Consider the following 144,179-nt stretch of genomic DNA (forward strand, 5'->3'; position numbering starts at 1 on the left):
AGTTTATGAGCTGAGTGTTGTGTACAGCTCCTAAAATGACTAACTTTCCTTTCAAAATACATTAAAATCAAAGAATTCTCTCCAAACCATAGCAGTAGTCTACACATCCTGTAGGCAAAGAATAATCAGCAAGTAAACATATACAAAAACATCTACACAAATTTACCAAGTCAAAATACACTAGGCTCTATAAACTGCTTATTAAAACAGACATGGACCATCTCCATCAGTAACTACTCTCATCCCTGTTGTTTTTCTGATCTTGTTCAGTACTAGTACCAGTATATCAAAAAATATATGTATGAGTCTTAAGAAAGTGTAGATGTGTGATCAGTAGGAATGAATGTGAGACACAATCAGGCTGGGGAAGTCAAAGTTTTGTTAAATTTACTCACAATTTGTTGTTTTTAGCCTTTTCGTGGGATTCTTTTTGAAGAAAAAGACTTTGCCATTTTAATTGAGAACATCACCAGCATCATCCCAGCCCCACCCACCCGCCAACACCCGACCCACCAGCAGGCAAGGACCCACAACACCTGAGCGCCAGCAGCCCCACAGCACAGGATAAATCAGGACCGGACCCTCCCACAAGTCAACCACATGACCTATCCTCCTGGGGAGACCAGCAGGGGGCCACGGGAACGTAGCCCCAGCCAGTGCATGACCCATAGAGGGACAATAGATGGCCAGACCCAGATCCAGGCCAGACTCACCCAAGCAAGTCCCCAGAGTCAGGGCCCACCCACACCCCCCTGATTACAGAACCTCCCCAGATACCCCAGACCATATTTGCACAGCTGGCATTGTTGGAATATTATACTTTTTCAGTCTACTGACTTTTTAATTACATTTTTAATTACATTTTTATGACATACTATACAATCATTTAAGCTGAAAGAGAAAATGAGTCAAAGTCCCATGAAAAAAATCAGCAGATCATTTATTACATACAGCAACATGAAACAATAAAACAAATGGGGTAAAATAATATAATGTTCATGTATAGTGGATCTATTTCTGTGCATAACCAATAAAGACTGGAGCAAGTTGGTAGATATCTCTTACTGGTTGGTGTAATTAAGTGCTTCTTGATGCACTTGTGGTTGAAAACAGTAAACTTGCTTGAAAAGTTAATGTAGAATTTGTTTGTAGCTTACCAAAAATACAAACAAACCAGAAGGAACTAAACAGAAAACGAAACTGCAGTGCTTCTTTGTCTCTCTACTTCGGCTTACTGCCGTCTCAAAAGAAGAGTCCTCTCATCCTCCGCCCGATTCCCTGTCTGTCGTACAGGACGTTGAACTTGTTGATGAACTGGTTCATACTGTTGCAGGTCTTAGTGATGGTGCCTAAGTAGGCCATGAGGCCCACATCATTACATTGCTGCCGGGACAAAAGAAAGGCAGCGTTAGAAAAAGTATTCACTGAGCAACACAGCAACATGAAACAAAAACTTTCATTTCACTGTCTGATGTACAAATTAAAATCTTTGAATATATATAACTGAAGAATTGACTCCCAAACTGAAGTGAAGTGAAACATTTGGGAGTGAAAAGGTCTGCAATATTCCATCTTGAAAAAGCCAAAACCAACAATGAATTTATACAACTAAAAGATACAAGGCTCTAAACTCCACTAAAATAGACACGGACGTTCTTTATCATTGACTGTAAACACATCACTGTACTGTCATCCCTGTTATCTCCTCCTGTTTGTGTAGTGTTTTGTTTTTGTTCAATATTAGTATGTATTAAAAAAATAATGGCAGTCTTGAGAGAAAGAAACTATAGATTTGTAATCAGTAGGAGTGAATCTGCTTCAGGCTACGAGCCCCAAACCAGCTGGGGAAGTCAAACTATTAAGAGATGGACTAACATTTATTTGTTTTTTTGATCAATAAAAACATGGAATAATGCCAGCCTTATACTTTAACATGTTGATGAAAACATCTCCATGCATTAGGGATGTAAAAACCTTTTGTACACGAAGGTACTTAAAGCTTGCTTACATCATAGAAGTCCGTTTTGAATTTTATGGTGCTGAGGACCGGCAATCTGTGGCACAGGGCGTTGGCTTCCCGAAGTATCTCATGGTTAAATGGCACCTCTCCTATGGTATATGAAGACAGACAGGAAACAAGTTAAAGCATAACATATTAAGACAGTGAGATCAGACTATGGGGTTGTAATTATAGAGGTACGACCTCCCTCAACCATGTAAAACATGTTTTCAAGACTTATTTCCACATTTTTGCTCTCACTGGCTCATTAGAAAAGACCCTGTCATCCTCTCACCTGATTCCACGGCTTTGACGTACTCTAGAATGATCTTCACCCGGCTGTGGAGCATCTTTATCGCACTGTGCTGGGCTATAAGGTGTTCGGCAACTAACAGGGTGGACAGAGAGAATGTTGAGTTAAAACCTATTCACACAGATTACATTTATAATGACTGTGTCTGATTGTCAGTTCACACCACATCATCTTATTTTAAGAATAAATTAATCACAAGCACACTCTAATGACTAATGTGCGAGGGATAAGAGAGCCTGTGATCGGCTTCAGAATTTTGAAATTGAAAAGAAGTATTCTTCTCTCACATATTAACATCAGAAGTAAAAAAAATAAAAATAATCTCTGATCAATATTAAATCTGTGCATTTTACTTATAGCTACCCAATATCATAAAAAAACCTAATACCAGTATATGGTAGAAAATTGGGCATTCACTGAAGAATAAGAGATCATATAACAACAACACCACACGACATTTCCCCTCAGAGAGAAATTAATTTGCTTTGGTATCATAAAAGTCAACAGAAATGAGTCATCTTAAAAACAAGACAGTTCATTACAGACTAATCTGCTCTACCACCGTCTGTCTAGTTAATCTATAATTTTGAATGCATAGTCTCTTCATATTCTATTCACAAATATAGAGCACAAAGTAGCCAGAATACTGCTATTGAAATCTTAGCTTGTACGAACTGCAAAAGCCATCTCATTTAGATTTATCACAATCTGAGATAAGAGCTTAGACAATGGCTTCTATTAGATAGTGTTAAGATAAAAATGTTTAGAAAAGAAGCCTTAAAAACAATACATGAGTGCAAATGATTTATAGCGAACAAGAACTTAACTCTGACCTGTTGAGTTTTCTCCGGTGCCCGTGGCCGTCATCCGAGCTACGTGGTCAACACCGATTCTCTCGGCTTCCTCTGTGGCCAGAGTGTACGTCAGCTCAGCAAACAACATGGTAGCCTTAAAAAAAAGTGTTTTAATTAGGTAAAACCATAACAATTCTCGATGAGAGACTGTCTCACTGTTGTAAGGAAGGATATGTAGATGATATCAAATACAAAGATTACCTCGCCATTGATGATGTCGATCACAGACTCATAAACACTAACAGGAAGCTGCAGGAGAAAAGGGCATGTTGTTTAAAGCAGCTCAATCTAAATAAACAACCGGGGTGATTTCTCAGTTCAGAAAGTAAAAAAGCAGAGGAACTCACATCTGTGTGTTTTGTCATTGGGTTGAGCTTGAGGAAGAGAGGGCTCTCAATAATCTCACACACCTGGCAGAGAATGGCATAGTGAGAAAATATACTGCACAGTCTAAAATAACCATCAGGCTTTCAGATTTTCTTTTATTACCAACAACATAATTAGTCTTAATGGCCCTCTTGTTATAGAATCGTGGCACCGCATGTCATTTTTCTAAGCTGACAGAGTGTTGGAATTCTGTAAACGCAATTTCCATTTAGTTGGACATTAATCATAGACAAAACATATCAGAATCTCTACAATATTAATGCTACTAATAGGTTTCAAAATAAAGAAAATTTATCTTTGCCATCTGACCAATTAAAAGTCAACGCAGGTTAGCCTTGCACGTGCGGTTGAGGAAGTGTGAGAAGTAAATTATGCGTTTACATTCAGATGTACAAAATGCACCTTTAACTTTTGCCTACCTGCTTGTGAATGTGGATGTCTGAAGCATCAGGAGGGCCACCTGTGGTGTACCAGCCCAAGAACTCCATCTCTTTAAAGACCTGTTTAACTGAGAGGCAAAAAGAAATATGAGAAAGAAAGAAAAACTACAGCAAGCACATCATTTTGTGTATTAACCCCCTTTGACTAATAAATAATCAATAACTGAATCTAATATTCCCTCTGCGAAGCAACCTGGCACTCTTTTCTCCTTTATCTTCATTTCAGCAAGTTACCGCTGGACTGTTACAATAAACAACGTATGCATCCACAGTGACTTTGGCGCTGCGTGGCCCTTGACCTCAAATTGTATCTGCTAGACGTTTGTGGTCATGGATGAGAAGTTCATGTATTTTAGGCTTTTCCACTTATATTTTTGTGACTCCTACTTATAAAACAAAAAAAAAGCTAATCTAGCATTTGGGGAATTGATCTCACAGAGCCTGGTTTTTAAGTAACTTCCTGAAACATAAGTATATGTTTAGCACACAAAGCCAGCCAATTTTCTTCTGTATTCTTAAACAAACACTCTGCTGCTAGCAGTAATAAAAAGAGAAACACATTAGATAGAATAGAGCTGCATTCTTGTCCTTCACACATACAAACCACTAACATTGTTCCTCCTTGGTGTAGTAGTACTCCTTGTCAATATGCACTCTGTCATCTATGGTGTGAGACAGCAACTCAAAGGAGTTCATCACCTCAATGTTTCTCCCCTCCTGCTTCCCGATCAGGGCTCCAATCACTGAGCAGGACAACAGATTATAAATAATAACCTGTTCCATTACATTCAGTTACTCAGAACACGAGACAATACATTACATTAGTGATGATGTGCAATTTATTTCTTCCAACACATACCCTGCATTGGTCGTCCCTCTTGTGAACGGATGCGTATCCAGTGGTCTGATATGTTAAGGATAACCAGAGGGTGTAAAGCCACAGAAACGCTTCCAGTCACCCCGGCGGCCATAACACTGGGGCTGGCTAGAGTCACAAAATAGGAGGGTTAGTTACTGTTCAAACTTCAAATCTGGAGAGGGGCAGGGGAGACAACTCTCATGTAGTGTTATGTTTAACCTAGGTGGTGGTAAATACACTGATTTTTATAGTTTTTCTAGTCTGAGCAACCACTTAAAGCACAACACAATGCAGCATTCACCCATGCTTAGCTGACGACCGCTCTACCTCCTGAGGCTTGTAAGAGTTGAGCTTAATAGTATTGGTACCCCTAAAATTTGCCTGACTTTCTGGTCTGACAACATCATAGGAATGATAAGCACTCCAGCAGACTTTCATAATTAGGGCTCTACTCATTAATGTTTCATCTCTTGGAAAGAATATAGAACATAGACGTTTGAGAGTTGTGGCGTATAGACCATTTTATTGTATTTAAGGAACTAACGAGTGAGAGGACAGGGGACAGGGGAGGTTTAGTAAGCTAAGTGGATAGATAGAGGATAAATGGACATATCGGAGGTACAAGACCAGCCCTAATTTCATATTGTGTTGTTGTTATATCGTATAAATATATTCTTCTTAAACCTACCTTAGCGGTTACATTCGTTTGCATTCCAGAGGCTAACTCCAGTTAAAATAAGTGATAGATAGTTCTTAATACTGACTCAAACATCCAAAGTGATTCATTTGTTGACAGTTTTATAGCAGAGCCGTGAAACCTAACGTAACGTAAACCCGTTCGTCAGCAAGCTCGCTACCTACGGCCTTTTACACCACTAATACATTACTTACACCCATCCACGACACACGCGTGAGACGCGGGCAACAACGTGCATACACATGCATGTTTATTTCTGACAGAAATCGGGAAATAAGTGAGAAATACTCGCCTGCCCCATCCACTTCCATTCCTCCACCATTGCTGGTCGCCATCTTGTCCGGTAAGCCGCGCAGGCGCAGTGGACTGTTCACCTAACGAACGTTAGGTGGCAACGTCGCTTCCTCGGGTTGTTCTAAAATCAGCTCGTAGTAACTGATCTAAATTTAGCAGGTGTCTGTAGAAAGCAGGGCTGATTTATTTCAACAGAGTTAAAGTGCCGAGTGTCGAGCATAAAGAAGGACCTTTTATTTAATCGGCAAACTGCCGCTAGGACCAACAGTCAACGCGCAGCTGTTTCCGGGGGATTGCTGATGTAGGCGCAACCTGTGTGCGTCGGGATATCAGTCCGTGTTCAAGGTTTAACTAGTTTTGTTTAAAAAATGGATGAATTTAAAGCGTGTAACCTTGATTACTTCCCAGAAAACATTTTAATTGACGTGTTGTCTTATTTGAGTGTGAGAGAGATTGTCAAAGCTGGAAGGTAAGATGGATTTAACTTAGCTGACATTATTTGTTATTCGTTTTGTCAAATAAAACTCAGTGCCAGCTAGCCTTTGTTGAGACTCACGTCACCTGATGAAGTTAAGTGTTGTATTTTGCGGTGTTTTATTTTAGAGTGTGTAAGAGATGGAAACGCCTCGTTAAAGACCAAAGACTGTGGAGACTTGTCGATCTGACTGCATGGAAAGGGGTAAGCATGTTACTGGCGATGTGGCGTCACGCTTTTTTCTCTTGATGTATCTTTTAACATAGCTTAGTGGTTATTTCATGTGGGGAACATAGCAACGTCATGCAGCATGATTAAATAGCCATTAAAAGCATACAATAACACTCGACCAATAGCAACGACTTCACCACTTCCTTTAGCTTTTAAAGAAGAACGCCTGAGAAATAGAGCTCAACTCTCTTTCCTCTGAAAACCAAAAGCCAAGTCAGGACACTTTGTGTCATCAGGAACTCACGATTAAACTTTGAAAGTCACATCAAATCAATGACAGGCAAGCAATCTTCATTTCTCAGGTCTTTACATTCATGAATGACATTCAGCAAATGACTAATTACGATGAGTGAATGCTATTACATTTGGGTTCTGTATGTCTGTACAATTATTGACAGAAGTCATCTCTCTTGCCTGCTATACATATTCATGGTCTGCCCATTGTGTGTTAGGTGACGTCCCGCATACTCTGGCTCCTGCTGCGTCAGTACCTGGGTTGTGGACTGAGGTGCCTACGGTTACGTGGTTTGCTGCTTTCTGCCCGAGGTGGAACCTTTCTCTCCGAGTCGTGGCTCAAAGCTTTGTCCACAAAGTGCCCGCGTCTGAGCAAGCTCTATCTTCTGCACGCAGACCTACGAAGCCTGCCCAGTTGCCAGCTCCTACCTACGTCTTTGCAAGTGCTGGAGCTGCGTGGCTGTGAGCTGCCTCGTGAATTCTTCAACCAGACTACTCCCACTTCACCCGCTCATTCCCAGGAACGGGCCGAAGCCACATCCAGTGATGGTGCTCAACAGCAAAGAATGCATCGGAAAGGAAAGGGGCTTGGCTCAACATCAGGGATTGGTATTTGGAGGTTAGTTCTAAACAACGTGCCCTCTTTCACGGACCAGCATCTGCAGAGTCTGACATCATGGGAGAGGCTCAGTCGGTTGGAGCTGCGTGACACCTTTCGTGTGACGGCTAACGGGCTCAGGAGTTGTGCTGCCAAAGATGGCGTGTGTGGTGTGGAAGGGCTTTCCAGGCTCAAGTTTCTGGAAATAGGCATCACAGGGCGTCAGGGCTACCAGTTACAGATGGCCTCGCTTGGGCTGGGGGCAGGATGGCTCGGGCTGGAGGAACTGAGTCTGGGGGGTAAGGAGGTGGGGCCAGGCTTGCTCTGCGCCAGTCGCCTGAAGGACCTGAAGTGTCTCTGCCTGTGGGCCTGCACGCTCAGCGAGATGCAGATAGTGCGGAGCTGCAGGATGCTCCGTGGGCTCCGCCAGCTGGAGTTTTTGGATGTGACCTTCCAGCCTCGGCAGTGTCCACCAGTAGTGGAGGGGGAGGGTGACGGTAGTGGAGAAGAGCAGGAAAATGAGGAAGCTGCAGGTGGAGAGAACAGCAATGATGAAAACAAGACAATCGACGTGAACGATCCCATTCCAAGTTTGCGTCGCTCGCTGGCTGTCTTGCTGCCATCCTGCACACTAGTTTTCACCAACTGCTCGGTTCAGATCAACGTTGAGTAAAGGTGCTCTCTGCTACTGGCAAATATACAGTAGATAGATTTCACTTTCACATAGACATGTCATTTTATGTAGCATTATAGAGATCATGAATGCCTTTTTATTATTCTGTCATGTGTATAACTTTGCCCAGCTGACATGGGCTTACATGATTTCACAAATTAATTGGAGCCCCAGTTCCAGATATTCAGACCTTCATGTCAACAACCTTTTTAAAAAAAAATCACTGAGAAAACATATATTGTATAATACTGGAGAAATCCAAGAAAACTTTGATTAAATAGTCCAGCTTGCCTTAGTTTCCAGGCTTTTTAAATGGTTTCCCCCTAAATATTTTTTTAAAGATGTTTGGCTTCTAGACTATACTTTTGTTTTAATAAGCAATAATAAGTTGTTTTTTTTACAGGATATTTTCAAACCCCTTTTCTTCAGACTTGAATAAAAGCTTACTTCTGGTGGTGCTGAATATTATGATATAGTACATTTTTACTGTTGTTAACCAGACGGGTTACCTGACAAATTAAGTTACTTCATCACATTGGTGAAGAAATCCTCTTGACACAAAGCAATCGTTGTCTTTGCTTTGTAACATTTCTTCAGGGACCCCATACATGTTAGAGATACCACATTACAAACGGTTTGGAAAAATCTCTGAAGGTAGACAAATAGCGAAAATCAGTCAGGCAGATAACTGAAGCATACTGCTGGCAAGGATGCAGCTGTTTCCTGTTCCTTCCTTTTCAACAATGTATTTAAAATATATATATGTTACAAGCAGGTGTTTGATTTTGGTGTTGAAGGAAAACGGTATACGACAAATTGACATGACTCTTCATCAAGTCCCTATTCTTTCTAACCTCATTTTTAGCTATATGATTTTTAGTAATAAGGAATTGTATGTCTGTGTATTGTATTATTAAGAAAAATATGAAAGATCTGTGTCATTGACATTAATTGTATTGCATTCAAAATTTTAACCATGAGAAACTGAGTTTTGAATAAATCTATTTTGGACAAATACATTTAAATATCATTTGTCTTCTTGCAGTTGTATTTTAACAGACCAACTTCTCATGAAATCCAGCGGTTGTTCAACAAGTCTGTACATATTGATTTAATTTGTCAACAGCATGTGCTGCTCCTGAATGGGGGGATATGGTAAATTTGAAATTGTTAAGCTTTCATGAAGCCACATTTTAGTTTCTTATCCATATGTCTGTGGTCTTTGCTGAAATAATTAGTAAATCTATCTGTGACGACCCCTCCTATCCAGTAGGGTCTGTGTTCCTTTCCCTTGTCTTGGAGGACATTAACAGCTGATGATTCACACCTGAGCCTGATTGTGGCTCCATGTATCAAAGTTCATCACAGCAACTTGTTTTGTATTGCCTCCTTTGTTGCTTTATTTGATTAAGACACTCTCACACATCCACCCATGCATACTTACTGATCACTGACACTTTAGATCTGTGTAGCAGTTGGTTCTGGTTGTTGAGACTGATCCCTGTGCACCTCGTTTGGTGACTGACTTGCACATTCTGGTTGTTTGGGAGACTTGGACCAGTTGACTGACAGAACATTTGGATAGTGGATTTTCTATCTGGTTCCAGCTTCACTGGATTCTCTACTTTTCTCTGTGCTGTATCATTGCAAATATAGTATCTTTGGATTTGGACTGACAAAACAAGCAATTAGAAAATGTCACCTCGGGATCGGATCAATGTGCATCTCTCTCCCCCCACTAGTTTTGACATTTTACTGAGTCGGCAGATATTTAATAATGATTATTTGCAGCTCTCTATGTTGTCGTTAAAACATCACCTAGCTAAGAAACAGCACAACAGTTACATGAATTCGGTTATATTGCAATATCATTACGTTCATTTGGCCAGGTTATCAAGAAAATAACCGAGGAGACAGTAGCCATTACAATTACCATACCGGAAGATGAGGAAATGAGGGCGGGTCGACGTCTGACTCCGTGTGTACACCAATCACACGCTTGCAACTATTCTGGCCAATAGGAGCCGTCTATGTGTTGCGCACCGACCAATCGGCTTCAGGAAGAATAGCTTTTTGAAAACGTTGGCGGTCGCGGATGTTCATAATAGTAACGCTGGGCTTTCTTTACTAAAACGTTGTAGAACAACTCTTCACTACGATGCAGGTAAAGTTGTATTTGTATATATTTTAGAGAGGATTAAGACTGAAAAACAGATGAGTACAACGAACGATTCGTATACGTTAGATTAGATTGCTTTAGTATGACAGATATTTAAGCTAACTTATTTAGCTAACATTAGCGTTGGGTCTGCTACCTTCTTAAGCTAACTTCGCAAGACACGTTATAACACGCAGTATATAGCGTACTTACAAAGTGAATTATATTCATTGGCAGATGTTAGTGAAACGTATGTAACCAGTGTAGTGCTATTCCACGTCTTAATTTCAGGCAAGGGGCCTTCGCTAGGCTACGCCAACGGTAGCCTACTAAGCTAATTTTTAAACGGGCTAACGTTAAACGTAACCCAACGTTAAACGTAACTTCACGTTAAACTTACTACTTTGATAATAAAGTCTGAAAATATGGCAGTCCTGCGGCGTTAAATCATTGTTTACTTCAATAAGTTGTCTTTTACCATATTACAGGGTAACGTCAGTCAAACAATGAATTACAACGACATGTATCTAAGGTTACGGATCACCCCGTGTGAAAACGTTACATTAATACCATATATAGCAATGTTTTCACAACATGGTGTTGAACATGTATACTGAAATACCAGAGTACTTGTACAGTGTATCATGTATGTACCCACTACAATAAGGCATATGGTATATTTTTTGGGAAAGTGTATATTTAATTGTAATTTATTTGTAATCTTTGGAAGCTGTCACGTACAATAGTTTCATACAAAATGTTTACTACTTTGTGAGAAACCACAAAGAAACCTCAAATGGCTTCTCTGATTAACACAATCTGTCATTTCAAGTAACTACTTGCACATTTAGGTAAATGTCACAAACAACACACACAGAAAAGGAAGGAAAAGACGCATGCTCAAAAGGATTGCAAGTTAATGTGAACTGTATGTATTTCTTCACAGAATAAGGAAAATTATGAACCGAGGGGTTTACAACGACCGGTAAGATATATTTGTAAAGAAAAAAAGAGAGGTGCACATTTGCCTGTGTGTTCAAAGAAAGTAATTTGATTACCCACGATAGTATTTCCACTGACAAATCCCAATGGCTATTATGGGTATCAAAAATATTGGAAACTATTATTGGCTGAAACAAAAATATATTAACGCCTTTCTAATTCTGTGTGTCTGATTCTGAATATCAGTTTGCAACCCCAAGCATGGTGGCAGGGCCACAGCGTGTTCAGGTGAAGCCACGAACAGATATGGACAAAAATGCCATCACAGGTAACATTACCCTCCTTGCATGCAGACAGCAGTCAGACAACCTAGGAAATGTGCCTGTTCTGATTGTCTTATCATTTTAAGGCCCTGGGAGAGAGTGTGTTGGCTCATCCTCCAGTGCAGCTTCAAAGTAAGTATATTTGCAAGTACTTCTCCAGTTGTGTTCACTTCTTATTTATTTATTTTTTTTACATTCAAAGCTTCATTGAAATTATTGCAAGCCACCACTGTTATGTACGAGTAACAAAAACTAATAATATTTAATGTTGCTAAATTTCTACCTGCAACCGGGTACCGGGAAATAATTGAAATACACCAAAACTACACAGAATTAAAACGTAATGTTTTGAATAAAGATTCAAACTATTCTGTTAAGTCATACATTCATACATCTAAATGGTTAACATGAGAATATCCTTCTTTGAACTTTTCTCCAGGAAAATCTCAATCGATGACTTTGACATTGGTCGACCCCTAGGGAAGGGCAAATTTGGTAATGTCTACCTTGCAAGGGTGAAGAAGCTGCAGTCCATAGTGGCACTGAAGGTGTTGTTCAAGTCACAGATGGAGAAGGAGGGTGTGGAGCATCAACTCAGGAGGGAAATTGAGATTCAGGCGCATCTGAAGTGAGTATCCTGGAAAACATTTTCATAATTTCAACAATATATTGACCTTCTCGATCTAACCGTGGATAAAGGAGTACTTGATGGGCTTTAGTTCTGTAGTAAAATTTACTTTCAGGTTATTTGCTACTGACCATTACACGAACACTTCTCAAACACTCGCAGGAATAACTTGTAGTACTTTGAGCTACATGAGAACAGTAGTATATTCCTATATGGGCTAACTAGGTGGTGCATTTTCCACAAAAATGGAGAGATGCTCCATTTTTGAACAAAAATAAATAAAAAATAGGTAGCTTATCAATATTATCCCAGAATAACTAAGTCCTTGCACTTAAATTTACTCAACTTGCTTTAATAAGGATTTACATCTTGTCCTGTGAACATGCTGACTAAATCTATTTTACCTTGTTTTAGAAGCATGTCCTGTGAACATGCTGACTAAATCTATTTTACCTTGTTTTAGAAGCACAGTCTAAAGTCTGCCTCAAAACATAATCTTTTTTTCTCCTTAGGCACCCCAACATTCTGCGCTTCTACAATTATTTCCATGACCGAAAGAGGGTCTTCTTGGTGCTCGAGTATGCCCCACGTGGTGAAATGTACAAGGAGCTGCAGAGATGTGGAAGATTTGATGACCAGCGTACCGCCACAGTAAGAGTTGGCAGATTCTCACTGTTCAAAGAGCAGTTTGACCACTGGGATTGATTATATTAACAGTTTTGTTTTTAATAATCTTGAATAATTTATTTAATTATTTTTGCGATTCAATGCCAACTTCTATATTTCCAGTACATGGAGGAGATATCTGATGCACTGTTGTATTGCCATGAGAAGAAAGTGATTCATCGTGACATCAAGCCAGAGAATCTGCTTCTCGGCTATCGTGGAGAGCTGAAAATTGCAGATTTTGGTTGGTCTGTCCATGCACCTTCTCTAAGGTGAGAAACTGCATTGCCATTACGGTTCTATAATGGAAATGCACCACTGTGTTCTGTCAAACGGCTCAATACTGCTGTATCATGTTACATGAATCTGCTTGTTGCTGCCTCTGCTTTCCCTGCTCACTTCTTTGTTTGAAACCCATCTAGACGTCGTACAATGTGCGGGACACTTGACTACCTCCCTCCAGAGATGATTGAGGGCCACACCCATAGTGAGAAGGTGGACCTGTGGTGCATCGGGGTCCTCTGTTACGAATGCTTGACGGGCTCTCCACCTTTTGAAACTGCCAGCCATTCAGAAACATACAAAAGAATTACGAAGGTTGGTGTCTAATGCCTTATTTCCACTGCATGGGTCAGCTCGACTCAACTCACTTTTGGCACCAGGTCCTTGGCTAATGTTGAGTTTATCCTATTGGGCCACATCTGTTCTGTTGAGTCACAGTCTTGGCTATTATTAATTGATAGAATTCAAACATTTCAAGATTAACTTCAAGGTTGTGCATCTCAAATCACATAACTAGGATGTTGTGCCTAACATTTCTGCAACAAAGTCTTGAATCTTAATGAATGTCATGAATGGTTCTCCTGCACACTTATTGTTCACATTCCATTAATACATGTTGACTTACTGTTTGCAGGTGGATTTGAAGTTCCACAAAAGCATCTCGGACGGTGCGCGGGACTTGATCAGCAAGCTGCTGCGCCACAGTCCTGTCGATCGTCTCTCACTACAGAGTGTCATTGATCATCCATGGGTGCGCACCAACTCCCGCAGAGTCCTACCTCCCATCTGCCCTGCCAAGAAATCCTGAGTCCACCTGCCTGCTTAGCTTTCACTAAGGGGTGTTTTTATCTGTCCTTCACAAGAGACTCTGGGCCAGCATGTTTTGGTTTCGCTGCCATGGGCTTCAAACTGCCATTATGCTGGCACATTTTATGATGGGTATGAATGCATACCTGCTTTTTTTCTATTGTACAGTGTGATCTTATCTCTGTCTAGTATGTTGCCTAGAGGCATTATAGCATTATAGAGATAATGAATGCCTTTTTATTATTCTGTCATGTGTATACAGTGCTTTGATAAAGTATTCATACCCCTTGAACTTTTTCACATTTTGTCACTCTACAACCACAAACTTAAATGTATTTTATTGAGATTTTATGTGATAGACCAACACAAAGTAACACATAATTGTGAAGTGGAACGAAAATGATACATGGTTAACAAAAATTTAAGCAAATAAAAATCTGAAAAGTGTGGTGTGCATTTGTATTCAGCCCCCTCTACTCTGATACCCCTAAATAAAATGCAGTCCAATCAGTTGCCTTCAGAAGTCACCTAATTAGTTAATAGAGTCCACCTGTGTGTAATTTAGTATCAGTATAAATACAACTGTTCTGTGAAGGCCTCAGTGCTTTGTTAGAGAACACTAGTCAACAAAGAGCATCATGAAGACCAAGGAACTCACCAGACAGGTCAGGGAAAAAGTTGTGGAGAAGTTTAAAGCAGGGTTAGGTTATAAAAAAATATCCAAAGCTTTGAACATCTCAAGGAGCACTGTTCAATCCATCATCCAAAAATGGAAGAAGTATGCCACAACTGCTAACCTACCAAGACATGGCTGTCCACCTAAACTGACAGACTGAGCGAGGAGAGCACTGGTGAGAGAAGCTGCCAAGAGGCCCATGTTCACTCTGGAGGAGTTGCAGAAATCCACAGCTCAGGTGGGAGAATCTGTCCACAGGACAACTATAAGTTGTGTACTCCACAAATCTGGCCTTTATGGAAGAGTAGCAAGAAGAAAGCCATTGTTGAAAAACAGACATAAGAAGTCCCGCCACAAGCCATGTTGGGGACACAGCAAACATGTGGAAGAAGGTGCTCTGGTCAGACGAGACCAAAGTAGAACGTTTTGGCCTGAATGCAAAGCGCTGTTTGTGGCGGAAAAGTAACACTGCTCATCACCCTGAACACACCATCCCCACCGTGAAACATGGTGGTGGCAGCCTCATGCTGTGGGGATGCTTTTCTTCAGCAGGGACAGGGAAGCTGGTCAGAGTTGATGGGAGGATGGATGGAGCTACATACAGGGCTATCCTGGAAGAAAACCTGTTGGAGGCTGCAAAAGACTTGAGACTGGGAAGGAGATTCACCTTCCAGCAAGACAATGACCCTAAACATACAGCCAGAGCTACAATGGAATGGTTTAGATCAAAGAATATTCATGTGTTAGAATGGCCCGGTCAAAGTCCAGACCTAAATCCAATTGAGAATCTCTGCAAGACTTGAAAGTTTCTGTTCACAGATGCTCTCCATCCAATCTGGTTGAGCTTGAGCTATTTTGCAAAGAAGAATGGGCAAAAATGTCAGTCTCTAGATGTGCAAAGCTGGTAGAGACATATCCCAAAAGACTTGCAGCTGTAATTGCAGCGAAAGGTGGCTTTACAAAGTATTGACACAGGGGGGCCGAATACAAATGCACACCACACTTTTCAGATTTTTATTTGCTTCAATTTTTGTAAACCATGTATCATTTTCGTTCCACTTCACAATTATTAGTTACTTTGTGTTGGTCTATCACATAAAATCTCAATAAAATACATTTAAGTTTGTGGTTGTAGAGTGACAAAATGTGAAAAAGTTCAAGGGGTATGAATACTTTTTCAAGGCACTGTAACTTTGCCCAGCTGACATGGGCTTACATGATTTCACAAATTAATTGGAGCCCCAGTTCCAGATATTCAGACCTTCATGTCAACAACCTTTTTAAAAAAAAAAATCACTGAGAAAACATATATTGTATAATGCTGGAGAAATCCAAGAAAACTTTGATTAAATAGTCCAGCTTGCCTTAGTTTCCAGGCTTTTTAAATGGTTTCCCCCTAAATATTTTTTTAAAGATGTTTGGCTTCTAGACTATACTTTTGTTTTAATAAGCAATAATAAGTTGTTTTTTTTACAGGATATTTTCAAACCCCTTTTCTTCAGACTTGAATAAAAGCTTACTTCTGGTGGTGCTGAATATTATGATATAGTACATTTTTACTGTTGTTAACCAGACGGGTTACCTGACAAATTAAGTTACTTCATCACATTGGTGAAGAAATCCTCTTGACACAAAGCAATCATTGTCTTTGCTTTGTAACATTTCTTCAGGGACCCCATACATGTTAGAGATACCACATTACAAACGGTTTGGAAAAATCTCTGAAGGTAGACAAATAGCGAAAATCAGTCAGGCAGATAACTGAAGCATACTGCTGGCAAGGATGCACCTGTTTCCTGTTCCTTCCTTTTCAACAATGTATTTAAAATATATATATGTTACAAGCAGGTGTTTGATTTTGGTGTTGAAGGAAAACGGTATACAACAAATTGACATGACTCTTCATCAAGTCCCTATTCTTTCTAACCTCATTTTTAGCTATATGATTTTTAGTAATAAGGAATTGTATGTCTGTGTATTGTATTATTAAGAAAAATATGAAAGATCTGTGTCATTGACATTAATTGTATTGCATTCAAAATTTTAACCATGAGAAACTGAGTTTTGAATAAATCTATTTTGGACAAATACATTTAAATATCATTTGTCTTCTTGCAGTTGTATTTTAACAGACCAACTTCTCATGAAATCCAGCGGTTGTTCAACAAGTCTGTACACACTGATCTAATTTAAGTCAACAGCATGTGCTGCTCCTGAATGGGGGGATATGATAAATTTGAAATTGTTAAGCTTTCATGAAGCTACATTTTAGTTTCTTATCCATATGTCTGTGGTCTTTGCTGAAATAATTAGTAAATCTATCTGTGACGACCCTCCTATCCAGTAGGGTCTGTGTTCCTTTCCCTTGTCTTGGGGGACATTAACAGCTGATGATTTACACCTGAGCCTGATTGTGGCTCCATGTATCAATGTTCATCACAGCAACTTGTTTTGTATTGCCTCCTTTGTTGCTTTATTTGATTAAGACACTCTCACACATCCACCCAGGGCCGGCTCTACCTAATTTTGTGCCCTAGGCGAGATTGCTCTCCGGTGCCCCCCCCCCCCCCCCCCACACACACACACACACACACACACACACGAATTACACCAGCCAAATGAACAATCACACATGTTTAATTTGAACAACAACAGCAAACAGCAAAAAATGAGGGCGACTGGGAATAGAAAATCATTTTTATTTTCATTGTTTTAAATTTATTTTTTATTTTTTATTTTTTTGCTGGAGGGGCGCCTCGCTGACTGATAAAACAAGCAATTAGAAAATGTCACCTCGGGATCGGATCAATGTGCATCTCCCCCCCCCCACTAGTTTTGACATTTTACTGAGTCGGCATATATTTAATAATGATTATTTGCAGCTCTCTGTGTTGTCGCTAAAACATCACCTAGCTAAGAAACAGCACAGCAGTAATATGTATTCGGTTATATTGCAATATCATTACGTTCATTTGGCCAGGTTATCAAGAAAATAACCGAGGACACAGTAGCCATTACAATTACAATACCAGGGGTGCAGTCGAATAGTCTTTTTTGCTTAGGAAGGTTCCTAACTGAAGAAGTGACCCGGAAGTAAACAAGTGGCCGCCATGATAAGAGCTGTTCGAATTCTCTAAATGCAAAGGAAAGGAGCACCAATGCTTCCTTTCAGAGCTCCTTTAGCATAGGATGCAACGGACCTTCCTATGCCATAGGAAAGGAGATTACGCCGACCCACAATTCTTTGCGAGAGCAACATTTAAAGTGCCGCACACCTCGGCCATTAATGAAAACAAACGATATGTGCATTTACATATTTAACAATGACTTTCATGCAGACATGTAGTAATTGGAATAGTGATGATAAATGTGTATGAACAGTGATAATAATTGAATGGTATTTTTTATTTATTTTATTTCAATCATGTTACAAACTTGACAAAAACGAAACTAAAACCACAAATGAAACGTAAATAAAGCAACCGGTCAAACAGGAGCTGCTGGACCTGAAGCCGGTCAGTGAACCAGCTGTTTATAAAACCAACATGTGGAGAAGTGGATGATGCGCTTTTTGTAGTCCATTATTGTAGTTTATCCAGCGCAGACGCACGTCAATCGCAGGTGCCGATCATCAGCTGTCAATCATCAGCGGTTGCGTTTTAATGACGTAGATAGTGAAAGTCCGGTCGGATTCTCTGAGCACCGCGGTAGACTTTTCCTAAGTCCTTTTGAGTTCTCCTATCGCCTTTCCTTAACCCCGTGACGTTTTCCCCAGAGGTCAAGGAATAGGAGTTAGGAATAGGAGTTAGGACCTTATTTTTTGACTATTCGACTGCACCCCAGAAGATGAGGAAATGAGGGCGGGTCGACGTCTGACTCCGTGTGTACACCAATCACACGCTTGCAACTATTCTGGCCAATAGGAGCCGTCTATGTGTTGCGCAACGACCAATCGGCTTCAGGAAGAATAGCTTTTTGAAAACGTTGGCGGCCGCGGATGTTCATATTAGCAACACTGGGCTTTCTTTACTAAAACGTTGTAGAACAACTCTTCACTACGATGCAGGTAAAGTTTTATTTATATATATTTTAGAGAGGATTAAGACTGAAAAACAGATGAGTACAACGAACGATTCGTATACGTACATTAGATTGCTTTAGTATGACAGATATTTAAGCTAACTTATTTAGCTAACATTAGCGTTGGGTCTGCTACCTTCTTAAGCTAACTTCGCAAGACACGTTATAACACGCAGTATATAGCGTACTTACAAAGTGAATTATATACATTGGCAGATGTTAGTGAAACGTGTGTAACCAGTGTAGTGCTATTCCACGCCTTAATTTCAGGCAAGGTGCCTTCGCTAGGCTACGCCAACGGTAGCCTACTAAGCTAATTTTTAAACGGGGTAACGGTAAACGTAACCCAACGTTAAACGTAACTTCACGTTAAACTTACTACTTTGATAATAAAGTAAACGTTACATTAATACCATATATAGCAATGTTTTCACAACATGGTGTTGAACATGTATACTGAAATACCAGAGCACTTGTACAGTGTATCATGTATGTACCCACTACAATAAGGCATATGGTATATTTTTTGGGAAAGTGTATATTTAATTGTCATTTATTTGTAATCTTTGGAAGCTGTCACGTACAATAGTTTCATACAAAATGTTTACTACTTTGTGAGAAACCTCAAATGGCTTCTCTGATTAACACAATCTGTCATTTCAAGCAACTACTTGCACATTCAAGTAGGTCACAAACAACACACAGAAAAGGAAGGAAAAGACGCATGCTCAAAAGGATTGCAAGTTAATGTGAACTGTATGTATTTCTTCACAGAATAAGGAAAATTATGAACCGAGGGGTTTACAACGACCGGTAAGATATATTTGTAAAGAAAAAAAGAGAGGTGCACATTTGCCTGTGTGTTCAAACAAAGTAATTTGATTACCCACGATCGTATTACCACTGACAAATCCCAATGGCTATTATGGGTACAAAAAATATTGGAAACTATTATTGGCTGAAACAAAAATATATTAATGCCTTTCTGATTCTGAATATCAGTTTGCAACCCCAAGCATGGTGGCAGGGCCACAGCGTGTTCAGGTGAAGCCACGAACAGATATGGACAAAAATGCCATCACAGGTAACATGACCCTCCTTGCATGCAGACAGCAGTCAGACAACCTAGGAAATGTGCCTGTTCTGATTGTCTTATCATTTTCAGGCCCTGGGAGAGAGTGTGTTGGCTCATCCTCCAGTGCAGCTTCAAAGTAAGTATATTTGCAAGTACTTCTCCAGTTGTGTTCACTTCTTATTTATTTATTTTTTTTACATTCAAAGCTTCATTGAAATTATTGCAAGCCACCACTGTTATGTACAAGTAACAAAAACTAATATTTAATGTTGCTAAATTTCTACCTGCAACCGGGTACCGGGAAATAATTGAAATACACCAAAACTACACAGAATTAAAACGTAATGTTTTGAATAAAGATTCAAACTATTCTGTTAAGTCATACATTCATACATCTAAATGGTTAACATGAGAATATCCTTCTTTGAACTTTTCTCCAGGAAAATCTCAATCGATGACTTTGACATTGGTCGACCCCTAGGGAAGGGCAAATTTGGTAATGTCTACCTTGCAAGGGTGAAGAAGCTGCAGTCCATAGTGGCACTGAAGGTGGTGTTCAAGTCACAGATTGAGAAGGATTGTGTGGAGCATCAACTCAGGAGGGAGATTGAGATTCAGGCGCATCTGAAGTGAGTATCCTGGAAAACATTTTCATAATTTCAACAATATATTGACCTTCTCGATCTAACCGTGGATAAAGGAGTACTTGCTGGGCTTTAATTCTGTTGTCAAATTTACTTTGAGGTTATTTGCTACTGACCATTACACGAACACTTCTCAAACACTCGCAGGAATAACTTGTAGTGCTTTGAGCTACATGAGAACAGTAGTATATTCCTATATGGGCTAACCAGGTGGTGCTTTTTCCACAAACATCTCTCCATTTTTGAATAAAAAAAATAAATAAAAAATAGGTAGCTTATCAATATTATCCCAGAATAACTAAGTCCTTGCACTTAAATTTACTCAACTTGCTTTAATAAGGATTTACATCTTGTCCTGTGAACATGCTGACTAAATCTATTTTACCTTGTTTTAGAAGCATGTCCTGTGAACATGCTGACTAAATCTATTTTACCTTGTTTTAGAAGCACAGTCTAAAGTCTGCCTCAAAACATAATCTTTTTTCTCCTTAGGCACCCCAACATTCTGCGCTTCTACAATTATTTCCATGACCGAAAGAGGGTCTTCTTGGTGCTCGAGTATGCCCCACGTGGTGAAATGTACAAGGAGCTGCAGAGATGTGGAAGATTTGATGACCAGCGTACCGCCACAGTAAGAGTTGGCAGATTCTCGCTGTTCAAAGAGCAGTTTGACCACTGAGATTGATTATATTAACAGTTTTGTTTTTAATAATCTTGAATAATTTATTAAATTATTTTTGCGATTCAATGCCAACTTCTATATTTCCAGTACATGGAGGAGATATCTGATGCACTGTTGTATTGCCATGAGAAGAAAGTGATTCATCGTGACATCAAGCCAGAGAATCTGCTTCTCGGCTATCGTGGAGAGCTGAAAATTGCAGATTTTGGTTGGTCTGTCCATGCACCTTCTCTAAGGTGAGAAACTGCATTGCCATTACGGTTCTATAAAGGAAATGCACTGTGTTCTGTCAAACGGCTCAATACTGCTGTATCATGTTACATGAATCTGCTTGTTGCTGCCTCTGCTTTCCCTGCTCACTTCTTTGTTTGAAACCCATCTAGACGTCGTACACTGTGCGGGACACTTGACTACCTCCCTCCAGAGATGATTGAGGGCCACACCCATAGTGAGAAGGTGGACCTGTGGTGCATCGGGGTCCTCTGTTACGAATGCTTGACGGGCTCTCCACCTTTTGAAAGTGGCTGCACTTCAGACACATACAAAAAAATTTCGAAGGTTGGTGTCTAATGCCTTATTTCCACTGCATGGGTCAGCTCGACTCAACTCACTTTTGGCACCAGGTCCTTGGCTAATGTTGAGTTTATCCTATTGGGGCACATCTGTTCTGTTGAGTCACAGCCTTGGCTATTATTAATTGATAATCCATTATATAAAACCATATTTCAAAGAGTGGTCTTCAGAATATTTGTTTCAAATGAATCAACAATCAATTAAGCAGTCCAAAGAATTCAAACATTTCAAGATTAACTTCAAGGTTGTGCATCTCAAATCACATAACTAGGATATTGTGCCTAACATTTCTGCAACAAAGTCTTGAATCTTAATGAATGTCATGAATGGTTCTCCTGCACACTTATTGTTCACATTCCATTAATACATGTTGACTTACTGTTTGCAGGTGGATTTGAAGTTCCCCAAAAGCATCTCGGACGGTGCGCGGGACTTGATCAGCAAGCTGCTGCGCCACAGTCCTGTCGATCGTCTCTCACTACAGAGTGTCATTGATCATCCATGGGTGCGCACCAACTCCCGCAGAGTCCTACCTCCCATCTGCCCTGCCAAGAAATCCTGAGTCCACCTGCCTGCTTAGCTTTCACTAAGGGGTGTTTTTATCTGTCCTTCACAAGAGACTCTGGGCCAGCATGTTTTGGTTTCGCTGCCATGGGCTTCAAACTGCCATTATGCTGGCACATTTTATGATGGGTATGAATGCATACCCACTTTTTTTCTATTGTACAGTGTGATCTTATCTATTTCTAGTATGTTGCCTAGAGGCGTTTTGTGTTTTTTGCTGTCATTTCTTCTCTGAGGCTTTTTTAAAATGGGCATCACTATATTGGGACTTCTGTATCTGACAGTGTTGACACCAAAATACAACTGTTAAAGCTGACTATGTTCTATAATAGTTTAAGATGAAATGTTTGAGGGTTGGGTTGGAACGCTTGTTTTTATTTTTCCCCCAAGCTATACTTTCAATTTCTAATAAATATTACACAATTGTTGGTGGATTTTTAATGAATGCTTGATTATGTGAATGTTGTGGCCACTTTGTAAACTCCAACAGAATATCATAATATGAGATTAGGACCTGCCAGCAATCATTTTGGAAAGTTATAAAATACACTTGGTGCCAGTTTACAAAGTACACCTAGCTGAAACTACCAAGTCCTACCTAAAATCTATATGCAGTTAAAACTTTTACAAAGTGGATTAAATTCATTTTAGATGTGTTTTAATATTTTGAATGCTCTATTTGCATAGTGAGGGTAGAGAAAGTAATGTGAATATTTAAAGAAAAGCTATTATCTTCATGAAGGGTGTAGGTGAACCTAACATAATGGAACTGGGTGTACCACACGACGCAGAAGTTGGCTTCCGATTAGCCAGACTCCGATTCGGCACTTAAGGGGAAATTAACTCATTGTGCAGTGCGACTGGGGTCTGCACGGTGGTGTAGTGGGTCAAAGGTTCGATTCCCGGGTCGGCCCGGGTTCCTTCTGTGTGGAGTTTGCATGTTCTCCCCGTGTAAGCGCGGGTTCTCTCCGGGTTCTCTCCGGGTTCTCCGGCTTCCTCCCACAGTCCAAAGACATGCAGGATGGGGATAGGTTAATTGGTGACTCTAAATTGCCCGTAGGTGTGAATGTGAGTGTGAATGGTTGTTTGTCTCTACATGTCGGCCCTGTGATAGACTGGCGTCCTGTCCAGGTGTACCCTGCCTTCGCCCAATGACAGCTGGGATCAGCTCCAGCCCCCCCCGCGACCCTGAATACAGGATAAGCGGTAGAAAATGGATGGATGCAGTGCGACTGTTTGCCCACTGATTGACTGTTTTTTGTGACACTTCTTGATGTGAAAACTTTTTAGACATTTTAGGTAAGACTTAAAGACTTTGCCTGACACCTACTATTGTATCTGTGAAACTTTTATTTTATTTGTGAAAATGCTAAAGGGGAGATTTTGCCGTTTTTGGTCCAGATCAAAAACCAGTGTGCCTAGACCTCTCATATCTGGACTGGATTCATGTACAGACCCTGAAGATTCATAAAAACACAGTCTCTGGTTTGTGAAACCTTTATTCCATTTGTGAAAACCTGGCATAATGAGGTCTATATGCTGGAAAAACAGTATAATGTCCCTTTATTGCACTCGCACACGTGGTAGCGTGGCCGAGCGGTCTAAGGCGCTGGATTAAGGCTCCAGTCTCTTCGGAGGCGTGGGTTCAAATCCCACCGCTGCCAAGATTATTTTCTTCTTATGTCAAAGGAAATGTTGATTTCATCTTAAAGGTTTTCTACCAGTGGAATTCAACATCGCAAGGCGACAAACATACTGCAACACGTCATACACACGGCCAATCTAACGGTATTAGGTTAGTCGTTAGCGGGTGGAACAATAGAGCTGTTAGCAAATCGTATTTATTCGGTTTCTAAAACGGAGTCATAGAAGTGTGGCCGTTTCTCGCTGCATTCAAGCCGCCCGCGGTCCCTAAATCGACATAATATTACACGAAGTTTACCACGTTGAATCAACACAATACAAAAGATGACTGTGATAGTCTGTAATACCCTCTAACTGCAAAAGGTGGATAGCAAACGTTGCGTGTATCGCTGACGTTAATCGAGACACTGTAAAAAGACACGACTTAACCAATTTCGTACGTCGCACAGCGTGTTTTTGTGTGTAATTCTAACCCTACACATGGGCCCACCCACCAGATATTTTATAGAGTTGCAGAGCTTTTATTTTGGTAACAAAAGCCCTCACTCTAAAAGCCGTTCCGGTTCAGTGTAACCGTTCTTTTACAGGATGGCCTCTTCTTCCGGGTTAAAACTGCTTCGAACTTCACAAACCGCAACAGAAGCCCGGAGCGTTCAACTCGGACATTACCCGATGTGTTGTCAGTATTAACTCATTTTAAATTGACCGAATCTCAACTAACCCTCAACTCCCATCAGACATGGCTGGTTTACCGCCCGGAGACCCGCAGCTGGTCTCAATGATCGTTAACCATTTAAAAACACAGGGTCTCTTCGACCAGTTCAGAAGGGACTGCCTGGCAGACGTTGACACAAAGGTAACGATTGAAATAATTAAACAACGTTTAATATTTGGGTGCTTGGCGACTTGGCGGTTTGTCTTGTATCTGATAAAGTAACGTTTATGTTTGAGTATTTTGGGAAACATTGGAAGCGGGTCTCGCCAAAGCAACATCCGACTGTAAACACATCGCATACCTATAACTCAGTTGTTCATTATGGTCGTTGTTCATTATGTGTCGTATATTTTAGGAGAATTGCTAGAGTAAATGTTCTAAGATGTGTGTCCGTTTTCCTTAATTTGAGCCAGTCATTTAATTCATTTTAAGAACTGCATCAAATTAAACGCAGGGCTTTTTGGGGTTGCCATGGTTGTGATATTGGTTTGTGGGAGTATAATACTTGCAAACTCAACCAATTTCTTTCTTTCAGTTCAGTTGTGCTGCACTTTTAATGCAAAAATACCATGCAACATTATTATAACACTAAATAAGGAAGTATATGGGCTATGCATGAACAAATTGCTTTAGTTTGCGGAAAGATGATTCACAAATGAAGAACATGAATCTTGCATAGTGCTGATGTTTGAGGTCAATTCAAGCCAGAGAGATATTTAGTAAACATGCAAAAATAGCCTCTCATCTGTGATCTTTTTCTCTCGCAGCCAGCTTACTTGAACCTGAAACAAAGAGTGGACAACTTTGTGTCAAATCACCTTTCAAACCACACATGGAGCCCTCATTTGAACAAGAACCAGCTGAGAAACAACATCAGACAACTTGTGTTGCAGTAAGTGAGAATGGAGCCATGTCTCCTTTCCATGTCCTGTCCAGACCTGTCAGTTCTTCCCAGAATGGCTGTTATTGTTCTCGTGATGTTTTAGAACTAGTTTTACGCACAAGGAGCCTAAAGTTAAATCAAAACTGTCCTTCTAAGATCTGGGATGCTGGAGCAGGGAGTGGACAGGATCGTGGCCCAGACGGTCGACCCCAAAGTCAACCATATCTTCAGGCCGCAGGTGGAGAGAGTGGTCCGTGAATTTCTGTCACCTGGCAGCTGCTCTGAGGAGCCGCCGCTGCCACCGCCTCCAACAGAGACCAAACCAGACATCAGCATTCCTGAGCAAGGTACGCAGCTTTTGATCTCTTCATCAGCCATGGGGGAATCCCTCCTAAATGTTAAAAATTAAATAAATGCACATTTACTTAGTAAACACAAAACATTGCATTTTTACAGCTTCGTCGTCTGCTCCAGCGACCACTGCAGCCAGCAATGCCATGTCTATCCTGGACACCATAACCTCTCTGAACCAGGAGGCCAGTGTCCGGGCCAGCTCAGATAAAGGACGTAGAGGTCAAGATGAGCCCATGCAGCTGGTAGAGGATGACGAGCAGGACATGAGTGTTGTTGAGGAAGGAGACGGTCACCATGACGGGAGGATACCGGAAGAGGCAGAGGAGCTGGCAACAGAGGTCCAGGCGTTAGATGTGAAAACAGAGGACACTCAAGAACCGATGGATCTGGTAAAAGAGGGGTTAATGGAGGAGCTGAAGATAGAAGAAGAGGAGTCGGGAGTTCAGGAACAGACGGAGGAGGAGAGAGAGAAAGCTGCCAGCAAAACAACTGGAAAACCCACAGAGGAGAAGCAGGATGATGATCTGCTGAAATCTACATGTCAGGCCAAGCAGAAAGCCAGAGAGAGGATAAAGGAAGGTGAGCTGTTGTATCCTCAACCTCTGTACGTGCTTCCAGTTTTACAGCAATGTCATCTGCTGGCACAGAATATTCTTGGTAAAACAACATGTGATAGTTCAGGGATGCAGATGCGTTTTCCTATGGTAGACATGGATATAAGATCATGGAGAGATTATTAGTTGAGCAGTAACCTAGAAACGGAAAACAAGTCGTTTGAGGATTTTGGACTGTTTCTGTTATATTTTTCTGCAACGCCATTTATCCTAGTTATTACAGAATACACAGAATACATGTTCAGGACATATAAACACATGAAAACCACAATGTTCACTGTTAATGGTTTTTGGAAAGAATTGTATAATTGCTGATTTATCGTTTGCCTTGCAGAATACTTTTTGGAGGACTCTGACCTGGAGGGCCTGAGTGACATCACAGTGAGCTCTGTCCACACCAGCGACCTGTCATCCTTCGAGGAACAAAGTGAAGACGATGAGCTGCTCTCCGATTCTTCTGAAGAGGGAGAGCTTCCATCAGATGGTCTCAACCAAGTTTTCTGACTAATATTGAACCGTTTACAGTATCCTAAAGAGTTAAATGTGGTCTCCATCTACTACCACAGATAGTTAATGTTTCGGCTTTGTTGGATTATAATTTTCTTTTAACCAGATCAAGACGATGGAGCAGAAACGAAACAAGCTAGTGGAGATGCAGAAGAAGAGCGCAAACCTCGCCGCAAGGCCTACGTTCACAAGCCCTTCCTCTACTCCCGTTACTATAGCGACTCGGATGATGAAATCACTGTAGAAGAACGGCGGAGATCTGCGGTGAGTTGTATGAGTGTTTACATTAAAGGCACAGCGTTGGATGAATCAAAGACTTACTTTGCAAATGAGTTCATCGCAAAATATAAAACCACATCAATTTTTGTGGTCTTTTGTTTTAATTATTTGCTTTTGGCATTGCTGTCTCTCTAGGCCAAGGACAAAGAGGAAAGGCTGCTCAAGAGACAACAGAACAGAGAGCGAATGGAGGAGAAGCGTAAACAGAAAGCAGCACAGGCTGAAGAACAAGGTATTTGCTGGCATTTGTGAGCAGTCTGCTGTCAAGTGCCTTCACAGTTATGGGCTTGAATTTGGCATCAGTTTGTCACTCTTTTTTTTTTTTTTTTGCTACTTTTTCACAAGAGTGGGGACATGTAACATGAAATCGGTACAAAATCTGTAAATTGCAGGGTGTGATATGTTTGTTCAGTCATGCTGGCTGTATGTTTGATGTATTGTTCCCATCTTAAATATCAAGAACGTCCTCAAAATAGCTTTGTTTACTCTTAACTGACTAGGTTTTGTTTCCTACACAGATTCCAGAAAACAAAAGGGCGGAGACTCTGCTGGGCTGGACGGCCCCAGAGCCAAAGAGGCTCGCAAGGAAAGGAAAGTTCTGGAGAAAAAGATGGCTCTCAACAGGAAGAGGAAGCTAGACTCACGGTAGGTAATCAAAAGCTTGGATGTGAACTCACACCGTTGTTGCTTTACAAAGCAACCAAATGTTTAGATACACAAAATATATACATGGATTAATCAATTTCACCCTTCAGGAAAGAGGGAGATGTCTCGAGCAAAAAGAGAGGAGACACAGAAGGATCCAAGAAAGCGGTACGTGAAAGCCAACATGAATAAAACCGGTTTCATCATGGGCAGCAGGTTTGTCCTTGGATTGGTGAGTTGTAACAAGGAATATTTGTGTTTTGTCATTTTAAAAATTAGGAAATGAAATCTTCAGCCTCAAAGCCCCCGCAACCGAAATTGATAAGAAATCTGTCAGAATCGGCATCTTCCGATGAGAGGAACAGAAGGATGAGCGGCAGCGTGTCCGAAGACTCCAGTGAAACCAAAAAGCTGACAGACAAAGGACGCACACACTCCTTCATCCTGGAGTTAGAGCAAGGTTCCCAAGAGGCTCTCAAACAACGCTCGGTTGGGAAATTTGATCGGATGTCCCGTAAAGAACTTCACTCTAAAGAACGCAAAGAGAAGGAACGCAGCTTGTCGGATGAACGGGCCAAACTCAAACAAAAACAGGAGAAAAAGTCTGAAACTCAGGCAGATGAATCTCAGGTGAAAGATGGTGCTGCTGTTAAAATGTCCTCTGAAGAGAAAGGCGAGAAGAAGCCTAAGCTTAAAAGTGAGAAGAAAATGGCTGCAACCACAAGAGAAGGAAAGCTGTCTTTCTCAGAAGGAGTGGCAGACGACAGTCCTAAAGATGCTACTGTCAAGAAGGCAAAAGCTCCATCTGTGGACACTGTTAAAGCAGAGAAGGACAAAACTAGGGAAAAGGACAAAGATAAGAGCAAAGAAAAGGAAAGAGCCAAAGGAGAGAGAGCTTCAGCTAAAAGTGATTTCAAGCAGCTGCTCCGCCCTGATTCTGCCGGCTCTTCTGAGGATCGGTCCGACATGGAGCCCGGGTCTGACGGCAGCAAAAGGAAAGATAAACACTCCAAGGAAGTCCTGAAAAGGTCAAAGAGCTACACTGAGGACAGGCCAGGAGACAAAGCCAAATCTAAAACGGATGGTAAAGATGGCGAGAAGGAAAAGACTAAAGCAGACCAAGACAGCCAGAAATCAAACAAGTCCAGCTCTGAAATGGACAAAGATCCAAAAAGGGTCAAGCAGGCAGAAAAAGTAAGAATCACAGAAAAATCTAAATCAAAATGCAAAGAGGAAACAAAGACTCCATTGTTATCGAAGACTGATAATAAAGTTCAGAGTTCCGAAGTCAAAAGTACAGGAGGCGCTGCCATCAGCAAACCTGAGACGACAAAGGAGAAGAAAAAAGAGGGAAATGCAAAGGAGCAGCGGAAAGTCTCAGAGGAGCCTCTCCATGAGAAACCAGATATTAAGAGTGCAAAGAAGAAAACGGAGAAGAAGGATAAAATCCCAGAAAAGAAGGATGATGGCCAAGAAGAGAAGAACACACCCATGGAAGACAAATTGGAAAAGTCTGATAAATCTTCAAAGTCTTCTTCTGTTTCCTTACTGGATGCAGAGGAGCAGCCGAAGAAGCCCTCTCTTCTCCAAGACACGAGCACAGACTCCGATCCCGTTACCACCACAGTCCCCACCTCGTTCTCAGACGATACTTGTGACGCGCTCAGCGACATCACTCCCGAGCCACCCGAAGGCGAAACGGAGTCGCAACTGAGCGAGATTCCAGCTGGAGCCGACGCTCTGCTGGCTCTCATGGACGTTTGTACATCAGTAGAGGCACAACTTCAACCTGAGAGCAGTCGGGAGGACGTGATGCCTGAGATGACTCTGCAGGACGCCGATATGAAGATGAAAGAGGCAGCTCTGACTCTGCTCTCCATGGATCCTGACAGTACGGTGGCCTCCACCTTAGTTTGCCATGAACCCAGGCAAGAACCAGAGGTGACTCAGGCTGTCCCACAACCGATGGAAACCACGGCAGCTGAAGAAGAAGAGCCTCCTATGGAAGTGCAATCAGCTGCTGAAGCTGAGTTTACAGCCTCTGAGCCGTCACCGGTTGCATCTCAACAAACTGGTGAGCTTGTTGATGAAAACCCAAACACTGCAGGTAAATACGGTGACTAGAAAATGTATGCATTATTTACTACCTACACATGTCGGAATGTTTCCCCAAATAGAAATCTGTGTTTCTCTTACAGATGTGTCTGAAAATTCAGAGATGGACGGGACGAGGGCTGAAATGTCTCAGTCTCCACAGGTATTTCACTTCTCTATACGCTTTCCCCCTACGGTGTTATCGTGCTGTGGAAAATAATTTTCTGTCTTCTACATAGGAGAAGGACACAACCGCAAATGAATGTCAGGCTCTTTCAAATGAGGATGAAGCTGAAGGTGCAGAAGCTGCTGAAACACAGCCAGATGGAAACATGGCACCACTACCACCAGCACCAGAAGGTTAACTTAAACTTTAAATTCAAATCTTGATCTCCTGTTTTGAACGATGCAATTTATTTTATTTATTTCGATTTCCAATGTGAAGTTTGTGGTTTGATGCAAATACATTTTTATTGAGCAAGCACCGTCTGTGCATCAACTTCATGGTACTCATTTACTGTTTTTGCTTTCTACAATATTTCAGCTGCTAGTGTCGTGTCTGAAGCAGAAGAGGTCAGAGGTCAGATGGATGAAAGCACAACTGCAGTTGCCTCTGATGCCACTGAACAAGATTCAGAAATTACCACTCAACAAGGTGAGTGCCTGAAAACATTGTTGTTGAAAAGAACAGTGTTTTCTTTGACTGTTAATTTACATTCTTATTATTACGTTAGCACAAACTGAGCCAGATGGTGCAGAAACGAAGACGAGCCCAAAGGTGAGGTTCCATTCATGCTTTACACATTTTATTTGTTCACTTTATTAAAATGTTGTTGCGCGACTAAAGTCATTTCTCTTTAACAACAGACAGAGGAAGTGGTAGCTGAGGACAACCAGGCAGACATGGATGTAGATAATAGTAAGTCTTTTCTGTTCTTTAACTTAAATTCAAAACAGTCTGAGTATTGTCAGTGCATAGGCAATATTTTTGTAACCACTAATTCTCCTTTTCACCACTAGGTGAAGCTGAGAGTAAGACGGTGGTGGAAGAAAATATTGCAACAGACAAGAGTGCTTCACAAACTGTAAGTGTTCTCGGTCAAGTTCTTTGCCACACAGTTTGTCTGGATTTAACCCACCTGTAACATTAGCATCCACATTCCTGTTTGATCTAAATCTCCTGTCTGCTCACTCTGTGTATGTATGAAGTTTCTTTTTTAACCTGATATTAACGATATATCTTGTAATTTATGTTCAGATGGAACACGATGTCCCACACAAGACTGAGGAGATCGGAGAATGTGGATCTGAGAGTCAGTCCAAACTAGTCAAACAAACCAGTGAGTTGTTACAGGTTCTCTCAAGTGTTGCTGCTGCAAACATTACCATACATTGTGATATTTACAGTGAAATATATAACACAGTCATTGCTGTTTGTTTGTGTTTTTCAGGCAACGTCTCCAGTGCAGACAGCCAGGAAGATGAGAAGGGATCAGACCTGTCAGAAAAGGTAACGCCACACAATTACATCACGTGTGGCCAAGATATTAGATAGCTGTAGGTGTCGGTACTGTACCCTACCTTCTGTGCTTTTGTGTTATGTAGGAAGAGAAGACAGAGAGCCGTGGAAGACGTAAACGAAAGCTGTCCTCTCTGAGTGTCGCAGCAGTGAAAGAACTTGGTAAGATTTGGTTTTTCCACCATTTCAAGTTTCAAACATTTTGTAAAAGTTTGTTTAAAAATGTTCATTAATTTAATAATCCAATAAGTACTGTTGTTAATGTTTCTGTAATTGATCAGGTGATGAGAGGGATGAAGAGGAAAGTAAAGAGCCTCCGTCTGCTGAGGTGAATACAATAACCACTTATTTGTAAAATGTGTGCTCTGTGTATTCTTGTATTTGACAGCTGTATCTATTTACCCAGAATCCATACTTACTTGCTAATGGACTTTGTGTTTTTTACCTTCAGGAAGCTGATGAGGAGAAGGTTGTGGAGGTCAGAACACCACGCAGGGGTCGATCATCTAAAACCACAGAGGAGGCAGAGACAGACCATCCTAAAGAACCTGAGAAATTAGATGAGACTTCCTCCAGCAGTGGAAGATGTTCAGGAGCTGCTGCCAAAGATGCCACTGCTGGTAAATTGTCAAATTAAAATTAGCCAACAACAATGTCGTTAAAGTCTGAAAAATTACAATTTGAGTGAGTACATATTTTAGAGATGGATAAATATTTAGGCCTGAAACACGTGTTCCGGGTTTTACTATACAGGGATTATTAATTATACTTTTCATCCTAGTTGTCATATTAAACTGTGCACCAGCCAAAATATTCAGCATTTTTATTTGACCTACAAAATGGAGTTGAAAAAGAAATTGTCAAGGATAGCAATTATTTCACTGTGAATATGAAGTAATTCCTCTGTTTGACTTTAAAATGAACAAGTTGTCCTTCTCTGAGCTAGCAAATAAGTGTTGCAGAATTTACAATAATATGAGTCTTAACTCTGTTTTCTGTGGTGTTGCTATTATTGCTATTTTTGTTTTAACATCAGATAATCAGAAGAAGGATGAGAATAAAGACGAGGACAGCACTGAGAGAGAAGAGGTACGTTAATAGATATTCTAGAGGACATCGGGTGCATTCCACTGTATCTTATCATTTTTAGTGTTTTTCACAATATTTCCAATCCGTAGAGAACTGAAGAGGAAAGTGGACCAAAGAAAATTGCACGACTAGAAAGTGAAGTCAATCTGCCGTCTCCTGTTCCAGAAGACACTGAAGCTGGAGGAATCTCTGACCCCAAAGAGACCGCTGACATGCGTCCGTTTATTTTTTCATTATTATGATTGATAATTTAATTCTTCTGTTTTGATCTTAAAATGGCTGAAAGAACTAGGCACTCTATAAATGGTAAATAATGTTAGGGAGAGGTTTTATTTTTCCTGTCATCTCTGTTAACAGCCTGTAAATGAGTAAGAATGAGTGATTTGGCAATACAGGATTCATTTTTTTTTTTATTATTATTATTTTTGATTATATTCCAGGTAAACCAGCAAGGAAGAGGAAGAGATCCGAGAAAATGGAGGAATCTTTGGAGGTGAGATTTGTTTTCTTTGTGAATTAAAACATCCTGGTTTGGAATTTACACCCAAATTTGTATTCAAATCTCCATTTTCTCTCCACTTGACTTGATGTGTATTCAAATATAACATCTGATTCTACAGGCTGAAGAGGAGCTGACGAAGGACGCCAGTCAACACGAACCAAGTGATCAACAACCCGACAGCGGTGGTGAGAAAACACACTTTAAACATTACTATGCAGGTTCTTGACTACTGTATCTAAAACAATCTATCTAAATGTCATGGTGGTCATTTCCACCATGACATCCAGCCAAATACCCCCTCAGAAGCATTTTTAGCGATCGTCAACATTGGTCAAGATAGGGCTATCAGCCGAATGGCTTAGTACTGGCACTAATGGTACATTTTGTATATCTCGTAAATTACCCCACTAATAATAAAAGAACAGTATTATCTTGTACATCAGGTCAACACTTGTCAACCCTTGTTGACCTGATAATACAAGCATTTAATAAAAATTCTGCAACACTTTTTCATACTCTCCCGTGAAACTTGCGTCACGGAAACGGCTTGGTAAACACGGAAGTGGCGTCAACGCTGTGGTAGCGTTAGCAACCGAGGATAGAAGCCATTAGCAAGTGTTCTTTTAAATAAACTCCTGGTGTACTTACACACTTTCAAATGCCTCATTTTGTGAGTACAGACCCTATGTGTACTACTGCAGAAGTTTGGTAACATTCCATGCATTATTAGTGGGGTACTTTACGAGATATACAAAATGTACCATCACGCTAGTACTAAGCCATTCGGCTGATAGCCATATCTTGACCAATGTTGACCATCGCTAAAAATGCTTCTGAGGAGGTATTTGGCTGGATGTCATGGTGGAAATGACCTAGGGTGCATTGTACTCCGAACCATCACTTTAAGAGCTGAATACGTATTGTAGAGACAAGACAGCACAACAATTTTGAGTGAAGAGGAAACTGAGTTACCTTTTTAAAGCTTTTTGTATTGCACATTTTGTCTTCTTCCAGGTTGTTCCCCTTCAGTGAGCCAAGCAGAGGGTGAAGAGATCTGCAGCGAGGAGAAACCAGATGATGTATGTTGGCAGTACCATTTAGAAACCACAGTGGTTCTTAAAAATGTCTCTGTATGTTGTAAACACTGTATGTCCATCCATCAAAATGCTGTACTGTCTCCATTGTATGTGTAAGGTAACATTTAACCTCTTACCTTTTTCATTCTCAAACTCTCATCAGACTTAGGGAATAATGATAATGTGAATTTAACGCCTCAGGTTGAGGAGGAGCACCAAGGGGAGCCCGAGGAGGAGCACCAAGAGGAGCCCCAAGGGGAGCACCAAGGGGAGCAACAAGAGGAGCCCCAAGGGGAGCAACAAGAGGAGCCCCAAGGGGAGCCCCATGAGGAGCCACAAGGGGAGCCCCAAGGGGAGCACCAAGGGGAGCCCCAAGGGGAGCAACAAGAGGAGCCCCAAGGGGAGCAACAAGAGGAGCCCCAAGGGGAGCAACAAGAGGAGCCCCAAGGGGAGCAACCAGGGGAGCCCCAAGAGGAGCAACAAGATGAGCCCCAAGAGGAGCAACAAGAGGAGCAACAAGGGGAGCAGGAGACGACTCCAAGGAGACCCGGTCGAAGAGGACGATTGCCAAAGTCAGCGGCAGCCACAGAGGAACTAGGTGAGGACATTTAAACCTTGATCCAAATCCTACTAGAAATGGTTTGTTGCAAAGGAATGAACATCTAAGCTTGAGAAAAGTTAATTGACTATTGAATTGATTGTTACAAGTTATGATTATTGAATTAGTGTGATATTATTACTAATATTTTTCAAGCTTTACAGCAGTATAAAGCTTGAAAAATATTAGTAATAATAATCACACTTATGTTAGTGATATGCTGGTGAAAGATAAAAGTGTTTCTCATCTGGGTGTTATGATATGTGTTTGTTGAAGAATTGGGTATATCTCCAGTTTGGATATCAAAACTGTGATACCTGCGCCCTTTTATCATCGTTCTCACAGATAAAAAGGACAAAAAGGCTGAAGAAAGTGAACAGAATGATGATGAGGAGGACGATGACGGTGAGAAAGAGGAAGGAGGGAAGGGAACTGCAACCAGAGCGACCACGCGGTCAGCAGCTCGCCTGGAGGCTGAAAGGTACTACTAATGTAGAGATGGACTGGTGGAAATTCCATCACTCCTATATGAGGATTGCATATCATTATGGACCCATAATTCAAACTTTACCAGAACTTTATTATTTGGTCAAAACTCTGCAGTTAAAGTTTATTTATTTAATTGTATTTGTAAGGGACCCTGTACAATATTAAATATAAATGTTACCATTTGATGCATTGTACCAGTTAGCCGTCTGCTGTTTAAGCCTACTAATTAAATCTTAAAAACATGGTTGATCACAAAACTCCAGAACACCTGCCAATGAAATTATACGATAATTCATATTTGATATTGTGCAGTCCCAGTTCTGAGACACTGTCACCCTCTGTGGCCATGAATGAGCCTCTGTTTGCTTTAGTGCTGAATGTTTGCACTCTGAAGCACCCAGCGGGCATCATCAATGTCACATCCTATTAAACGAAAGCAGAGGGGAAGATTTATCACAACGGCAACAACTGTTGTTCCACATTTTGTTTTTATTGCTCCTCAGAAACAAGCCAAGTAAACCATCCACCCGGGCGAGTCGACAGAACGGTAAAGAAGAGACCACAGCTGGCACGCGGTGAGTTTGTCTCATTGAGGTTCAGCAGTACGAACCAGCTTTAAGGGGAATCCGACCAAAACTGGCCACGAGGTCGCTGCTCTGAGAAAGACAACATTTTACCAAACGTTTCCCGGAATGGCCAGCAGACTTAAAGCACATGTTCTGGCTGTGTCACAATCTCTTCACATTCTGGTGAAGTATTTTTAAAGCATTCAGTGAAATGTTTTTAACCCAGTTTGACCCCGACCCAGTGTGTGCTCTGGTTTAACATGAAATGCATCCCGTGCTCTCTTATTGTATAAAGCCTATGTGGTCATAGCTTTCACCACACTCCTTTTTAATCTTTTTCAAATGGAAGCCGTATGCTCCTTTTTAGATGTAGTATTACTTCAATATGCAGTGGTTCATAAATCTTTATCTGTGAAAAAATGCATTTTACTACCTATCTTAGGCAAGTTTTTGTCAGAAATATTCCTTTATTTTGTTTTTGAACATGAACTGGACCCTTTTTTTCTCATTCACTCTTTTCTCTATTTAATGGGAATGTGGTCACACCAGGTTCACTTGTATTTAGCAAAGGAGTACTTGTTATTGCAACACTTTTCTGGAGTAACTCTTGAATTAACAAAGATACATTTTTATAGCACCTAAATATGACACGGGCTGACACTTGTTCCTTGTTTCCCTCCTGCAGCGGGACGAGGGGCCAGGCAGGAGCAGTAGCGGCGGTGAAGGGGGGCCGCAAACAGGAGGCCAGCCCCCCTGCGGTGCGAACGCGGGGAGGACAGAAATCAGAGGAGCCCCCTTCCAAGCGAGCCAAACGCTGAAACCTCAGACAGCGGTGGACTGATTCGCCCCGGCAGCGTTTTCTCTGCACTCCATATTCATGTCAGTTTTGTTATTGGAGGTCAAAAAGCCTTTACAGTCCGTTAGCACGTAAAGCTGTTTCTGCTTCATTGGCTGTAGATATTGAAAAGCTCTGGACGGTATTACACTCCTTTGATCGTTGAGTGTATACCTGCGGATCTGTGTAGGAATCCTTCTACTGCACTACGCCCATATGGTTTGGATCAGACTTCATCATTCCTCCATTTATTCAGTAATGCACAGTGAATTAGAGTATTTCAGCCCAATCAAAGGCCTAACGTGCAGCAGAGTTGTGCTTTGAGATAAAGAGGGTGAACTGAAATCAGAGGCCAGAGTTTGTCTCCGTTCCTGCTGAGACTGTTTGTAAATTGTACATAGAAATCACGGTAAAGTGTCTTAATGTCTTCATTGGGAATTTGATTTTTCAATATTCATTCTGTGAATGAAAGAAGTTTTCCTCTGACTTTTTAAAGTTTTTTTGTTTTTGTTTTTGTACTTAATGTAAGGGAAGTATTTTTTTTTTATATTAACAGGAGTATTAGTCACACACAGGAAAAACATGTAAGCAGTTTCTCTACAAACTGAATTCTTCATGACATTTGTAACACGCTACAACGGACAAAGAACTGTTTCTAACTGTTTAAATGGAGGTGAAGTTATTGTTTGAGTTACTGTATGACAATAGTAACGGTGTTAGATATCTTGCCTACCTGTCAATCTAAAGATGTGTTTTTCTTAAATGTACAAATACTGACTATTGTTTGCTTTTTTAAAAACATAATTTTAAGCCACTTTGTTTTTTCATTTTTAGATGGTTAAAACATTTACACATTTCAATATCCAGTATATACTTAAATTATATCTTTTTACTTTTCGGAAAGCTGCTTTACAACAGATGAAGAAAACCTAAACAGTTTAGTGTTTTTTCAGATGTTGTAAAGCAGTTTAAAACTGTGCTACTTCGGTTTTTCAAAACTCTGAATCTGAAATATTTGTTTATGAAAAGATAAAATGGGGCACTGAGCGGAATATACAGATTTGTATTAATTTACCCTTATTATGTCTCGAACGTTATCTCCTGTGTTTCCTAAATGGATGTGCTGTCTGTAAATGTGTAAATAGCCAAAGCACTTAACCAATCGCCTGTGAGCGGAGAAGAGGAGAGGACATTCCTGCCTGCTAATGGGGGATAAAACTGACAAACTCAGAATGAAATATTCCCCCGTCATTAACACGTTAGGAGGCTTTAATCGCTGCACCTGAACTTACGGGATCCAAAAAGCATGGAGGGGTTACGGAAAGAGAGTTCTCTGGGTAAAGTTTTCCAACCATTCCTGTGGATTGCTAAATTTGATTCCTTAAAGGTGTACCTCTCCCAGGTATTTCCTGGTGCTGCAATCCAAGCCTTAAAATATTAGCTCTCATTTAAAGGTTTGGATCAGCTTTCATTTAGCCACCAGGTCTGGCACACAAACAGCGCTCCTTTCACTGACCGATGCCATTGGAGCAACTTGAGACGTCATTTTATTATACGTCGTTTGCATTGTAGTCCAAAATTATTTTTTGAATTTGCCAAGCGGGTTTCTACTGCTGAGTATCAGCAGTTTGAGGCACATTAGACTGATTTATAGGCGGCATGTTTTATGTATGAGATGGAGAAATGCTTCAGCTCAGCAGGGACCTCACACAGCAAGAATTTAGAAAGGCAGAGAAAGCAGCAACACGGAATAATCTAAATATATCGCTTTAACGGCTGCTGCGCGGATCTGGACAAATGTTGAGCTGCGTTTAGGTGCGTTGAATCTTTTGTAACTTAAAGTATTTTTATACATAGTGTAAGAAAAGAAATGTCGGCTCTCGATCACAAACAAGTCAAACTTTTACTCCTTTTCCCTCATTTTTTCAACGTTTTCAAATACCTTCATCGGGGCGGTGTCAAAAGTTCTTTCTAGTTTCATTATGGCCAGTCATGTTACTTTTAAATCAACGATACAAAAAAATGACTATCATTTTTTAATAAAGGTATTTACAAATATTTACTCAGTGGATAAAGAAACATCGACAGGGGAAATATGAACGGAAATACAAAATATTCTGCTGGAACGATCACTTCATTAGTGGATGTACATAAAATTAATCAGCAACTTTTTAAAAAAGTATATCGTTTCTAGTTGTTTAAAATGTGCCAATTTGCCCTTGCTCATGTTTTCCACTAGTTTTGCATTGATTGATAAAGACTCAACAGATTATTTGATAGAGAAAATAATCGTTGGTTGCGGCTCTACACATTACAACCAACTCATCACAACAATCTCCAACAATGGAATAATGTCCATTCAACAATGGGTAAAAGGGCAGAATCACTATTTTTCAAGTCAGCTTTCTTCTGCATATTAACATTATGATTGCCCATAAACATTAAGAGACAGAAGAGTACACCATATTTTAAAACACTGGACTTAAAATAAAAAAGTATGAAATACTTGTCTTCTGACAGCTTGTGTATTGAAATTTCTATTAGTGTCATACACTCGAGTGTATATTGTGTGAAGTAAGTTATTTTTTAAAGATGATGGTAAAGTTGTTATGTAAACTTAATATTGATGGAGATCAAAACTGCACAAGTACGCAGATATTTTAGTTCAGTAAAAGTAGCAGAAATATGTAATGTGTACGTGTATGTAAATATACTCGACATACTAAAAGTAAAGCTATTAACAATGCAGACTGGCCCATTTCAGGACCATATGTTTTGTATTAATAGATTATCGTTGCTGAGTCGGTACCTCAAAGTGACGGTACCGTGTGGGACTCTTCATTATGGGTCCAGGTCATTTGGTTCTGGCAGGACACACTGCCCTGGCTTCATTCAGTATCTAAATGTGAAGCAGGGAAAAAAAAAACCTGACTATGATACAAGACACCAACAACATAAGCTGCCTCAAACCTCCTCACATCTCCTTCCTTTCTGCTGGTGGGTCGCGGTGCAGTTTATCCAGCAGAGAGCTGTGGAAAGATGGCGGTTTCACACAGCTGTCAACTGGAATAGAGGTAACTACTGAGGGGATCCTCGCAGGCTGCAAGGATAAGGGGGCTCACTCACCGCTGCTGCTGCCTCTCTGCACTGGGAGTGGTCTTTCCTCTACTGGGGATTAGGCCAGCACTGAACATAATGCCTGCCCATTCAGCCACTCCTCTCACAAGACATAAAAGTTAACAGGTGTTTAATGTCAGAAGTGTTTCATGCGAGAGTCGTAGAAATAGCCAGCGACAGGCAGCGGGGAGGGGTGATGACTGAGAGGCTTTTTTTCCTCATTCTTTTGCAGTGTTGAAATAGTTCTGCGTTTGAGTTGAGATTCGGATCGACTGCTGGCATCCGAGGCTGCAACAAACACACACCAGAGCGCAGGCTCCTCTTTTCTTCGAAAATATGCGTTTCATGACCAACATTTTGAGGTCAAATTGAGCGGTCGCAGTGTGTCAGCATTGTGTGAAGTCCAACAAGCATCATATGTTTGGTCTGGCGTAATACAGAGTTCAGACGGGTTTAATTATCCTTGATTCTTAACTTTACGATGCGGTCTGTTGACGTCAATTTACTTCCTAAAACTACAATAACCTGTTGCAGGAAGTAGTAGTTTGTGTCAAAATGAACACAACATAAAAAACAGCAAACAATTACAGAGTTGTGGTTATTCTCTTCTGGGTAGATGACACATTTTATACATATTTGATATTAAACTGAATATATTTGGGTTTCAGACTGATGGTTTAATACATCAAAGCAATATATATATATATATATATATATATATATATATGAAGACTGAACACTGGTGTAAATATATTCACGGTGCATAAAGTGTGTATTCATCCGCAGCTCAACAGTCATCGACAAATTCACTATTAACTGCTGTTCTGAGTAATGTTTGATAAAAATCACAGAGCCCAGCTGTTTCGGGAAATTCCTTGGCCTTTTTGTTTAATTACTTTTTTTCATATTTATGTTTTCAGTAAATTGGCTAAGAGTCACAGACTGTGTCGGGATTGATAATAAAAAACGATAAAAAAAAAGGATTTTCTGCTGTTGTCTATTTTTTATCATCAAAATGTATCTTTGTTTTCGCCGGACAAAACAAGATTCCGTGTTGAATTTTATATAGACTAAATGATTATTTGATATGGACAGAGATGAATAGACAACAGCCCTACTTCTGTAATGTAAACTATAAAAACTTGTCAGGGAGGTAAATCTGTTATCTGCAGATATCCAAAACACTCGTCGGCTGCAGCTGCAGTTTGTGAGACAGACTTCACCGAAAAGAAAAAGGCACATAATGTCTCAATTTCTAAATGATGCTTGAAGCTTTCATAACTACATCAACTCCACTGTTCACCAGTGGTGTTTACCATGTGACATGAAACCACTGAAAGGGGTCCACTGCTTTGAAGGACGTCTTTATTTAGGCGTGAGCGGAGGAGAAAAGGAGCCGGTCACAGAGACCTGAGCAGGCAGCCAAAGCCTCTTCAGGACCTGAGACGCCTTTCATGATGTGCTTGAGCTGCGTGCATTATCTGTTGCATGCCAGAGGCGGCTGGAAGCTCGTTTGTCAGCTCGTTTGTCAGCACGGCAGAGCCAAAAAATAAACTATAAATCACATCTGCACTATCTACACACATTAATTGGACTGTAACAGCGGGCTATCCCCCCCACTTTTGCTCCTGTGTCTCAGTAATGCAACCATTGCTGAGATGTTTTGAATAGCTTCCAAGAGACGTAGGGACGTCTCGCTGCTCGTCTCTTGCTTCCATTTACTGTATTAAGTGTTCTGTCCCAAGGGCTCTTCCATTTAGTGCTCCATCGCATGCAAAGATCATTTTTCTTTGGGAGAGAGGGTTCAATTGTAACTTAGGCGACTAAAAACATACTTAAAGCTGGCAGTAACCCCTCCCATTCCTTCCCTTTCCTTCCACTTTCCAATGTTGAGGTAGATTAAGGGTGCTATCATGGTGGATCTGATATTTGAGGGCATTTTCGTAGCATTAACCGCAAATGACTCTTGGCAGTGCCCCCTCATGTATTGCTCCATCTGAATACAATTTGGCAGCGATTCTCACATAAGAAGAAGAAGAAGAAGAAGGGGGTAGTAAGGCATGCTGTGAGCCTCCTTCTTCATACCAGCGTGCAAGAAAAAAAGTCAAGACCTGTCATAAACACACCCAGAAGAAAGGAGGGGAAACAGAGACGTTACCACGGCGACTGGCATGTTACTGCATCAGGCACGATTGCTGTTTAAACCACCAAATTAAAGTTACAAGAAGAGGCAGGAAAAAGAGGAGCTGATGGTGGTGGTGGGTGGAGGAGCAAACGTAATAGCCTAATATGCCATTACAGTTTATTTCTTTACTGGAAAGGTGGTGGGAATTTCACCCCGGTGTTAAACTGGAGGAGAGCAGACAAAGAGTCTGGGGATGTTAAGTAATCGTGTCAGTGTAGATAGAAGAGGAAGAGAAAATATACCCTTTCCCGGCATTGCTATTATGTAGCAATCACCTCACCTTTCCATGACGGCAGGTTCACGTCCTCACCAGCAGAGGGAGACCTCCTGTCCAACAGCAGCAAACCAGGTTCAGCTTTATGTATGACTGTAAAACACAAAAATGCTTAACGTAAACAGCAAAGTGTCTGTTCCATGTTGAGTTTTCCATTTTTTGTTTATGCAATATTAATCCTCAAGACATTTCATAAACAACTAATTATCTAAGTCGTATCAAGCAAAAATACCATAAATCTATATAAAGGTTCCAGCTACTCATATTGGTACTTTCTCTTGTTTTCCATTATTGTACATTGAATATTTTGGGATTAGGACAAAATAAAGACCCCACTCTTGGATTATGCTTTGGCCATCCTGTCTTCTAGTTTCTCACATTTTAGAGATAGTCTCCAGCTGTGGTCGAATGGTCGTTTGTCCTTACTTCTACTCTGTGGCATTACTTCACAGATTAAATTTTAACATGAAAATCAAGTGATGGGTTTAAAAATGTGAATAAAAAAATTTGATAAAGCAGATTAAACTATGTATATTATGAAGCAGTAAATTGGCTCCACCTCGACCAACTGCATTAAAGTACCACTGAGAAATGATTATATTAGGTCAGTAATAATATAATAGAACATTGACAGGGGCCATGCTGCATAATGAGTTTCTGACACAGGATTTTGAATGCATGATTTATTTGACCTGTAATAATTAATAATAATAATTATATTTTATTTTGACTGTATGACTACTTTGACTTCAGTTAATGATCAAACCTGCTGACCTGAAATAAGCCACTGACTGTGACATTAACTACAGAATACTACAGATTATGATTCATATCAGGAACAATTTGAAATATTTAAAGCTATATGTTACTTTATTGAGAGTTGTTATATTATCACGTATTGCCTCACATGCTTTTTTGAGTTTTTCCAATAATTAAATATAAATACATTTCCCCTTGCTCAGATGTTGGCCTCCCCTTTGGGCTGAGTGTAAATCCCATCATCCCAGCAGTGTATCTGTTTTAAATGCCCCTGCAGTTGTCTGAATGAAAAACACTGCTGTTTACATTTCCTGCCACTTACAGCTACTTGCTGCTTATTACTCTTCCTCGCGGTGTGGTTACCAAAACACAGAGTAACCCGTGAAGTTCTGCTCGACATCACATTGATAGGCGCACACTGACTCACTTTGTCGGGGTTTTGGCAGACAGTTGTATTTATTTTCCATTTTCTTTCTCAGGGTAAAGCAGACTGTGTACGGTCGGCAAGGCCGGTTTTAGGACAAAAGACAACAGTATGAAAAGAATGTGTGAAGGACACAGAGAGAAAAAAACACCCTTCTACGCTATAAGATAATTTAAAATGCGATGTACCACTTGTGTTTCGGCCTTGGGAGGAATGAGTAGTTTCTAAAGGGCAGGGTACGTGAAAGTATCCAGACGGTGTCAGCGGTTTGTGCCTTTCCCTTTTCCCAGTTGTGTTTTCGTTTTGCGGTGATCCAGACTTTCATCCCTGAGGTCACATCCAGCCCCGACACAATGCCACATAAAGTCATTCAATTTATTTCCACTGAGCGGGACAACACAGTTAAACCAGGTTAGAGTGTTTATGAGATTTACAGTTTTTTAAAGAAGCATCTGTCTTTGTAGCAGTAATAATGTCCCAATATCTAATAGTCTTATTAATAGTGCATGATCTATTGCATAGAGGAAGGTTCAGTCTTCCAGAGGAAGATGTCAAAAGATGGGGAGGTATTTCCAGTGGCCACTAGATGGTATAATATATGCATGCAAGGGGTTTGCAAAAGGTGACAGCAGCATTGGAGTTATATTAATATTATGAGACTTTTAGCCATTTTTTAAATTCATTTTCATGATTCTTCTGAAAATGTTGAGGGCAACAACGATCTTAATGAGATTAATGATATCATATACATCGGGGCGTTAATTATACAAATCAAGTGACATGGAGGAGATAAGTTATTGATCATTTATTTTACGGGTAAATATTTAGAACTAGATCATTTCATCCGCCTTTTCATAGACGTTTATCAGCAACCGCCACATTAATTAGGCCTCCGGCGACGAGAAATAATGACAGACCTTTATGGATGAAGCAGATATGCGAAAAGTAATTTAAGTTTAAAAGTGTGTTATTACGCGCTCGGTCTGTTGGTTTATGCAGAAAATACAGCAGGACTCAAACTAATGATGCAAATTAAAGCGCCATCGTTCATCTTCTGCACTGACGGAGCTTTTCTTTACTTTTCGATTTGAATATTGTTTTCTTATCAGCAGTTACATTTCTAGTTTAAAAAAAAATCAACTATTATCAAATGTGAGCATTATTATTATTATTATTATTATTATTATTATTATTATAACTATGATTATTATTATCATGACGCCTATTTCCATAATGCTTAAATTAACATGATGTCTCTTATTTGATTAAACATCACCTTCATCGATGCAGCACTGAAATAATCAGGGCGCTCTTATTAATATGTGTTCAATGTACACAAGCCTGATTAATTTCACTCAATATTAATTTAATTAATTCAATAATCAACAGTCGGAAGCTCGAGCCATTTATTAAAGCTGGTTACATGAATGAAGACGGAGAGTGGAATAATTCCACAGAAACACTGTTATAACGGTTATTAGGAATAAAAATAAAAGTTGATAAGTCTGCTGGATATAATAAGCCTCTAAGACAGAAACCAACTAATTAATCTGCATTTTAGCGGTCTTGTGTCAAATATCTCCCCATGCACTTTTAACGCGAGTGAAATCATTTTAATGCTATTTTCCGAAATATAATCTTAAGGACCATTTGCATTGTTATTGGCTGGTGAATGAAAACAGCAGAAAAACTGTGAGACCTGCTCTGTAGACTGGCGACGTGAAACACGGCAGAGGTCACGGTCCGGATCTGCAGCGACAGATGTTTGTGCACTTAAACCCCCGAGACCGAGCTGAGATCCACACTTCATATCTTATAATATAATACGTAATAATGCGTCTGTGCGCAATGACTGTGACGTGTACAAATAAATAGTAAGCAGAGGATCAACACCAGGTAAACGAAAAGAAAAACAAGCTTTACGCAGCAAAAACTTAAATCTGAGAATTCATTCTTCTGCACAAATGGACTTTGTATCGAGTCAAATATTTCGCCCAGAAACAGAAATCACTGTTTATGGGACGCTGACTGGCGCTCAAACGGATATATGAGCAGCCTGTAACCTATTATCAAATATTTGACCACGTCTGATGAGAACATTTAACATCATAAAAGGAGGTTACAGGAGCTGCTTGCTATTTTAAACGCATGTTTATAGAAAGCAACAATTTGTTTTGCGCACAAGCTGAGGCCTACCTGGTCATGGCGGTCATGATGGAGGCTGCCGAGGGACAAACACGAGCACTTCTATGACGTGAAGGCTTAATAAAAGTAGACACGGTGAATTAGTAACAACCGGACACACGTTAGTCAGTGGCCCAAATGTTACCAAAAAAAACCTCACATTGCACGTAACGCGCCGGACTCCCTGCAGACCTGTTTGGATGATGAAGGGTTAAGTTAAACAAAACAAAAAAGATGACATATCCTACGCATTTATTGTCCCGCTGCTGCATTCAAGTAATGCACGGAAAATGGGAAACAGGACATTATTTGTCTTTTGTTTTTGTTTCTTTGACTGATGCTGCTGCTGGTTGCGTGCTTCTTGATATCCGACGTTACCTACAGGATTTGGCTTTTTTTCTGGCTGCACAAACGTTGAACATTACCAGCACACACATTTGCACTTCAGCCTCAGTAAGCCTAAATCATTCATCCAACTCAACAAGACTTTTAACACACAATGCAGAGACGCAGTCTCCTCTCCTGTTTGAGGATTAATAGTGTGTGTGGTTTGCAACCTTCATGCCAGTTCAGCCTCCTGCGAACAACTTCGACCAAAAAAGTATTTCACTTTTTCCCACCCGGTTGAAAGCAGCATGACGTAGTTTACAGTGGCCAATCGCGAAGCGGCTTTCTTCCTCTCCGGGCCAATAGGAGGCGACGAGTAGTGCCTGTCACTCACAGGTGAGGGTGGATGGTAAAAAAAAAAGTGGGTGAAAAGGGCCGGAGACTCTAGCGAGCCCGGGCTGATGGCAGAGCTATGCGGAGGAGCAGCATCGCGCCTGCGGATGTAGCAGAGACTTTCTACGGCTTCTCCCGCGGGGATGCGACCAGGAACCAACACTGGAGGGAAGACGTTAAGCTGCAGCAGTGCTCCACGGAGGGAGTAGCCTAAAATGTGGATAAAGTGACATTTACTCCTCTTATCCGAGCCGGTTAATTACTCAACTTGAAGAGCCGAGCAAACTTCGCTTTTTTGAAAATGGCCGTTCGTGGCAACTCTCTGATGCCTTTCTCAATCCAAGCCATCCTGAACAAAAAGGACGACAGCCGACACTTGCCAGATTTGGACATGTGCTTCTCCAAGACGGCGTGCTGGAAAATATTTGGGGAGATGAACGGCGGGTCTCGGAGAAATGATGGGGAGGCTTGTGAGCCGACGGACCAGAAAAGCTATGACTCGGACTCGGGACTCAGCGATGACAACGACAGCAAGACTCCGGCCGCGTGCAAGTCGGAGAAAGACGGAGACCCCGCGTCGGATGTGCCGGAGGAAAGTTTGCAGGAGGAGACGGACCACGAGTCTGCAGCTGCGGAAAACGCGAAGAGTGACAGTGAGCCCAATAATGCCACGGGTGAGTAGGGCTGGAAAACTAACACGCTAAAATAAAGTTTACATTAAAGCGATAACGACCCAATGTAACTTCTGTCAGACAAGTCAAGAGCCTTTAGTGCCATGTCAATAGTGCAGTTACTTCTGCAAGACCGTGTGTGATCTGATTGTGTTGTACATCAGGCCTATTTGCATAATATATTCCATATTGCACAATCCCCGCACCTCTCTCCCGTAACTTTGACGCAAGCTCTAGTTTTTACGCATGGTCTTTAACGGATACCCCGGCTCATGCAGTCTGTGATGGCTCGATTTAACTTTGGAAAAAAGTGAAAAACCAGCAGACTCACGCGGTTGACTCAGATGTTTTTAAAGGAATAACCTCCATGTCGTCCTACAATATGAGCACGTGCACCCTAGTTGTGACGTTTAGGCCTGAATGTAAACTCATAAACATTTTCCACTTAAATTTGAAAAAATACAGCCACCAGTGACCGTAAATAAAATTGAAAATTGAAAACAGACTTCTGTAGAAGTGTTCACGTCTATGGGTTTGGATTTTGACCCTTTTCGTCACAACCAAAGACGCTGATCAATCTCATTTGAAATCAACACGTGTGATTACAACTGTATTAAAAAAGTAACAAGGAACAGAAATTCACGTTGCGTGTGCCTCTCTCTCCCAGACTCCAGCACCCTGGACGAGAAGAGCCTGGACCAGCCCAAACAGCGGAAGAAGCGCTCCAGGGCCGCCTTCTCGCACGCGCAGGTCTTCGAGCTGGAGCGTCGCTTCAACCACCAGCGGTACCTGTCCGGTCCGGAGCGGGCGGATCTGGCGGCCTCCCTGAAGCTCACAGAGACTCAGGTCAAGATCTGGTTCCAGAACCGCCGGTACAAGACGAAACGCCGGCAGATGGCCGCCGACCTGATGGCGTCGACTCCGGCGGCCAAGAAGGTGGCGGTGAAGGTTTTGGTGCGGGACGACCAGAGACAGTACAGCCCGGGTGAGATCCTGCGGCCCCCGCTACTCTCCCTGCAGCCGTCCTACTATTACCCCTACGCCTACTGCCTCCCTGCATGGACACTCTCCGCGTGTGCGGGGAACCAGTGAGCAATCGGTGACTGTATTTATTCATTTTGTTTGATTGTTTCGCTCCCAGGAAATCAAACGTAACTATACTTAATTTCTGACGAGAGGATGAGACCCGACGGGACTGTTAATCTGCTCATCTGCCTCATCGTGTTGCCCAGACCCGACCAGGGGTTCCCCAACTGTTTCCACATCCTCAAACCGGCTACTTCTTTTATTTAAAGTGTCTGTCCCGAGGAAGCCCATTAAAGAAGACGTTATGATTTAGGCTGTAAAGTCATAACTGTAGGTGAGCGGGGAGACTGGACCTCCTTTTACAGTGTCAGCATGTTAACCTCTGAGGACTGATGCAGTAATAACATTAAAGTATTCCTCTCTTTTCTCGGGAGCCCCCCAAGGACCTCTGAAGCCCCCCCTCCCCCGAGGGCGGCCTGGACAGACCGAAAATGTCACCTTATGTTGGTATATATTTTACATGCGCCTTCCTACCTCTGCAGTGATTGGAAATAGGCATCCTCCGTTGATATTTCATATAACTGTCTCTGTTACAGGTTGTGTTTTGTTTTTTTCTTGCTGTGTTTATTAAGGTAAGATATTTCAGCACTTTTGAGTTATATACGTTACATTACTGCATTCTAGTGTGGGCCTGTACAGTGAGGATGAGAGGAGGCGCTCGATTGTGTTGTTAGCCTGAAAGTGATCTCGTGGCAGGAAGCAGGAGAAAAAACACACCTACTTCTAATTGAAATGTACATGTGTTATTTGTGTTAAATGACTGTTTAGATCGAGAAAAAAAAACATTAAAACATATCAGGCATTACTTTCATTTGAAGGCAATTTTATTTTAAGTTTTTAAAAACGATTGTAATATTGTGACAAAGACGTTTTCAATAATTACGAGAATTAACAACATAATTGCTATTTAATGATTCACCGGTTTAGAAATGTAATTTAATTTGCCTGCTTAACTGCGGGGAAAAAAATATAAATTAAAATTAGAGCTCTGCTACAACTTTATTTTTTTACGCGCCAAATACAAACACTATGTTTTGTGTTCTTCTTTTCTGACCAAAAGGTAACTCAAGTTTTAAATTAATTAAACATTGGCCGACATATACCACTCACGTGGCTTTGATTAGGAAGTTGGTGTAGGACAGCTTTTTGTATTTTGGGAGCATACCGCCCAAATAAATAGAAACGCGCAACCATCCTTCGCATTTTCGCGGTTAAAACGGGTTGACTATCGAAACTTAAGCTTTTCTCCATGAATATCCCTGTACATGTAGACCTTTAGGTGTGATCTGGACGAGTAGGGCTTTCTTCGCAAACACACCTGTCAAACAATGATGAATAGCTGTGTGATTCCTGGACAGGGCAAACTGACAGCTACCTTTAGAGCTGCGTGCCAACACAAGAAGAGGAGTATTCCGGGGTTAAGGAGGCCCGTGTCACCGCGCCTACATTTAAGTCAAAGAAGGAAGAGTTGGCAGATCGTCTTTTTTTCCAAACAGGAAAACACTTTCAACTTGTCGTTCCCATTTAAAGCTTGATACTGGAATTGAAGTATTAGGGAGTATCTGTTATTCTGTCTCCTCTAAGCTTCTGGGTGTTGGGTCAGGGTCAGTATAGGGAGCTGCTGGACATCAGCCATCCATCTTTGGCGTTAAAGAATACATCTCGTGCCGACGCGTACAGTCTGTATGTTTGCTGCATACATTAAAATGTATTATATGTGATGTGAGGGGAAATAACACTAGTGTCTAGCTCATACACGAACCATGAAAGCGCAACGTGTTTGTCATTTATGTGGACACAAATAATGATCTGCGCCTTTTCGCGCGTAAATGCACCAACGCCCGGTGCATGTGGGTTTTTTTGGTCTACCGGTGTCTCGTCGTCTTTAACCCTATATGGTAAAAACAGTCCTCACGGACGGCGCCTATACGTCCTAAAATCTGATCTCCTTGATGCAGGTAGCCACCCGAGGCCCTCGCCGGCGGCAGGGATGCTCCTCATTGGCTGCTCTGAGGCTTACAGGACAGACAGGGATGGATACTGAGGAGTGGACCGTCCCACATAACTTCCTTTCATACCTGCAAGTGGAGATAGCTGATATAGAGGAACGTATCGCGGCCGTGTTTCCTTTCAACCTGCGATCGTTGAAATGCAAACACCCCCATCGGTGCGCATTCACCCCATCACGGCGTCTTCCCGTTGTCCCCCACGCACACAATGTATGTGTAGTGCGTGGGAAATATACTTATTGTATTTATTAATTCGGATTTGACTGTATTTCCCCCATGGAAAGAAAAAAACTACTCCATATTGTGATTTATTTGAACCTTTCTACATCTACAAAATCAATAACGCATTTTAAGGACGTTTACGCACAAGTACGCCATTGTGTCCATATTATTAAATATAAAAGTTACTATTTTAAGATAGCATAGAGTGAGTCCTTATCTCTGGAAACTCTGGAATTGCAGCTGCTGACATGATTTCCCCAACCGGAATGTTGTCCATCTTCACATATGAAGTTGTGCTGATGTCATTTGATTTCTGTTGGAATGTCTATATTTCTGGCCTCGACTGATCGATGTTCCTGTGAGTTAAAGATTCAGCCGATTGCTCCCCGCTTTCATTGAGCAGCACGCTACTTATTTTCACTTGCGGAGACTCTCAGTGGTTGTTACCGATCAGATAAAATGTAATCGATATTATTGGACGTGATAGCTCGAGGCTATAACAGCCACTGTTTACTGTCGGCGTCCTTTGGGATTTTTGTGGTCTTTTTTTGTGGTGGAGCGACCACAGAGACCACTGGGAAGCTTAATATAATACATTCCCCGATGTCTCAGTTAAATGTCTCCGTAAATTAACGGTTTACCATCAAATTACACCGCGAAAAATGTCCATTTGACGAAATGTCTTATTTCCTCAGATATGATAGGCAATACGCTTTTCTAAGTATTTCTACATTTGCTTTTGTAAAAACGTTTTTGAGTTCATTTAAAGATTCACACTTACAAGAACCTCCGAGGTTGAAAACTAAACTTGTTCGTCTCAAATACAATATTTCAACCGGTTCGTTTAATTTAAGGTAATTTATTTTAGCAGCCTAAAGTTAATAATAGTATTCTCTCTGCAACTTCAGATCATATAACTGTTGTAGGCCTGAGCAGTAACGTGTCACCAGCATGATCGCTGCTAATAAACCACCAAATCAAACACAAACATATAAAGCTTTAAAATAGAAATATATGCACCACAGCTTGCACCAAAACATCTTTTTACATGTTACTCTATTTGTATTTAGCCATGTATTTAGGCTACTTAACTTAGTTTTTATTACCATGCAATCCATCAACATTTCAAGGTTAGCCAGACTTAAACATCTGCAGCTTAATTGAAAATCTCATTGCATAATGATGATTTTACCATAGAAATTATCTGAATTTTTTTTCCAGTTTCTGCATATGCTGTGGTGAACTCAATATATAATAGATTACAGTTAATTATGATGAGGTAAACTTCCCTCAGTTCTCGTGAATTCATCTATTTGTGTTTAATCCATTTGTCTCTATAATTCTGTTCCTAAATGGATCACATACTTTTTCCATTTTGGCGACAAGGCTACACTAAACCAGATAAATTCATAGAATAGTTGAATATTTCAAACTGCTGTGCCTTTCTTCACCCTGATTGTTTCTGTCCTTGAGCTCTTTGAAAAAAAAAAAAAAAGAATTAATCCTAATTTCCCTCCAGAGCTTTCTGTCCGGTTGTGGTTGCTGTCAATCACACCCTCATGTTGGAGTACACTGACCTGACAGTCACTGCCACCTGCTTCAAAGTGGCCCAGGTGCAAATTCCTCTCCATCCCTCATGTTGCAGCGACATCCTTCCCCCTGCGCTGAAAAGCAAGTGTGAAAGACCGTGATTCAACCTTTGTCTTGTAAAGCACTGCAGCTCACATTTTACAGAAATTATAGAAAACATATGCATGGCTTTGTGAATTAGTAGCAAACACCTTCATTAAATATAATCCCACAACAGAGTGGGATTTGGGGGATTTGAAGTGAAAAGGGTTAAAACAAAAGAGAACGTTTACATTATTTTGTATGCATAGAGTAAATATATCTTGGTTGACTTTACACTTCAGCTAGCTCACACATTTGAGAAAATGTTCATTCTTTAAAATAAAAAAAAAATCATGTTGAATAGGACTAGGCTCGAATTCAAGGTCATGACACAAAGGTTTATCCTTGTAATACCAAATGATTTATTTTATTTTACTTACTTAACGGAATCTTTTGGTATCTTAATTTAAACTACACATTTTGGTGCAAAGTAAATTTTTCCTTTTCTGGACTCACAACTTAAAAAAAACCTAACAACTTGCCCCACCATTAAATCAAATTAAAAAATAAATTCAGGTCATACAATTCAACCTCGAGTCGCGATTCTTTAACTGTATTTTGTTTATGCATATATTAAGCAATGCATCTTCAATTGACTGGGACTAATTGATACACCAGATACACCAGAAAGAATGTCACAAAATAATGTTTGAATGTACTTTCTTGGCATTTTGTCCAAGACTGGAGTTGAATTTGCCAATAATAGTCATACCTCATTTGTTAAATGCATCACTGTATTATCTATCACATTGCACAGCTGGAAAGACATTCCTCTGAACTGTGGTGATGACCTGGGAGACTATTCAGCTGTGGATTTAGCAGTGGAAATGTAGAATGTCTGGCTTGATGAGGAGGATGTCTCATGAATAATGTTAACCTTTGAATAGTTGATTAACACAGCAGAGTCTATAATGATTTAAGGGCAAAAAGAACCCTTAAAGACCTTAAAGTCCTCGCTGGCCCTCTTCAGAGTTCAAACATGTGTTTTCGCTCAGGTGAACAGAAATCATCAAGACATTGGATTTAGTTGGACACAACCGAAAGTAGTACCTGTGTGTGTGTGTGTGTGTGTGTGTGTGTGTGTGTGTGTGTGTGTGTGTGTGTGTGTGTGTGTGTGTGTGTGTGTGTGTGTGGGTGGTGGTGGTAGTGGGGCAACTTTAAGACAAATAAAGCATAATGCAGTTTGTAACTGGCAGTGCATTATTAATAGTACAGATATCTGCTGCACTCAAAATAGGTTTCCAGATAGATTTACTTGATGATAAGATATTATACAGTACAACGTTAATACATAATCAGAACAATAATTGATTAACTAGATGTATGTCTACAAGTCTGTGGAAGAACACAAATGAGAATTGCAGATAATAGACGTTGCAGTAGTGTAAGGGCATGAATAAATACAGATATATGAAAGTAGGAATAAATAATAAGTATCATCTGAAATGAGAATAGAATAAAAAAATAGAAACTATGAGCAGCATTTCAATGTTGTGCGTGGTCCAGGTGGAGCTTTCAATTGCTTTGTGTATTGTATAGATATATTTATAAGCTGATCATATGCATGGTGTGTTAACTATGAATATTCAAAGTTACTACAGTTCACACACAGATAGCAATACAGTGAAACGTTGCGGAAATTAGTCGAAGTATAACATAGCAGAAATGGAAATTATCTACTAAAGTGCCTCAAAACAGTACTTAAGGTATAGAACTCGAGTAACTACTTTATTTCAACCAATCTTAGGACAATTATGTTGCGCTTCTAATGTTTTTACACTCACACTCTGACCTTTGTTACCCTGGCAACGGCAGCGCGTCATACACAGGACGCAACCACACCGCCGGTGATAGGGTTTTCCGGTTCTGACAGTTTCCCCTGAATGACTTTATGGCCAAACTGAAAATATTTATAAATTAAAAGAAGCCTCCGCTTTGTTATTCGGCACTCGTTTCCTCTCGTTCTAACCGAAAACCGATGTACGTCGAGGCAGCACAGTGCGTGTGTGTGAGTGGATCATGCCGAGCACAGCAGTGTTGCGTTAGTAGAGTCAAAATGGCGTCTGCTGCTTGCCCACTGTTCAACACTTGTTTAATCTATTTGTGATTAACCCGACACAGCGTTCAGCCAACCAGTGACTATTTTACCGGTGGTTTCGGTTTTCCACGCGGATTTAGTCGGAGCCCATTTCAGCGCCATGTCGGACTCGGAGGAGGACAGCCAGGACAGGCAGCTTAAAATCGTAGTGATTGGAGACGGTGCTTGTGGGAAGGTGAGACCAGCACAGATACACATGCAAATACCCAATATGACCGACGAAGATACGGCTTTAAAGGCTATATCAAACATAGACGGAGTGTTACTGCCTGTCAGCGTCCTGCTGTTTACGTTGTTCATCCCGAAGCTCCTCTGGCTTCCCAGTCACCATGGCGACCGACGCTAAAGTAGCTTAGCTAGCTAATTGCTAACAACATCCAATGCTAACAATGACAGCAAGAGACTTAGCTAACAACTGTTTTCTTTCTACGCCTCAGTGAAACGTTTTAGCTGTATTGTGTGTTGGGGGGCGCACACTAAATATAACTCATGTACGTTTTAAGTAACAAAGTGAAATGCCAAGTATACTCTATGACTCCATGAGTCCGAAACTAATTTAGTGCTAGTTGACAACATATTACTAGTTGACAACGTCTTGGTGCTCAATTGTCCATGCTTGCAAATACTGACACTACTTTATAAAAAAAAAAAAAAAAAAAAAAAAAGCATTGGCTTCAGTACAATATAATGTTTTATAATAAATCTTACATTTTAGTCCTACAAGTTATCAAGTTCAACATGCATGAATTGTGATACTAGTGTAATACACAAACACATTGTATTTTAGCTTTTAACTAAACAGTTTCATCATCAATTTATTCCTACTTAAAATGTTAATCATTAGCTTTGGAAAGGTTGCACAGAATAATATAACAGTTGTTAATAGCATTAGGCGCAGGGAGGGAGAGGTTGGCAGTGTTTTTATGACCATATTGTAAAAAAGAAGAGTAATGATGGAACGTTTTTCAAAATGGTCCCTTAACAGTTACTGATAATTGCAGTCAGTGTGCTCGTCATAGATAAAAAAAACTATTTTTGTACAGACAGCTGTAAATAATTGTTTGAAAGGCAAACAGGTTATTTGAGGTTATTTCAGCTGTAATTTACAGGAGGAGACATCCAGACTCAAGAAATGAGATTGTGAGGCAGAAAGTCCATATAAATAGCAAGAGACAAGAATGTAAGTGGAAAGTTGGAGCTAACTAGTTTGCAGAAAGAGAAGAGAGAGAGAGAGAGAGAGAGAGAGAGAGAGAGAGAGAGAGAGAGAGAGAGAGAGAGAGAGACATGTACTGGTATCTTTTATTATTATTATTATCGATCATCTCAGTGTCAGAGTTTGAGATTACTTTATTACTTATAAGGGAGACTACTGAATACAAAAATGCAGTCGAAAAAAAAAAAACCCCATAATGGCTTGATAATAGACGTGGAGGAAGAATGTTTCCAAAATTACATTGTGGATAAAAAGGGCAACTCCAGTAACCCAGTATTACAGTATTAATCACACATTAATGACTCCATGATAATGTTAAGAACCTGTTAAGATTAGTAGACAAACAAATGCAGCGCTGGAACTGCCCTGAGTTGATGGACATAGTTTTTTATCCTGTCTCAAAGATAGTATTATGGATTTAAATCTGGCACAAATCCGTCGTTCTAAACCTATTAAGTCTACCCAGCCTTTAATCCACATTGCGTGTGCTTGAACATAGTTGTAGTCTCCGTGCCGGCGGTGCTGTGTTTTATAGGAACTGAGAACTTGGCTCACACAATTAATACATTGTATTATTGTTGTTTTCTAATGCTTTTATCTGCCATTCTCATCAAACTAACATGAATCAGGGAGCCCATTTAAATTAGCCCCAGCTAAATTAACCACTGATAGCCCGTAGCCTGTAGCCTGCTTTTAGAATTGATGAGAGTTTAAATTAACAGACGATGGGTAAGCTTCGAGAAAAACTCATAAAAACAACATTTTCCCTTTTAGAGTAGTTTGTAGAAATAATATGTGTATTTTAATTGTTTTGAATAGGAAGTATACCTGGATCATTCACAGTCCCTACATTCGTCGTACACTTTAAGGCTACAACTGCTGCTCACTGGTAAAACACTGCACTGTACAGTATTAAACAGAGTACGACAGTTTCATAGCTTGGCTCCTGCAGCTGGTGGTTGTTTTCTATCAGTATACCTCTCTTCTCCTGGCCAAGGGTCCCTGTAAGCATTTGGCTCCAGAGTGAGGCCCCATTTAAGAAAATTATGTCTGCACAGCCCATATGAGTATATATTTATATTCTCTCATTTGATAGAATAAAATAACAAATGGTCATGTGTGAAGACTTAGTTTTTTTGAATGTCTGAGCTGTGAACAAATGTACCTTTTTGTTTAATTTGTATCATTGTCTCTCTTTTGTAAATCTACGGCAGCTTTAGGACTCCTGTTCCCTTTCAGAACTACTGGACTGAATCCTTTAGTATGTTGATACAGTAAAGATGTAGTTTAAAAGGCCTAATTTACACCTACAACGGTGGAATATTTTCCATGTCACAGCAAACAATCATCTGCAGCAAAGCAAGGAGGTTGTCATGACAATTCAGCTATGGTTCTTCTTCACTGCATTTCGAATTCTTGAATGAATGAGTGCAGGGACGTCAAGTGCTTTTCAGCTACACATCCCCAACTAATCTCTCCTTCCTCTGGGAGAAAGAAAATTAACGTAGGAGTAATGCTGAGACCCAATGAGAAAAATGAATGTTCTCATTCTGAAGAGCAGACATTTTTTTTTTTTTTTTGGCGGGGGTGGGGGGTTCAGAGAACACACACAACTCAGTTCCCAGTAGATACGCTACATTAATAACCCTCCTCCCACTGCTGCCAGGTGTCAGCTCGTCACTGTCTGAATGACTTACCTGCTTGTCTGTTTTGGGCAGAAAACAGGAGCCCTGCCCCCTATTTTGAGTAGGCACCACTGACTGACATCTTGAATGCCATTTCCCCCCTTATTAATGTCAATTTGCTGAGCAAATTGCAATCGGATCAGTTTTTCTTGGACAGCAGTTTCGGTGGTATTTTTGCTTGTGGTTGGTTGTCCATTCAGAAATATAGGGAGTTGTGGGAAGGCTTGTCCACCTGAGCAAGATGTTTTTAAAATATGGAGTCTCACATTCAGCCAGGCTCGTAAGGTGCTGGGCCTGACTTACACACAGGTCTATTTTTCAACGATAGTTAGAAAAGCCACTGACTTTCCTTTTTATATGTATATTTGCTCTCTAAAAAGGAGTCTTGTAGGTCGGTTACATTAATTGATGCTGCTTCCCAGCAACGGTATTTACTATTCTTCATCAGAATACCAGCATTTATATCTGTTCTAACTTTTTAAGCAGAATAAAGGCCCAGTTTTGATTGCTCTGCATCTCTCATCTTAATGTGGCATCACATGGACACAGTCAGCTTGCCATATTTTTTCCGCTCTCTTCCAGTTTCTTGTTTCAGTAGAACTTCCCCCATTTCCCGGCATTGGTATCATTGGTGACCCTGTGCTGTTCTCTGCTAGAGTGTCAGGATTACGCCAGCTTTTACGTTCCCTGGTTAGTTCCAATTGTACATTGGAAAAAAAGGACTACGTTGAGGGAGAAGAGCCAAGCTACTGGAATGCCAAGACAAATGGCTGACTAGGCCAACACGAGCATGTGGAATACATTTTTGCTGTCCAAGCTTGTTATGCATGTGTTGTCAGTGATTGTTTAGGCTACTTAAATGGCCGATTTTCTCCTTGTTGCGTCAGTCACCTCTTGTAATTTTTTAGTCACTCTTGAGCCTGTGACATGCTCTGCAGACTGAAATTAATATGAGGTATGCAGGGTAGTGAACTTAATTTAAGTAAGTAATACGTAATTAGTTGAATTCTGCACCTATTCAATTTAAAAATCCAAGATGCGATAAACAAAGGTTTGATATGAATGGTGGCTTCCACCTTAAGTTCCTTAAGATAGCCAAATTGAAGAAGACCCTGATATACTTATATTAGATTGCGTCTTCCCTGGAGTAATTTGAAAGAAATCCAGTCTTATTTGAAATATTATTTAGTTAAACTTTCTGAGCATGAATGGAGGTAGATAAGGACAAAGGCTGAAGTGAAAGCTTAGTGGATTGAAAGAAATAATTTAGTTTTAAATCCTCTAACCCTCAGTGAGTGGCAAGTACCACATAAAAATGCATTTGCGGCCACATGAACACTCAGGGAATCCCATTGCTTCACTTCTCTGTTGTGTTTATGTAAGCACACTGCTCTAAAGATAGCTAATAGACATTCAGCACTTGGTTTTTTTTTCCGATCCTCATCCATCAAAATGAATTAAACTTGGCATGTCAAGCCTGTGCTATGAATTCCCATGGATTTCAGGAGAGCCCCAACATGCTATTTTTTCCCTTCTCAAACACAACAGTGACAGTGATGGAAGCTTTATAATTTGTGGCAATTATTAGGTCTGCAGTCTGTAGACATGACATATTCCGACACCTGTTTTTCTAATTCATGTTGATTTTCACTGTCACAGCCGTGGCTGAGTAGTGAGACGGCTGGGAGCAGGCAGACAGTTACATCAGCGTACCTTTCACTCAGTCACAAAAAAATTTAAAATGGATTTGTAATTGTGAAACGAATGCCCCCCCCAGGTCATACGTCAGGGTTGCATCACCAAAGAATTACGACTGCACACTATTATGGATATGTTTGATATGATAAGTTGTACGCTTGTATTTATAGAAATATTAAATTAAATATTGTCGAAAGCTTACTTTGGCATTTGTTCAGTTTAAATGAAATCAAAGTTTTTCTACATCTGCTCACCACCGAAATATCACTTTTTCAGGAAGTTCTTTTATATACTGTATATTTTCTCTGGAAGGGGATTTGCAGCAACTTGAATTTTGCCCTGAGCCATGCTGCGTTTTTTGACTTGACTTTTATGTTATGCATATATGTGTTGAAATTGTTTATAAGGCACATAATATGCACTGAATTCATTTTCTCCTTTATCCCAAAAGCGTTTTCTTTTTAAAACACTTAACTGCTTTAAATGAACTGTTTTTGTAACTATTGATTGTGAAGAGGCGTTCAGGCACTCGCTCACCATGTCTCTGGCTTTGTCTCTCTGTTTCAGACATCACTCGCCACCAGGTTTGCACAGGAGGCCTTTGGGAAGCAGTACAAACAAACCATCGGCCTGGATTTCTTTCTAAAGAGAATAAGCCTTCCAGGTGAGACACCTTCATAATCTTTTGGGAGTGCTCGCTTGTTAGGACTCAACAGACTCAGGACACGTGTTGCACAAGCATGTAATAGCAGACTTGTTAATTCTATAAAATGGTTAGGATATGCATTTGGCAAGATTATACTTAGACAAACATATTTGTAATACTGTAATACCGGCATGAAAGTTTGGATGTTTGTGTGTACTTTACGTTACCCATGTTAAAGAGATCCAGAATATTAATTGAAAGTCTAATGCAAGAAGAAGAGGTGTATTGTTGATCCACCACCACTTTCTGTCATCTCTTTATTTCTCATCTTTTCTGGCACCGCTCATATTTACTTGGCCCACAATTTCCAGGCAGAGTTTGTTCTTCAGGTTAACTCAGGAGCTGAATGTGTCTTTTCTGGTAGCCCCTCATTGTAGAGAGTCTGCCACTTCTCAGGCTTATTCACTCTGAAAGCTCTTCTCTCCAGAGCAAACAGCACACTTTTTTTTGACTCCACAAGGCCAATGGACAGCTTATGTCCAAACGGGCGAGCCTTGCTCATAATTCTGTGGGCACCGCACAGAGTAAATACATTAACATTTTATATCCATATCGCTGATCCTCAAGTTCAACTGATCTTTGTCCTGCACCACATAAAACATTCATGTTCTTATTTGTTTATGTTAAACCCTCCGAAATAAAGCCACACTCTGTATCCCCCTTTAGATCTGTAAAATAAATGTTTATTGACTGATGCTATATTTAGACGAAAGCTCTCCATTTTTACTTCCTACCATGTGAAATGGGGATTTTCAGCATTTTAAATGGCATTTCTAAAACTCTGCCAAAGCCTAAGCTCCAGAAATCTGCAAAGTGGCTCCATTCTTTCATTACTAATAAAACAACATTAAGCAGGGGCAAATTAAGTGCTAAAAGTTAAAGTTATGCTGATTTGTGAGTTGGCTGAAAAATTCTATTTTGATTTTGTGTCAGTTTTAGCTTATGAGACTTAGGAGAACTAAACCCCCAAAAATGTTGTGGTAGAGTCCGGATGAAAAGAGCCAACCGTAAGAACAGGATGGGCCTCAAAACTTCTTAATGTGCACCCGAATAAATGCTGCTAATCGTTTGACTTTTCTTTCCAGTCAGTTTCTTTCCTGAAATAATCATTGATCTCTCCAGTGTTGAACTGTAACCTTTGTTTAAATATAGTATGTACACGTGGCTGTATCACAGGGGCAGCAACAACACTGGGTACAACACCGGAGTTGTTAAATGGCCCATTTTCTGGGGAATTGGGTGTTGATGAGCTGATGAAGAGGAGGGTGGCTCTGCAAGCTGGGTGGTCCCGAACTTCTTTAGGTCCCCCACCCTGCCTTGTATTGGAGAGGTGGTGTGGCTCTCTGGGTCTCTATGGGGCTGTAAGCGTCTTTTGCAGCAGGGGGGAGAGTAGCCTTATAGCCAGCTTTGGCCCCGCTCACCATGAAGGCCCAGCTTGTCAAACTTAATGTACATTTTTCCAACGCACGGAAAGGTGAGGCGAGGCCGACTGGCACACAACAGCCTCCTCTGTGTGTGCTTTTTATAACAATGCCTCTTCCAGATGTCTCTGCCAAACCAGTGAGGTACAGGCGGTGAAAAGGATTGACTAGAGTTGAAGTTTATGTGATACATTTTCAAACTTTCTGACGCTGCTTTGTCTGCATCCACTTCACGTCGTACCAATTATCAACATGCCCTTTTTCCTGACCTTGTTATCAGTTTAAGTTTCATCCATTGGGCTCACAATCGCAGTTTCTAGTTCTTTCAAAGCATAAGCAGAAAGCTGTCAGCACTGCTGAGTCAGCGTGAATCTTTGAAACATAAATAAAGCTAGTGTCCGGGCATGGTGGACGGGTGGGCAAGGCTCTTTATAACACCGAGGGACCGTTATTCATCGCACTCCTCAATGTAGCTTTACATTGACACTGTATAGTCTAGATGTAGTGACTGTGAACCTGAGCGTTTCCTTCCCTCGCTTTAAAAAGGGGACTTATGAAGGGGTTGAGTCGTCCAGCCGTGTCCACAGTGTACGCTCTGCTCCCCATCGCCTCACCAGCCCAGCGCCGGGCCCTCATCACACCAACATAAACTCCTCGCTGTCTGGTCCTCCCTCCTCCTCTTTTTTTCTGACTTTTTTTTTTCAACCACCCCTTTCATTTTCCAGAGGAAGAAAATATTTATTTGGATTTGGTTTTTGTGCCCGTCTTTCTCTCTCCCCTTCTCATTCACTCCTTCTTTCTCTTTCCACAGGCATAAGGACAAGAGTCTTCTTTTCCTCTCATTTTGTGTTTAATTATTGCTATTTTCCTTAACAGCACATAATTCTCCTCACTTCCCCAACTTGGCAGGATAAGGCACCATGCAAACAGCTCTTCCCAGGCTAATAAGAAGTCACATTTTTTTCTGCCAGGATATTAAGAATGTTTAAATTAGAGGGTAAGCATACCTATTCATCCCCTCAATCACTGGGCTGGATATTCTTGGATGTGAGGTGTGGGTGACCTGGCAGGCAAGAGAGCTTAGCATGAAAGATTAATCGCCGATTTATTGTTTCCATTATGTATATTAACAATGTGGACTTTTATTATAGAAATCGCTCACCCAAAACACAGGCTCCAGTTACAGCTGACTCGTTATTTCCTCAGGGTTATACGCTTTGTTAAAACAAATAAGTTGATGAATAAAAAGAACAAAAACATCCAGACTGGAAACCCACAAGTTGCAGCGTCATAACTTTTTTGCTCATTGTCATTGTTATGCAGACACAATTCTTTTTTTAAGAAAAGAAAGTGGGAACTCCAAAATATATTCCTACTTGTCATTTAAATAGTGGTGTCTCTGTCTCTTCTCCTGTGTAGGCAACTTGAACGTGACCCTGCAGGTGTGGGACATTGGAGGCCAAACGTTAGGAGGGAAAATGCTGGATAAATATGTATACGGAGCTCATGTAAGATGACACACACACACACACACACACACACACACACACACACACACACACACACACACACACACACACACACACACACACACACACACACACACACACACACACTGCCAACAATAATATATGTATCTCTGGTTTGTGCTGCAGCTTCCTCATCTGTTTTCTGAAACTCAGTCTTTTTCACTCCAACATGAGGCAAAAAGAGTTTGACTCCAGTGTTCTCAGGAGGGATAAAAAATGTGTAAATATACAAAGCAAACACCGTCGATGCTTGTGACTTAATGGGAAGCACAGGAAGAATTAGTTTGTAGTTTTCGTGACTCTGTTCAGGCTTATTAGTACAGCCCTGCTTCATTCAGATCCTGCCACTCCCTCCCTCTGCAGCCAAATCATAATAAACTGTCATTTGGATTTACAGTTACAGTGGAGCAAGTTAACAGAGCTTTACAAATCAGTGCATCTCTATTTTTACAGTTGTTTTACAGAGTTTGATGTTTTTTGTATGCTTTTATTCCTCGAAAATGTAAGAATTGAACTTTAAAGCAAACTAACTTTAAACTGACATTATTCAAAGTATTTCATAGTCATACATGAAGGAGTCTAGAAAAAGAGGCTACAAATTGATCTATTACTCTCATTTAATGGTTGTCCTGTATGAAACTACAACGTATTGATTCAAACAACAGCAGAGCTCTCTGCATACACTTTAATTTGTGTCAGTGCATACTTGCATGTGCATGTGTCTGCAATCTCAGCATCCACAGGTAGCAGTGCTGCTATAGACGAGTGTCATCTGTCATCTCCAGGATGTCTCTTGTTTGAAGTGGCCTACGTAAAGACCATGGTTTTCTAAACTTAGACCCATACTGCAGCACAAGATGTACCATTTGGGCGCAGACAATACACTTTTCACCATAAACCAGTTATGATATGCAAGCACACTCCTGTGATGTGTATCTACAGAAGCTAGACACACATTAGTGTCTGGTTCTTTTCTATTCCATGAATCTCCCTGGCTTTAAAAACATCAACGTGACCTCATAGTGTGTACTGTGTATTAATTACATCTGCAGCACTTCCTTTCTCTCTTGCCTTCACAAGCAAAATGTCGAAACTCACTGCCACATTACGACACTTTGCTTAGTTTCTCTTCGGCGATGTGTGGAACCTCCACACCTATTGTTCAGCACTGTGCGTCCTGTAATCAATCATGGCTGTTCGGAAAGACTCGCAGTAATTGTCAGAGGCCTAAGCTGTCGTCACCGACCTTGCATGTTGTGACAGTGCGTGTCCGCCCAACAAAAAGCAACAGACACCCCTTCAGTCGTGTTGCATCATGCAGTAAAAGTAGAGACTTTTACCTTGACACACATTTAATTTCAGGTATAAGCAGTGATAGTAGATAGTTAAACTATGTGATTATTTGTCTTGATTTATGCCAGCAGCTCTTGTATCTGTGTTTGCTCTTTGATTAATTCATGTGTCCATGTAAACAGGTCCTTCTGGCCTCAGTGTTTGCTCAAACTGGGTCTGGTGTTGTTGCATGCGTGTTTCTGCAGTGAATACAGTGTTGAGGATTACATGGGGAGGAGGAGGAGAATGTCTTTAGGCAGACGGCCTTCATTCATTAGCTCAGATAGCAGATAACCACAGCTCACATCTATTCTGCATGACATCCTTAAAAAAAAAAAAAAACTGGAGACTGTTAATGTAAAAACCACTATTTTCATTAAAAAACATATACATAGGTCTTCACTTAGATCATAATAGTACTGGACCTACCTCAGATTATGTGTGAATCTGTCCTCTACTCAAAGAAGAGGAGCAGTGCCACCTACTGTTCCCATTGCTGCCTCAGTATTCCTCAAGTTAACATAAATAGGAGAAATTAAGCCGTGTACTCGCCTCCAGGGAATGTAAAGGTGAGCTGATCGAATCAATGTCTGATGACTGTGTTGTCCCTTTATGTTTTTCCAATGCAGGGTGTTCTCCTGGTTTACGATATCACCAACTACCAGAGCTTTGAGAATCTGGAGGATTGGTACAGCATGGTGAAGAAGGCCAACGAGGAATCGGATATCCAGCCAGTTGTCTCCCTGATTGGGAACAAAAGTGAGAGACACACATGCATAAACACTCAAACACACATTAGTCCTTGTTTGTCAGCAAGGAAAGAGCATCACAGTACCTTGAAAAAACAGAAACTGCTTGATTTTCATTTCTACTAAATAGTTGCAAATTAAATCAGGCTCTCTTATATTTATTAGATTACCCTGAACCATTTTTCATTTTGCATGTCTGTGTTTGTGTGTGGAGGAGTGAGTGTTAAATGGTAGCAGACGTGTTTGTTAGAGTACCAGATAACTGATCGTGTGATAAGCCAGTTGATAAGAGTGAGGTTTTGGAGCGATGGGAATGCTGATGTTTGTGAACTCTGGGGAGTGACTAACGATGATTTAGGATCCCCGGGCCAACGGACCTAGGGCACCGCTTATCTGTGCCCCTCCCTCCCAGTCAGTACCCGTCTGGCCCCTCCAGCCTGAGCCTATGTTCCTGTCCCGAGTCGTTGGTTAAGGAGAGGAACTCGACGTTAACCAGACGGGCCTCCTCCTATCAGCCTGCGCCCATCCACCCACCTCCAAAATAAAGAGTAATAATGATGACTCTTTTAAACATCCCCTTGACAGATGTGGAGTCGTGGCTGCCGCCGTGTTATTGTAAAGTGAGGAGTCAGTATGTGTGTGTGTAATGGTGACTGTCCACCTTCCCGGGCGATGATGAACGGTCAACAGAGTGGTGCCTGCACACAGGAAGCTCTCGCTAATGTTACTCAACGGGGACCATAGGTCACGGTTTAATTCGCCTGTCTAGAGCAGATTCTCTTGTCTTCGCATCCGTTGCATCTCCTAATGCCCCGGCTTTAACGGTGGGCGCCTCTGTATTTAGGCTAGGTTTTGGGTGTATGGGTGAGTGTGTGTACTGTAATATTTAAGTAGTGTTCATCCCACTGTCAGGCTCCTCACCCCCACAGTCATTCTCCCCCTAATGGCTCTATTGCTGAGAATGGCCCATGTGTGTTTTTTCTGTTCCTTCAGACTGAAAAAAAGAAAAACAAAATCCCACACAGATTGCCCCGCTAGGAGCAATCAATTACCTTGTGAGACTTTATGAATCCCTGAACCCTCCCATGGATTTCTTCTTTTTTTCAGGGAGCTTCAAGAGTTAGTCTAGCTATCTAGCTGGAAATGTCCACACCTTCATTTCTTTTTTTTAACTTTTTCGTCACCCCATCCTATCAGAGCTTCTAACCTTTTTAAGTATTCTGGCCTTTTCTCCAAAATGAATACTTGGCACACATTATACAAAACATATGAATACACAGCATTCTTTAGGGAGCAGAGTTGAGATTTCTTTTAAATGGTTCCCATGATGTTGGACTGAGTGAGGCAACATGTTTGTGACAACCAAAATAGAAGTACAGGCATAGCAAGGAGCTTATAAAAACACAGATTTATGTCTCTGTAACAACTTGTCTTCAGGGACATTTTTAGTGTTCCCACTTAGATAAACTTAAGGTGAACACGGGTACTTACTTTAGTCGCCGGGTAGAGCAGAAACAGTTATATATATGCAGCTGAAAGTTGTAATGGAATAAAAGACCTGTTACAGTATTAAAACATTTCAAAGCCAACATGGAGGCTACATTTAAATGTGACTCTGTTTGGCTTATTAAGATTACATGTGCTACCATATACACTGAGTTTAAATTTCCTGAATAACCCTGTGCCTGCCTTTTAGTTTAATTTGAGCACTCTTCCTTTACCCTGTATACTGTAAATGAGCCAATGGACCAGACTGGTTCATTAATGAAGCTGTCCCCTCCTCTCCTTACTGTGGCCTGACTGCCCTCCTGTGCCATGTCACTGCCGGGGAACAACCTTTCCTTTCTTCAGCTTAGCATGGCCGGCTGGGGTTAAGTGTGCTTGTTAAGCGCTAGCATGCTGCACCCCCATGCCCTCTACATGCTGCCCAGAGCCTTGTGTTAAATAATGGCACCACTTGTAACAATTCAGAGAGGAAGCCAATGAAATGTTTTATTGAGGGCACGCATACGCTCACACAATTATTTAATGCACACGCACACACAGACAGAGAAAATGCACTTGGCTAAAGCGACACTTTTTTCTGAGAACACATGGGTAATGGAAGAATGCTAAGCTCTTGGTCTGTCTAAACATACTATAACTGTTTATTACAGTGCAGCCTGGTGTAACACCGTATGGTACACAGGAACCTCTCAAGAAAAAAATGTTGGCATGTTGCGTAGTCATCTACTCCACCATTCCAGTGTTTCATTCTGAGTAGACCAATAAGTGCCGTGTGTTTGAAAGGGCTTTGCTTAACAACAGCTGCATGTGGCCTGTGACTGTTTGCGTTTAGATCAGAGATTGTCTCATAAAAAAAATGAAAAAAAACATGGCATACTGTTAGGAGTTCTGATCCATATTTTGCATAATTTTGTGTGTTGCAAAGTACAGATATCATCATTGAATCGGGCCGTCGGCATTTTAAAATGGATTATGTTACTGCTGGAAATTAGTGCACATATTTCTTTGTAGACATTAAGCCTGTGTCGTTTATCAAAAAAAATTGTTTTTATTAAGTGGGGATCGCAGGACCCCTGCTCGCTCCCCACCCATCACCCTTCCCATTGCTAGCGCTCTCTCCAGAGCATCCATCATGGGCTTGTACAGCCCTTATTTGGGTGACTTAAATGGGTTCAGTTCTCTTAACCCCTCCTCATCACTCATGGCTTTTTTGTTCAGAGGTTCTAACACTGTTCACTGCTGATCCACTCAGGCCTGCCATGGGAAACGTTCCTTTCTGCAGGCAGATAAGGTCCCTGCATGAAGAGAATCTGTACACTCATTTACGTCTTACCTGCTGTTTTTTTTTGCTCAGTTTCTTTCCCCCCCTTTCTTTCCCTTCTAAGTCCCTATCTTGCACCATCTCTCAAACACAGTTGCACATTCATTTTCAACCCTGTGCAAACATTCACTCTTTCAATCACACACTTAGACCTACTCTTCAAGCTTATCTCTCACATGTGTGGACTAACACTTCTGCTGTAGCTGCCTTTTCTTACAGTTATGTCTTTTCATTGGCTCCGCGTGTCTGTTGTGTTAAACAACATGCGTGTTTGCTTTCTGCACGCTATGGCAGATCTCACTGCATACCGTTACACGTCGCACTTCACTCTCCCCAGTTTTCTATCCAACCATGTGAAAGCCTGAGCGAAACATGGATCGCCCCTAACTCACGATTCGCATGAAGCATGCCCTTGCCACCAACATTGTCGGTCCTGAGTTGTTTGCCATCTTGGCAAGCCCTCGGGTGGAGTTGAAGCCTTCCCCCTTCCCGACTCTCTCACCCCCGTCACCTCCCTGCCCCTGTAAAGCTGCCACAGTTCTTGTCTGTTCAGTGCAGGCCTGCGCATTTCTTAATAGAGAGATGCTCAGAAGTCCAGGAGTGCAGAGGAGCTCAATGCGCTTCTGTTTTTGGTTTAGCTCAAAAATGTTTTTCCTGGCTCAACCCACTCGTACTTAGGTCCTCTTACAACAAACTAAAAGGTCCTAATTGCCCCCAAGGGAAAGGTTTAGCCACAATAGACATGTGGTGGGACAAAAGCCCAGTGCTCTTACCCCAGCACCCTCACCCCTTCCCAGATAGAAAGGATGAACACGTCAGCAGTGTCTGTTTTGCACTGTGGGTAGCTCAACCACAGGTTCGACACTGTAAAACATTATATATACAATATATAGACCTAGTAAGGCATGGTGTACGGTTCGGTGAAGATCTGGAATGTTTACAGTTTACGCCAAATCCAGTGTTTCCCGTTTCTCTTCACATTTTATTAAAAGGTAAAGGGTCAGAACAGACATGTGTATCAAATTGTCTCACTAACTGTAGTCTGGGAAAGATAGGAAATAGATACTCAGGTTGCAAGGAAACAGAGGGATGAATAAAGAATTACAGATGTATTACTCTCTCTCTCTCTCCATGTTACACTGATAAGTGTAAAATCACAGATGCAGATGCTGAGACGTGTGTCCAGCACACTTTCTAGGGTTCGTTTAAGCTGACTCAGGTGGCTGATGGGTGGTCTTCCCCAAACGGAGCAATGCAACAAGTGCCAAATCTAGTGCTCCTTGCTAAATGTACTAAATGCTAAGATTTAATTGTAACAACGGGTCGACCCAGCTCTGCTCCCTGCACTCATCTCTTTTGATTCTCATGCCTGTCGAAACATGGAAAGTCCTCATTCATTTTAGCCATCCATAAAGCAAATATTGTTGCACATGCAGTAGATGATCAGTCTTTGCATACCTTCTTGTGTGGTAAGTCATGGGCCATTTGAGTTGCACAGCACAGCTTAGCCACCTGACCCGAGTGCAGCCTGGAACCCTCATCACACTCAGGCTTTACTTTATTTCTCTGCTTCACAACATTGATATGGAGGAATTCCTAGAAGGGGCCTTGCTGACATGGGGTTGGGTAAATAACCGATTGATCTGGATCCACAGGCATATTTTATAAATGTATGTTAAATATTAACATATTTTCCCCTCCTTTTTTTTTTTTTTTTTTTTTTTGCTAAATGTACTTTTATGGTGGGGTGAAATATTACATCACTGTCTTTGGACCCTTATTTTGCTTCAGGTTTTTTAACTCGTTCGATGTTTACTCAGGCAGTCTTGAGCAGAACTCACTTTCCATGTTACAGTTCACTGCTGTGTCTTGAAGCTGAATATGTAAGCCAGTCCAACCCATCATTTCTCTTAGGAAGACTTTATAATTATGAATAGATTTACAATGATGCGATGCATACAATTACGAAGGCTCGCCTGTGCTCCGTATAATAATTATAGCTCATAGTTACGCTGCCGGCTCACAGAGGCATGTATTACTGCTCGCCCATAAAAGTCCACTTAGTTTAACAGCGACAGGAGAGCTCAGAGGACATGGCCAGTGAAACCCAGGGCAGCGTCTTGTGCGGTCGGCTCAGAGCTGGGCCTTTTGTTCACTTTTCACGAGTCCTGGGAGCCCGTTAACCCAGGCTGCGAGGCCCTCAGCCCTCAGCCCCATGTTTTACTGTAGCAGTGACAGACCGGCACTCCAGCTCTCTCCTTGCCTGTATAGCTAATGCTGAACACTCTGTTTTACATTCCCTGACCGGGGAGGAAGACAACATTGTTTTACTAGCTGTTGTGGAGTATCTGATTATGTTTTAAAGTTTGAATGCATGCATGTATGCGCGTGTGTCTGCACATCGTTTCATGAAGAACGATCAAATGACAAGATGAGCTGTGATCAATGAGCTGTCGACAGAACACTTCTGACCTAGTGGAAAGCGAGTCCCCCGACGGTCCCGGCCCGTTTCAGGCCACCGGGGCAGGGGCGCCGCCGTACAAAGAACGCTCTGTCTCTGTCAAGAGTCCCCCAAGGACTCCTGCACGGGGCCCGCTCACCTCCACAACACCAGGCTACTAACAGCACTTCATCTGTCTGTCCTCACCCAGAAACGTCACGATAATATTATTAGCTTACCATCAAGCTCTAATATTCTTATATTTATCTCTAATTATTCCACCATGAACTGAATTCTCATAGATCTCGTTATACAATGTTCAGTCATTAATAGCAGCTAGGCTTGGCTGCAGACTGATGAAATATTATGCAACTGCACGGATGCAGGAATTATTATTTTCATAATTTATGATTATGATTTAATTGAAAAAGCGTATTAAAATAATTTCCACTTTCAGGTACTTATATTTAGATGTTCAAGTCCTCAAAAAAATAAACATTGCCTACTGTAAACAATACCTACACTGTTCAGGTCTAATGAAATGAGCAAAAGTTAAGTGACTTCTGAATGACTGCATAGTGTCTTAAGAGTAAAGACAACACAAGTTTTTCTGTGACACTCTGATACTGAATTTCTGAAAAAAAAAAAAATGAACCAGCATATTTTCTGAAGGGGAAAATAAGTTATTGTTTACGTTCACATCCCGGAGTACACACCCTTCATATTTCAAAACAGTTTTTATGAGCCCTCACCAAATCATGTAAACCAGTTGGACAAATCATTTAAATGCCTCACATAAATTCCACCATTCACCAGTTTTTTTTATTAGCCACTGAGGTAGTGAAAGTTAAATCAATGTCTAATCCAATCAGATATCACCCAGAATGATTCATTATTCTTTTACCAACTTTTTAAGGGAATAAACGTTTCCCCGTATCTTGTACCAGAAAATTTATGGGTAAATAAAATGTCACATGTAATCAACCTTACCAATTGGTTGTTAGACTTGAGGGGAAATTATTACGCTGCTTTTCCAGACTCCTGTAGTTTAATATTAACTTGTGATAAAGTGTCTAATTGTCCACAAATATACTGTTTTTGTAGCGTTTTTTTTTTTAGTAGTCCACATTTTTGGCAGGATATATGGCAACTTACTAGCCACACTGAAAATATGTTACACATGTTTGACTGAATGCTTCACTGGGTGACTTGAGTTTGTGACCACTAGTAACGCTGGTGAGCATCATTTTGATGTGCGTGTCTTTACCAGCACACGCATGTGGACGTGTTCTAGTGCCACAACTCAGGGGCAAAGTGAGAGTTTAATGCATTTATATTTTCCAAATGATTCTATATATTTCCAAATATTGAAAAAGGTTTTGTTTCAACGAAAGGCATTCATCATGTTTGAAAGGATTAAAGGACACAAACAATGTGTAACTGAGAAACACCGAATGTTTTTTTTTTTTTTTTACAATAATAATTTACAGTATGATTTTTAAATTGAAAACCATTTATTTTGGGAGGTATTAAAGCAGCATTAGACTAAAATGTTGTTTTAAAATACACTGTCAATGCAAAATGTATTCTTACTCCAGCTGTCAAGTCACATCAATGTCGGAACTTCCCGCTGAGGTTCTTTTCAGATAATACAAAGACTAGAATGAGACACAATAAAGGAGTCATTTACTGTGCTACAGAATGTACAATAGTCTTGAAACCAGCCAGACATATCAGATTTCTCAATATAAATTTGTTTTGCAGATGACTGTATTTACTGCAGGGCTTCTTTCCCATCTTAGTCCATGCATTAGGAAGAGACAGCAGATTATGGCTTGTGATCTGAGATAATGACTGCAATATGAACGCTCAAGTAAATTTACAGAGATGCAACTGACACATTCGTGTTAGCAACCAGGACTGTTCAATACGTATAAGCACTGTTAGACGAGGTTCTTACAGTATGTCATCTGACTTTGAAAGTGAAGCAGTAGACTCACAAAGCCCCATTCAATGTCAGCGCTACAGAAAGTTCTGGGATGTTTTTCAACTTGGTGGTGCCAAGTGAACAATTTGCTCAGACAGTTGTAAGTCTTTTCATTAGGAGTTGGACCTGGTTTGATAATCCCTGCCCTCACTATACAGTCTGAATTGTTTCATGGTCGTCATCGAGGGGAAACTGAGGCGAACCCTCTTAACAAGGTCTTAAAGGCATAGTGTGAGGTAATGTTGGATGTGATAGGTTCTCCCCTGGGGTTGATTAGGCTCAACCCTGTAACTTTCACTTAATGTGATATGACCCCTCAGAGCACAAGTCTCTGACAACACACACACACGCCCCACCATTACTACCACACACAGACACATAGACACACACAGTTCACACATTCCACCCTCAGCCCTCATACAACTGCTGTTTAGTTTAAAATGAGGCTGTCGGCAATTAACTGTGTTATGTCAAGCTTACTGGCTGTTGCTAGCTGGGTAAACTGTTCCAATTGGTCCCCAGCAACTGACTCGGTAGAACAGTAAGGAGGTGTCTCTGTTATCACAGCGTGGTTTTAAAAAGCCTACTGAGGATCACACTGCACAGTGTAGGATTTCAAGCTGGTTACCCAACGTACAGCTATTAGCTTGTGGCAACATGTGCTGGTGAAAAATCCAAAATGTAGTTCTCACATCATCCATATTTGGCCTGTTACCATGTCAATAAGAATAACAATAGAGTGTGTCTGGAAATGCAAGATATGTTGCCGGTAAACTTTTTGCTCCTGGTGTGAATTTTGCCATTCGAGGTGAGTGTGTAACTTTTTTTTAAGAAGAAACCGCTCACATCTTAAAACGAAACTGTCATCAATAAAACCTAATAATACCTTCAGGTTAATGTCAGCAGCATTAAGCATGTGTCAAAAAAGAGTTGATGTGTGACATGGGATATGGAAGTGCCGTTGCTTAATAAATATTATAAGTACATATATGCCACACAACTATTTGAAGAATGAAACATTACTGATAGGTGACATAAAATACTTACTTAATTGCTTAATTCCTGAACACCTCTCTCCACGTATGTCCGTTGCCAAGGCGACTTGTTAGCAATCTACTTCTACTCTGTTTACTGACAGATTACAGCCACGTGTAGTTTGTACCGCAAACTTCTGAGGAAAACAGTGCTGTAATCTAGTTTATTCACCCCAAACTAGTTCTTGTAAACGCACGACAACATTTTAAAAGTAAAATTCACTTGACAGTTGAATGGAAACTCAGCTTGTGAGTGTGTTTACATGTGCATGAGTACCCTGCTTCTAGTCAGGTTTTTGGAGTATTCCAGTTATGTGTTGCACATGTAAACATCATATCCTTGATTCAGAAATCTGGATAAGGCCTTAACTGGCTTATCCAGGTTTCTGCTGGTAGAGAAATGAGTGGCTGGGATGATAATCAAGACAAACCTGCACACACATGATCAGAAAGGTTTGTTCCATGTTCCATGTAAGTGTCAAATCCCGAATTAGATCAAAACTGGGATATTAATGATCATCTAAACATGGTTTATGTAACTTTTGAAAGAATAAAGACACTTCCTCTTAAAAATGGAAATGTACTCTTGTCCAGTTCAACAGTGATGGTCGGCCCGACACCATTACTCTGTCAAATACCACCAGCAGCTTACGGCGACTAGTGGAACATATTGTACTGTAACTGATCTTACTGAGTCACTTTGCTAACTTTATTACACTTTTATCCTGTTATTCTCACTTAGGCATGTGAGGTAAAGTAACAGACCTGTCTCATAACTTTTGGTCAACCACCAATTTAGCCTCCAGTGGTTATCCTGTTCAGGATCTGAGGGGGGCTGGAGCCGATCCAAGCTGACATTGGGTTAAGGCAGGGTGCACCTTGGAGAGGTCGCTAGTCTATTTGTTCAAAAATGATGTTATTAATTTATTGTTAATGGTTTTTCAGTTATTTTATATCAGTCATTGGCAGCTGGTGTACTCCTTGCTAATTTTACATTGTTAGTGACTCCCTCAAAGTCCGTTGTGTTTGAAGATAATCAGGTCCGCCAGTGAGCGGATTCTTTCCATGGAGGCGCTAAGCTGACATCCACAGACACCAACTTGTGGAGAGGAACATCCATATTTGTTCTCATTTGGTTGTGTTCCCTTCCATGTAATAGGTCACCACAATAACAAACCAGTTATTTTACGGTAAAAGCCTAATTTATCCGGCAGATATTAATCTCTAACTGTTGTCTTGTAATTCCCCGCAGTGACAGGCAGACCTTTTAAATAAACAATGGTGGTGACCAGAGCGAGGGAGGGCCATCGCTCTCGACGAGTGATGATCCCTTCCACTATCTCTATGCGCTCAGAGGCCTAAACAGTTTATTTCGGTTTTGCAGTCACTTCCTAGGGGTTGTTAGGCTGATGTACAGTTTGACAGAAACAGAGGGAAACCAGATCATCGGAGGAAGATTGTTTTGACCTGATAAGTAGAAATGGGTACATTAGGGAGAAAAATGGAGCAAAACACTAAAACTGTGGGATTAGTCTTGTATTGCGTTTACACAGACAGATGCCACATGCTGAAAAAAAATATTTTCTGTGAGAGCGTGGGCCCACCTACAGTATTAGTTTGTGTCTAAAAGGAGCTGTTGCTCACAAATCATGAACTGTACCACGAACATACACACAATTGACGATCGCCTGACCATTTGAATATATGTTGACAAAGAAATCTCACCACAATAGTAGATATTCTGGGTCTTTTGTTCATATAATCTGAATGGTCTTTTGGTATAATGGTCTTTTGATCTTTAAGTTTCCCCAGTTGTAATGAGATTGTCTATTATATTTTCTGAGCACTTGTGTCAATGTACAAATTCGATGACAACTGCATGTGTCGAAGAACAAAATCTGCAGCCGCTACACATCAACTGACACTTCATTTTGTTTCTAACTGACAGTTTACGTAATTCAACTGATGTTTCAACTGCTGTCACTGCTTACAACAACTGACAGTTATTTACGCAGCATACACTTAAACTATCACTGGTGCATCTTTAACTGAAATCAACTAAATTAACCGAAAAGGTCATGGCTTCTGCCTCATCTGACATGTCAACTCAATACATTCCTCTTTAACTTACAGTGCTTTAATTTCCACTGACACTTCGGCTGTTTTAAATGTTTTAACTTAAAGTGCAACTGCAACAAGACATCTCAAATGCACACTATTGACATGAACACACCTGCATTTTGCAGCAGGGGCAAAATTACATTACATTACTCACAAGTTTTATTGCCCCACCCCCATGGACTAGTTCAATATTTCCCCTCACCTTGATGCACAGCCCCACAGGCAGGATTCAGAAACCTCACTACAACTTTTGACTTACAGTAACGTGCCTCCCTCAGCTTTTGAGCCACTATGTTAATGTTGGCTAATCTGACTGTGACACATGATTGATAACCTTTCCCAAGTGTGCAGGATCCAAAGGATTAGCAGTGTTTACTTCTAGTAGCATGCAGGGTACCTCCGCTGTTAATGACTGGAATTAATAACCTGCTGACGCCTATGAGACAGCTATGTTTATGTACAGGCCGAGCCATGACAGTCTGCCCTGGACACTGAGTAGTTGTAAAAGTGTCTGCCCTTGCCCAGAAAGGTTTGTGTTTATATGTCGCTTATGATGATGGTAATATTCGTTTTAGTCTAAAATTATTCTTTTTTTTTTTGCTATGGATTGGCCTTTAACTTTTTTTGGGTCATATGACTTACTGAGATATTAATAATACAGGATTACTGCACTGTTTACATTTCTTCCTCTCTATGTATCTGTCTCTCTCTTTCTCTGCTTCTGGCTTCATCCCCCTCTCCCTCCCTCCCTCACACACACATACACACACACTAAGGGGCATGAGAACGGGGTAAATCCTTGACAACTTCAATGAAACCTCACACAAAGAGTAAAACTCGGGGGGACGAGAGAAATGCAACACCGTACAGTAGCCTGACCTCCTCCAGCTACCATAGACATGTATGCACCAGATACCGGGCGTGGCCGCCTTTCTGCACAAAGCCAGAAATAAAGAGCGAAGCTATTGCTTTCAGCAGCAAGACCCCCAGGTGACCTTCCTCATCGACCCCTGTGTGACCCCATAGCAAGGAAGGAGAGAAGCAGTGCACCCGGTATCACTGCACAGGGGTCGAATGCACATCACAATAGCTAAAAAGGAAGGCGCTGTCATTGTGTGCTCATAGTAAATCAGCGTGAAGGTGACATATCCAGTTCTTGGGCCTGTGTGCCCACCTGAAAGCCCGGCACACTCATACGTCAAACTGTTTTCTCCTCCGACGCTCTCACTGTGAGTGTAGCCTGAAGACTTCGGTCATCCACATATTGTTTCTTAAGCATTTCTCCACAGCTGGGCCAGTTTGTCTCTTTCAGGTCAAATAGAGGTTCATGGCTCCGGGGTTCAACTGTACTAGGCTTACACCGAGGAATGTGTCACAGCAAACCTCAGTTCCACCTGGGAATGAACGCTTGGTGCTACTGAATCGATCAATTCCACTCTCAACCCCCCTGAGATATAAATAAGAACATTAAATTAGCAGCTGGGTTTGAAAGCAACATAACAATTGAATTATGCTTTGTTTCCACGTGCCTATTCTTTAACACTAGGCAGACCCTGCTCCATCTTAACTCGAGTGTAAACAGTTATCTTTTGTGTTTATGTCCAGATACGTGACAGTTAACCCTGTGAGAGTGCTGTGTAACCACCTTATAAATCTATCTATCTTTTTTGCACGTTTTTCTCACACGTCACGCTGTGTTTCGTCCACAGTCGACCTGGAGCACATGAGGACAGTGAAGGCTGACAAACACCAGCGTTTCTGCCAAGAGAATAGCCTCGTCAGTCAGTTTGTGTCGGCCAAGACGGGGGACTCTGTTAGTACCAGCTCATTCAATAATTCACAATAAAAATTTGATATACAGAGTGACTTTGATGGTACTTACTATGTCCTATTTTTCTTGTTATCTCTTTCTCCAGGTGTACCTTTGTTTCCAGAGAGTGGCCGCTGAGATTCTCGGTGTAAAGCTGAACAAAGCAGAAATAGAGCAGTCCCAGGTGAGCCATAAAGGTCTTTCTCTCATGTCACATCATGTCCCACATTATAAAAAGCTTATTTGCCATCATAAAACGCTTATTTACTCCAAACTTGGATGAAACATGTACAGTTTTTTTCTGCCTTGCACTTAACCAGCCACTGATGAGAGATCAGTCTGTTCTTAAACGTGTCGGTTAAAGAGTGAAAGTAGCTGGTGATTTTTTTTCTGTGTTTCTCTCTCTTAACATAACATGTAATGTTATGTCTGAACTTAAAGGAGGTCACAGTGAGTGTGTAAGGTCAATGGAGGTCACCACACACTGTATGGGACCTTTTGTTGTGTAAACAGGAGTTTGTTACATTTGCCTCCTGTGATGATCTACCTGCCACTGACACTGGCCATCTGTAAATAGACCCACATTGACCACATTAACGCGTGAAGTCAGAGGTTAAAGGTAGGCTGTTAAAGGGGTGAGGAGGTTAGGATTGTCTCTCTGATTTATTTGGTTTATCTCCCACCGTTTTGGGCTAAAACAGGGTCTCGGCTTGCCAGCCAGACCAAGGTGCCCAATGGTGGCAGCTGTAGGATTTACAAGGTCACCTCCCCCAGAAGCATTAATCCTGGGTCCGATATGACCAGTTGGAGCCACACTGGCTGGGCTGTGGTTGATGAGCTTGGGGGCTACATAGAGGTCAGGACCCCCAGAGAAGGGAGAGCATGTAAGGGACGGAATAACCAAATTCTCAAGACCCTCTCCCATCACCAACACGGCTGCTGACTAACAGAAAATGACCATCAACTAATGGAGCTGTCCATCTAGTTTGTTCTTCTTCCCCTCCCTTGATAGCTTTGTCAATAAAGCAAAGTGCTTTAATCCAGGCTAATCTAGCAGGGGGAGTGGCTGGACTCAAGTTGCACTTCGTGCAAAAAAAACTCGACAGTGTTTGTATACATATACACTTAATATAATATATATATATATATATATATATATATATATATATATATATATATATATATATATATATATATATATATATACGAGATCATCATATCATTTTCATGATTGTATGACAAACTTGATTGCTTTCTTATACTCATCAATGTATTTGTGTCAACAAAGTAGATTTTTCTGGAAATGTCAAACATCAGGACACCAGGGTATTAGAGATATGTCTGCCCCCCGCCCCTTTTTTTTTTTTTACAAAGGGGAAATGAGGACATGCTGAATTCTATATATATTTTACCACATTCTGAACACATTCATAAATAAACAAGTTCCCAGAGCCCAGGCTGACAGTCCAAAATCCATATATATTAAGTTTAAATGATATAAAAACAGAATCAGAATCAGCTTTATTGGCCAAGTATGCACACATACAAGGAATTTGACTCCGGTAGAGTGGACACTCTCTCAGACAGTAGACAATAGACGTACACACAACAATAAAGAAATGCAGCAAAATCCTCCATTGATGAAGCTATATTTTAAGAATATCTGGCATTATTAAAATAGTTGCAGACTAAATGGCTGTTTACTGAATAATCAAATCATTATTCCAGTTCCAGTTCAGTCCATCTTGAAAACCCCCCACTGAATAGAAATTCTTAAAAAGACAATATAATGTTGGAGAGGTGAAGGAATGACAGACTGGATATAGAGACGAGGCTTTGAGCAGGTCATGGCTCTGGGTCTAGCCGTGGGGCCAGAAAAGCCTTATTATCAGCTGTCAGCTTCAGAGAGCTGAACATGAGGGTCACAACCCCTGACAGTATTATATCTGCCTGGCAGCCCTCTCCGTCATGGTCCTCTGTCTGTTGGATCAGATAGCGAGTCCACGGATCACTCACTGACTGCGACACCAGGCTTCGGCAGCTCATTAATCAGACAGCCAACCAGAGAAAACTATTCAGCCATGTGGTCCGTTATTCTGCTGCCACATGTGTAAAGATTTCCAGAGAAGTTAGAGACACTGCACCGTGGTCAGAAAAACGAGGTGACTAGAGAGCAGATGAATAAATAGTGGCTATATAAAATGATATCAGTGTAACAAATGATTAATTTAAAATAAATAATCAACAGATTAAACTAATGAAAATGAGTGTAAGCTACAGCGCTGTTTATTTAATTTTTCATCTTGAGATTTTTGGGATAATTTTTTTATTTCAAATTTAAAGAAAATAAAATTTATGTCAGTTATTCTGGCATGAAGATAGTTTTTTTTTACACAGAATCTATCTGAGCATATCAATGTCATGCATCACTGTTTTTTTTCTCTCAGTTTCTTACATTTCTTTTTAATTTCTCTCTCTCTCTCTCACCCCATTCCCTCACCCTACTTGGCTTTGGTCTCCATTCTTCTCACTCTATCATCCTCTCCCATGTCTTGGCCATTGATTCTGTCCTTTTTCTTTTTGCTTTCCTCCATCTCTGCTGCTCAGAGGATTGTGAAGGCTGAGCTGGTGGACTACCCACAGGATGAAGGCCCAATTAGCCAAGAGAACAACCAGAAAAGCAAAATATGTTCTGTTCAATAGTTGGAAGTATGTCCCAGTGGAGCGGATATATGTCAGTATATCTGTGTTAGATCTTAGAGCTTGTAGTTGTAGTAAATATCACTGTCATGATAGATTTCTTTAGTAATCCTTCAGACTAATAGCACCTTATCATGCTTCCTCTGCTGTCACCTTTTGTTTCTCTGAGTTGTTTGGGAGTGATAGTCTGAAAAACCTTTGGATGATAGCAGAGATGCAGGTGCACAAATGTTCTGATCGCTGTCTTATATCAAAGCACAGATTTTGAACCTTGTACAAAGTACAAATGTGGCATGAAAAGTTTTGGGAGATATATTTATTCGCTTTGTCTCTTTCATGTCTCTTTCCATTTTTGTATGGATTCACTGGTAGGAGGATTTTGTTCCTTTTGACAGCTAGCTGCTCGAGACCTAACCCGCTGCTGTCTTCAGCATCATATTTACCGTACAGACACAAATGTGGTATCAATCCTCTCATCTAACTCTCAGCCAGAAAACAAAGAAGTGTATTCCCAAGATGGCTGATCCAGAACTATTGAACTTATTCACTGTAATGAAGGGCTGGTCTCATCTGTAGTATATTTTTCTAACTTTCTGAAACTCTTTGTAAAACTGTTCAACATGGTGGACTTAACAATGTGTACCTGGGGAGAAGTTAATAGAGATTTAACTGAATCAAGCAATTAAGCACTGTGTTGAATTGAGTCTTTGTTGTTATAACAGCTGTTTAATTCTCTGTGTGTCCGTCTGTCTTTGCATCATTGCAGCGCGTGGTGAAGGCAGACATCGTGAACTACAGTCAAGACACCGTGGCCAGGACAGTCAACACTCCTCGCAGCTCCATGTGTGTTGTGCAGTGACCCTCTCAAAGATGTAAAATTGCCTTCTGTCAGTATTCCCCTTTCAGGATTGTGTTCGGGGTGTGTTCCCTGTATTCCTGTGTGTCAGTTGTACGGGTGAGATGAAGAACAGACCGTGTGGTTTCGAGGCCTTGGCCTGTAGTTTGGATATTTAGCAGAAAAGATTTCTCGGTAGTTCACCAGAGGAAATGGGACCTTTTAGTTTTTTCAAGTTTACACGCAGCTATTATTTCATTTCTATGATTCAACTTAAATAAATATAAAAAAAGATGTTTGTGTTAGCATGAATTGTGAATACATACATACATATACACACACATACATATATATATATATATATATACACACATACATTTATTTGTGTGTATGTGTGTGTGTGTGTGTATTTATTTGCCATTGCCAACAGAGATTTGTTTTAATGATAAAATATGCTGCAGTATATTTCTAAAGATAACACCATCAACACCTGTTCAATCCACCTCCATCCCTTCAACTGTAAAGTGGATTTGTTGCATTGATTTAAACAGGGAGGTGAAACCAAATGCTTTTATGTGTGTGGTGCTTCTCAGTTGAACAGAAGGAAAATAGGCGCTAAGAAAATGCTGTAGAGGATTGAAATCTGTTTTCAATTTGCCAATTAGGGGCTTGCACTAGCAGTGCTGTGATGTGAACTATGTACTGTTATTTTGCATTGAAACATTTCAGTTTTACAATCCTAAAATCAATATTTACATTTTATATTCTTTATTCTTCAATTATACAAAAAAAAAATGAAACAGTATCTCCATTCTCTAGATGTTTCTTGTAGAGTCTGCGTGGCGTTTTGATAATTTAGCTTTACATTTTCACACTGCGTTACATTCCTGGGTTCAACCTGTTAGAGGACGTGTGTTGACGAAGGAAGCTGAATATGACTCAGGAAATACCCGAGTGTCAAGCTGAGCGTGAGCTGAGCTGAAACGTACAACATTCGATCGGAGGTCTCTACATAGCCTTATCCAACTGTCCGTTATAGAACAGAAATCTGCATTGAAGTCTGGCTATGATTTATAAAATGCTTCACAGGATGAGGATCTTCATTTTAATAGACTGTATTGTTAGAGACAAATGAGATATTGTACGTTTAACCACTTTTTCTCAAGGTAGTTTCTCCATGCTAGTACATGTATGGCATGATTCAATGTGTTGTCCACTTCCTGAAATATCCGCCATATGTGTAAAGTATGTATTTGTACAATAAAAGCTTCAATTCAAACCTACTATCAGATCATGTAAAAAAAAATACGCTTTAAAAAAATAGAATGTACAGGTTACAATGAATGTTAATGACGTTAAACAGCGACATAGAAATGTTTCTAAATAAAAATGCTACATGGAAATCTAAGTTATTTGTGCAGTGCATCTGACTAATAAGTGCATTAGTGAAGTGACTGAATAAGTGATTGTGTGTGATATTTGTTTAATATAAATACAGAGTAGATACAGAGATATAGAAAACAAAGTTTCTGCAGGTCTTAAAGGGATAATTCAGATTTTCTGAATTTCTAAATGAGTTCAAAAGAGGCGAAGGCCTGCCCCTTCTGGTGTTCCGACCTTATGTCAGAAAAAATATTTACGGTATGGGATTTTTTAAGAATCCAGTTTCAATTCAATGATTACACATACAATGTTTTTCAATTTAAAAGATCATTTTAATTATTTTTCTCATGTTGTAGTCAAGTTATAAGAAACTAAGAAACTAAATGATAAGACTGAAAATACGTAGTTAAAAAGACTACACAGCCAAATGTCAGGTAAGAGACATCTCTCTGAAGCTACAATGCCACACTAACAGGGTCTTGCTTGTTGTTCTTTGCCTCAAATTGGTGAGTAAGTTTGTGTGACTTTGATGTTTTAATTGATTAGTATGGATCCACTAAAGTCACACAATAACACAAACAAACTAGTCAATCGAGGCATTATTAGACCACCAACTCACCAACACTACGTTTGCTGCTGCCCCTCTCCACAGCAGTACCTTGCTTAACTTCTGTGCTCCTGTCTGGGGGTATGCTGACTGCAGTCTAATGTAGGTGATACTTCTTACAACCCCACTTCAAAAAATCCAAACAAAAAAGTCTTAAAAATCAGTTTTCCTCAAACAGGCCTTGGAAGATATTAAAAAGTCTTACATGTATATTTTTCTTCTGTTGGCAGTAAGGCGAGTTATTAAATGTTTTTGGAATCTGATTGCAAACTGTTGGGGAACATTATACACCTACAAATTAAAAGATTTTTGTTATGGTGGGTGTGTGCAGCATGCTGTTCAATCCGGTTTTGTTACGTTTCAGTCAGTAACATCATACCTGTGGCTGTAGCAAACACTGTCACTGCTGCTTGCTACAGGAACCTCATGTTCTCATAATAGGGAAGTTTACATTTTAGCAAAAACTTAAATAATAAAAATAATTTTCCATGCATCCATTGTCTGGCACTTATGCGGCTCCATGTCTTGTTAATTGAATCAATTATAACATCAGGGAATCATTTTTTGATACTGCTGAGAAGTACTGAGAAACGTGATATAATAATAAATAATTTGAGGCCATATCGTCCCCACTGGATGTCCATCAGACTTTCAGACTTTGGTTTGTATTAGTGTATTTGGTATTAAAATTCTAGCTGGTGCAGAAGCCTGAATTAACAAATGTTAGTTTGAGTAGTGTAGCTTTACCAGAATATGACCTTTACGAATATGTACGGGCCTTCTCATTACTCAGTCTTTGTCAGCTTGTTACCACCTTCTGGCCTCGGTTTCATTGTAATTTTTCACTCCATGTGGCGAACACAAACCTATAGGAAAAGGCCCCGGAGGTGCTCATATGAGCAGCAGCTGATGGGAACTGGACTATAGCTGATGAGGGCATTGCAGATTAAGGATCCATGTGTTGAAATTTAAGCATAAGGTCTGAAACTTGACCACCCCAGAGATCCCTCTCTATAGAGACCAACCCAAGTCTCTGGTAGCTAATGAGCCACCTGGTCTTTGTTCAGTAAATCTCCACTGAAACAGCCCCTAAATCCACTCTGGACAGATGATACAAACAGCTTTATAAATGGCTGTAAGCTGTATTAATTAATCACTTAAATGATCCAGCCTTTTGTTGCCGTCACACAAGTGTGTACGTTTTTTGTGTCGCTGAAACCGTTGGTATATTTAGAAGGATTAAGTGCATTGGAAACCACAGGGAAAAAGAAAACAAAGACTGTATCTTTATGGCAGTATCTTGCATTAGACCTTCGTCCAGGTGTTGTTAACTCCTACAAACAACGCTGAGACTTAAAGCAGAGCGAGGCAGCCCAGCTGGGGTCATTCTAGCACACGTGCATTGTTTCGCTTGAGTGGACGTCTTAGGAATTGTCTCTGCTGAATTTTTTGTCAAGAGCTGTCACCGACGCTGACAGGCGAGACTTGCCCTTGGCTTTGCTGCTGTTTAGACAGGTGTTTTTGCAAAGAAAACAACTGCAGCCCGTTTCCAGCTTAGGCACTCATCACGCTGACGTTCATCTAAAGACGGGGGAAAGAATATCACGGTGCAGATAATGCCTGGGAAGGGTAAGGCTTTTTGACAGATTGGCAAAAGTCAAGGGCGATTTGCGTCAAAATTCATTTGTCTACTTGTTTCCTCCATGGGAGTCAGTTTGTGTGTTGGTCGGTTTTGGTATTTCCTCACTCTCCATTTGGGTACACACACTGCGAAGATGCAGAAGTAAACAGACGCACTGTACGATGTATTTGTTCATATTTAGCTAACCACACTGACACGTTACATTTGCTCAGTACTTTGTAGTCTCAGAATAAGTTTTGGTTCGCCATGAAACCAAAACACTTCTTCCCTCTGAAGGTCTTTGCCTCTTCTCTGAGCTTTCAGCCTGTATTTACTTAAACTGAGTGGGCATAATGTCCTGCTTTTCTGTCTTTCTCTTTCCTCTTCCTCCCGTCTGCGTTTCTCGTTGCTGAACGTCTGTGATGACAGTCTCAAAAAACCACACACGACAGGCTGGTAAGAGGGCCCATAGTTGTGGGTTGTGCCGTTTTTTTGTGTGTGTGGGCAGAACGAGGCCAACACCCTCGTGATTACCCACTCACCCTCTTCCGTTTTCCACCTGTGCAGAGTGCCAGACCCACAGCGTTGCGGGAGTAGGCAGGACTGAGTCAACCCCTCTGATGAGCTCCAGTCCCCCTGGTCCCCACACTGGCTCCTATTCTCTGGCCAGCCAGCAGCTAGAGGAGTGACAGGCGAGGCGAGGCAGGGCCTGTGCCGGCATTCAGTGATTCAGAGCCCTGAGGTGAGCCAGCAGTGCTTCGTTCCCAGGGTACTTCGGAGGATTGCTCTCCACTGTCGTCTATGAGCGTCCCAAAGTGTGTGTGTGTTTGTAGATTGGGATCTGAGAACTTGTCTTGCAGCTTGTGTCGACAGATGGGTCTCTCCTGGTAGGTGCTGTGTGTGTGTACTCCGGCTGAAAGGCACATGATTTATTTTAGGGGCAAGGATGTGGGCATTCAGAGGGGTCATATTTATAGTCCGCTGGTCTGGTGAGAAGACCTGCCAGTAAAAGCAAAGATTCTGAAAAAGAGACACGGGGACAGAAAACTGAAAAGTCTCTCTCTCTCTTCAGAGGGCATGGATGAATGCTATTTTCAGTGGGCTGTAATGAATAGCACTTCAAAATGAAAAGCTCTTGTATCGGATTTTAGATGCACAGGGGAGGGAGACCAAATAGAGCAATAACAAAGCAGGAGCCTCTTTACAGGAATGTGACAGACGGTCAATCTGACAGGAAACTAAGAAGCAGAGCAAGCCCGCCTGATCTCCAGCAGGTCGGCCCAGAGTTATGGAGCCGTGACTCCAAAAGCTTGAGTTCCTTTGGTTTGTGGCCTTGACCTATAGGAATTAATGACAGACCTCTCAGAGGATCCCAGGCAGCATTCAGGCTCATAAGTACTTAGTAGTAGCAGTAAGTACTCAGTGATATTATCAGGGGCCAAGCCTAATTGTGCTGTAAAGTAATCACTAATTGTAAATCTAAAATGTACAATAACACGAGTGAGCAGGAAAACAGCGAGTCACATTAGTCCAAGTGGGATGTAACAAATTCAATTTATAGATATTATGAAGTGGCAAAAAGCACGATTGAACGTTTGACTTCACCTGTTGATCAAAGTTACATTTTTTATCCAAAGGTAACCCAGATTTCTGCGCTGGGTTTTGAAGAAACGGGATTGAGAGTAAGAGGGAAAAGCCCACTGAAATGATCTCTTTTAATGATTAAATACTCGATGCTTTTATGCTTGGAAGATGGTGAGTTCAGAATGTCGTTGCCCGATGATCAGCAAATACGGAGACAATTAAGTGAAACGTGGAAGTAGTGCATTGAGCCATTGACATTACAATTTCCATCTATCAAAAATGTCATTTTGTGTTTCCAGCTCATGAAATGGATTTTCTGTGTTTTGAAATGATGGTGAGATAAAATAAATAACTTGAAGATGCCAACATTCAAACATTTACTATTTTCTGACACGTTAAAGACAAAGTACTTAAGAAAATATTTGTCACATTAATAAATATTGAAAATTCTTAAGTTGCAGACTTGGTTGGAACACACTGAAAAGTGGCAGAGTTATGCTCAGGAGTGATTTAGTAAGTTTATTACACACTTAACTTCTCAGAGCTACTTTCTCATATGATACTCAATCGATTTGATTTTATACCCAAATTACATATTTGAGTTATTTTATGTGTCTCAGTTTATATGACCCTCCCTCTTTGCCTGCAGTGATTCAACCTTTACCTACAACCTGTGTGTGTAAAAAAAACCCCTGAAAAGATGATCTTAATGTTTTGATAGCTGTACTACACAGTACGTTCTCTGTCTGAAATCCCTCTTTATGTGAGAGATAACACACAATTATCAACCTCCTACAAACTGCTCATTCTAATACCAGGGGTTGTGGTACCGGCAGACATGCTGTGTCGTGTATAAATCATAATGAAAAGTCAGAGGCCGCCTCGCTCCTAAGAAACAGATGATGGATGAACGTGGCCTTTTTTAGAGCTGATAACTGAGACCTCCTGTGTAGATCATGTGTTTGATAAAGGATCCGCTCTGTCAGGAGAAACACAATGATATCATCATGTAAAAATGACAGTAATGATCCAACACTTACCCTCTTCTCAGCACCTAAACTCAGCCTGTGCCATCCTTCAACAAAGAGACGGCGACTGGGTGGGACCAGAGTTGGGTGTCACTACTTCACCGCATCTGTCGGAAGAAAAATATACATAAAGGAGTTAATAACACGATGAAAATATAAGCAGGCAGGCAGATTACAAGGTCATTATTCAACTCTGCTTCTCTGTCCCTTCTGCTTTGTGATTCCTCCCTCATTGTTCGCCAAAATACTTCGGATAACAAAACCTGATACGAGAGCCATTCAGATTTTTAAGTGCTATTCATTACAGCCCACTGAAAATAGCATTTATCCAAAGATGACACTTTGGGGCTTTTGAAAAGACTACTTAGGAGATGCTGCAGCACTTTGAGACACTGAAAAGTGTGAATGTAGATGTTCCACTGTGGCATTTGTTTGAGGTGGGAAGTATGGCTGTGGGATTAAGTGCCTCTGTGGAGAAAAGATGGTCAGAGCCAAAATGAATTGAGCATTATTGCTAATTACAGAGGGCATATCCCATCTGGATTTGTGGAAGTATGCTAATACCATGTTGATCTGTACCTCAAATTATGTCCCATTTAACGTGCGACAGAGTGGAACTTTTACTCCATATTTGACTGGAAAATTCATTCAGCGTGGAGCCTCAGAAATGAGTCAGGCCTCAGTGGCCTCCGTGGAGACACAATAGTGTGTGAAGATGGCATGTTATCCAGTACGAGTCCATGTTTATTGACATCCATGAGTGATTGCTTCAGGTGTTCATTTCTCTCCAGAGACGCCCGAAAGTTTCTGTTGAAATGTGTTAAATAATGTGCGGCCTCTCTATCCCGTCCCTTTCCAGAGAAACAAAAGGAATATCATTTTTTCCACCAGGTGTCTTTGGAAATGACATGTATCATGACGTGTGCGGAGGGTACGTATCATCAGTGAACCTCCACAAGTTCAACTTTTCAGGAATCAAGAAAAACGACGTATTTTTAAGCTTGACGGCAATTCATTGCTCATTTCTTCATCCAAAGGGATTAGAAATGATTTCAACGAGCAGAAAAGAACAATAAATGAAACGCTACATTTGTCATATCATCATATGATGATCTAGTGAACGTGAACATTTCCAGCAGTTTCAGGTGACGAGATTTCTGCTTAATATTTGATGGATGAAGCAAATATTTTCAGGAACAAAAGAAAAAGTGACTTTTATAAACCAGCAGACTACATGATGGACATGACCAATATCCAGATAGTCTGTCACCTGACGTGGCACCATATGTACTCCTCCATCCGCATCCCCCCACCTCAATGGAGCGGTACCATTGAAATGAATGAAGGGGCTGCATTTTTGGGTGCAGGCTGAACTGCATCTCTTCAGAGCTGCATCCCTGGGAAGTCCATATCTTGCTGAAGGGTACCTCAGCAGGGTGGATTTTGGCTGTCAAGGGGAATTGAGCCAAGAGCCCTCTGGCTGAAGGACCGTGACACCAATCACAACACCACCCTGCTGGTCCAGCCAACAACAATATGTAGTCAAATGTGGGACTGGCACGAGACAGAGGAGCGCCGAAAAGTTAAAATCAAGGGATTTTTCTTGAAATGTTTGAAAGAAATATGCTGAGACAGAGCCTGGGTCAATTCTTCGTGGTAAGAGACAATGTTCTCTCACTGGATTGCCAGTAACAAAAATTGTATGCTGGAAAAAGTATTGAGAAGCACGAGAGCATTGATATAATGCGAGGTGACGTTAGAATTCCTTTCTCTGTCCAACACAATGTGGGCAGTGTGGAAAACCTGGATGGTGTGATTTTTTTCAGAGTATCCATCACGGCGTCACAAACCCCACAGTTCTCACTTATAATATAGTACATAGCACTGTTAATCAAAACCAGCCTGTTCTGAGGGCTCGAAGGTCATCAGCCATGGAGAGGAAATTATTGATGGAAATAAAGGTGCTGGACTGCCTTAAAGCTTCAGCCTGCATGCTAGATGTGGAGTTTCTATGAACAAGGCAGAGTTGTTCACATCTGATTTAAGGGCTGCTTTTGTCATGACTTATGCCAAAGATGGGCTCATGCTTTTATTGGCTGTTTAGACTGTTTCCATTTCTTGACCCGCATTGAAAGTCCACTAAAAGTTAATAAGTCTTTAATGTTTTCTTACTTTGAAAATTGCCTATGGACAGAGTGGAGCCTGTGATTTACTGACTCCAACCGCCTGAGCTGCACATCAAGAGCTGTTTTTCTGTCCCATAATATAACATATGAAATCACTTACAAGTAGCTACTAATTCACAGTGGTCTGTCAAACCGTTTTAATCGAGACATGGAGTCATTACAGAATGTGATGACATTGCATGCGTGCGAGCCGTGGCAGGCCGCCATCATTTGGCGAGAGAAACGCCGCAAGAGAAAAGTGTCGCGAAAAAAGAAAGGGACCCGTGAGGGTCAAGTTCCTGTGTGCAGGCTGTTGTGTGAAGTGTCTGGTGATTGCCAGGCTGTTCCGAGGACGCTGCTGGACAGGGAGGTGAGAGGCAGGTTAATTACTATACTGAGAGCCAAGGCTGAGATGCTTTACAGAGCCCTTTGGGGCCTGTGGTCTTGGGTTTCCAGGACAGAGAGGTTTTAGCAAAGGGTGCTGGTGAGGATGGCAAAGAGCAATGCTGCATGCAGGCCAAGTCCATCCCACAGTCGCCACATCCATCTGCATCCTGTGTCAAAAACATTGTCAGTCATACCAGATGCCCTTATACAAAGACGACGCATTACAACCTCCGCCAGTTGTTTGAAATACTGTACACTTCCTGTCTCCTAAGTGGGCGGGGTCATGGCATGTTCACCCCTCCCCTCATCCCCCCACCTATTTAGAAATGTTTGTGTCAATGGATGAAAAGCTGATTGTGGTTATGTTTGTATTTAGCCAGGATGAGTAAACTGGCACCTTTACAGAAATGTCAATTCACTTAAAAATAACTAAACATATTTTAAAAACTGCATTCTGTACATGAGTTAGCTAAGGCGTTTGTGAATGTTGACACATCTTGAAAGAGTGTGTTGCTGAGACGGAGAAAGGTCTTGAAGAAAGTTAATTGTCTCCTGATTTGTGTAATGAAAAACGTCATTTCAGTGTCAGAATGTTTGGACATTATACTATACTTTGGGATCCATTCAGTACTTTATCAGCTAATTGGCCATTTGGGGCCATAGAATCAGTCATCAAACTCATTGAAATTTCATCGCCTTTTAAGTGAATGACTTGCAAACTGTTGCCTTTTTGCACACCACCAGTTAAGGACTATTACTATTTATTAGGAATCGTGTAACAATATTGACTTTCTTTTTAGTTCAGTTTCTGTTCTCCACCGTAGCTCCTGAGATAAATATCTGGGTCTTCAGCTACTAAAAGCTCCACTACGTTCACCAGCCAGTCGCTAACTTTCTCTGTTCAGTGTTGTTGCTGAGCAAGTAGTGTACAGCGCTTTGCTGAAAACAGCTGCCTGTTGCAGCTGAAAACAACGCTACGCGAGTGTTGAAAGTAAAATAGTAAATGTAGTGGCTGTTAAACCAAATGAAACTCGCTGTCAAGCCCTGTAGAGCTGCAGAAATGGGTGATAATTCTCTGTGGGTTTGGCCACTACAAACCCTTTCAAATGCCCTTTGAACCATTGCCAATATAAAAAAGTTGATTATGGTAAGTTAAATGTAACTCATAACTTTTAAGCTCCACCTCACAGATGGAAACTCATTTGTTTGTAAATGTATATTTGTAGAACTTCAAATGCATTAAGGCCCAATGGCAGCACTCTTTACATTTTTGCTCCACTTGCATAACTTGTCATTTTCTTCACTAACTCGTGTGCACACGCACGGAAATATCATTATTACAATCCGAATGGTTACTTTTGGATATTTACTTTATTCCTTATTTTTGCCTCAGGCCTCATGAATCCCTTCATTATTTTTACAGTGGAAACCAAAAGGGAGGAAACACTTGATTTACAGTCCCAGAAAGCAGCTCCAGCTTGTCTCTGCAGGTAGATTAACAAAAGCATAAATGCTGATATTTACTTTTTTCTATTAGAGTTTCATTAAAGGCCTGCATGTCTTGAGACCACTTTGTTATGTCTCGGTTTATTTTCTTGCCCCTGAACACTGTGCTGTGCTTTTTGGAGTTCATTAAGTAAATGAACAGGTGTTTCCCCCCCCTTAAGTCTTCATACGGAGCTAATGAGCCAACTTAAGTGTGCTTAAATTATTAGGCAATTAGGGACGGGAAATGTAGAAAACGCTGAACACAGGAAGACATTAGGTGTGTGTACACACGCAGGGCTAACTCGTACAATGTGGAGTTTTCATGTGTGATTCACGAGGAAATCAGCAAGAGTTTGTGTGTGTTTTCAATGCTAAATGTATCATTAGTGATTATGCAATAGAAACGGTGGAAAATGATGTTTGTTCTGCTCAAAATGGACCCCAGTGTCAATTAACCTCTTCATTAATGTAGAGTCAATGAATGAAAATAAGCTCCCTGTGGTCATTGCAGGGCAGAAGTTTAGGAAAAATAAATACATTTGTCGGGAAATTAATTATAGTTTTGTCTTTAGGTGAAATACTGCAATTAACCAATTGAGTTTTGAGGAGGATTATTGTTTCAGTGATTTAAAAGGTACAGAAAGACTGCTGTGTTGATACTGAGACATTGCAATAACTTTTCTTTCTGCAACATATACTGTACTGTACTACATCGCCCCAGACCTCTCACATTGGGGACAGTCCTCCACAGTTGACAGCAGGGTCAACTGTGGAGTTTGAAAAGTGAAGCAGATGTAGAAGTGCCTAAGACTTGCACACTTTCTAGCCAGAAGGGGGCGACTCCTCTGGTTGCAGGAAGAAGACCGACTATAGAAGACAATGAGAAAATGACCCTACTTCTCTGTAAGCTTAGTACATCCATAAACATTGTAAATGTTTATGTCAGCACTTTACGGTCTCAAATACTAGTTTCAAATCTTCTTCAATACAGCATAATGTGCATTTAGTGCATTATGGTCCCATTATATATAACAGGACTATATAACAGGATATACTTTATGGCTTGGCTCCCTTGTGATCAACAGGTCACTATCACAATGTTGTATGGGTTTTCTTCTTCCAACCTCAGCCTTTTTACAGTGTGTTTTCAGTTCATGATAGTTAAATGTAACCTTTTTGCTCACCTAAAAATGTCTCATTCAACATTCAGTTGAACTTCCACACTCTGGTCTCACTTCTGGTTGCAAAAAGCCAAGATGGTGACGGCCAGAATGCCAACCAATGGGTGACATCACTGTGAGTATGTGCGACTGTCAACTATTGACAGTATATCAGAAGTGGTTCTGATATACTGTCAATAGTTGACAGTGGCACCAGGAGCCCAGTTCCTCCCCTGCTGGGAGAGAGGCCACAGCGAACACTAAAGCCCCAGGAAGTGGCCAGGTCCAGACAAAGGGGTGCTGTAAAGCTCACGGTTGGAGCTGCGAGCTTCCTTCACCCGAAGTCTCGCCAAGCTGACCTCGAGCCGGTCACAGACAACCGTGTGAGTTTCCTTTCCTTCTAGCATTGCATGTCCTGACATGTGTGCAAAATGATCGTGTAGCCTGATCACAAAGAGACTTGCACGTCTGTAGACTTTTTGTCTATTTTATAGTTTATAAGTTTATTGCAGGTCATTAGCAATAAACTGTTTTTAATTCACACCAATTTAATTTCAAGTTGCCACTTTTCATGAATGAAATAAAAATGACCTGCAATATCACTAAAGCATTTCACCTGCTGTCCTATTTATTTGTCTGTTAAACAACACGATTACGGTAAAACACTTAGTGGAAGGGTGTAGCAATTCTATTCGAATTTTGGAGCAAATGGCCTTGGCGGTCCTTTAAACCCTTTCTACTTAGCTACGTTTGTTTTAAGAGTCAAGCTTTTCGCCCACACTTATACCTGAAATTAACCCATGTTACCCAAAATCTTGCTGTAAAACTCTTCCACTTACTTCAACCTGTAACGTGAGACATTTTCCATGAAGCAGTTCATTAAGCTGATTTAATTCAGTGAAACACAAACAAAACATTTGACGTACGCGGCGACAGAGGACTACTGGCCGGCACTTCATCAGCTTGCTTTGTCTCAATAATTCACCGTAGTTGCAGTTGTAGTGCTCCGGGAGGAAAAACCTGATCCGTCTCCTCACAAGGGGGAAGTGTGAATATGACAAAGCCTTCCCATCTGACACCCAACCCAACAAACAGCCATCTGTCATCATTATAAGTGGCACCTGATGCACTTAAGAGGCACCTTGAATCTTTTATGCTCCATCACCAATTAAACTGGGCCAATTATCTTCTGAATTATTGAGTCAAATTTAGAAACCCAATCGTTTATTCATAATAACGCACCAATAGCTGTTTCATAGTCAACGATGGCTCTGACGAAGAAGCTGTCGAGTACCATCCAAAGTGTCCCCACTGTGTTACTAATTCATATATTTTGATGAGCGATTCTTGTCTTCATGTCAGCTCACTGCCAACAACTCGCCCCATCACCGACACCAGCTCTTTGGTTATTAATATACCTGGCCTCGGACAATAGGGACCTCTTCAAACTCCGTAACAGATAATCCTCTCACCGCAAAAGTCACCTTTCTCAGGTGTATTGAGGGAGAATGTCAGCTGAAACATTATCGCCAGGATGGACCCTCGCGAAAAATGTTATCATCCTTTTTTGTTCCTTTGACAGGACTGAACACTTACAGGCTCTCTGACAGGTCCAGGAGTTTTTCCACCATTATATTCAGGGTGTGGAAATTAAATCATGCAACAGGGGATTTGATGACACGTAATATTCATTTTAACAGGAGTCGTTAATATATGTGGTGTCCTGTGACTAATCCCAAATCTGGCACAAAGAAGCAGGGTGGAGGGCAGTTGTAAGAGGAGGTTTCTGTATCCATCTCATCATCTGCCTTCCTTTACCAGAACAAATTCACAAGAGAGCCATCTGAAAGGAATTAATCCCGCTGGGAGGAATGTGAATGAAATCCAGTAGAACAAGTTCACCGTGGTCTTCAACAAATTTCACTTTAATAGGTTTAGAATATGTATGTTTTTTTGTTGTTTGGTTGGCAGATGAGCACTGATTTACTGTCACTGTAAACATTGTATCGGTCTTTTCCCCATGATGGTGAAATTGTTTCCCAGTCATGCCATGATAATGTTAGGCATTTCTATGATACATAAAATCATGAGCAATATAAAAAAGGGGGCAATAATCACAAAGTGTCAAAAACATGAATTACATCACAGCAAACCAATACTTTTGAAAGATGATGAAATAGTTAAAAAAAAAAAAAAAAACTGGAACGAAAATGTACAATTATTGGCTTTTTTGAGCATGAAAAAATAATGGTATGAACAAATATCCACCATCAATATGCAGCTGATATTACAGTATTAGAGATCACAAATGAATGAAAAGAGCTGAACTAGGGATGTTATGATAACATGATCAGCATTATAATTCATTATCATGCCTCTCAGTGATTTGAAGTAATTAGTAAAGTTCACTAATAGTTGGACAACATGCAGCTACAAAAAAGAAGGAATTACATGACATCACAGAACAACAGAACTTTTATACATGTTTCTATATCTATAGTTATGAAATGGTAAATAATCATTCATTTCCTGTTATATTTACTGCAAAATTTGAATTGATAGTGATTTTTATTCTTTTTACATGGAATTTTTACCTGAACATTTTTGGGGGCAGGTAGCACAATATCTGGAAAACACTATGCCTTGTGAAACATGCACAGAATCTCACACGGTGTATTTACAGTTGCAGCAGCATCTTATGACACCACCAAACACTGCAGAGTTATCGGACATCCAACACCAGCAACCCACCAGCTGTGAAAAGTGTTACCCGTCCAGGTCTGGCCGCTCTGCTGCTGATGACTGACAGCAGGCTTAATATTTGATGAAGGACTCACGATGAACCAAAGGTTGGTCTCTCAGATGTGTGATGCAGGGAACACCCAAACCACCGCTATTGTTCCCCTCCGTCCTGTCCGAGCTATTCATAGAGCGGAGGATAGGGTTCTGCACTCACACTCAGAGTTTCACCGAAGAGATAAACACAAAGAAGTCAGAGCAACAAAGGTTGCTGTGCCCTTCTCATCACTATCATGTGAGCTCCTCTGTAACAGGATTGCAGAGTGATGGACACTTCAAATGGAGGAGAGGGCTCTAAGCTTTCTGCAGATAATATACGGCTGCAATTTACATGTGGCCAAAATATAGGCAAAATATAAATACTTTGTTAAAATGTGCAGACCGGTTGGTGAGTTCTTCAGTAATATACAGTAATCAGGAGCGGTGGAATGTAACCAAGAACAACTAGAAAGGTGCTCTCAGTAGAAGGCAGATCACCGCCAGGTGTGTCCCCAGCGATCACTGCTGTATTGTGTGATTTAATCAATACAACTCACAGTTGGAGACCCCCCTCCGGACACTAATGGGCTGTATGGCGTCGTAAAACACACTTCATTCAAACTCAAAAGCAACTGCCGATGTATGCAGGCAACCGGCTTGAAGTGGTCCTTTAAGAGACGTCATACGATCTTGCCAAGAAAGAATTTAACTCACCAAGCTGTGTGCCAGCGTGGCAGCGGCTAAGAGAGAACTGGTAGTTCCGTTGTGAGCCAAACACAATGTCTGTAACGATGGAAGTGTGTTCCCCTACTGTGTCTCCGGGCACGGAGTAGCTGCTGGAGGCCAGCAATGCACACAGCCAGGGGCCAGTTAAGAATAGTGAGTGAGGAGTCAGCAGGCAGTCGATGGCAATATGAAACAGGCAATAAAGGGTGTTTCGAGAAAGTCTGAGTCACAGCAAACATGAGAGGTCCTTAAGCATGCAGCCATGCAACTGGCGACCTAAAATATTACGCAGTTTGCTGCAGTAGAATACAAGATCAGCCGTGGACAGACACAGAGGTGCACACTCACTCACTCACAGACGCACCCACACATGTAACAAACTGTATGATTCTCCTGGCGGTGATAATTACTCTTACTACTAGTACTGTAAGTACAATTTTGACAGAATTGTACTTTACATGAATATTCTATTTTATTTCAGGTAAAAACTTACTGTTTTCTCCACTCTATTTACCTGACAGAGTTATTTTTACATAAGATTAATAACAAAATATAACATGCCTTTATGACAAGATGCAGTTCTATACTACTTGTGTTTTGAAAAATGGCTTAAACTGGCACATTTATAGTAATGTTGATTAATGTGTACTGTCCTTTTTAAATAAATAAACTGAAACTGAAACATTAAAATACTAAAATATTTATAGAAAAATAGAATCAACTGTTATATCCATTCTGCATGACGAGTACTTTTACTTTTGATACTTAAGAGTTAATTTGATCTGAATACCTCTGTACTTTTACTTAAGGAATATTCTGAATTCTTGAATTTACTTGAATTTGTTGTTTCTTCACTAAAGGGTCGGAGTATTACCTCACCACTCGTCATCAGTAAAATACGCAACTCCACATTTGGTTTTTTTCATGATGATATTTTATTTCTAGGGATAACCAGACAAACAAATCGTATGATGTCACAGTTTATTAAATCATAATTTATAAAGACAAGTGACACCTATTTGTGGGAGCTGTAGATCTGAGGACGAATGATAGTTACTTCCTTACTTAGAGATGATCACGGGCCAAACCTCCGACGGACAAAAGGCTAGAGAAAACAACCGAGTCTTACCAATAGTGATTATTTCATAAATGACTTAACTGGCAAGCAACCGTGTATTTTTTTTGTTTCTATAGGTAAACATCTTGCCATACATCTTATTTTTGTACAGATTGTGTACTTAAAGGTTGATGTAAATTCCTGCCTAACAGACTTAATCAAACTACATTTTATTTCTTTTTTTGTCTCATCTTCAACCAGAACTAATTCAATTCCAGGTTTGTTACACCTCCTTCATGGTGTTATCTCAACTCCCTTAACCACCGCCACCCACCTCGGGGACCCCTGACCTCTGACACGGTGTTAACAATATCAACATCACCATCCGCCGCTGCGTGCACAACTCAGCTCAATGTAACAACTTCACGCTCTTTTTTAAAGGTTGTTGAAAGGCAATTTGGAAAAAGTAGGAATGAATCAAAAACAAAATGAGGGTTTGGAGAAAATGGGTAAGTCACGTAATATTTTGTCTTGGAGGAATTTGAACATCAGGACTTGAAGATGCAGCTGAGGAAATGTGTTTGTTGAGCAATAAAACCAGGCAAACACAATATCTTATGTATGGTACTGTTACAGGTTCAGTGTGCATAAAGTAGGATGTGAAGAAAGGAATATCTTAAAATAAATTTTAAAATAATAATGACAATTATTTATAACAAAGTATAACAGAGTGAACAAATAATATACAGTATATAGTCATGTTAGCAAATAAGACATTTTGCATTTTGTGGAGGAGTAACCTTACAGAGGAGAGTGATGATAAAGTGTTACTCTGAGTTAAAGCTGAGGTAATGCCTAGTGACGGTGATGTACCTGAGCTTGAAGACTGAGATGAAATATACAGTATCGAATGTCCTGCAGGTGTCTGTCTGCGGCTCAGCGTGAATCCGTGGGATTTACTGCCGGACTTAGAGGTGCACTCTCTTCATACCAACCTCTGGCAGCGTGCCTGAAGGATTCAACAGCTCATGCTTCTTCTAATGACAGGACGTCCATGAGGGAAGTTTGGCATGTTTGGAAAGAACCATTGAAACTGATCCTTCTCTTTTTGCCCTTTTCTGCTCAGCTCTTAATCCATAAACCATCTCTGAACAGGCCCATCTGTGAACAGGCTCTTTTCCTCTCCGTGTCTGTGGTTTCACTCTGCCCGTCCACATTTTATGTTTTTTTCAGTCTCCCTCTCTCTTCATTCAATGTCATTGAAGCACAGCGGCTGAAAAGTTTGTTACAGTTAATGGTGACCCCAATTTTAATCGGTCAGCAGAAAATTATGTTGCAAATATTATATTTGTGATTAGGTGTCATTTTTCAGACAAAATAGTCAAACATTTACTGTTTCGAGCTTCTCAAATGGGAGAATTTGATGATTTCCTTTTTCATGTATGATAGTACACTGATTATCTTTGGGTTTTGGACTGCTGGATGAAAGACACTGCCAGTGAACAAAGACTCTATTCCATAAATGGGATAGCATCACATCAGCTGAGCAAAAATGAATGTTATTTATTTATACTATGTGTTTAAGTGGAGATTTAAAAAAATTGGCCTTAAGAAATCCAGTATAATACAAATATGGTGTGAAAATAGTCCTTCTCGATACATTGGTTTGTTTTGAATTAAGTAATTATGATACCTGAGTTTCGGGTGGTGATATGCAACGATCTGCTACGTCTCTCTTTCTGTCAACAAAATACAACTTCTCAAAACAGAAGCAACCACCAGGCAGAATGAAGATTAGAATTGTAACTAGTTTCTGAAAATTGCAAATGTTTTATGTCATCCTCAAAAGGACGAGGCTGACGTGTTATTCTATATATTTTATCTGACAAAAGCTCTGAGGGAAAATATGTCATGAATAAAGTCAATCTAATTTATTTACAGTTTGTGGGATCCTACTGGATTCTTCAGTCAAGTGTTTTTGATTTGATCAATAAGAACATGAGCATTCATGAGCTCCCTGCAAACGCATCTTCAGGTGCCACTTATCTTCCTCATGAGGTTTTTATGTCCCTCTTCTTCTCCCAGGAAACATGCAGGACTCCCACTGCTTTCTCCTCAGCAACCTCGCAAAGCCACAACACAAACAGCGGCGGCCATATCGGGCCCCAGCTGCCGACACGTCTGCTCAGCAGCGTATTTATTTAAACCTGCCGCTGGCCCTGGCGGTCCTGCGTAGGCCTCGCCGGGGGCCTCCCCGGGGGCCTCCCCGGCTTGTTTGAGAATCCATTCACACCTGCGCATTAAATTACTGACACTAATGTTACTAGTAATGCTTGGACCAGCTCCCACTTTTGAACCCATAAACTTGCAGAAGCTGGGAAATATTGGACATGTTGGTGAGAAAAAAGGTGACGGATTCAGACATGATACAGGGGTCGTTTTGTTAGATAAGCAGAAGCCCGTCGGCCCTGTGTTTTTATTTTCGAGCTGCATGAATGTTTGTGTCTGGCTGTTTTTGTCACTGTGGTGTGAATGAATAATATCACATGATGTCAGACATGCACGGTGTTGGCAGTTGGGTTAATATGTATATTTTCATTGTCAGTGGGTGAGGATGACGTGAATATAAGGCGTTTGGATTAGGCTCTTTAAAGCCCAGCGCTCTGACAGTAAAACAGAGGCCACTGTCGCCTCTGGGTGGGGGTGGGTGACACATTGTTTGACTGTTACCAGGTTGCTAAGGACTCAATGGCTTTTGAACTTGAGAGGTGTGGAGGCATGAACACCTGTGTGGCCCCCCCTCTCATGAAAAACGCCTGGATACCTTTCACCTTGTCTCACTCCGCGGCACTCAGCGAGGGGCCGAGAAGAAAAGAGCTGTGCAGCGGAGAAAGGAAAGTATCCGAGAGACGTCTCCCTGGTTGTCAGTCTGGGGTCAGGGGTCAAAGGTCGGCATGGAGAGGGCATGTCAGGTGTTAAGTGGAGCAGACAAGCCAATGGAGGGCTTGTTAAATGCTTACCTGGTGACCTGTTAACCTTCGGCCAGGTGGGAACACAAAGCACAGGGCTTTAGTACAAGATTACCCAAACAGGATGCAGATCAGAAGAGACATACCTGATATGGTGAAAGATGTTATTATTACAAGATAATAGGTGTAAACCAAAGGGGAGAGGTCTAGTTTAGTTTAGAAAATGATTTGTCAGCAATTTTTGAATTAATAAGCATAACATGCCAAATATTTGCAGGTTCCAGCTTTGCAGATGTGAAAATATTTAGTTTTTTGGTAGAATGAAAATATAAGTACATTTACTATACTGTACTTTACATAGTTAAAGGTCAATTGTACTTTATTTCCATTTCCTGCTGCTCTCTACTTCTATTCCACATCACTGGGAAATACTTTTGACTACAGTTAGTGTTTACTTTTCAGATTAGATCCATCACAGGTTTTTTTTAATTTTTTTTATTATACATTTATCTGATAAAAGTTAGTTATTTGAGTATGATTTTGAATGGAAAATGTAAATTTCTTATCACCATGTTGTGTTAGTACTTTTACATATGTATAAATAATTAATATGCAGCCAAAAAATACCCACAATAAGTAATAACAAATGTTAGTGGCTGAAAAAACCTGTAACAGCAGCCAAATCCCGATCAATAGCACTTTGTGAAGTCCAATCTGATTAAAACAGATAATAATTGCTCATACTCAATATGGACAAATTATGAGTAATGAGTCTTTACATTTGATTTATCATAATTGTATAGATTGTTCAAGACTTTATGATACTTAAAAATTATTCTGTTGGATTAATTTGAGAAAAAAACAAAACAAAACAAAAAAACAACTTTGTGGGTTTGAAGTAGTTGATCTCAAAAGTTCACAAAATGTAAGCAATGTAAACTGAGTGGCCTGGAGGTGGAGGACGCTAACCTTATAATAGAAACGTCCCTGGTTGAGTTTGCTTCAAATTAAAATCCCCTCTCCTTTTCCTTATTTTCTGTGTCTAAACTAGAGAAAATTGTAGTAGATAGTGTAGATTTTACTTTACCAAAACAGCTGTACAATGTATGCAGTCATGTGGGAGACAGGTCCATCTTCTATCCATCCCATCTCCCTGTACATGATGTGCTCTGAGCAACGGGAGTTTAAATCATAAAGGTATTACATTTGAAGGATCAACCTGGAAAGACTGCACGAATTAGCCATGACATGCGATCATCTGAACAAACAGTCTGTGTCCAATTTAATTAGAATACAGATTACCACAGCGTGCTACGGTCCTACAGCAGGATGCTGATAAGTAAGAATCTGGCCGATGAAAAGGCTTATTTGCTTTAGTGCTGTGTGTGTCTCTGTAAGCCGAGGGACAAGGCAGGACAACGTAATGATGTCCTGTGACAGACAGCTGAGGATGAGGAGGGGTGATGCTCCTCTTCAGTGAGGTGAGCATTATGTGGAGATGGCATTCAGCTGTCTATTATTTATTGATGCCTATTCATGATGTCTATTATCTTGTGGGCACAGCATGGAAACACACACACACACACACACACGCACGCACATGCGGAGTGAGAAGGGAAAACTTCAGTCCAACTCTGGATTTGAAAGGCTGCGTGAGCGTGAAACTCTCAACAAGTAGATCAGTTACAAAGAAATACGTCAAGCTTGCTTCAAGACTAAATATCGATAAATGAATCCAAACCAGTAGATCTATAAAGTCGCTTTGATTACACAGTGCAACGGATCGACTCGGCAAACCAGTTGGTTCAGTCTCTTATTAAAAGCACTTCTGAGCTACACCTGGGTCAAATAATAATGTGCAAACACTTTTGTGTGGTTTATTATTTTTAAGTCTAGGTAGCAGACATGAACACCTGAAGGTATTCCTGCTCATGCTCCATTTTATGTTCATATTACCTGTAAAATGACTGGTGGGATTGGAAATCAGATTTACATTCAATTAAGTACACAGGTTTTTAAGGACCAAGTACAAGGAGTGGACATAGTGTGCTATATAGCAATACCTTGCAGCATTGTTATACAACTCAATAAATACCATCTTTGTGAATCTTATAATGTCTTCATTTTCATTGAAGCCTCTATTGTATTTATATTATAGCCTATGTAGTGACTTAATTGATATTATTGATAATTGTGTGGGATGAGGATAGGCTGCTTTGTTCTCGACACCAATGTCCTGTAATGTGTTGTAAAACACACTTCATTCAAACTATATACTATAAACTATACTGCCCCCCCCCCCCCCCCCCCCCCACACACACACACACACACACACACTCACACACTGTGTCTCAGAGTAGCAGCAGGGGGGTCTATGATGCACTCTGCTGTGTTATCACTAGTGGCCCCTACCGGCTAGGGGGGCTGAGTGAGGAGTCAGCAGGCCATCAATGCCAGTATAAAAGAGTATGCACCATAACTGGCCACACAAATATCGCGAGCAATCACGTGACTCCTGCAGAGATAATAATAACAATGATGATATCGAAAACTTTCTGGAGAATCACGATTATAACAAGTTTCTCTCTCGTTTGACAGTACACTTAAAGTTTTTCAGAAATTTTAAAGACCAAATTATTCTTGGAGAAAATAATCAGCACTATCAATAATCTGAAGGTATAATGTACTGTATTGCAGGTATAATGTACTGTACTGCAGGTAAAATGTACTATACTGCAGGATGCCTAATACTGACTATACAGGTATATTTATCATCACGCCATCATCCACAAAGTATAAAACTAAGCAGTTGTTTTCTCATTCAGCTGGTTAGAAATCTCTTCGTTTGCCCTGGGCTACAGATGATCTGCAGGTCATCTGGTTCAGTTTTGAACCGTTTCCCTAACTGTTACTAACCATCTGATCCACACTCAAGTTTTTTTTTTTTACTATTGTTCATGTGATTGTGGCCCCTGCTCTTTAAGTTCTTCAAACCAGGAAATGTTTAAACGGGGCTAATTAGCCATTATTCCCTGCCGTGCGTGGCTCTGGCAGTTCTTGTCTGTGGCTGATCTGACAGGAGTCGTGCCCTCTGGGGTCCCGCGTATCAATTATGGGGCCTTTCACAGTTTGCCGTTTTGGAAACATTAGACAAGCCCAATCCCAGGTTGGCCCTTCACTGCTTTTGTGCGTGACTTTGGCTTTGAAATCAGGCCGTGCCGAGCTTTAAGGAGGTTTCTGCTTCTCAGTTTGGACAGCAGCAGAAATGAAATGTTTCATGAGAATGCAAAGGATGATGGGAGAAACAAGCGCATAGAGTCAGAGATGGTACCAACTCCCAAGGCCAATCCTGACACACAAACACACAAACACTATTCCCTACAGACAGTGCTATACTCCCTCTACTGCCTCTCCTCTGTAAACACAGCTCACCCTGCCTGTCTGTTTTCACCTCATTGCTGAAACAGAAGTCTGCATCAGATTTAAAATCATTCAAACAATAGCATTCATTTAATTCTGACGTACTTGCTCTTTTGAATAAATCTATCTAACCACATTCAGCTTTGAGCGAAAATTTAGGCTAATAACATTAAGTGGATGTTTTGGGCAAATGATGCAGACTAAATTAAAAAATGTATCCCGATTTTCACAAAATAAAAGCCAAGAAATGTGCATTACAGCAACCATGAATCCATTTTTTTACTCAAACAATTTGTGACTCATTTGTCACAAGAAATTCATCCTTACATTTAAATAACAACTTTCTATATTGAACATTAAATCTGTGTTTATATATATATATATTTTGTCATTTTTAATAATCCTGTTGGTTTATGGGTTTACTGCATATTGCTTTTACCTAGAAGTATTTAGTAGTATTAGTACGATTAGAGCTGATTTCGACTTGACAATAATATTCCTACAAATATATATATATATATATATATATAGCCTATAGCCTTTATGCCTTGAGACTGAAGACATTGTGTCAGGAGTTTTTCCAATTTTAATTTGTCCTTGTGAAAAAAGTGCGCCTCAAATTATCTAAAATGTAAGATAAACAAGAGTCAGACATGTGTCACCTTTTTACCAATTACCATTAATAAGGGCCGTATTTTGAGGGAGAGGCTCAAACAAAAACACTCGCCGCTGCTCCTCAGTGATGAAATTAAGTTGTCATTGGAGCGTCTGCCTAAATCCTGCACGCTTACGGGAAAAAAAAGACCATTCTGGGTTCAGAGTGCCATGTAACATTCAATTACAATTTAACAGACTGGTCTCTATTAGCTGGTGTCCATTTCAGGGTTGGAGGCATGGGGTCACGACCCGCTCCTCCGCAAGGCTCAGACAGGTGCTGATGTTGGACTTTAGTTTTATAAAGAATATGACCAAACAAAAATATTAAATCCAATACAAAACACCTGGTGACACCATCTCCTCATCATTCTTTACTGGAGTTTGTCTTTCTCTACAGACACGCACACACACACACACACACACACACACACACACACACACACACACACACACACACACACACACACACACACACACACACACACACACACACACAAGTGGAAATTCAAGCTGACAGTCAACATCTCAAATAAATATATTTCTCCGTCTTTTTGTTTTAAGATATTAAAGTAATTTCTATAATTGTTTGAAACAAGTCCACTTTTCCTAATTCCCATCTGTGTCCTTGACAACGGGGTCACAGCCGAGTCCTCTCCTGGCAGCTGCACCAGATGGTGAAGAGAGACAAGAGGGAGAAAAAAAATGAGGGAGGACTTCTGTCAAGTTATTTCCCTTCCTTCTGAGTCGGCTTTACCTGTCCACTGCCCCCAAAATGACGAGCTGATACCCTCAAGGCATTAAAAGTCAGCAGTGGAGGCCCAGTTTAGGGCTGGAAAAATCCCTACCTGTTAAAGAATTGTTTGAACTCCTAATTGTGCAGAGCCCTTGGCAAATCAAGGAGTGTTAGGGAGGAGGCCTTGTCCAAACAGAGAAGAATAAGACAACTATCATGGCTGGCTTTGCAAGAACATGACTCAAGACAAAAACAGGGATAAAGAGAATGATGAAAGAGGGACAGAGGCTGTTTCGTTTGTTGCCTTTGGACACAGGCTGGTCTAGTTCGTCCTTCATCGACATTAAACAATAAAAGATTTAGGTTTTACGGGAATATGTGGCACTTATATGAATGTTGTGGACAGAAAGTGGGAGGGCTTGGTGTGAAAAGCTGCATTTGCAAAGGTAATTGTCTCTAAAGGTCTTGTTAAAGCACCTATAACTCTATACATCTGTGGTACTTGTTATTCTCTTAGATAGAATATACAAGAGCATTGCAATTTTATGGAAATCACTTCATTACATTTCAGAGAGAATCCTGAATTATGTTTAGATACACTATTAAATGAGAGCTGAAGTCACTTGGTTGAATCAACACTTCCCTAAAACAAGGTAGGATTTATTGCAGGCTATTGCTGCTTTGTGCAACTGGCAACTAACAAACAGAAATGAGAATTTCATACAATATTTACAGTATTTTACACTTTTTAGTTTAGCAACCTTTCATTGGACTGCTATAATACATACATTTGGGTAAAACAGTTTAAGTTATGTGGACAACTTCAAATGTATGCCTATGGTGTTTAAAACAGCAGGATTTCAGAAATTGTTCAACTGGTTGCACGCTGAGAAAAATTACTGCTCTATATAAAACAACTTTACCACTGAAGATTTCTCATTGTCAGAAATAATAACCAAGAAAAGTATAATTCCATTTAGAGCCTGTAATATATATTGCGGCTGAGAGTTGTGCCAAAACAACATCCGACTTTTTCACCCAAATACGCTCCACTACAGCATGACAGTCACAAAGCAGGAAATGTTATCTGTATGAATTCAAGGCACTCAATATTGAAGTCATTAATCATATTTAGGATAAACTCTGCTAAATAATAAGGTCAAATGTTGCATGCAAATTGTGGCATAAGAAAACAATACAGCACAGTGAAAGTAGCCACGTAATAGAATTAGACATTTGGTTTGGACTTAAGTATATCCTTCTGTTTTAGGAAGCTAATTCTCCAATAATATATTAGTTTGACTGTCCTGACTGCACTGGATAGACAAACTACTGTATGTTCTTCAAGAAGCAGGCATCTTGAGCGGCAGCACTTGGGGACTTTACTAGAAAGGGGATGATAATGGTGTAAGTAGGTGTCAGAAAATATTCCATAAATAAACAGTGTGCGGCTAACTGGAAACATTCTCCACACACACTCAGACTCGTTAAAACAAGGCTCTTAAAACAACACCGAAGCTGTTTGAGTCGGCCCACAGGAGAAGCAAACCAGAATAGTTTGGCCTCTCTCCTGTGACAAAGCACTTGAAAGGTAACATAATAGGGGCGAGCTCGCGGAGATAGAGCAGACTACATCATAAGATGTTTTTCAGCCACTCTCTCCGTCAGCGTCCTCTTACACAGTTGCTGCTCAGCGCTATAAGAGTTAAATCTGGTTCGTATCTCACAGAAAGTCAAATGTAACCAAACAAGTGCAGGGGAGAAAAGTGGGCACCGGTCTGCACGTGTTCTGTCCCAAAAGAAGCATGAAAAATAAGCAGGCGGCGGCCTGACGACATCCTGAGCTCCACTGGGAACTCCTGAAAAGGTCTAATCACTCCTGCTGGGGCTGCAATGTCAAACTGAGGAAGACGACCAACTTTAAGAAATAATTTAGCTGTCTTTTACTTGGTCTGAATTCAACCAGTTCAACCTTTATGAAAAGAAAACAACAGTTACTTTCCTTTATTGGAGAGCGTCAAGTGTCATTTAGATATGTAGCCCATTTCCCACCGTCCACCGTAGGATTATTCTGTATGCCGCTTGTTACTAAAATGTATCATTTAATTGTATTTTCTTTGACAGTAAAAAAAAACTTTTTTTGTTCCAATAAATAGAAATAAAGATTGTCGTCATGAAAAAAAATTTCAGCTCTACACTTCTCTTCTTCTACTTTAACTTAATGATATAATTGATATAAATGCACACTGATTGTACCTCTAATTGCAGAAAAATCAAATCATGCCATATGATATTCCTTCAATACCATGAACACACACAGTTACATACACATCATCCTGCTGCCGTAAAAGCTCACTAGAGCACCAAATGTGTATTCATCCGCAGGTGAAAATAGTCCCCAAAAAATGCACAATTTGCTCGTTTGAGTAAAGTTTCTTTTAAATGGCAGTGTCCAACTGTTAAATTAAATGATTAAGCCTTTTAAAGAATGGAACTATACAGTATTTGTGAGATGTATTTAAATATTTAATCTTCAGTACAACAACAAGCTCAGGCTTTTGCTATATATTCAGAGTTGTTGCTTTCTTTTGTCTCTCTTTCAGTGGAAATTGCAAAAGTAAAAGAAAAAGGAACCCCATGATTTCAAATTGCACCAACTGATAAAGTAGAACCAAATCATCTTCCACAGACTTGAAAAACACAACTGCAATACACATAATTGAGCCAGTTTTTTTTATTAATCTATTTAAAAAAGATGCCTCAAAATAAAATCTGCTTTAATTCAGTTGGACTTCAATTTTCCTCTCTCCATGCACATGCACACACACACACGCACGGACAGGCGAAGGCGTCTTGTCATACTTCATTACAGATGCAATCAGCCAATGTCTTCTCCTCAGCAGCTGGCAGAAGTCTCCTCCATTCATCACTACATCTCTTCTACTTGTAGACCTTTCCCTATTATTAGTGTTAATACAAGGCCAGAGGACATGGAGGGAAACAGGCCTGGCAGCGCTTAAAAAGCCCAAATGTCAGACTATGACATGCTGCCAGCTGCCGGTGGCTTTGATATGCTGGGGCTGGATGATGCTTATTTGATCGTTTCATTAGAAAATTTGGTCTAGGTGTCAAAGAGGTTCCCTATGTCTGTGCTGCTGCTATTAGGCTCAATTATAGCTGCCAGAAAGGGGGAGAACTGAGCTGGCTCTGTGCGCCACATTCAGAGTGGCCTTAAAGAGCCACTGAGAGAGTCACAGAAATTGCTATTCATAACACTTAATGGCTTATGAATTAAGTTTTCCCTCTAATTATTCATAATCATGCATGGACACTCAACCAAAAAAAGGTAATCGCGTATTTGGCTTTGCGAGGTTCAGACGTGATCATGGGCGACTTATCGGTCTTTCTTGTTGGTCAATTTTCATAATTCATGAAACTATCAGATTAATCGATGAGTTCGTAGGTTCAGGAAAGCACAATGTGTTGCAAGATAGAGAAGGGGTGGCTAGATCACTAGCAAGTAGACCTGATTAAAGGGTGCGTAAAATGTCTACAACGGTCAAATTGACCCATAAACCCTCCACCGTTTATGGAACCGTTGTTACTTAAGGTGGGTAGCTGGCTCACACCACCTCGTAATGAATTATATGTATGCATTGTAATGTAATAATATGTCACTTGTGGCGCTATTTGTAAACGCACAGCATTCAAAGTGGGCCACTCCTCACTCAATGGCCGAGAGAGTGAGAGAGCAGAGTGAATGCAGAGAGGGAGCAGTGTTAGGGAGAATAAAGCAGTGAATCTGATAAATACAACACTATTTTCTGATCGTTTCATGGCGGTTATGTTCCACAGCACAAATAAGAGGGTATATCTGTCTATCAGTCTATCCATTGATCTTTCAGAAAATGCCTGCATATCATACCTTTAATGGTAGGGGGACCGACTGAAACACTGCTCTGAGGTCTTTGTTGGTTGACGAGGTAAGAGATGAAGACAAGGGAGTCGACTGAACAGTGTTCAGATTCTACTTGGTTAAGTCTGTCTCCACCTGCTGGGTAAGCTAATGCTAGCTAGCATCCGTCCACAGATATCAGTGAGCAAGTGCAAAAGAGTTGCTAATTAAACTGGGCGCTTTATTTAGTGGCAGCATCAAAGCTGACAGTCCAAGATTGTGTGGGATAACCCAGTTTTTAAACATGCATGATGATGACAGCCGTGAAGGCGGTTCAGGTCTTTTATGATAAAAGAAAAATCAAAGATTTACTGTTTTCACAGCCCTATTGACAGGAAGTGTACAATCTCTGCTACATAGAATGTAGCACAAAATTAGTTTTTTTTTTATTTCATTTATGAATTAGTGCACTTTTCCCTTCCTAGAGTGACAGGTCAAAAAGGCCAGACCCACGGGTTTAGTTCAACAGAAAATTAACTAAAACTGACTGTTGGTCGGGACAGCGTCATCAGCTGTAACTGCTGGAGGCCCACATGCACTTAAAGCATGTACGTCCTGCCTGGCAATGCCAAAAGGCATGAGATGCTAAGATAACGCACACAGAGCAAAAGCCACTAGGTCGACATTTCTGCACTATATCTTTGCATAGCAATTAGTTGTTTGCTGCCATATTAATGTTATCTATTAATGATAACATAAATAATTATCACCAGCACGATGACGTGTTGTCTACGGTCCAAATAAATTGTCTGCTGAGAATCTGTCCACCCCAGATGAATAACAGTCAGGACCATATTACCATTTCAAATGTCGATTTTCAAAATTGCTTGTATGACGTATGTGCACATACATGCAGCTCGGCTTTTTTCCCCCTATTTTTTTGGAACCACTTACAGATTAGATGTAATAGACGTGCCGGGAAATGTGCTGCTGAAGGAATGTCAACCACATGTTCAAAAATAAATAGACCTGTGAGAATTGAAACAAGCACTCATAAGGTTAATCAAATCTAATTTCTTCATGGTTTCTTTGCTTTGGTTCCGCCATCATTTTCCCTGTCATTTTATTATTCCAGTTTTCGTTCTGGGCAACGGTAATCCAGCCATAACTAGGAGCTGCCACACTAAATTAGCTGCACACGGACGTAGACCAGAGTGAAAGTGTGCATTTCTTAACTTTTGCATAACACTTCTGCATACCAGCAACACATGGGGAAATTAACTAATTAGAAAATGGAGGGGCAGCAGATTTGGACTCGCATTACACAAAATACTTTTCTCCTTATGCTGTGTTTCTGCGGTCAGTGTGGTGGCAAAGAAATCTCCCATCATCCGGAGTAACTCTAGCCTCTGATGTGATTAACGGACTGGTCAGAACAAAAGAAATGTAAGGTTAAGAGAGGAAGAAGGAGTGAGGTCTGAGCCTTTTCCTCTCAGTTTTTTTTCTTTTTGCTCGGGGTGGCGTCTCTGGCATGGCACAGACCCAGGCTGAAGGAGTGTTAAACCTCTCAGGCTGCGGGGAGAAGAAATGACAGGACTCCCTCAAGCTCCCCTCTGTTCTTCTAATGGACTCCTCTGTCGACATGGCGAGGTTAGAAACATCACAAGTTCATATTCCCCACATGAGACTTTTTTTTCTCTTGCTTTCCCCCCATTTAGTGGTGTTGCCTTTCAGATTCCTCAATGGCTCCATCTCTTTTACCCAAAGAATCAGCGTCCTATCAGTGAAATCAAAGGCGATTACACAGCTCACTAGTCATTTAGGATCTCTGCGGCTGCGGTAAGTATGTAACGCAGGCCGCAGCCCCAAAGTCTCTGTTTATTCAGTGAAAGTGCTCTGTAATTTATTTAAAATAATCTATTTTAACAAATAAAGAGGTCATTGACTGAGCGCATTGCTGCAGGCACACATTTAAATACCTCTTTAAGAGTCCGACTGGCTGACAGGCTGCCGAGCTGGCTGGACCCGGAGGACGCAGAGGCAGGCCTCCTGCTCGGAACAAAGTGATTCACACAATCTGAAGAGAAACATCACATGCTTAGTGAGAGAGTACTTGCCCTCTGTTGATCTTCGAGCACTGATCAGCATGGAGAGGCCTTTCTTTTTTTCTTGTTGAGATGTTTGGTTCGGATCCAGAGGGCTTGTTTGAAGAGGGGGTGGGCTTGGGCCCTCATGGATGTTTGGGGGCTGGAGTAAATATGACGGATGGGATTACAAGGAAACCCTCTCTGCGATTTCGAAGGGCTTGAAATAGAGCTGGTTTTTCCTGCATACCAGAACATCTCCCCACTTGCTCTCTGTGGTGGATTCAGCAGCTCAGGTGCACTGTATCTACGTTATGTCTGCCTGTCTGATGGGATCTGACTGCACCACAGAGCTGGACGCATCAAAGGAAGTCAAAGAGAGGAGGCCAGTCCAACTGTAAGAGGCCCAGTTATATAAATGGGGCCAAAGTACTTTGCTGTATTTGGACTTGTTTGGGCTTATTTGTTTGTGCACCACACAGCTTCATACTTGGCAAGATGCAGAGTACAGTTTTTCCTCCCGCTTTAAAAACCTACAGTATGCAATTTGTTGATGCTGGGTTATGAAACAACTTATTTCCATCATTAAATCTTGTACATTATAGGTTTCTGTTATTTTAACCAACAATAGTTTCATCAAAGGCTCCACTAAACTCAATTTATGAATGTTTTTCCATGCCGGACTGTTAATGCAGCACGCTGGTTGACTTAACCCCCTATGAATCACACATATTTGGAAGACGTGTGAGGTTCAAGGGCTAACAAAGTGGCTAATTTTTGAGCATATATATTATACACACAGTGCACGGAGGAGGGTAACGAAGAAGACTGACATTTCATCAAACCTTTCTACTAAAAACATCAGCGGACCATGAGTGGCATCTGGTGCAATAAGTGGTTGGTGTGTAGCGAGCCTCTTCTGTTCAGGCCAAAGAAAACCCGGTTTAGTGTAACCGCCGTTTCCTCAAGCAGCCCAAAGAGAAGCGGGAGAAAGGGTTCGAGAGGTTTGCAAGATGTTGTCATTCCAGTGTATAGCTTTATCTTTATGTACCACGTCTTAGTCTGAGAAAACATGGAGGCCTTAGACTTTGTTTTCATGACACTTGTGTTGTCAGTAATTTGCTGGTATCTGCGAGTTCATCCTCTCCTGGTCCTGACAGGTAAGGTCTGTGTTACCTTCTGAACGGTGAAAAGCTCCGTCTGTATTGGCTGACATTGTGGTTTGGGTCAGTGAGTCAGGCTAAGGCTGATGGATTACTTTACTAATGATTTTGGCCTGAGAGTGAGCTTGTTTTAAAAGGCAGACATTCGGCGAGTCAGTTTGAGTTTCATACAATGTTATGGATTGGCGGAGTTGTGTGCAGAGCACTTCTTAAACGGCCAAAATCGACACTTTATTATTTAATGTTCTTGTTTTACAAACCGGGTTTAATCTGTAGAGCAAAGAAACAAGGAATTCAATTGGCACGGCTAATTTCAAAAACGTAAAAGTAGGATGGATCTTTTTTTCACAAACAAAACCTGCAGGCTGAATGGTAGGCGCTCTCACCGTAACATAATACACTGATTCACATTTGAGATGTTTGCATGTACTGTACCGCCAGCGGAAGATGTCCTCCATGATTGAGCCCACCCAGACTGCAGTGTTGTGAGGGAGCGTGCCCCTTACCTCCCATTGGGGGCAACAAGGTCCTATGTCCACATTTCAAGCAGGGCTGTCAGTCACAGTAGGGGAGAAAGGGTTCTGTCTTGGGGTCAACACTTATGTTCTCCAGCTAAGAAAGCAAGGCCGGCTCTCAGAGGACAGGCAGCAGTTCAACACAGCATGCTTTGTGCTGCATCCACACAGGCGAGTGGAGGAGCTCAGAGATGAGCAGAAAGGAAGTGAAACTGACAGTGAAGAGAGTGAAAAGGAGTCTGGAGCTTTGTGGTAAAACCATAGGAAGGGCTGGAGGGGTTTTGTTTGAAAGCAGAAGGAAGCTCCAGGGTCCTGTCCATAAAAACGCTGCCATGTTTTCTGTCAAACCTTCACAATGCAAATGCAAACTCTCACACTCTCACTCCTGATAAGTCCACTGTGCACCGCAGGTCCAGGTTCTTTTGCCGGTGTTGTGACAAAACTGTTTCCCCTTCAAGATCTGTCCCCATTTGCATATTAGACAGCTATTGGCTTTCAAATGTATGACATACCAAATCTTGGATTTGAGGGAAGTGCACAGACAAATCTCCCCCAGACGAGGAATGTGAAAACAACTTCTAGTGACCAACGTCTTTGGATGATTTCAGGCAGGTTGAACTATTTTCTGCACTTGCACTGGTGTTGTTATATCTATTTCACTAAAGGGCAGAGTGTCTGGTGCCAATTTGTCCATCTTTGAACCTCTAATTGAGTTAGCCAGGATTAGCGTGCATAACAGTCCTTCTATGAGTGTCGAGGAGATAAAAGAGGAAAGTGGAGAGTGAAAGGCGGAGACGGAGGACCGACACATGTTTGGGCCGGTGTCACCCCTTAATGTAATTTGGCACACGGTGCTATGTGCTTCTTCTGGTGTAGTGTTTCTTTTAAGTGGCTAATGCCTGCGGTGGGTGAGCACCCATGGGGGACAAGAGAGGTCAGTGTTTTGGGTGGAACGTGTGGAAAAGGTGTGGGGGATCTTCCTGTCATTCACCGCTCATTCCTCTGAGCCCCGCTGACCTTTGACCCCCATGCAGACAAACCAACAACCTCAGCCTCATTGACTGAGCATAGCTGCAGTGTTGGATGTTATCTGTCAGTGCAGTGACACAGTTTAACTTGATTTCAAAAGTGTGAAAAATAAATTAATCATAACTGGTGCTTTTCAAGATATTGTGAAGTCATGTTTCATAATATGTTAAATCAGCACATTTCGATTTAAGAGAGGGAAGAACATAAAATTAGTTTATTGTCTACTTATTTTGTAGATTATCTTATCTTAATGATGTTTGCTTGGATGATAGCCATAAATGAGATGTTTGTTCCATATTTGATAGTTTAGAAATGCTGTAAAACTGTTGATAGTATAATAGTTATTGTTGGTGCTGTAAGCCTGCTGTAATCTGCCAGTAAGAAGGAGGTTGCCAACCGGAAACAAAGCTAAGGCTATCTTACTCATCTACGAGAGAAAAATGTACAGAGGTCGTAAGGAATTTTTTTCAATTGGGCAAGTGTTAATTTCTTCTTGTCAGCTACTTTTGTCTCATGCTGTCCAGAGATGATGACACATATCTGAACGTTACATAATGTTCACGTCACGTGAGTTAATTGTTCACTACGTCATTCTGCTAAGGCGTTTCCATAATCCATTTATTGCATTAACACTTTTTCTGCAAAGACTACCGTGAGTGCAAATACATTTTGCTACATTTGGATAACATTTATGGAATTAAAGCAGTTTCCCTTCAGCTGTTCTAATGCCATACTTCATAATGTGCATAAAAACACGGCTGCTGTGTGTAACACTTGTTGTCACAGCTTTGTTGTCAAACTGTTTGAAGCAGTCATTGAAAAACCCATCTGAAATGTATTGTAATGCAGTAACTATCTATGTAACAGCTCAGTTTACTGAAGTTGCATAACAAGTAATCACATTCCATTTACAGATTTTGTCAGTTTATTTTTAAAAAATGGGAGTATGCTTTAGAAAAGATTTTAGATGACATGTTTAAATGGACATTATTTGACATTATGTCCAGAAATGTTTGTCTCCGCTTTCTGAAGGTGCAGATTCAACATCACACTGACAGACGGTTCACATTAGTCATCCAAGGTACGCAGGAAAAGGTTAAGATAATGTCCAAAGTGGAAAAAATTGAGCCATTAACTTTTGATCCTAAACTGGATGGCCAACTAATGGTCACCTGGGGCGTTGGGTGGCTGCCACTCAAATCTTTCCATCTCATTAATTCGTCCTTTTTCTCTCTTGTAATAAGTACATGTGGTGGGAAACTTCAATCAGCTTCATGATGACACAACCTCTCCGCTTTCATGCACACACACACACACACACACACACACGCACACACGCACACACGCACACACACACACACACACACACACACACACACACACACACACACACACACACACACACACACACACACACACACACACACACACACTTAAATGCCCAACTGGCAGACATCTGTTGATAATCATTGCCCAGTCTCAGCAGAGAACTAGTGATATTTAATATTTCCTCGCCACTTGAACAAATAAGCTCTAATAACTGCAAGGTACTTGACCACAGGAGGAGAGGAGATGTGCAGCATGAAAGGAACTGTGTGCAGTTTGGTCAAATCTGCGTTGTTAAACTTTCCATAGTATTTTACCCTTGGCATATATGTTGAAAAAGAAAATCAACTCGAAAATCCACCACCCACCATCCCTCAAAACCACAAAAACTTAAACAGTGAACAAACATTATAAATCACCGCTTAAAAGAAGATATAAATACTCACAAACAGCACTCACACATACTGTACACACACGTGTGTGTGTGTATACTTGCATGCACACACTTAAAGCTGATGCGCTGCAGAGGTGTTTCAGAGCTGCAGAGCATCGAGAGACTTTCATAAAACACTCATTAACTTCCTTTACAAAGCTGCCTTTGTGACCTGCCAGACCCTTGGCTACTCCGGCCTGCTCGCTCACTCTCTCTCTCTCCCCCCTCTCTCTCACACACACGCACACTCACACTCACACACACACTTTGTGCACACACTGATAGTTTCTAGCCCAATGAGAAAGTACATAAACACTAAATGGGATTAAAGTTTAAAGTGTTACAGCTAACTGGATACTTTTTTCAGGTAGATCCCTTTGGAATATGGAGGGCTTCATGCAGCCGTTTAAGAAAAGAAATAAACTACTTTTGAAGCAAAAACACAAACTAATGTTTGACCTGTGATGTCTGAAAAGAACTCAACATATTCGTTTTTGGACATTTCTATGTTATTAAATTGGTTTCTGTGGAGACATTCAAGAGCAAATAATGAAGACTTGGATTCACACCTCAGTCCTCAGAGAAAGCAGTGTCCTCTGAATAAACTCAACATGTTAGTCTTTATTTCCTCATAAATTACATTTTAAACTAATCTAATGCAAATTGCACCCTCAGTGCAAGAATCCCTTTGCAGTGGATGACAAAAAGACATCCAGCCAAAGTTGAATTTACCATTGAGTAATAAAACAAAAACTTAAATTTACACCCTGGGGTGCTCCAGTGTCTTAAAATGTGGTCAGAGTAGAAATATTTAATATTAAAGTGAATGTGAGATTCATATTAAAATGGCTCTACAGATGTCAACGCCAAGTTTCAACATTCAAAGTTACATCATGTCCTTAGATCATGTGAGTACGGCATCATTTAGGGATAGTATTGGTTTGGAAAAAAAGGGATAGGTAATTTTGGTATTTTTGCTTGGTTGTAAACAACCTAGCTGTTTAGACAGATTATCTAAATCATCTATCTATCTATCTATCTATCTATCTATCTATCTATCTATCTATCTATCTATCTATCTATCTATCTATCTATCTTTCTGTCTATCATTTTATAATTGTACTGTTGCAGTCCAAGATCCCAGTAATACATATTCCTGCAGCTGGTTATATATGTAACAATGCACGTATAAACATAAATTCAGATTTTTTGGAAAAAAGTTATCTATGATAATAATTTCAATATCTTTGGATTTTGAAGTTTTAGTCGAAAAAAATGATTTGAAGACCTTGGGCTCAAAAAAGAACTGCTTGACCGAGAAACTAATCTGCAAAGATCATTATTCATCGCAGCCCCTCGTAAAATAATAGCATCAAGAGGAATGATGGTCAAACTATGAGCGACCAAAGATGAAATAAACCATGATAAAATCATAATTTAGAGATGAGGGTATTTAGTTTAACACTTGAATCAGCAAATCCTACACCAGCAGCAGTGTGACAACGCTGCTTTTTCACAGTAATGAGTTTACCACAAGGCACTTCTTCCTGCCTGTCTTAAAGTGAGCAACCTGCTCAGGTTTCACCAGCCAGGAGGACCAGCCGAGGCAGCTCGGCCTGGTTCACTTCCAGCAGATGAGAGGAAGGTTTGGGCAAGAGGTCAGCTGCACACCGGGGATTCCCTGACAGCAGCTTTGCCAAAGACCACCGAGGTGATCAGTGGATGAAATGACATTCTTACCCTCGCTCTCCAAGAGAAAGAAACAGAGAGGGTGCTGGGTGAGGGAAGATATAGGTGACATCTTCCACTTTATCTTAGAATTTGCTCTGTCCGTCTGTGAAGGTGTGTGGAGACATCTTCATGCTCTCTGCCATTTACATTCAATACGGCCACTGTACTGAAATGAGTTTAAGAGAGGTTGGCGTCAGAGGGCTACATATTCTATAAAGGCATACTTGTTAAGTATGACTTGAGGGAAAATGCAGCGGATTCAAGAGCGCAGAGAAGTAGGGAAACAACCTCCATGATGGATGACAGAGAAATAAGTATCTGGGCTGGGGGGGAAACTACTAATTACGAGAAGGGAGGCACATGCTCATTCATCCCTAAGGGGTGTGGGGGGGCTCAGAGCCTCAGCTACATGAATTGAATAGTGTGGTGAAGAGTTAAGGGATGGACCAGAAGTGGCACCTTTGCCAACCACAGCGCACCCAAGTCACCTCTACTACTTTTACCACATGCGCTTGCTCCCTCCATGCCCCCCAAACTGTCACAAAATCTAGCCCTTCTTGCTGTTTCACACCAAAAAAGACAAATCTGAATACCCTCCCTCATTTATTGCCTCATAAAAAAGACTTTTGGTCCGTTTTTGCGTCTCTAAAACAAGCATTCTGGTTTTCCCCCCACATAGTGCTCCATTCATCATAAACCGGTGTAGGGAGACCTACAGCTCTTACATTTCCTGTAATTGGACTGGCAGAGCTCCAAAGGTTGGCATTAATATTAAAAGAAACTAGCAAAAATTAATTATTTCCTGACAGTTTCTCACTTTTGCCAACCGGTATTTGTGTAATTAGTTATGTTCCGGCATGGGGTGTCTGCATATGTCTTTGTTTGGTTACAAACCAATTTGTCACCTTTTATACTCCTGACTTCCTCTTGGGTCAAGAGGCCCCTGCGGCGCCCTAAATACTCTCCACAAGCTTATGAGGCTTGGTGGTGAATCTGGTGCCTGTGAGGCATAACTCTCCTTGTCAAAACAGAGAGGGAAACCATGATTCTTTGCCATGAAATCCTGCGCTGCTCCACTCTAAGAACCCAATAGACATGAGGTCATTTTTTTTAGCGTTCACTTGTTAGCATTTATTGAACATGACTGCATTGTTGGTTTGAAGAACTTCACACAAGTTTCGAAGAATGAGACATTTTGAAACATCAGATGAACATTTGTGTGCCCCTTTTACTTTACAGTTTACATGAGCCATAGGTGCTAAAGCCTGAGAAGAAAGTTATCTCATTATCACCACAGGGCAACTTGGTTTTTGCAAGAATGTGATGTTGAACTTAAAAATGAAAACTTGGAAAAGTTCCTTTCCTGCTTGACCACTTTCTCAAAGTGGGCTGTTGTCCAGCAGCTACATGTAGTCACTTCACGGTTTGTGTTACAGTACATATTGACATTTGAAGTTTATGTTTTGAAATATCGGCCAATCATATATTTTGACAAGACAAATGTGAACCTCATTGAGTGTTTCTGTTTTGGGGTGAAATGAAAACACGATCTGATGGTCATTTACAGTAATGTTTTCTTCCACAGTGCATTGCTGAGTGTACACGCTGTAGATGTGAAAATGAATTTGAAAAAGATGGGGGGGGAAGGCTGAAAAGGGTGCTTTTGATAGAAAGAAATGCACCCAGCTGTGAGCTGGACTCAACACATGTGATGTATAAATAAACTTGTATCTCATGCCAGGTTTTCAACAAACCACTGGCTAAATGGGAGATTTTATTTTAAATTAGAATTTCCTCGTAGATCTTGAGATATCCGACTAAATGATAATAAGAAGTGATGGGTCTTAAAATATTGTAGGTTTGATTTGCTGCAGGTGTTGAATTGATTTATGATGAACAAGGTTCTGCTTTATTAAGTGACCTGCAGTGAGTGGTCACAGTAAATATTTTATTTAATTACACATCAAATTATATATCAGTTATCTCTGTAATGTAAAAATGGTGCGTACATTTTAGACAGTGAGCTTCCCGTTTTTTTGGCTTTTGTTCATGTTTTTAAATGAGAGAAAAACAAGTTTCCTTCTGTAGAAAACTTTTGATTAATGTAGCTGCAGCAGCTGAAATCATTTAAATTATTGAGGTTGTTTATATTTCTCTTACACTCTAATTATGCACTTATGTATTAACATATTTGCACGAAATGTTCACAAGATAAAAGTCACATTCAAAGGCCCTTTTTATTGACAAATTGGAATAAATGCCTAACTCTTGACCATCAAAAGCATTAAGATGTTTTCTTTTTCGGCACAGTCAATCATGTGCTTTGACATACAAAAATAGACCCGGGACACTTAGCAAAGAAAACCTCATTTATAACACGCTTCAGTGCATATATTACACATATTTAAGAAACACTTGTGGATGTTGTGGGACTACTTCTTGAGACACTTGAGGCAATGTTTGCTTTAATTAATGAAAGGGCTATTAAAATGAACACTTCAATTATCTTTGGAAACAGAGCCCACCTCATGTGGGTGAAGTTCGACCACTTAAGCGTGGGGTTGTGTCTCAGGAAGAAAAAAGAAGAAGTGGACAGCCTAGTGAACAAATACTCCACCAACATGAAATGGTGTTAAGAGCATTACCCTTCATGGTGGGGAGACTTTTTCTTGTTTACTTTTAGCCGGCAGCTTTTTAAGAGTGACAGAATGCAGGTTTCCTCTTCCATTCATACACTGTGAGTCTTGGATGCTGCCTAGGACTTGAAATATTTGTATGGGAACATCATCTTGGTTCGGATATGCTGGCAATGGCAACAAGGCATAAGGGTTTCCCTTTTTGTGCCACAAGATGAGTGTTTCTTTCTCTGGCGCCATAGTTCCTGCAAACCATGAGCTGATCAAATGTGCAACTTGAGGTTTGTGTGGACAGTGGTCACGTTTGAATAATGCTCTCAGTGTCTGGGACAATGAGAGGCGGCGGTTGGATTCAGTGAGAGGAAAGGATGAGACATTTGTTTGGGGCGTGTGGAGAAAGTTGGAGTGATCATTTGTCAATTTACGCATGTCAACGTCCTCATCACTGGTTTGGCACGTGTTGAATGGAACCGTTTTTTGTAAAATACGCTAGCATGTATCTGGCAGGCAGTGGGGAATATTTAAGGGGTCAAAGAACTTCTAGTGGTTTCAAGCCATGAAGCAGTTTTGGTTTTGTTTACCTATGTCGATGCCAATATAATGGAGGTGAATAAGAATTCTCAGTTTGGTGCTCACAGCAATAAAGAATGACGCTAACAACAACATCTCAGTCCAGAAACAGTGGTCCTGTTACTCTGGATGATCCAACTTACAGTTTTCATTGGGACCATTCACTCTTGCGGATTCAACTTTCCAAATTTTTCTCTCCTGATACAGACTGCAATACCTCAAGTCAATGTTTCTACCGATACCGATCACCTTTTTCCTAAATGTAAAATCTGTGAACATTGCTGTATTTATTTAATTCATTTTACGTAAGGGATTGCTGGGGGACTATAACTTAATACTGTTAGTGGACTACAATGACTAAATGAATGTGGCTGATAACGGCAACGCTGAACGTTATAATGACACTGATGTTGATCATGTGGTCGTGTCTGGCCAGTGTCCTATTTGCAAGCTCACGTTTGTCATCTGATGTATGAAAATGGTGCGGAAAGTCGTCCCAATAAAAACTCTGTGAACCGACTCTTTAATAAAAAGTAACACCACATGTTGATGTGCAAGGAGATAAAACTTTTTATTCTGGTTGTCATGTAATAGTCCATTCAAATTTGAGCACATTGAAACTTGTCCAAGTTGCAAAGCTCAGTCCGGACCTCAGAAACTTTAGTTGACAAAATAATGTCGCCACAAGGTTAATTTGGTAGCAGTTTTGAGAAAACGGAGACTGTCCTCTCTCATTGGCAACGGTGGAAGTCGTGTGACGTTAGTATGTTGCCACAAAACAATTGGGGCGTATAAAGTGTGCGACTGTTGTTCTGCCAAGAGACAACATTGGTTTCTTTTAACCATGAGGGTGATCTTTTTCCTAACTTTAACCAAGTCGATTTTTGTTTTTGACCATAGTTGTGGCGGATCAGAGAACTCTCGTATGAGTAATTTTGGAAGGGATGGAGTCCATCTTCAAAAACACATCACATTCAAATCCTCTGTGCCGAGCAGTCATGATTTTAATCACGACAAATGTAGGACATATTTTGAAAAATGTAAAACATTCAGACATTGCGCAGATTAGTATAAATCTGAATGAGTCCTGATGACTCATTACACATGACAATAAATATCATGTCCTAAAACCCTGCTGACAACCGCAGTCATTTTCAGTTTGAAGAAGCCGTATGATACTCATTAACCTACATCATGTTTTCCATATGTAGCGTTCAACTCTGTGATTCCACATCAAGCAAGCCGGTCTCTAGCACCAGACGTCATTATAGTAACAATGCAGTCATCGTGATTTACATCTGAGGAACAGTCATGGTAGATATAACAAAAGCACAGCTGACAAATCTGAAAGGGCTGATCATCTCCTACATTAACCCTCCGTGTTACACTGAAACGTCGAACAAAAAAAGAAACAAGAAAGCATTCCTCTTTTGGGTGTACATCGGAGAGGGAATTCAACTTCTCCCCACTCCATTCTGTGGTTATTTATGACCCCTGACGGTCGGGCTCTGGCCCACAGGAAGTGAAGCGTAAGTGCAACAGGAAGATGAGAAGGTGGACGGTCTGATCCCCAGCATGTAAATCAAGCTTTTTTTATGAGGCCCGGCCACCCTGGAAGATGAAGTGCTCTTGTTGTGAGAGAAAACAGTGGAGCGGTACACATGTCATAACATTGACACCTAGGAGGGGGTCGGCTGGGATCCATCCTCAGGCCACGGCTCCCATGTGCCCTCTTGGCCTGAAACACCACCAAAACCCCCCGACCCATGAAAACCCCTAAAAGCCATTCTTCTCCCGTCACACACTCATACACCCGTCTTTTTCAGCGTCTCCCGCCCCCCTCACTACAGATCTGCCTCAATCGGTTACCTACGACATCTTTAAGAGCAGTGCCCGGCTTCTGTCCACCAAAACACTTTCTCAAACAATAAACAGAGGGCCTAGGTGGTCCTGTCAGAGCTGCTGTCTTCATAGAATAACCAGCTACCACAAGAATCTTCTCCTCTGCATTATGTGGATGGCCTGCACACTCGTACATGCACTCTCACCGTGTACTCGATTGTCAAAACCTCCTTAGATTGTTTGGCTACAAATGTCACTGCGCTAATGACTGCTAATTGGATTATGTCCACACATTAGTAGAGGACACACTTACAACATTTAACCCGATATTAATTGTTAGGCACATTGCCAGAGGTCAGCCTTGCGTTCTAGAAATGATGTTAATGTGCGGCAGATTTATTTTAACGGTCAGGCTGGATTAACAGGTGGGCCCCCATTGTTCCTAAATTTAAATATGTGGTATATAAGCATATAATAACATAAAATCAAATATTCACAAAGGGTTGCTCTTCTACGCAGACTCAAGGTTAAGAACAAAGGCAGGAACTGCTAAAAGACTTGCTTTGAGTTGCCTTAACCTTTACTATAAATGTGTTTTATCATGTTTTAATTTCTACGAGATGATATTGTAAAGAAACAGAATGAAATAAATGTTACTGAAAATTTTACTGACACGTTTAATATTACCATTTAGTGACTCGCCATATGTATAAATTAACGATATGATGAATTCCTCATTATGTTGATAGGAGATCAAGATAATCTGGGTTGTATTATGTTTCCTTCGAATATTCACTGTTGCAAACTGGTTGCATATAAACACAATTTGCAGGAACCATAGTTACAGAAGTGAATGTTAGTTTGGAAAGAGGTTAATTTGGTATTTTGTTTTTTCCTCCTCACAGAAATACACTCGGCTCCATGCCGGTGTGCTGAAAGACCACGTCAATAACATGCGTGTGTGTTGGTGGGAACACCTCGGTGTTTTTGTGGAAACAGTGTGTCACATTTCATTAGTTCATGTGGACCACTTTGTAACCCAGGTTACATCCACTCTCAGCGTGGCTCCCACACAAATATCACAGACGCACTTTATTAACCAACCTTTTCACGGTAGATTACTTGACATCTTTGTTTTCGTCACCATTTGCTACAGAGCAGGTCAGATTTAGAGCTGTTGTGGCCGATCTAATTGCAAGAGCACCAGAAGTATTTTTGCAGGAAGCTCTGTGTTTACCTCGAGTGTGTGACAGGAGCCGAGGAGATGACTGGCATAATGGGGTTTATTTACGTTCACACACACTTACACTGACCAGTGTCTGGCACTGCAACCAGGGGGACACATTCCTGCTGAGAGACGTCACTGGTGCCGCTGCACATAAAAACTGTGTTCAGGAGCCGTGGGGTCAGTCACAGGGATTATTGAAATTGAATGACCAGGTCTTGTGAGACTGCAGTTCAGATATGGCCATCGCAAAATGAACAGCCTCGCTTGAAAACTGTTTACCTACTTTATATGTAGGAGCAAGTAGCTTGGATCTGTATGCAGTCAGTCAGCGCAGTATGTCACTTTACATTTAACCTTCATCATTAGCTACTTCATGCAACAGATTATATTAAAATCAGAATCAAAGAAACTTCACATTAGGCCTGAAAGGACATCAGAGAGGTCTACACGTTATACACAAGAGAAATTAAAATGTCAGAATGAATTTATTTGTTTAGTTCAAAATTTAAAGAAGCTTGAAAACACATTTTTAAAGACTATGATTTATTTAAAGCACGCACTGCACAATTTTGAAAAATGCAATGTAAATGCAAAAATGAGGCAAGGGATTGAGAGATTAAACCACGGCCACTTCCATATGATATCAGTTGATGTTCCTTTGATGAATTTACCGTTTATGAGACGACAAATCCGACAAGAATTAGATAGGTAGCCACCCTGCGGTCGCTCAGCCTTACCCCCGTAGCTGGGAGACTAGTTTGCTGGGAGGAGAGCGGACACCAGCTTCAGAGACGGCCTGACGCAACTTGAATTCAGACAGCACAAACCCTCGCACCTCTGTCTGCTCTCCTCCCAGCTGTAGTCTCCAAGCGGGGTGGGCGCATCATCTGTAACCAGTGTAGCATTAGCATGTGAAAACATGGTGGAATAGCTTACGTTAACTAGCCAATTAGCCAGCTGCTAAATGGGAAAAATTAAACGACTCACTGCTTCATTGACACATTGTTGTCGGGAAGCACATTGTACAGCCAGATGATCATTAACACTGACTCACCAGATCTTATAATGATCTAAATAATCTTTATCTTAATTTCCAGTCCACTGAAAGGAGAGAACAGGCAGCTGTGATATAATGCTACACAGTCATTACGTAAAAAGTACTAATGATAGATGCTGTGGGGAAGGGCGAGGAGGTGGGTCTGATTAGAGGGTTACAGTCTTTTATTTCATGAAGTAGATTAGTCCGGTTGAGTCCATCTCACCTTTGGCCATGCAAGAGGGATTTAACACAGTAGATAGTGTTTTTAGCCCTTTTCAAACATGAAATGCCAATAATATATTTAAGTTTGGGGAGAAATGTCAATATTAACACCGGCATTGATGTGTTTGAACACAGTACAGTCATATCTTTTAGAAAATACTTTAAATCACATGTTTACTGCTTTGACTTTAGCTATATTTTTGCCTGACATTGCTTTTTATTCCATGTGTTTATGTTTTGTCTCAAATGATGTCATATTTTAAAGTAAATTCTTAGTTAAAATTCTCATTAGTTGCAGCCCTAAATAAACCTACTAAATTGAATCATCCTTTAATCTGCTGATTATTTTCTTAATTAATTACTGCTGATTATTTTCTTAATAACTTTCTTTGTCTGCATCTACAAAATGTATGTAAAAAAATGTATGTTGGGCCAACTATTCAAACTTCATCACTTGAGACATCATTTTTGTCAAGTTCTTTAAGTTGAAAAATAGTACATGCTGTTATAAATACAAGATATTGTGTGACTGAACAAAAACTATACAAAAACAATGTTTGCGTGAATCGTTCCACGGCAACAAAGGCAAAAAAGGTTGAAGCACAAAACATTTACATATAACGATAAGAAGTCCGTTATTAAATTCTAATTACAAGGATTGTAATGTTGAAATGGGCAAATCACATATTTTAAACAGCTGCAAATTTAAAAACTATGCTGTGACATGGACTGACTAATTACAATGTTATTTATACGTGTCGTCTTTAAGTACATTCAGAGACGTCACGGTAGTTTTAAATACACTTGCACAGACGAGCAGTATTTGAATTTGAAGTGACCAGTATATTTGGAGTCACTGTATATTTATGCTGGACTGTTTAGCTTGGCATCTCTCTGCTGATAATTTATGACACATCTGGTGTCAATCTGCCATCACCTTCCTCATAAAAGGTCCCCAAATCATGAATATATTCTTTAGATGGCAAGAAATGCTCGTTATGAGCCTGGGGCTTGATTTGTGGAGTCTATCTTTTTCACAGTTGACTGGATATTTGGGTACGAATCAATGTGTCTCAGAGCGGGTAAGTGAATTTATATACTTGGGAGTGTCTCCATGGCCAGCATGGCCAAGTGCGGGACACACACGCCACCACAACGGAAACCAGGGAAACGGCATTAATTGAGGGGGGGGGGGGGATAACATCACATGTGAGCTACTTCTCCTGCAGTAATTCAGCATCATGAAACTCTATACTTCCCCTTTCCATGCAAAAATATGTCAAGGTAAGTGCTTACCAACTCAGAGGCCACTAAACAGCAAATCAAATACTTTCTGATCAGCTTTAAGGTGCATTATTCTGCTCCGTGTTTCACTCCCAGAGGGCACTTGGAGTCACAACACCTGAAAAACGACCATCACAGCACGAGAGATAATGATAAATCGTAAATAAAGAGTAGTTTCTCACACCTGTAGCACACACGTTTTGTGTCAACACACTTCAAGGAAACAAAGACCAGATTTACTGGATTTTTGTCCTCTGCTTTTCCATCATTTCCAGTCACAAACACATTTTGAAAGAAACAAAAAAATGAATGAGCAAGTGAAGTGTTTTTCTTCTCATATCTTGCCATGTTGCTCTGGCATGGTCTAAACTGGACTATTATGACGACTTGCAGAAAGGTTTCAGTTAGTATATCCTCGATGGATGCGAACGAGAGAGGAGGCTGGAAAGAGGGCCGGTCAGTGAATGTTTCATTATATCTAATGTTGCCTTCCCTGAAGCGCTCTCCAAAGTAAGCGAGCTGTGTGAGCCGGGGCTCGAAACGCTCAACCCCCTTGTGACCACTTGGAGCAAAGCAACTCTCCACTTTCTCAAAACGAGAGCCTCTGCATGGATTACGTGTTTGAACACAGTGCTGCTTTTTATTTAACTCGATTTTTCACTCCGTGTTTGAAAGCGTAGGGTCTCACTCTGTGAGAAGAGGGCTTGACGTGATTAGAAAAGGGGCAACATTTTTTAGGATAAAAAAGGTAAAGTGTAACAAATATTTTTCATAAAGTGACACTGCCATTATAAACATATTTAAAGTGAATGCTTTGGAGAATTTTTGTCCTCTGGCATTCGTTTTCACGGAAATAGTCACTTAAACTGCAATTAGGAAGTTATCTACTCCTGAAATAAGGGAACATTCAGTAAATGTTCTTAAAAAATAAGTAGAATTAATTCATGTGGATGTGGAAACAAAGGATTTACATTATTAACTAAGACTACGTGCAGCTACAGTTTAGAAGTAAATTCATTTTCAAACAGAAAATGTTTTGTAAAAGTCAGAATGCCACTGCTTGCTGATCCTCCCTCCAAAAAATCAAGACTGATCTTAATTGCCTCCATTATTTCACTAAATGGTTAATGACAGTGATTTAATACACACAGAGCTGTTTGAGTGTGTGTACCCTCTAACAGCTGTGTGCGTGTCGTGGTGCTCAGCCGGCCGCTGAGGTCTTTGCTTTGATTTCTCTGCTCCGGCATGTGCGAGGACTTAGCGGGCCGAGCTCCCAGACATCTGTTGAATATTAGGGGCAATAACAGCTGGGCGGACCTCAAACATGGTCACCCACTTCACCTCACCGTGTCTCTGAGGATAACCCCAGCTGCCTTGCACTCCAGATGACAAGTGCCCGTTCACCGGCCCGCTGAGTTTCGGGGGCCTGCAGATGAGCCAAGCGCCCTCGCTTCCAAACAACCCATCAGAAAATCTCTCGTCTTTATGTCTCCGACTTTCTCTCTCTTGTTCTCCTGCTGAGCATGGGAACAAAGTGGGTGGTATAAAGTGATTTTGCCGTGATAATATCCCACCGTGTTTGATTTCCCATAATGTGTCAGCTTGTTGTTGAAATAAATTTTGGCTCCACGGTGGTTGTCCGTCAACCACTCTCCCGTGGCTTTTCTCCTTTGAAAGATCGAGAAAAAGAAGAAAAGGAGGTCGGCCATACAGGCAGATGTTGAGGTCAGGCTTCAACATTAGAAATATTCCTTCGAACTCCAGCCGCGCTCGTTTCACAAATTCAACATATTGTTAAAAAGAGTGTTTTACAAAGTCTTCATCTTACAAATAAAACGTTGAATTCATCAGCAATAAAAGGCCACACTGCTCAGCTCAACACAGTGCTTTTGCAGCTACAGCCTCACTACGTTATGGTGTGAGTGTTAGCTTAGCTGCTAACGTTAGCAGACTTTAGACACTGCAGTAAACTCTGTTTAACAGACATTACTGAGACGGTGTGCTGGCTTCATGACTTTTCTTCACTTGTGATGCCGTTACAAGCAGATGTGAGTAAATTTGGGAGAATTATTACCATCACCGCCTTACTTGATGCTTTAATTGGTCTGTAATGACCAACATGGTGGCTTTTGTTAACAGAATTTAAATAGATATTGTTGTCTTACTGATGTTTGTGAGTGATTTGGGGTCTTTATGACTCGCCTCTACTTTTGCTACTGTTACTTCGTTTTAGCATTTACGGTTGTCACTTGTGGCCACTTTAGCATAGTTAGCTTGAAGGCGGCACTTACTACTAAAAAGGAAGAAACGTGTGTAAAATGATGATCGTCTCATCTTATCAGTCAGTCAGTTTTCTCCGAAAGAAAACAATGTAGATGCAGCGTTTTGTTTGAATGATTCTTAAAATAAAAGTTTGGCAGTTGAAGCAGCTATTCTAAGTTCAAACTAGCTAATACGTCACTCCATTAAAAGGGCTGCCCCACAACTATTTCTTACACAGAAATTCGCTGTTGCTAAATATTTACAGTTGCTAAGTGACTAACTAATTGCTAATATATTGAAGTGGTGTGAAAACAATGGCATACTTTGAAATATCTGACTAGATGGAAATGTTGATTAACTACAGTCAAAGGATTGTCAGTAATATATTCTTTGGCCACTAATAACTGTAATGAATGTTTTCTAGCTAAATTTGTACATTACTAAAGTCTTGACAGGCTAAGACGCTACTGAAATTTTAATTGTGCCGCCACAAGTTTGAAACTGGCTTCTAGTTATTCTAACATTACTATGAACTTGGGAATTAATTACACATAAAATTAATAACAGATTTACGAATAGCCGGTGAAACCCTATCCTGACCGCCGGGTATTCACGGTCAAACTTTTCTAAAAATTTAGCTTGTTATTATATTTAATACTAATAATAATAACTAAATCAATAAGCACATTCATGTAGCCTACCACTGCAGTCACTTGCTGGCGAACTGCTACACTTGGTCCAACATTTTAAGGCTCTGCATTCTGGGTGTCGTTATGGAGTCACATTTTATGACCTTGTGATTAGTGTTTTTATGGCGGTAGGGAGGTCTGCAGATGGTCTAAGTAAACTTGTCACACTGAGGGGCTCTTGTCGGGCGGTGAAGGAGAGAAGGAGTGCTCTGTTAAACCCACAGGAATATAAACAGAGACGGAGTGCCCTCTCCTGGAGGCTTTACATTTTACACTGTGGATGATTAGACACTACAGCAGCGAGCGATCTGGTTCGGAAGGGATTTTGACGAATGTGACATTTTGAAAGAGAAGCAGGTCAGTGTTGAAGATGTAGAGAAAAATAAGATATGCCTTTATTGATTGCCAGAAGGGAAATGTAGTTGCAGCAGTACAAATATATAAATAAATACAAATAAAAAGGGAACGTAAAAACAACACATAGGTAAAACTAAAAAAAGAAGTAAATAGAAGTAAAAATAGGTACTACGTATAAGTAAGTTCAGTATGTCAAGGAGGTGAGAAGAAGAATGTGATTAATAATGTTTAACATGATTCAGTATTTTCAGTGGTTGCCTGTATTAATATGGAAATCTTATATAACAGTATTGTATATTATTATAATAGTGTAAATAACATTTACTCTTGTTACTGTAATTGAGTCTTTTTTTGTGTACTTTATAAGTAGTTTTTAAAATCTGTAACTTTACTTTTACTTTGTTGGTTTTGTTTGAAGTACTTCGCTACATTTAAAATCACATCTGTTACCAAATGAAAAAATGTAGGCCAAATAATCCGGAAGCAACTGCAGTGAATGATGGGCAGGAGAAAAAACTAGCGCTAAACAGTGGAGCAAACTCAGCTGAAGGTGAAACGTCGAACTCGAAGGAAATGAAGTGAACCCTTAGCCATATCTAAGTGAGCACTTTGGCACAAGGGTTAGGGCACTCTCATTTGTAAAGATTTTCCTTTAATTAAAAACAATTCATTTGAGATTTAAATCCCCTTGTCCTTTTTGCACTACACAGGAGAGACTCCCCCTACCTACTATGATAAAAGTACATTTTAAACAAGCTACTTTTTACTGAGTACATTTTGACTGTAAATTTGAGTAACATTTCATTAAGTTAATACTTTTACTCCAGTAGAATATTTTAGTTTTCAACTCAGATCTCTGTGTAACTGTAACTTTCACTGTAACTGTGAAAATAATGGAATATTCATGATTCATGTCAGCTCTATATTTGTTCTACAGATAGTAGTTAGAGTTTGGATAGATATTTTGGGTGAACTAACTCTTTAAGGTCAGCTATTGACATTCTACCAATTCCTTTTGTCTGCCTTTGACTTAAAACCCATATACATGCAGAGATATGGATAATTTACCTCTGGCAGTAACTATATAATTTGTTGATGATGTCAGGTGCATCCTCTTATTAAAATGTAGTCCAAATGAAAAAGGACTCCTAAGTGTGCATTTCCAGATATGAGGAGTAATATAAAGGGTGCTGCTGCTGCACTAGTCCCTGTATCACAGAGGTCCTATTGTCTTCCAGATGCTGATGACCCTTACATCCTGTTAAGCATTTTACACATCATGTGTTAAGCGTTTCACACAGTCTTCAACTTCCAGGCTCTAGTTTCACACATTTGGCCTCTCTCTGACACACACACACACACACACATGTGCCAAAGCATTGTGATGGTGAAGAGGAACATAGGAGAAGCTTTAGAAAGGTGGATCACCGTTTTAAAATCTTTATCATCATCATCATTTTTTGTCAATCGCCTTTTAAAAATATTATTAGAAACCGACTTAAGAGTTAAATGTGTAAAATACGGTTTGCTGCATTCACACATTTTATTTATTAAATGTATTTCTATTTGAGTATGTCAGGCTTGTTTTACAACTACTGCCTCATATAGTAGAAACCGTGTTTATACAGAATGAGTTCATAAAACTGTTACAGCAGTGATATGCTGAATCAAATTTAATTTCCAAATCATTACTCTCAGCTCCCGTTGTTTCATTTGCAGACCGGGCAAAACATGTCAATGAAGATGTAATGATGTTTGAGAAACAGACGGGACATGTAAAATGGAAAATATGTAACAAGGAGCATGAAACTGCTCCATTGTGAGCAAGATTGGGAGTAAAATACATTTCTGGATGGGGGTTTCTCTAAATGACGCACGCACACACGGAGGATTAATGGAACTTCAAACGTGTTTTTCTTTGTAATGCATCATTATGAAGCAGTGAATCCGTCAGCGAGGGATCTGTGCGCTTTGGTCAATGGGCTGGTCCTGCAATTATTACAGAAGTCCTTTAACTGGAGGGACATATGGAGAAAAGATTGACCAAATAAAACTCAGGCAACAGGTGTTTTACTGTGGCTTTTTTTTTCACCATTTACATGAACTTTTCATGTTGACATTTGGGGTTCATTTGGATGAAAATGTTAATAAAAAACGTAATAGATTTGTTTTAACTTAGTTTTTAATGATTTGCAACCCTGAAATTTCTGGTCCAACGATACCAAGGACTTTAATGGAACTTCACATTTTTGGGATACATGCTTATTCGATATCTTGCGGAGAGTTAGATGCCAGAAGCTACCAGCAGACAGTGAGCTTGGCATCATATAAGGACCAGAAACAGGAGCAGACTATCCGAAGGTAACAAAATAATAATAAAAAAATTAAAAAATTAACATCACATCTTTTTAAGATGACTCAACTTCAGCTAGGGTGAACTCGGCTTGAACTGTTGTTCGACCTGATTTCCAGTTGTGTTTATTTTTCAGAAGTAAAGCAGTTACAGATTGGATTCTCCCAGGCAACTAAGCTAACTGGCTGTAGCTTTATAGCAAACAGATGTAGGTGCAGTACTGATTTTATCATCAAACTAAGTAATGTCAACTTTTCCATTAAGTCGTAGGAATGATTAGAGAAGTTTGAGGATGAAGCAGCAGCTTTTGCACAGATCCAGGTTTTGGCACAACCACAGTTACACCAAAATGTCTCTGTATTTAGAGAAGGTCAGATTATTCAGAAATCAGTCCATGTGCTTCTGTTTTCTGTTCGTTTATTGAGGAACTGTGGGATTTCCCTGAAGTCACCAGCACTCCACCTCTGCCCATTATGGCCACATCTGAGACCAGCTTCCTCCGTTACCCACTAAATGCTTATAAGAAACCTGCTCTGCTCGTCCAGGAGCTCTGAGACTGCCAGTCACTGCAGCAGCTCTCGTTCTGCCAAAACTAATTCAAGATGCGATTAATCTGTGATAAAAGCATAATTTAGGGCTTTGTTTCAAATGTCACTGTCATGCCACACTCCGCATAGTTGCCCTTTTTTTAAGCTCCCTCTCCGTGGTAACCATCCTGTAAGAAAGACATATTTAATTTGTTTGGATTCAGCTGTAAGGAAGGGATATTACATCTATATTTAACTCCGCGGTGCCTCCACTTGGACGCCAGAGGCTGGCTTATTTTTTCAGGTGCTTGTACTTTGGAGAACGGTGAGCCACAACCTTGGAGATTTCCACTCCGCAGAGCCGTGCTCACTCCAGAGCACAGAATTCTGGGAAGGCAGCGTGTGCGACGGCAGGGTTTTGGGGATGGATGGCCGATAATGACGCATCAATTAATCATGATATGGTCGGTTAATGCTGCAAGGCAGGAGAGAGTGCAGGACATGGACGACGGCAGTATTCATATAAACACGGACACATACGGACTGCTAATTTACAGTGGCCCGTTAACACCTGTGAGGTCATCAAGTGGGGAGTTAATCGTGCTGTGGATCTATTTCCTCTTCATAAAGGAACCCTGTCATTCACTCTTACTTTCATTCATTAATACTGGTGTTATTACTCACACGTTGTGCTGCTTCTACTACAACTTTGACAGGATGTCCGGCTCTTTATAAACTAGCTGGTGTACCAATTAAACCTCACAGGATCGTGAATGACAGCTAATTATATTATGTTTAGTTCCTCCTCACATATTTTCTGGAGGACACACAGTTTATGAAGATAGTGACACAATATGAATATGCGTGAACATGCAAGCTCAGAAGACAAAGAAGCAAGAGTAGAAGTCAAAATCTGTAGGAGTGCTCCTACTCATAAATCTACCAGTAGTCTGTAATGTCATATTTTGACCTGTGTACGGCATCCGTGCACTTTATCTGTTTATTTGTCTGTGTCCACATAATGAATTATATTTCAATGTTCACCGTCTTTTAGCTCTGCTTTGGTCATCCAACTCCTGACTCTTGAGGTGCTAAATGTCCCACGATACAAGTTGTGGGCCGGAGAGCTAAACTATGAGGTGAAACTGGTAATGAAGCTCTGTAAAGCAGAGAAAAGCTCCAGAATCAGGTGATAGTTTTCCATAGGCTCATCACTAAGAGTGTCCCTTGTCACATTGTGATTCTAAAAATGTTCTTTATAAGAAGCAGATTTATGAAGACGTTAAAATAAAAGCAACTCTGCCTTTGTCAACTGTTGAAGTGCACTTACACAAAGTGCAACTGGAGCTTAACAACAGGCAGTTTGTTCTTCGCAGCTTCCAGGTAAATGTGTGCGAAAGTGTCAAGGAGACGATGGAAAACTGCATTACCCTCAGAAAAACTTTCCCTTAGGTGAATGATTAAAAATCAAAACAAAAAATTATGATCATACACTAATCAGTAAAGCAATAATCAAATTAACAATATCTATCACAGCCATAGTTCTTCCGGCCTTTCATTACTTCTTCTAAAAACAAACAACGAAGCTTTCCACACAAACAGCGGTGCCGCTCCACTCTCCACTCCTGCACTGTGGTAAACATCTTGGCACTCATAAAAGGTGTATGACAAGAGAAAAGCCAGACTAGCTTGCGTTCAGGTTACTTTTTGAGTTTTACCTTTCTTGACATGCTATAAGAGCGAGGGACAGAAATGAACAGAATTGGAGCTGATAAGGAAGGAAAGGACAGACAATGATGTGACATTAAATGGAGCACACAGACAGGAATAAAGGTGAAACAGAAAGAAAGAGCAACAGCGGCGGCGTGGCAGCATGTTTGTACAGCTGAACACAAGCTGAAGAAGCCCAGGCCCCTCTCTCACACTCCATTAGGCCCTAAGCTCCACGGAGTGCTGCACTCAACACATAAACAGCCTCCTGGAAAAGCTTGGGGATGTATGAGAGAGGCAGGGGGGACGCCAGGCTGGCCGGCAAGAAACAACAACTGCCTTTTCACATCAGCACACATCAGCACAATGCCTCCAAATTATAGAGAGACAAGAGATCGAGACAGAGAGGCCTGGCAAAAGACCAGAGGCTTCATTTGCCAAAGTTTCTTATGCTTCGATTTCACGCTTACGGCGTAAACAGAACTATAGGCAGAGAGATGTTTTAGGTTTAAAACAGATACAACTCTTTAAGGAAGATTTAAGTAAATATGCCTCTAATTATATCTAAATCCTAGCCCTTAACTCAAGGCTTCACTGTATTTCATGTTTGTCAAATTTATAAGATCCAAGAAGATTTTTCATTGAAATCCAGAATGAAGTTAAACAATATTTCTCTTTTGCTCTGTGGCAGAGGAAGAGTTGATAGCTCTAGGTGACGTTTCAGCTATATGCATGCATCCAGCTACCTTATAAGTTTAAGTGATTCGTGTGAATATCAGATTTCATTCAATAATGTAAAATAACAATTATCATAATTCCCAAGTTTGAACTTTGTTTCCCAGAGATGATGACAACAATCCACGAGGAATATGAAAAATATGCCAAAAATATGCATCCTTCAACTGTTTATTGTTCATACTTTAATATTTAATGTGCTTCTAACCTGACCACAGTTTATACCAGACAAATGAAGAGGAGAAACACAGCAGCTGTGGAGCAACATTATCATTAATTTAGAGGGCTGTTTGTATGATATGATAAATGTACATCCATTATTCACTCTTTTAGCTCTGTTTTGGTCTCTACCAACTCCTGAGGGAAATATCTGTCTCTTTAGCTGCTAAACCCTCCATTAAGTTCACCAGCTAGTCGTTAACCGTGTCTGTCTGCTGTTTGGAGCTGAGTAGGTGGCGTACTGTCAGTTTTTAGAGCTTTGTCACTGAACACAGCTGCCTGCCAGACAAGAAGGTTGAGAGTAGACCAGAACAATAAAGTTCTGGAATAGAAAACTAAACAGAGCTGAGACCAACTATGAAGCTCCGTATAAGACTGAATTATTCAGGTGATCATTTTCTCATAACTACAAGGAACCACTTTCACAAAGTCTCATTCTTTTCAAAGCAGCCCATGTAAGATTTATTATTTGAAACATATTTGGTCCATTTTGCACTTTCATTTGATAGTCCACGGACAGATCACAGAAAACAAAGTGAGAAGAGATGGGTACTGAGATGCAACTTAAGTCCCTAGCAGGACACAAACCGGGGATACTGGAGTTCATACTGCTCCTTTAACCTCCAGCCCCCAGGATGCCCTATAATTAACCTTTTAACCGTTTTTGTCAAGGAAAAACCATTTCAACATCCATCCATCCATTTTCTATCACTTATCCTGTATTCAGGGTCGAAGGGGGGGCTGGAGCCGATCCCAGCTGTCATTGGGTGAAGGCAGGGTACACCCTGAACAGGACGCTCACAGGGCCGACATGTAGAGACAAACAACCATTCACACTCACATTCACACCTACGGCAATTTGGACATCCTGCATGTCTTTGGACTGTGGGAGGAAGCCGGAGAACCAAGAGAGAACCCACGCTTACACGGGGAGAACATGCAAACTCCACACAGAAGGAACACGAACCCAACCCAGGAATCGAACCCGGGACCCTCTTGCTGTGAGGCGACAGTGCTACCCACTACACCACCGTGCAGCCCCATTTGAACATGACATGAAATCTATCATGTATTATCTCACACACACAAAGACACACAGGTACAACACCCAGATACACTTTACACACTAAAGAAAGCGCACACACTCGACCTGAGTGGATACATGCAGTGTACGTATAAACACCGTAGTATACTTGTTGCATAAACAAGCACACTGTACATTAAAGCACACTCACAAACATGTCTCCTGCTGCATACACACACTTGTAACCCACCACAGGGCTCCTGTCAAAGTGGCAGGCCGTATAAACAATGTGAGCTGAGGTAAACAAGCATCATGTTGCACAAGATGTAGGCTATCCAGGTCCAGGGAGCTGTGCAGTTTCACATTCATCCTGGCAACACATTACAAGTTTTCAACATCAGTCTCCATAGTGTAAAAGTTAAACACTGAATTAAAGTCACTGTACGATGCTCACCAAAGTGACTTCATTGTCATTTTGTCTCATTGATATGCTTTCAAGAGGGCTGCTGCACATTGTCTTTTGCAATTATCCCTTTGTAGGGGTTTTTAATTCAAAGCACAGAGCATTAGCAATAGTGATTTCTTTTTGTGTAGAAAATGTAAGAAATGTACCGTTCTTTCTACCTCGCATTAACACACATTTTCTATTCCTGTATGACTGTTGAATGCTAATACAAACAGCTATGATTCCAAAAAGATGTCCTTCATTTAGCCTGAAGAATGATACTATTAAATGTTTATTCAAAAACGGTTGAAAATGTATCTGATATCCAACTGGACTCTTATTATCGTATCACATCACTTCCTTAAATATAAGGAAAAGGCTGTAAGCTCTAAATCTGAAATATGATTCAGCTGCTTAAGGGGACAAATTCAAAATATATTGTTGGAAAATTAAACCCATAACCAAAACAACAAAGAACAAACCTTGGATACCATAAAGAGGTCACTGTTAAGTTGGCATATTTGTAAACTATCCATCTCTTCCATGTGTCTAAAATCCTTCAATTGAAACAATCTGAGAAGGAAAAATCCACATTGATCAAAAGGTTGGTAACCATTGTTCACGATGAAGGATGAGCTATGACGAGTTTCACGTCTTCACAATTAATAGAAGCCAATAGCTGTCTGGAAAGTAGAAGAAACACATTCAAATTCTTTGGGAAACGTTCAGCAATAAAAAAAAGTTTATATGATTTGCAGTAAATGAGCTAAAACATGCAAGAACCCAGATGATCCCTTTTACTGTAAGTTTAATATTTCACAATCAGGTGGTTGTCGACCTACAAGAGCCGTGTTACAGCTCAACCGACCGCCCCGCAACTCCACCCAGACGACCTCCCCTGCTACTGGGTCAAGTGATGGGAGGGAACAGATAAGTTTGGGCCGGTGAAGGGAGAGACTAAACACTCGCAGAGGGGAATGTCATTGTTTTGAAAATCTTCAGGAAGGTTTTTATGTACTCAGCTGCTCCCTGGCTGCCGCGCAGCATCAGTGCTGGATCCCCGTTCCATGCCGTTTGACGCTTTTCCGCATGATCAGGTCTACGCCACACACGCGGAAATATAACAACTGAGATCTTGATGAATGTCAGTCAGTCAGTCAGTCTCTATTGCACTTAGTCAAACCTCTCCGATTACTCTAGGGATATTCTTGTATTATTTCATCTTGTTGCAGTGCTCGGTTTAGGTTCATGAGTTGTTTGATGTTATGTGATATAAATACTTAATCAAAACATTCAAAGTAGAATAGAAAATTGTTCATGGTTCAAATACACTGGACATTTGACCTTAACAATAAAAAACACAAAGAAAAGTGATCTTTGGTCTAGCTACGTCTGTCAGTCAGTCCGGACCCAAATATCTGAACAGCTATTTGACAGCTTCCCATGGTGGCCCTTTAGAAAAAGTCGGATCACCAAAATAATTTGGCGATCCTCTGACTTTTTCTAAAGCGCCAACATTTGTGGCTTTGAGCAAAATGTCTGAACAACTATTGGATCGATTGCCAAGACATTTAGTGCGTACTTCGGTGATTCCTTAACTATTTTGTCCAACACTGCGACTGATCAAGCACATAGTTTGTGCTAGTTGGCAATGTTAGCATGTAAAAAGGCTAAATTAGGATAATGAACATGGCAGACATTCTACCTGTTAAACGTCCGCATGTTAGGAACGTTTGTTGGACAAAACAACACAGGGCTTTATCCCCCCCCCCCCCCCCCCCCCCCCTATTTTCTAACACTATTTGTACCAAACATTGTGATAAATTGAGAACATAATCAGCAGATTAATAAACAATGGAAATATTTCTTAGTTGCAGCCCTAATCCTAACAGTCAAAGAAACTGAACTGAGAATAAACCTCCTTGGCAGTTTGAAAGGACAGAAAATAGTGATGAATTCTACTTAGTGTTTGAAAGAAAGGTCAACTTCCCACAGTGCCTTAAGTGCATCTTTTTTTCCACATCACGGTGGTGCCATCTTCTTTTTTCCCCCACAAAGCAGTTGCAGGAGTCATTAGGAGGAACAGGGTTACAATGATCAGTTGTTTAAATTCATAAACAGACCAAGTGCTTCTTTCACCACAGTGGGTATCATATTTTAAAGGCATTCCATTAGGAGCTGGCATCCTCTCAATCTTTACACACACATCACATCTGCTGAAAAACACTTATCTATCACTGGATGGAGGCATTCAGGATAGGGGACCCGTATTAACGCACCCAAAAAATTGGCTGATTTGTTATGGGCGTACGTGCAGGCGGAGGCAGTTGTATTCAGCAGTGTGAGTCAAACAATGCCTTTTCTCATATTGTAGCTTGTTTGATAAATGTTGACCCTTTGACAGGGCAAATGCCAATATGTTCTAAATGTGTGCTTAGCATGCGAGGTATGTGCACAGAAGCTCCTCCACTTGTACCATAACGACACCTGAAACCCACCTGCACGTTTTAGCCAATAAATCTATGAAATGCAACACAAAGAAATGCTTCTACGTCAGGCATCAGGTGTCGTGATTGAAGCTATATGATGAAGATGTCAGGGACCCAGCTGCTGATCACCCCCCCTCCTTCCTCTTCTCCACATGACACCTCCACAACACGAGTCCGACACTTCCAACACCAGAGCCAGACATGTGATGTGCCACAGTACAGTGAAGAGGGGAGAGTCGCTCGAGTGTGACAGCCAAAGAGATGACTGTTTTCCAGCGGCGTTGGTGGAGTTTTTTAGAGGCTGCAGTGAGGACCACACAGAAGAAATGGCTCCTCGCCACCGGCTGACTGATGATTAAGCGAGACGTAGTGTATTTTCCTATGGCTCCATAAAAGACACAAGCTGGGAGAGCCGTAAAAGACGGCGCAGAAAGACAATCGTCTGGAAATAAATAAAGGAGAGTGGGAAAAGAGGGGTGAACCCTTTGCTTCTCACCAATAAAATCCCAAAACTGGCCACTGTCTGCATTTTTCTCTGCACTTATTTGTTCAAATGTCTAGCCTTGTTCATCATCCTGCGTTAACTGGAACTCAGTGCATTTAATTTAAGTAACATAGCTAAAAAAAAAATGACCCACAAATCATTGAATGTATCCCTCCAGCCCCAGGACTGAAATCAATGCGTTAAAAAAAAGATTATGTTGAAGGGATTATGAACTTTCCTTTACATATTCCAGCAATGATAAAGTGTTTTGAGATATAATGCGCCCCTATGAGCCAGCTCCTTCCAGTTCTTCTTCAGATTAATGGGCCGTGTTGGGAAAAGTGTGCAGCGAGGCATAGAGCATAAATAAGGTCTTTAAGTAGGCAGCTATGGCGGCTGTGGGCTCAGTGGATGGCTCTGTCTACACACAGACAAAGCCCGAGCTGTGATTTACTGGTCCTACATTACAGCTCGGCTCATACAGATAAAAGGGAGACGCTAAGAATGCGGTGACTGCATGTGATCTTACAAAGTTACATAAACCCTGAGCGGTGCCAATGGAAAGGTTTCACCTCAAGTACTTGAAGACGTTTTGATGCTTGTCCAGACAGTGTTTTCACTTTTGTTTTCTGATACTCAAAACTATAAACAAGGTCATGAATCCTGTAGAGTGGCTGCTTCTTGCAGGCTGTCTGGTCAGTTTGGTCTCAGGTGTAACACAATCTTAACCCGTATTTTTACTTTCAATTTCAGTGCAGCTGTGCGATTTTAAACATCTGCAAAAATGTTAAAAAAGGTTCACAACCCTCCCCTATACAACTTAAATGATCAATGCGAAATATGTCAAGGGGAGACTTGAAAGAGAACAGAATAAAACTCAATGAGGTTTGCTAAACTAAAACAATATTACAGGGTCATTCATTGAATACCTACGCAAAATCTGGGGCCTTTCATATTTGAGCCACTTCATCCAGAATTTAATGAACACTTTTTTATGAAGAGCCTACAAGCAGACTGCCTTGATATAATTTGTCATCGTTTGTTGTTGGAAAATATGGTTATTTGCAGACTTAGAAAAAGACAAAAATGAAGGATTAAATTATGTTGGGGTTTTTCTTTAATTAACATACAGTAGTGAAGTAACGCTCATTAACATGGAAAAGTTTGACATGTAAGGTAAATTGTAGTTTTCTATTTTATTGTGCTTTTTTTGTTAGTTCTTGGACAATAAAGCTTTATAGTGTTTATATAGGTTTTATTACTTCTATAAAGTAAAGGTCAAAATACATTTCTGATGCTACAATATGAATTGTGCATACAGTTTTTATGCACCTACATCTGGAACAAACTCCCAGAAATATTCTTTAAAATAGAGCATTAAAATGTTTCTGTCTGGGACTTTTCCTTCATATTTTGCAACAATTATCAACCTGGAAAGAATGAAAAGCAAGATGCATGAATTTAATTAAATATGATTAAATATGTAGATCTTTGTCTTATGTACAAGGTTATATTTGGCTTGACCTCTCCTCCACTCCAAATGTGAAATCAAGAGCAGGACAGGATTGCTTTATCCCACTTATGGAAAAAGTGCCTTTAGTCTGTTATAGCTGTAGAATATACGTCCATACCAGTGAGTATTAGAGAAGTGGACATACAGTATGTAGTTTATTTAGAGCTCATCTAAAGAAATGACTCATTAGCACTCACATCTGTCAGCATTACTGTTCTCTGTCTGCGGTCTGATGTCATCAGCCGCTATCATAATATCGCCAATTTGTCCTCACGTACCTGCATGTCTCATGTCTTTCAGCATATGATAGTGATTTATGTATTTTTCTTTTACATTGTATCTGCTTTTTATGCCTTTTTCATTGTATGTATGGTCTTAAATAGTTCCTGACGAACTTGTTCAATATCATCCAGTATGATGTGTAACAGTAATATTCAATTTATGTTTTTATTACTGCTCTGCATGCTTGAAAGCTTGGCTAACTGAGGCCTATAAGCAGCAGCAGTGTTACACCCTTTTATTCGTTAAATACACCAATTCATAAAGGAAATGTGGAAACCTTGAGAAACGTTTTGCTTATGTTTTGTTATCAGGCTAGAAACACGAACAGAAACACAGGAGTGTTTCAGATTCCTCAGTGGATTCCTTGCGAAGGAGGTGGAGCACAGAGCAGTAAATTTAGCATTAAGAGCAGTTCAAGTAACCTGAAACAGTGAGAGCAGATGTTCACAGCCTCAGGAGCTGGGTGCCGATACTGCAGGGATGTTTAGAGGTGGCGGGTTAACTATATTGTAACATATTGCAGTGGACAGGAGTCAGTGCACTTGATCCATGAATTTAAGGGCTGAACAATGAATACCACCCACTGAATACCACACACAGCTGTGGTGCTGCTGGGGAAGGCTGACACACCAACATGCCTTCACCAGCAGAGTGATAACAGATGGAGATACGGGGGTCGGAGCTCCTAATCCTGAGGTGTTACGTGTTAGTGTTGAACTTGTGTAACCCTTCACACAGAAGAAGAAGGAGCAGGGAGATATGAAGTGTTTATCCCCTCTTTATATAGTAAATATAGTATCACTGTAGCCAGTTACATATTGAGTAGAGGTTTCAAATGTAGACTGTACTGTCTACCAGCAGCTAGTTATCTTGGCATGAAGAAGGAAGTCACCGCTTCAAGACAAGAAATAGTACACAATCGTCAGTAAAATCAACTGAAATAATGTGTTGATTAGCTTTAGGGGAATTTGTTACATTTGGACAGTTAGGATAGCTGTTTCCCCCTGTTTCTAGTCCTTGTGCTAAGCTAAGCTAATAAGCTGCTGAAGGTAGAAGCCTTAAAATTTGCGATCTTCTCCCAAAATGTCACACTATTCCTTTAAAAGCTACAAACCACATCCATTACGTTTGCTAACGTGACCTTTGAAAAGATTCTCCAGAGTGACATCCACATATGACGGGCCTAAGGTATATCTGCTTCTATTTAAGCCAAACTTTGCTGTCATTTTTGGCAGTAAAAACACCACAAATGAACCTGCTCTCCCACTTCGATTTCATTGTTGAGCGATGTCAAAGAATCCGTCATCAGCACCACAGAATAAGATATCTGCCAACTGAAGGAGGCCTTGATTTAGTAATCAACTGAAATAACAATGGAGGGCCAAACGGCTCTCTGTGTTGATGGATCACTTTAGCGAGCGCCATGATAAATGAATACGGTGATGAATGCGGTTAAACTTTGCTGTGATAGGTTGCAGATCGACTCTGCTGTTACAAATGACCTCACTTTTTTCGAGGGGGCAAATATTATCTTTTCAAACTGAAACGCTTATAGTGCAGCAGCAGAGGAGAGACTCTCCTGCTAACGGTGTTTTCTTTACAAAAGTCTTTGCAGAGCAAGTTGAGGTGAATGCTGAATGCCTTTGTGATGAAAGTGAATATTTTTGTAGATATGGAGAGAGTGAATATACAAAATGGTTTGAAAGCTGGTGATCAGTTGAAAGCACACATTGTAAAGGTCTCGAGGTTTGTTGGTACATATGAGATTGAAGGTCAATGGCAAAGCAGGGGTAGACTTTTAGAAATGTTTGTAAATGTATTAAAAAGTAAAAACTGAAATATCACTTTGACAGAAGTACTCAGACCCTTTACTCCGTACAGCTGCACCTTTGGAAGCGTTTACAGCATTGAGTCTTCTTGGGTATGACGCAATAAGCTTTGCACACCTGGATATGGGGATTTTCTGCCATTCATCTCTGCTGATCCTCTCAAGCTCTGTCAGGTTGGATGGGGAATGTCGTTGGACGGCCATTTTCAGGTCTCTCTAGAGATGTTGGATTCTGGCCGGGCCACTCAAGAACATTCACAGAGTTGTTCCTAAGCCATTCCTGTGTCGTCCTTGCTGTGTGCTTCGGCCCAGTCTGAGGTCCTGAGCACTTTGTGTTTTCATTTAGGATATCTCTGCACTTCCCTCCGTTCAGCTTTCCCTCAACCCTGACCCCCAAAGCATGCTGCTGACACCACCATGCTTCACTGTTCGGATGGTGATGAGCAGTGCCTGGTTTCCTCCAGACATGACTCTCCAATCTTGGTTTCATCAGACCAGAGAAGCTTGTTTCTCCCAGTCTGAGTGGCCTTTTTGTGCTTTTTTGCAAACTCCAAGCTGGCTTTCATGCATCTTTCACTGAGGAGAGGTTTCTCTCCGACCACTCTAACATAAAGCCCAGATCAGTGGAGTGTTGCAGTGATGGTTGTCCTTCTGGAAGTTTTTTCCAATGTCCACCCAAGATCTCAATAGTCACTCAGACAGAGTGACTATTGGGTTAATTTGCTCTGATATGCAGTGTCAGCTGTGAGACCTTAGACAGGTGTATGTCTTTCCAAATCATGTCTAATCAATTGAATTGAGGACAGATGGACCAATCAAGGTGGAGAAACATCTCAAAGATGTTTAGGAGAAATGGGAGGCACCTGAGCTACATTTCAAGTGTCTGAATGCTAAGGGTCTGAATGCTAAGGAGTACAATGCGTAATTTCCCCTCTATAATGTAGTTAAGTATAAGCATGAATTAAATAAAGACATTTAAGTACAAGTACTTCAGTTAATCAAAGTATTTTACACTCTTGCATGTAAATATGGAGTTAAAGCTCTGTACGTTGAACATGTCATATACTGCATACACGCACAATTGCCGTGATGTGATTTGCTGTCCTGATGTGATGTTTTTATTTTATCTGGTGAGACCCAGATTTTCCAACCTTGGCTGGACAATAAACCAAAACAAACCTTCATTCTCTTCTATTCTATGTGAAGTAGATGAAACAAGAAGAACATGCAATATGAAAATGACCTTTGTCCACTACAATGTATTAGTGTCTGTTAATTCCCCTGTATTCAATCTTTAAACAATGTCGTCCCTTTGGATTGACAGAAATGGAGCAAATTACAGAGAGCAATTTGCTTGAAAATGACTTAAATTATTTTTATGCCATATACTAGAACTCAAGATAGTTCTATACAAAAGGTGTATTATACAAGACTCACGGTTATGCCAGAAAGCATAGACGTTAAGCTTGTCCCATGCATGCAGACATTTATATGATGCTGTTATACTGAAGCTGAAAGTCCTCCAAGTGCTTTCTCGTGTATTTATGCATTTGTATGCCCGAGCCTCTATGTGAGCCTTATTTTCCCCATTTGACGAGGTCTGTGTTATTTCAGAGAACGACATAATTATGGTAACATTAAATGGACAAAAATGGGTGGGTTAATGGCCAGTATCTTGAATTACTTTAAAAAGGAAATTAAGAAAACTCAGCAAGATGGAATTTCCGTAATGTCTGACTCTCTATTTGGGTTTTTAATATTTGCACAGAGAACGATACTGTGGCCTTCTCTTCTGTTCATCACTGCTTGTTTTAACTAAGTTCTTACTGTTATTCAGTTCTCTGCAGTAAAAAGAGATATACTACAGTGTTATGTAAGTTTGTTTTTTGTGCTGATACATTTTGAGAAGATTTGTTGCAGTATAAGTCTTGCTTAGGTTCAAAGGACATCCAGTATTTTATAACTAAACTGACAGGGAGAGTGTGCTTTAATCTTCTAGGGAACAATACCCGAAATATGTTATGTGGCCTCAAGAGGGGGCCAAAGTACTCAGATTAGTTCTCACATGAAACCGGGACTGGAAATTAACTGTTTTGTCCACCCGTCACTGTGGCTGGTGAAGGGTCGGGAGTTTTAATTTACCAGCATTTGGATGGTCTTTATTTACAACTGCATGAACAGAGAAATAACCACAAGAGATATATTTTATTAAACTGGACAATTAAACAGAGTTGAAATTGGCTGGGGGGGGGGGGGGGGGGGGGGTACTGAATATTTTTCACATTCAGTACTAGTTGTAGATATTTACCAGATTGTGCTCATGCTGTTGTCATTTTCCACTTCACATCCCCAGAAAAAAAGACCATAAAGAACAAAGACGAATATGATTTAATTACTTGATTCAACAAACTATGTCTTTTCCAGACAGTAGA

At 40.7% G+C, this 144,179-nt stretch overlaps 7 protein-coding genes and 1 long non-coding RNA gene across 11 annotated transcripts; 6 read left to right on the forward strand and 2 right to left on the reverse strand.

Moving 5' to 3' along the window:
• Nucleotides 1-916: 916 nt before the first annotated feature.
• cops6 (COP9 signalosome subunit 6) lies at nt 917-5,891 on the reverse strand. 2 transcript variants are annotated; one of them, XM_084010126.1, is made up of 10 exons: nt 5,842-5,891; nt 4,853-4,978; nt 4,605-4,736; nt 3,973-4,061; nt 3,514-3,576; nt 3,368-3,415; nt 3,146-3,260; nt 2,295-2,387; nt 2,009-2,109; nt 917-1,383 (listed from the first exon to the last, which is right to left on the reverse strand). In XM_084010126.1, the coding sequence occupies exons 1-10, from the start codon at nt 5,882-5,884 to the stop codon at nt 1,243-1,245; spliced, it is 951 nt and encodes a 316-aa protein (XP_083866252.1). In that variant the 5' UTR covers nt 5,885-5,891; the 3' UTR covers nt 917-1,242. The 2 variants fall into 2 exon arrangements, with proteins under 2 accessions (XP_083866252.1, XP_083866253.1); XM_084010127.1 differs by having other exon boundaries at nt 4,853-4,974; nt 5,838-5,890.
• A 91-nt stretch (nt 5,892-5,982) lies between these two features.
• Nucleotides 5,983-9,049, forward strand: LOC311013857 (F-box/LRR-repeat protein 12). Its single transcript, XM_084010119.1, has 3 exons — nt 5,983-6,312; nt 6,447-6,522; nt 7,002-9,049. The coding sequence occupies exons 1-3, from the start codon at nt 6,212-6,214 to the stop codon at nt 8,052-8,054; spliced, it is 1,230 nt and encodes a 409-aa protein (XP_083866245.1). The 5' UTR covers nt 5,983-6,211; the 3' UTR covers nt 8,055-9,049.
• A 1,065-nt stretch (nt 9,050-10,114) lies between these two features.
• LOC311013122 (aurora kinase B-like) lies at nt 10,115-14,305 on the forward strand. The gene is made up of 9 exons (XM_084009052.1): nt 10,115-10,218; nt 11,159-11,197; nt 11,401-11,482; nt 11,564-11,609; nt 11,917-12,105; nt 12,618-12,756; nt 12,895-13,043; nt 13,194-13,368; nt 13,688-14,305. The coding sequence occupies exons 1-9, from the start codon at nt 10,213-10,215 to the stop codon at nt 13,859-13,861; spliced, it is 999 nt and encodes a 332-aa protein (XP_083865178.1). The 5' UTR covers nt 10,115-10,212; the 3' UTR covers nt 13,862-14,305.
• Nucleotides 14,306-18,519: 4,214 nt separating this feature from the next.
• LOC311013123 (aurora kinase B-like) lies at nt 18,520-22,582 on the forward strand. Its single transcript, XM_084009053.1, has 9 exons — nt 18,520-18,602; nt 19,391-19,429; nt 19,619-19,700; nt 19,782-19,827; nt 20,132-20,320; nt 20,828-20,966; nt 21,105-21,253; nt 21,401-21,575; nt 21,979-22,582. The coding sequence occupies exons 1-9, from the start codon at nt 18,597-18,599 to the stop codon at nt 22,150-22,152; spliced, it is 999 nt and encodes a 332-aa protein (XP_083865179.1). The 5' UTR covers nt 18,520-18,596; the 3' UTR covers nt 22,153-22,582.
• A 1,834-nt stretch (nt 22,583-24,416) lies between these two features.
• On the forward strand, nt 24,417-37,352 carry bod1l1 (biorientation of chromosomes in cell division 1-like 1). 2 transcript variants are annotated; one of them, XM_084009050.1, is made up of 30 exons: nt 24,417-24,654; nt 25,281-25,405; nt 25,553-25,743; nt 25,853-26,329; nt 26,699-26,848; nt 26,978-27,135; nt 27,286-27,382; nt 27,669-27,795; nt 27,906-27,963; nt 28,075-29,902; nt 29,994-30,052; nt 30,129-30,249; nt 30,434-30,544; nt 30,624-30,667; nt 30,757-30,808; nt 30,910-30,974; nt 31,148-31,229; nt 31,341-31,399; nt 31,495-31,570; nt 31,690-31,736; nt 31,860-32,028; nt 32,439-32,497; nt 32,587-32,713; nt 32,938-32,990; nt 33,118-33,184; nt 34,014-34,078; nt 34,277-34,673; nt 35,019-35,154; nt 35,666-35,737; nt 36,414-37,352. In XM_084009050.1, exons 1-30 carry the CDS (start codon nt 24,538-24,540, stop codon nt 36,544-36,546), a joined length of 5,322 nt encoding a protein of 1,773 aa, XP_083865176.1. In that variant the 5' UTR covers nt 24,417-24,537; the 3' UTR covers nt 36,547-37,352. The 2 variants fall into 2 exon arrangements, with proteins under 2 accessions (XP_083865176.1, XP_083865177.1); XM_084009051.1 differs by having other exon boundaries at nt 32,445-32,497; nt 36,414-37,351.
• On the reverse strand, nt 31,889-45,699 carry LOC311013121. Its single transcript, XR_014597109.1, has 4 exons — nt 45,519-45,699; nt 42,146-42,232; nt 33,972-34,053; nt 31,889-32,025 (listed from the first exon to the last, which is right to left on the reverse strand). It is a non-coding gene; the product is annotated as an uncharacterized lncRNA (long non-coding RNA).
• A 594-nt stretch (nt 45,700-46,293) lies between these two features.
• On the forward strand, nt 46,294-48,742 carry nkx3-2 (NK3 homeobox 2). Its single transcript, XM_084009803.1, has 2 exons — nt 46,294-46,900; nt 47,565-48,742. The coding sequence occupies exons 1-2, from the start codon at nt 46,528-46,530 to the stop codon at nt 47,987-47,989; spliced, it is 798 nt and encodes a 265-aa protein (XP_083865929.1). The 5' UTR covers nt 46,294-46,527; the 3' UTR covers nt 47,990-48,742.
• Nucleotides 48,743-53,913: 5,171 nt separating this feature from the next.
• Nucleotides 53,914-80,849, forward strand: rab28 (RAB28, member RAS oncogene family). Of its 2 annotated transcripts, XM_084009816.1 has the most exons (8): nt 53,914-54,158; nt 59,147-59,243; nt 62,126-62,214; nt 64,197-64,326; nt 76,435-76,538; nt 76,642-76,719; nt 79,143-79,244; nt 80,002-80,849. In XM_084009816.1, exons 1-7 carry the CDS (start codon nt 54,084-54,086, stop codon nt 79,236-79,238), a joined length of 669 nt encoding a protein of 222 aa, XP_083865942.1. In that variant the 5' UTR covers nt 53,914-54,083; the 3' UTR covers nt 79,239-79,244; nt 80,002-80,849. The 2 variants fall into 2 exon arrangements, with proteins under 2 accessions (XP_083865942.1, XP_083865943.1); XM_084009817.1 differs by lacking the exon at nt 79,143-79,244.
• Nucleotides 80,850-144,179: the final 63,330 nt, after the last annotated feature.

The sequence above is a fragment of the Eutrigla gurnardus genome, assembly GCF_963514095.1.
Source record: "Eutrigla gurnardus genome assembly, chromosome: 5".
Classification (NCBI taxonomy): Eukaryota; Metazoa; Chordata; class Actinopteri; order Perciformes; family Triglidae; genus Eutrigla; species Eutrigla gurnardus.

Bases quoted from the DNA above. Each gene is read 5' to 3' on its own strand.
- cops6 (XM_084010126.1), bottom strand. From the start codon at position 5,884: ATGGCGACCAGCAATGGTGGAGGAATGGAAGTGGATGGGGCAG. The intron at 3,416-3,513 runs GTGAGTTCCTCT...TTTCTCCTGCAG, and splicing joins CAATGACAAAACACACAGAT to CTTCCTGTTAGTGTTTATGA. The intron at 3,261-3,367 runs GTAATCTTTGTA...CTTTTTTTTAAG, and splicing joins TCGACATCATCAATGGCGAG to GCTACCATGTTGTTTGCTGA.
- LOC311013857 (XM_084010119.1), top strand. From the start codon at position 6,212: ATGGATGAATTTAAAGCGTGTAACCTTGATTACTTCCCAGAAAACATT. The intron at 6,313-6,446 runs GTAAGATGGATT...GTTTTATTTTAG, and splicing joins GAGATTGTCAAAGCTGGAAG to AGTGTGTAAGAGATGGAAAC. The intron at 6,523-7,001 runs GTAAGCATGTTA...ATTGTGTGTTAG, and splicing joins ATCTGACTGCATGGAAAGGG to GTGACGTCCCGCATACTCTG.
- LOC311013122 (XM_084009052.1), top strand. The intron at 12,106-12,617 runs GTGAGTATCCTG...TTTTCTCCTTAG, and splicing joins GAGATTCAGGCGCATCTGAA to GCACCCCAACATTCTGCGCT. The intron at 13,369-13,687 runs GTTGGTGTCTAA...TACTGTTTGCAG, and splicing joins CATACAAAAGAATTACGAAG to GTGGATTTGAAGTTCCACAA.
- LOC311013123 (XM_084009053.1), top strand. The intron at 19,701-19,781 runs GTAACATGACCC...TATCATTTTCAG, and splicing joins GGACAAAAATGCCATCACAG to GCCCTGGGAGAGAGTGTGTT. The intron at 21,254-21,400 runs GTGAGAAACTGC...AAACCCATCTAG, and splicing joins GTCCATGCACCTTCTCTAAG to ACGTCGTACACTGTGCGGGA.
- bod1l1 (XM_084009050.1), top strand. From the start codon at position 24,538: ATGGCTGGTTTACCGCCCGGAGACCCGCAGCTGGTCTCAATGATCGTT. The intron at 25,406-25,552 runs GTAAGTGAGAAT...TGTCCTTCTAAG, and splicing joins ATCAGACAACTTGTGTTGCA to ATCTGGGATGCTGGAGCAGG. The intron at 25,744-25,852 runs GTACGCAGCTTT...GCATTTTTACAG, and splicing joins CATCAGCATTCCTGAGCAAG to CTTCGTCGTCTGCTCCAGCG.
- nkx3-2 (XM_084009803.1), top strand. From the start codon at position 46,528: ATGGCCGTTCGTGGCAACTCTCTGATGCCTTTCTCAATCCAAGCCATC. The intron at 46,901-47,564 runs GTGAGTAGGGCT...TCTCTCTCCCAG, and splicing joins TGAGCCCAATAATGCCACGG to ACTCCAGCACCCTGGACGAG.
- rab28 (XM_084009816.1), top strand. From the start codon at position 54,084: ATGTCGGACTCGGAGGAGGACAGCCAGGACAGGCAGCTTAAAATCGTA. The intron at 62,215-64,196 runs GTAAGATGACAC...TTTCCAATGCAG, and splicing joins AATATGTATACGGAGCTCAT to GGTGTTCTCCTGGTTTACGA. The intron at 64,327-76,434 runs GTGAGAGACACA...TTTCGTCCACAG, and splicing joins CTCCCTGATTGGGAACAAAA to TCGACCTGGAGCACATGAGG.